We start from the raw sequence: 144,179 nt of genomic DNA, 5'->3' as shown, positions 1-144,179 counted from the left end.
TGGCAGCGCACTGATGGGACACATTAATCTTAGTATTAATACTGAGGAAAAGGGGCTTAGAAGCCTAGGATGAATAAATCATTCCAGAGCCCATTGGATCTGTTGGCACCTTCCCTGTTACATTGTTGCTGGATAAAAAGGCTTCTCTAAGTGTTAAAGGGTTGAATAACACAATTGGCTTATTGCAACTTTGCCCACAGTAATTTGTGAGTGTTCTGATTGGGGGTAGGAAGCAATGGGGCAGGATGGTTTGAGCACCTGTCGTTTTCCAAAAAATTAACAACATGTGTGGCAAGCCTATAAGTTGGCACTCACAAAACTAAAGATACACTTTTTTATGTCCCACAATACCCTTTGTAGTCACTGCAAGCAGCTAGTCCTGCTTCTAGGTCAAGCTGTGAAGGTGTATGTTGACAGTAAGGATGAGCTCGAGTGTTGAAATTCTTCCTATTTATGTTACATAGGTCCATCTCTAATCACTTAATTAAAATCTTCAGAGGCTAGGGGATGAGCACATGTAATTTTTCAGTTCAGAAGTGGGGTTATCCATTTATTATTTCCCTTCAAGATTGTCTCTGAATATGCTGAAAGATAAAATCTCCAGACTTCAACAGTAACTTCTTGCTTCAGTTCCTTCATATCTTGCTCTTTTCTGGGCAGCTTTCGGGGTTTTCTCAGTCTGTTTGTGTCTATTTGTGTTTTGAATATGCTGATCCATTTGTAGTTGGTTCAGAAGACCCTCACTACTCTGCTTTACCCCAAACTGCTATGCTCTGAAGATCCTTCTCCGTAACACAGCCTCAGAAAGAGTTTTTTGTCTACCAGCCTCTTTAGCCCCTTCTGGATTCAACTCAGATGCAGCTCTCTGTGTGTTCAGTGTAGGATGCAGCCAAAATGTGTCTCTGTGTGGTTACTGTGATGGCCAAAGTTAAGAAGCAGAGTCAGTGAGCTGTGCTAGGCAGTGCTATGGAACTGGGAGGTTTGCAGCCTTTTCACCATTCATCTCCTGCCCCCAGTAAATCAATGACTAGTGTGATTTCTTTTCACTGGCCCCAGGTGGGCTTGCCAGCCCTCTGGAGTATTCTATGCACTTAAAAATTAATGGGGTGGGATTGCTCTCTGGGTGGGTTTTTCCTGATTCCCAGGCTTTTATTGCTGTTACATGAAATTCTGGCTGTAGATATCAGAGAAAGATTGTCATATAGTAGTAGCTAAACATTTTCAATGGCAGGCAGTGAACAATTACATGCTACAATTTACACTATCTTCTTTAGTCTGTTCTTTGACTGAAGAAGCACCTATTATTAGCCAGGCAATAATCAAATACTTAAAATAGGCATATAAAAGAAGATTTGGAGAATAATGCATGCTACCATCTAATAAGCTTTTCACTCCCTCATGAGATGCACTGAAGTGTAGAAATTCCAGCTATAGCACTGTATTTTTAACAGACAAAATTGCTGTTGAGACAGCTATATTTTCTCAATGTATTTTATTCATAAAACAATCTCATTTTATAAACAAAGATCAACTTGATGTAATGGGTGTAATGTGCAACAATTATTTTGGATAACTTTTAGTTGTTAGCTGGCACAAATCAAAGTTAAAAGAATATTGAAACAGAAGGAAAATGAAAAACAATGTGAAATGTCTCAAGACATTTTATTTTCAATGTAATAATAGAATATCACTTTACCAGTTCTAACATAAATGGGATCATTTGAAAGCTATCAACGTGTATGTGTGCTGTAATAGATAGAAACATACTTTTTCACGTTGTCAGTGGACTAGGGAAGGAAACACAATGTTATCCTTGCAAGCCTGTTGGTTAGCAACAGTTTACAATCTAAAAATTCAAGCAATGAACAGTGGTAAGTAATGCAACACCAACAATAGAAGGGAAAGGACAACACTCACTGGCTTATGTTTGTTCACTTCAGAGGGTGAATTTCTTAAGAAAATAATAATAATTTAGCTCATTTCTTAAGCAGGGAGAAAAATCCCTGCATTTCTATCTTGATACAGCATCTTATTTCCTTTCTACTCCCACTGTCTCTGGCCTAGAGCTGCGCTTTAGTGTAGTTGCTTATGCAGTGATATAATGCTTGGCTCAGTTTGCACAGGACAGATTATGATCACAGAATGCTTTGGGTTGGAAGGGAATTCGAAGATCATCTAGTTTGAACCCTCCTGCCATGGGCAGGGACAGTAACACAGTATAGCTAGTTCTGTTCAGACGCTTCCAAATTGAGTATATCTTAAATTCACTATTTTTAGAGCCCCAGTTGAACAGAAAAAAACTCAAAGCAACCAACAAAAACATTCCAACTTTAGCTTATGCTCTTAGAACATGCCTTCACCTGATGTTGAATTTAAACTTTACTTACTAGTATTTTTGTAGTCTTATATATTTGGGCTTAAGACGTAAGTATTGCAATAAAAAAATTACAGAAATACATAATGGTAATTATTGATCTAAGAAGTAAGCTTCTAATTGGTATTTGGAGATAATGAAAACTGGTTGTGGACAGTGGATAGTGTTTGTCATTTTGTACTACAGCTCATTATTATCATCCGCCTTTTTTTCTTGAAGTTAAAGCTGTGATTCTCCATTTCAGGAAACCCTGCAAGGATCTTCCACCACAGAGAAGCAGAGAGTACAATTTCGGACATTTATTTTGAAAGCATCTCCAAAATCAGACCCACCACAGGAATCCTGAATCTGTACTGTTGTCCCCAGGAAGGTCTGGACCTTCTGAATTGGAAGATACACTGAAAGCACAGAAGTCCATAGTGCGAGAAAAGCTGTTCTATATAGCACAGTAACCCTGTCAAAGCAACAAAAGACAAAGTCCCGCCTGATCTAAAGCTGCAGAAAGTCTTGAAATCACAGGAAAAGGTAAGCTCAAAGCCTGTAAGAGAAAGTGTCTCAAAACTTTTGATGGTAATAAAAAGAATCTGCAATTCTTAAGTGATTTGCATATGACCCTGGGTCTCTGTGGAAGGGCCAAAGCTTAATGTACGTGCTTAGTTCCATTTGCTACCAATTGGAAAAGAAGACTGGCCTAGTTTGTAATACCAATTATTACTAAATTGTCATTGTGGGCTTGAGGCTAATTTTACTAGAGCCATTGACTTCAATGGACTTGTTCCAAATTTTTCATTGGCATAACTGCAAGTAGAAGTAGGCCAAATAATTGTCATGTAAAATAAAATCATTCCATTTTGTAAACCATAATGCAGGTTACGTGGTAGTCAAGTATGGGCGCAATAAATTAATCTTTTGAATAATGTGTTAAGTGGTAACCTTTGATACTTGCAGTCAATTAAAATTTTCTGGCACATCTTCATAGGACGCGGGACAATTCTTACTAGTTGTGTCGAAAATAAATTCTAGATAGTATGATTATATTTTATTTAGCTAAAATTGCCTTTGTGCATACAGTGCACACAGTTAGGTAATTATTCTTCACTCCATCTTTTAGAAAACCCAAACAATTCTGTAGTGATTTTTTTTTCAGATGACAGCTGTGTTATCACCCAGAAATTGTATGCAGTAGTTTCTCTGAGCCTGTACATTTGAACTGCAAACTGTCTTTAAAGTTTAGAATTGGAAAAAAAAAACCCAAAACAAAACCAACAAAAGGAACAGTAAAGTGTCAAGGCTGCTGTTTTGATATTTAGGAACAGATCCTCATCTAATATAAATTTCCATAGATGTGTTGAAACATCATCTTAATTGATCTGCCTCAAGGGATAATGTCTTCAAACTGAAAGAGGGTAGGTTTAGATTAGACGTTAGGAAGAAATTCTTTACTTGTGAGGGTGGTGAGGCACTGGCACAGGTTGCCCAGAGAGGTTGTGGAAGCCACATCCCTGGAAGTGTTTAAGGTCGAGGTGACTGGGGCTTTGGGCAACCTGATCTAGTGAAGGGTGCAGGGGGTTGGAACTAGATGATCTTTGAGGTTCATTCCAACCCAGAGCATTCAATGATTCTGTGATCTCTTGAAATAATGTACATTTTAATTGGTCACTCCCCTTTGCTTTTATTGCCTCTACCTATTTGTATAAAATGTTTTATGATACTTCGGTCTTAGATAAAGAAAGCAACATGCAGGGTATTACACTTTTTCAATGCAGGATTAAAAATGTCTCTGAAGAAGATCCCCCCCTATACTCCTCTAACCTACACATGGAGAGCAGTGTTTCCCTTGCATGCCCCCTAGGAAAGCCTACCAAAACTGTGGATACGAGAAATGAGTTGAAGAGCATGTTTGAGGGAAACTGTGACAGTCAGTGTGATTCCATTCCTTTTAGTAGGTAATGTATTATTTTTACATTATCTATAGTCTGTACAACTTCACTCGCCCTACATTTCAAAAATGCTAAGTGCAGGCAGAGAGCAGTGGCACTTTTGGCTTAGAGCAGCTATCAGTTCTGTGAGAATGTGTTGGGAATACTAGGCAAATGTGTTAGCAAACTCCACATGCATCCGTGGACGGACTTTGTTGCATTCTAATATACAGAAATCAGAGACTAATTTTGCTGGTAGTAAAGTCTGATGAAAGTTATAAAATCTTATGAACATGTTTGTATGCATTGAAAAAAGCCAAAGCAATACATGTGAAGCAATACCTGAGCATTTAAGTTAAATATATAAGGATACAAGTACACTGTGACCAAGACAGAAAATGGAATGTAAACAAAAATAGTGGTTTCAGCTTTACAGCTACAGGCCTCCTAATATGAAATGATACATTTTTTTGGATTTCAGTTCCACAATACTATATACTTGGCTTCTCCATAATAAATTACTTGTATGCTGTGATAAAAAAAAAAAAAATAAAAATTTAGTAACAGCTGCTGTTGGCTCTGTAGTCTGGCTTCAACTGATTCCCAAACTCAGCCAACAAACACAGTCCTCCTCCACTTGTAGAGCTTCTGGTTTGTCTTGGCCAGGATATTTGCCAGGGTAACCACTGAATGTAATAAGTGTAATGGGGTCTTACTGTATTTTCCATCTGTATTTTCCATGCAGTTTAATCTTACTCTCTCCAGAGCAGGAGGACTGTGAAAACTTCTTCAAGTTCAAAGCATTGTCTTTTAGGAGTGCACATCTATGTAGAGAAAATAAAAATAAAAATTGGCACTTACTATGGCACTTACTTTTTGAGGGCTACCACCCTTGCTGCTTAAACTATGCTTATGTGTGATCAGAAGTCCATACAACCTTTGAGAAATTTGAATCAAATTCTCTAGTTTCTGATTTCAGAGTGGCCCTGAGGCCAAGAAATAGAGGAATTTAATGGAAACAGAGAAAGATTGAAAGGCCAAAAAGGTGTCTCTGACATGAAGATTAACAATGATACTTGCCCTCCTAGATCTCAGATATACATGCTGCACAATCATCTGCTCAATTTCTACCCCATTTCTGCCTGGAGTCATTGCTGTGTGAAGTAGAACACAGCAGTTTTCGTGTTTGGTTTATGGCTCCTCTCTTTGCTTTCCTTCTTTATGTCCTGCATCCTTTTCCAACAAACTGTCTTTAGGTTGCAGTCTTCTCCCTGTGTTCAGCTGGTCCGTAAGTATCTACTTGAATTTGCTCTCTGCTGCATCCTTGAGTTTCTTCAAAAATTGTTTTAAGAATCACCATGATTTCAGATGTCTTTGATTAGATGTGTATCCCAGATATCTGAGCTCTGTAGGAAATGCAGTGTTCTAACATACCCAATTTGAAAAGACAACCTGACATTTAAATGATGTTCAGATATTACACCAGTGGCAACTAAAGGAGTGTCTGGAGCCAGTTGGTCACAGGTACTCTCTTAGTTTTTAAGACTCTCTTGGTCTTAAAATGTAAAATTGTCAAATTTCAGTTTTTGAAAGCAAACAAAAAACCCTACATTTGCTTTTTGTTCATCTACTGTGGGAAAATGGGGATAAAGAAATAGATAGGCAACCTGTATGCATTTTCAGATACAATTAATTTCTGTTTAAACATCTTGGCCACTGAAGTGGCTAATTTGGCAACTCAGGCTGTTGATGCCTTTATTAATTTTTCAGGTTGGAGAAAGAATTAGATACTTTGTGAATGCAATCCTACTCTAAGTGTAGGATGGGCTCTAATCATGGGGCAAACAGCAGGGTCGTCTCAGGCAGTCAAGTGAAAACCTTGTGAATCATATGGTCATTCCTCAAGCAGCCTGATTAAATGCCATTGCTTTCTCTGGTTTAATTGGGTAAAAGTTCAGGAATTGTGGGACAGAAATGTAAGAGAAATGTATGATTTTGGATTTGGCAATCTAATCCATGGAGATACCTAGCAGTGGTTCATAAATGTTATTTGCTTATCTTGTATCATTCCTTATTCATTTGGATTATTAACAGGCTTTTAGGAACTATTAAAGCCTTGCCCCACTCAACCTCAAAACTGCCTCTAGGCATCTTTGATTTGTATGGTTAGAATTTACTCCCTAAGGTCTTTCCGACCTTGCAGTGTTAGAAATCATATTTTCACATGCATGAATTGTTCAATTGAACTTGACTAATTTCTCCAGTACAGTTTGAACAGAAATAACCTTTTTTTGGCAGCTGCAGTTTTTACTTTTTGCTTGTTTATTTTTAAGAAACATGGTGTGAATGTGTGTATAATTATATGGAATACTGCAAAGTAAATCTGTATCAAAATTTGGTTAAGAACATGCATTATTGTTTTCCTTGAATATGTTAGTGTTAGATGGAAGGATATATTTTTCTTTTTATTTCTTTTTGTATTTGTGAGTCCTTTTTTTTAATCACCCTTTCAGAATTACATAGTTCATAGTGACTTTTTATGTTATTCTTCCTCATAGTAGTTATGCATTGCTCAGAGTGAAATCAATATGCTCATTGTGACATGGGACATGTACTCCATAATATCCCTCCCTATTTACTTAGCAAACTTAAAAAAAATACAGAGGTTCAGAAAGTTTTGTGTTTGTCAAAAGTTAACTTCCAATAAAACACATCCAGGGCCACTGAAATTAGTACCAGACACATTGTAAATACCATCAGACAACAGCTCAAGAAAAAAATACAAGGGCACAACAGAACTTCACTATTGGTACCCAAGCATGAAGAAAATACCTTATGCTGTGTCATCTAATGCTTTCCAGACTGGAATCATGGAATACGGGCACTAAACATTGTCAGAGACAGGAGACAGAGTAGTTATCATATTTGTTATAAATGTAGGATGTGGCCTGCCCAGCTTTGCAGCTTGGCATCCACAGTGAAGATGATAAGGGTTGAAAAGCAAGATTTCTCTGTCCAAATTCAAGCTCTACATCTGAGCCACTCCAGCCTGATGTTTTAAGGGAAAGCACTGTATTAGGGAACTTGTTAACTGCCATGGGGCTGAACATTGTTAGAAAACTGATGTGATTTTGGTACTTTCTGAGATATGTTAATCATTCTAGTGGAAAGCAGATAACTGATTTTAATTTATCTGGTCAAGGTAAAGCTAATATAACTAAATAAGCAGCCTAGTAAGGTGAATCCAATGACAAATTAATATGGAGTAATTCAGCTTTTTGAATCCGTAGCTATTAACAGCTTCTTAAAAATGTACTGAATAATTTGTCTGGAGTCTAATATACAATGTATGCAATCATCTGTTTGTAAATACAGTGACTATTTCCTTAGTGATGTGACTGGAAACCAACTGAAGACACAGGCATGAAAGTACCAGATAGTCTGTCACAGTTCATATATGTTTATGGAGGCACAGCTTTGTGATGTGTTTTCTACATTTAGATGGCTAGGAATAAGATTTTTTTTCTTCTCACCTGGAGACATATTTTCAGTTTCTTTTACAGTGTTCTCACCAGATATTTTTCTGACCTTTGGCCAAAATTTTATTAACAGCAGTATGTGTTTCATTGTCTAATTATTGAATTGTGTTTGAGACGGAAACAATATCTTAATTTTGTGACACCACTTTCAGAAAATCTGCCAGCAGTCCCAGCACTGCCTCACCAGTTGTGACAGGCTATGTCAGGGGGCTGGAAAAGGATGCACCTTTCAGTCCTGTCTCCAGTGACTGTCAATGTGCTGCTATACACACTTGGGAACAGCACTTCAGGACAATATGGGCCTCAGCGACTTAGCTATCAGAAAGACAAAGACATCATAGTAACTTTCTCACAGTGTGATGACCTAGCACCTGTGTAATACTGAATTTCCTCAAAGAGATACAGAAGCAATGCTTAATACTAATGCCCTGAGTATTTCAAGAAGAAAATCCTTTGAACTGGGAGCCCTTAAAGAGTTTTCCAGTAAGGTTTCATAAGGGGTGTCTTCCCTCTGTTCAAAGATTTTACAAAATACTGCTACCTTTTTTCCTAAATGATATTCTGTGGACTTTCTCCTCAATTCCTACCAGTAACTATCATTTGTGCTGATAGTATCTTTTGTATCTTTTGCTTTTTAAAAAGTCTTTTCTGTGAAAATCTAATATAAAGAGTAATCTATCAATGAGAGCCTGGAGGCCAAAGTCTCCTCTAGTTAATATGCTTGTTACAGAAATCCCGCTTTCTATGAGGACTGAAGCTCTACGTTTAGAGACTGGAACCTGGCTGGGCTTCAGCCTAAGAAACAGCTGTTCTTTTGCGATTTTCATTGTTAGTGCCGTATGATAAGTACTCAAAGGTTATGTGCTCCTTAAAGGGCTTAGCCTTAGCTACCATATTCTAAACTATCTACTGTTTGTTATTTAAGTTGAAGATTGAGACCTTCTTGTATTAACTGTTTTGTTCCTTTCAGAGAAGGCATAGGGTAATAGAAAGTTGGAAGTGGATAATTTTCTAATTATGTGGCATGCTCTCCATTTCACAGGCTCACTGGCAGTTTCAGAGAAACAAGAGGATAGATGTAAAAATGATCTTCTATCCATACAATCACACCTTAGAGGGCCTGAAAGTTCCAGTCAAATCATCATGCATTCAGGTCAGGATCTGGTATAACTTTTCATTATAATATGCTGATAAAATGAATCTTTCAGATAGTGATCAAAGCTGCTTGTCCTGTGTTTTATTGAGCAAAATATTTTTAAAACTTCAAGTTTGAAGGATCAGGATGAGAGTCATCTCAGGGAAACAAAGCTGGAGGAAGGGAGGAGGAGCACTAAATATTTTCTGATACATAAAGGTTAGATCAATTCAAATAGGTTGCCTCATCAGTGGTTGATTCAAGTTAATGTTCTCTATTCTATTCCTCCATTCTGTTGTTATGCCAGACTGATAATCTAATAATTGTTATCAAAATAGACAAGGTAGCTTTTTCTTCTTGTGCTTTTTGGTTGGTTTTGTTGTTGTTGTTGTCTTTTTTGCTATTTGGATTCACAGGATAAGATTATTACACAGGCTTCCTTATATGCTCAGTGATAGAGCTAATCTCACATTGTTGATGTTATCATTGCCTGTGTCTATTCCAAAGAATTCCAACAGTATGGTTCGCCTATATATATAGGTTTTTATATATGTCAATCTCTATAGATTTTTCCTCTTCACCTTAATATAAGAAAACATAAAAATCTGAAAGGATTTGCAAAATTATGTAATATAAAATCTTCACCATATTCCCTCACTTGTGTGTATCACAATGCCACTGTTACTCATCCGCTCTGTATCTCTGAGCATGTTTGTTCCAAAGGAGGACTGAGGTAGACTCATGTTTGGTCAGACTGCAGTAAGTGAAGATCATTCCTAATTGCAGTGATACTTTTGGAGGAACAGTTGAAACTGACTTTTATTTAAAATATTTACTTATGTGGCACTTTACACAAATCCTGCCTGAAAGTTACAAATACATACTGTAGTTATATACTACTGATCTGGAAAGTGCCATAGGCTCATCGGATCTTACTCATGGGAATAATACCCTGATTACCAAATTACTTATTTGGAATTATTTGGGCTAAATTAGAAATTATGTGTTGCTAAATATAAACCAGAAGCTTAATTTATAAGAAAACAAGTTATTATAGCTTAAGGAATATAGCTTCATCAGATTAATTTTGCTATTTTCATCCCTCCACCTTGGAAGTTATACTAGTATGAAATTAGATGCCAACTATAAAGTAGTGATAGAACAAAGGGTAATGGCTTTAAACTAAAAGAAGGTAGATTTAGATTAGATATTAGGAAAAAAATTTCCCTGTAAGGGTGGTGCAGCACTGGGAAAGACTGCCCAGAGAAGTTGTGGATGGCCTATCTCTGGCAGTGTTATAGACCAGGTTGGATGGGACAACAGGGCACCCTGGTCTGGTGGAGAGTGTCCCTGCCCATGGCTGAGGATTGGAACTAGGTGGGCTTAAAGGTCTCTTCAAACCCAAACCAGTCTGTGAATTCACCACTCACTGCTCAGGTTTAATGTCTTTATTTTTCTTGTTTGATCAATTTGTGTTATTGTAGTATTTATGTACTCATTGTTCTACTTAAAATAATTGAATGATACCTGGAAATTCTTTGTATGTGATATCTATAAACATGCACCTAATAATGTAATGTTTCCAAAAGACGTAAAGATGGGCAACCTACACATGCCTGTGTAAACACCGTACTATTGTAGTGTTTATCACAGTAAAATAGTGAGTTTTTTCTTTGAGCTTTGTGTTCTGAGCAAGATGCACAAATGCATAAGGCAGAAGACCCCGGGGCTGTATTTGATCGTAAGCTTCACACAATCTGACTGGGTCAATGAGTTTTTCCAGACAATTTAGACAATTTTCTCTCTGTAGACAAAATCCCTGGATTTCTCCTCGGTGTTTATATTAAGGTAAGCTTCACAAAGTATTTCAGGAGTCTTTTTTTTTTTCTTCCCTTCCCTTTTAAAGTTGTACCTACCTCCTTCTGGTACAAAATAAAAACATAATGATACCAATTTAGGGGAGATTTACACTTCTGTAGATCTATCTTAACACGTGATCAGCGTGGTCACTGCCAGTGTCTGTAGATCTATTTTAACACATGATCAGCATGGTCACTGCCAGTGTACGTTGTGTTATCGCAAAACAGGAGTAGCCATTCAGAAGTATATCTGGACTGTCTAAGAGATCACATGTCATCTCTGCTGTAAGTAACTCCACATGGAGAGTGGGAAAACAGGATAAGCAGGAGAATGGTTGCTAACACTATCTCCAGACAGTATAGCAAATATTTTTTTGGGTTGATGCAGACAAGGTGCTGCAGTTAAGCAAGCAACACAACACAGCACTGTTGAAATGGATATCACTTCTTAAACTCTTCTAGAAAAGTCCATCATTGCAGTTCTTGATTAATTCCCATTTATGCTGCTGAAGTGTAGTTAGAATTTAGAACTTTCTAATATTACACTTTTCCATGTTTCTCTGTTTCAGTGCGATTTTTTTGAAGTACATAAATCTGGCCAGAATTTTTGTTGAGGGACTTGGCATTTTGGTACGGAACTATTAAGTGTAATGAGGTTTGAAGCACGGTTTTGAAGGCAAACCTATTTGCAGGCCTGATTTATACAGTGCATCAATTATTTGTGCATCTGAAGTGAAACAGTACTGTATGTAGAGGTTGTGCGGGGCATGGGACTGTATATTAGATTAATCATGTCTATATCTGTATCATATCTCATATTATATAAAATTATATAGCATTATATTATATTATTTTCCCTTCTTATTGGACTAGTATTTTTTTAGGTTGGATCTTTAGGTTGCAAAGTTCTGAGCTTGAACACAAGTAAGACTTTGTTGTGATATTACTACATTTAGTCAGCAAAATCACAGTGCAACTGAAAAAAAACCCAAAATTGATCAACGAAGGACTTCATTTCTTGATAGTAGAGAGATCTACTTAATGTTACAGTTACTGGTGCTATGGTTCATGTGACAAAAATGTAAGTTGTTAAATTCTTTATGGTATCCCTGAAAACTGGTAGTAGATTGCTAGAGGCTAAAATTCTATTCCTAATTTTGGTAGTAGTATTTTGTATAGAAAATCAAAGCAATTACTTAAGGCATAGTAGAGATCATTGAAAATATTGCATATTTTTATTTTGGATTTTCAAGTACAGTTACCCAAAAAAAGGGTTAATATTCAGTTATTTAGTACCTGTGTATGCTGATAGATCGTGATGTGACTTTGAAAGTCCAGAATACTTCATCGTGCATTTGAAAAAAACAATATTTTAATTTAATAGGCATTTTCCACTTATTCTCCTCCAGCTGTTGCATTTTGGTATTATCTCTTGTAGGTTTGCCCTATCCTACCATGACTTTCAGTGGCATTCATTTCTGTAGCAATGTCTTGCTTAGTTAAGCCAAGATAAATAATAGCAAAACTTGTAACCATGCTAGGAAATTGCACCAGTGTAACTATAAACTGAGATAGTTAAATCAGCACTGTGTGTAAACTTAAGTGCTTTGCTGGATTTTAGTCAAAACACTTTGAAAGTAATGTTAAATTTTGGTTTTATGCCAGCTGTAGGCCAAACTTAGCCACCTGTATTCATATTGTATACTTAGCCATGAGTATGCCACAAGTATGTTCCAAGCTGAAGACAAAGGAAAGTCCCACTTAGATTAGAATTTAAGAACACGCATCTGCTTAACCTCTTTCCTGACTCAGGAGGGACTTAGGCATATACTTGAGAGACTTCTATGGTAAAGTTCTGTGCTCAATAAGTACCTTTATTTCTTAAAATGGCAATGAAGAAATTCTTATTTGGAATGTAATAGGAAAATTCCTAGAATCAGTCAGCCAAAGATAATTGCTGTTTGGAGAGCTTTGAATACACGCAGTAAGAAAAGTACATTTTATCCAAGGAAAAACATACCACTTCAAATCAGTACAACCTACAAGGCAGTATTATTTTTATTAACACATATGCTGTAATGCTAAAAGTTGTTACATGTTTGACTCAACCCAATAATCACACAATGTAAATGATATTCAAACAGGAGCGTGTTGCATTGCACAGAATAATTAACCTGAAGGTTACTTTACACCATTCTTCACAGCAAAAAGTATAATTTGCTCTAGGGTTATCACTCCTTTACCTTGCCAGAATACTTTAAAATAGTTTTGAAAATTCTTTTTTGAAGAGCAAAGCAATAAATTATTACACAGGACATATTAGCCAGAGCAAAATTCTGCCAGTAGACCTACTTCAAAACTTATAAACTACACAGTTGACTCTTGTTGGGCCACAAGCACTCCAGTGATTATCCATTTCAGGTCAATTACACTAGAGAAGAATTTCACTTGTGTACTGCTGAGGTGAGGGTCAAAAGATTATTGGTCTCCTGAATCTAAGACTTTCATCCAGTATTATGCCGTGAGGAGTATCCTTCTTCATCTCATTTTTTAGTGTTCAAATGATTCTGCTTGAGCTATTAATTAAGCCCATATAATTTAATTCACTGCATATTGCTAGGGTTTTTTTTTTTACTTTTCTCCATATAATGCATTGATATCTTTTCTGTGCAAACAGAGCATCTAAGAGTCTTCAGAAGATACAACTTTTTTTATGAAACCAAGTCTTCAGCTAAATTTTAGATGCTTGCAATTAAACTGTCTCTTCTAAATTCAGAATGCAAGTTGTTTGCCCTGCTAGCCTCCCCATGAAATCATGACTTCATGGTCTAAGCTCTTTGGAAGGCTTTTGGGAGGAATGTTTGTGTAGTACCAAAGGAATTCACATTACTCTATGATGTTTCATCTCTGCAGTCTGGATGCTTCAAAACTTGCTTTTGATGTGTGTTGGAATTCGATTTGTGTTGCAGAGCATGCTTATGCAGACCTCTGTGAGGTTTATTGCTTTCTATAGAAAGGTAGAACACTTCTCTTTTCAATCCCATTTTGCTTTCCCGCAGCTCTGCCTCTCTTCTGTATGGGAAATGGGATAACATATTTTAGTGCTGCACAACATGACATTTTAACATTGATCCTTAATGTTATTTTATTGAAATGTGTAAACATGTATATTTTTCACTGTCTCATACAAGATTATAATTTCTTTTACTCTGTTAAGTTTAGATGCAATTTAGGATGGAAAAATACATTTTAGAATTACACCTGCAGCATGTAGTATTAGTATGACTTTTCCATGGTGTGACAGTGATGTTTCAACAATCTATACATATTGATTTAGGCTGATAATAAACAATTTGATTAGGCTCTATCTATAGGCTGTCATTTCAATCACTGTCACTGGTCCAATAGAGTGGAAGGCAGCTAGCAGACACATATGGCAAGATTTCTCAAAATAAGAAACTCTGGCCTGATTAGAGCCCTAGGTTCAGTGAATTGGACAAGACAGCTCAGCTGCCAGGTTATTAACTCCCTCAGAAAATACTCTGCCTTTTCCCCGGGGCCAGCCTGAATATTCTGATCTGGATCGATAAGCAATCTCCGGTGTGTACAAAATGCCAGCTAGAATCATTTGTCTCAGTGCAGTCTTCTTACAAAGGATAAAACACCTGCAGTATATGGCCTTCTCTCCCTCCTCCCCCACCTTCCCCTTTTTAACTAATGACCCACAAAGAAGGAAGAGGTAACTGAATCTATTCCATTCCATCATCAGGAAGGGTCTCTCAGGTTTGTTTTAATGATCACAATGGTTACCTTTCAGTCTTACAAAAATTATATCAGTCATGGTTTCCCTGTGGCATGTTTATGTAAGTAATGTGAACTGCAGTGTAATGACAAGTGTACAGATGTCATTGTAAGAGGGCCCTTGGCAAGAAGATATCTCAGAATGTCAGAATTTTAATAAACAGCGGACTGCTGGTAGGGTTCTCTTTCATGGTTGTCTTTTATATTGGTAATGTGTGCTGTGATCTGTTGCTTGGGCCAGATCACTCTTGAAAAAGTGTTTAGCAGCAAGAGATACTTTTGAGATTGATTGAAATAGAAGAATTATTTTTCAGAGTGGTGGTGTTAGCCCAGCCTGGTACACATCCACAGGTTTTTTTTTTTTGTAGTGGTGGTAGATTGTGGGCGTTAACTTGTACTTTCTTTAGATAAGTAACAAAACTTGGGATTTTCATGTGAGTAAATTCAGAACCATTCAAAGCTCTTGGACCTTGTTTTCTGAAGAGTGAAACCCACTTCATAACATACCTTACCCTTCTGTCTTTCATTTAGAAAGCGTGTCAGACTTGAAAAGAGCCTGATTTAATAACTCACTACTGCCTTATTCTACTTCTAACCCCAGGCCAAATGGTAGAAGGGAATGAAAATAATGTTAACAAGAACAATCCTTACAAATGAGAGATGTGTTTAACACTTGAAAAAGAATATCCTGTGATAGCATAATGATAAAGATTCTCTGGTTTTTTCACCTGAATTATGTAAAAATATCCATAGTTGTTAACATCTGTCTCAGAGAGTGGTCAGCTGTAAAGTTAACAGAAAGTAAAGCATTCCCAGGTCTTGATGTTTGCAACTTCACCATTTGGCTTCTGATTAATCAATATTCCTTGTCCTTTCTTAATATTTAGGAAAGGTTATATGCCTTCTTCAAAGTTCTACTAATGGACATCTTTGGTGAAATCAAGTTCTGTCTTTTTGTGTAATGCTTCAGAGTTTGTTCCCTGCACTCATCTTATTTGACTCAAAATCACATAACTTCAAAACTTCAGAAAAGCCCAAAACCTCCAAGATTCTCTTCTTTACTGGCTGTCTAAGCACATGGAGGCACAAGAGAAAACCTCCTGTTGCCCAAGAAGTATAGTGCATCATATGTCCCATTTTGTTAGGAAATAAAGGCTGAATCTCCTGGCAATCTTCATTCAATATTTACTGAATAAATTTTTATATTAAACACCTCTTTCTGAGTATGGATTAAAATACTTTCAAGGATGGAGGCCAGTTTTAACTTGCTTTTCTAGCCTATTGAACTAATTCCTTATCTAGCTGTAAATGACAGCATAATTCTAACCTCAATTTATGTAACATTTTATCTCTATCTACCTGTAGAAAATTCACTTTGAGTTAATGTAAAGTGGAGATCCAAACCTAGTTCAAAAATAAAATAGTTTTTTTTGTGTCATGGTTTCTCATGGAAAATCAGAAAGAAGCATTTTACATTTGCACTGCCATCACTTGGAAAAGAAAAGAAGGTTCCTATTTATTCTCTTCCTTGCTGCATGAGGTCTTTGCCCTGATGTTGTCATGAAACCAGAGTACTGCCTTTCAGACAGTTTCTTTCACATTTGCTATCCAAAACTTCTGGAAATAAATAAGCTTTAAAAAAAGAACAATATAAGGAGCAGACTTAATGAATTGATTTCTCAATGTAGAAAACATATATCCTATCAAGACACCTATTAGTATGTTTATCTCTAGAAAAAAAGCACACAGTTTATATGAAAAGCTGATGTTATGTTAATTCCCATTATTACATACAGATAATATTGAGCAAAATGGAACAAAGTGCCTTTAAACCAAAGCTGATGACATTTTTTTCTTGTTTGCTACAGTTTTATTGTAGTGAAATATGTTCATTTTAGCAGTGGAAAACCACCCTAAATAGACAGCATAAGAGCAATACTATGTCACATTGCAGAGCACAATTTTAAAATGATGTGCTCTAGAAGTGAAGCTTTAGGACATTTTGGTTTATGTATTAAAACTTCCCACAAATTTGATTGAGAATGAGCCTTTGATGGATATTTGCTGCAGTTACGCTGCATTAGACTCGATTTATCCACCACCTCTCATTGTTGCTATTGATTGATTTTTAAATTAGATGAAGGCAATCAGTAAATACCACCCAATCAAGTCCTAAAAACATACAGGAGATTAGATAATTTAGGGTAATCAATGAAAATATTCTGTGATTTGCTACCACTCAATTTTGACCATAAATTACAACCATAACTTGCAAGTTAGTAAGCCATAAAACAAGTGGATGTGACAAGGAAAACTATAAGAAATGAATTAAGGAGATGAAGAGGAACCACTAGTGTTGTCATTTAATGAGACAAAATTACTCTTTATACATATCTTGCATTTCTAGTTGAGTCTTACCGACAGTAATGGAGTACAATAGCACAGTTAGATTTTTTTTTTAATATAAAAGCTGTTCTTTTGTGTAACAATTCAGTTTGAACAATAACTTATCTACCTAATTTTATTACAGCAAATAAATTAATGTAATTTTAGGTTTAAAACCTGCTGCTTGCTAAAACTCCTCACCTACATCACACACACTTGCAAACACTAATTTTAAAGTCACACTTCTACATGGTGTTATATCCTACAAAGTTTAAAATGTAGCAATAATTGAATGTTATTTTAGACCAACACTTTGAAGTAGCTATGCTTAGACACTATTTTTCTGTGATACATTTCACCTATATTCTATATTCTCACAGCAGTTTCACCAGCAACTAAGTCACATGCCTTAAAAAAAATATGTTTTGAAGTTTATTTACTAGTTGCAAATAGGTGGTCAGGCTCTTTCTATTAACAAATTTCACTATCTATTTGGAATTTCCAGGCAGTTATCTATCCAGTATCTCTAGGCTGAAAAGCTGCTTAGAAATATACAAACAACCATTAACAGCTATAGGCTTTGTTGGACTAAATTGGTGAAATAAGGCAAATTTTCATCATAAATCTGCTCCCTTCAAAAAGCAGTGCAGATGTGATACTGCTGAGAATCATGCAAAAATCGTCTTGATTAGTGTCTTTATGATTCTCCTTAGAATAAGGAGGAATATTTTGAAAAGCTGTACAGAATAATTTTGGGGAGTCTTGATCATGGAGAAGGGTGATATTAACAAGATGCCCTTGACGAAGAAAACATGCCTTATTCCACACTAAACATAAATCTGACAGGCCTGAAAACTGTGCAACATACCTTGAATGTTGATGAGAATTAAACATAGGACCGCTCTATAGCATGAAAGAACACCCTTTCTGCATTCACATACACTAAAATATGATGAAATAGTGCATTTGCAGAGCTTAATGATAGAGTATTTTCTTTGTTAGCACATAAATGCAAAATACACAGATGGAATAATTACTGAAAATATAAGCTTTTATATTTACCATTATTTAATTCCCAATAAAGACAGATTTCACATTGCAGTGGAGATGGAAAAAACCCCAGAGTCAGAAGAAAGCATCAGTATTGTTGCAACCAGAAGATGAGTCAGCAAATACTGACTCTGTATCAGCAGGTGGACTCTGTGAGAGAATCCAGAATTAGAACATCCAGGAGCATTTTATGCTGAAATTCCAAGCAGTTGCTCTAATAGACAAATGTCTGGCACTAGCTTAAAAAAAAAAAAAAGAAACCAAAGCAAGACTCATAGTTGTTCTTAGCTAGTCCTTTTTAAAGTAATTTCCTTCAGCCTAATGTTTTAGAATCAAGACTCACTTTTCTGCGCAAGTTCATGGAACAGGGTAAGTCCGTGTAAGTTCTGGGTCCCTTGTGGAGAACACATTTCTGTCTGTCAAAGGCACTTGCCACCTGAATTCTGAATTCAGCATCAGAAAACTGTTTAGGTCTCGTCTTTCAGATTTTCTGTGTTGCCCAGCACATTTGTTTAAGGCAATCCAGCTTGAAGAGGAACAAAATAAATCCCTCAAAGAATAAAAAACACACCCTATTTGCTAAATATCTTCTTTATTTTTTTATTTTTCAAGATCATTGAAACAGACTTTTCATTAACTCCTGGATTTTAACAATCTCTAGAGGGTCATAAATTGAAGAAAAAAGTAAATTCAGTGCTAACAATGGCTTCTATAGCTTTTCTTCCTTCCAGGTAAATTTGGTACCAGAGGAAGCTTCTGTGTCTTACATAATTTCTGAAAAGAATTTAAAATGAGACTGGAAATGACATGGTTTCAAAAACAATATTCCTCCTTAGGTACCATATTTCTGAGATTTTTACTTTAATTGGAAATCTCATTTGAAAATTCATTTCCAATTTCTTCCTAAAAGACTCTGGATGTGATTGAACACTTGGAGATCTGGTGGGTATTGTAAGATATACAACTAAGTCACAAAAGCAGGAAATTAAAAAGCTCACAATTTGGATGGACTCTGGCACATTTTTTGTAGTCTAATATTTAAATACTTGCTTGAATTACTTTTGAGCAATAACATCTTGCTCTAATTTTTTGCAGTCTCCATAATTAATGGTACTCAATACCAAACAGTGTTTATGTTATTTCAATACAGCAACATATGGTCAAATTCATGTTTCTATGAGTTAAGAAACATACAAGCAGAAAAAACATAAAAACCAGAAGCTAGCTTCATCTAGCAAGGAAGACAGGAAAGGGAGAGAAAAAGAAAAACCCTGACTTAAAACAAAGACAGGGACCTACTTTTCAGTTCCTGATGGACTGGTGCAATACAATGAAGCTGGTGTATTCAATATAACTTTTAGAATAATTGCCTGGGAGGTAACCAGAAGTAGTACATTTTACTTTATCATGGTACATAAATAAAAGGGCAGAGTAATTAATCATATAACTTACCAAAAGTGCTTTTTATTTTGCCATTTAGTATGCCAGAAACATCATTTTCTTTAATGTATATACCCAGTATTAACATGATTTAATCCATCATGTTCTGTATTATGAAATTACTTTGTTTTACTCTCTGATCCAGCTGAAGATCATTAACCCACACTATTATCTAAGTCATACATCATTTGAGTGTATTACCTCATATAGCAAAAAAGCTACTTCCCTCGGTTATACACTCCAACTAAGAAATCATTTTTTCTGGATGTTGCTGACAAGTAGAGCTGTTTTCATTAGAAAGCAGATGGTTCACTATTTCGATTCTGCTTTACCTTCACATTTGCTCCAGCTCAGAGTTCTTTGCTGCCAGTCACCTCATTGTTTGCCTGCCGCAACACCCACATTCTGTATTCCAGACCTATCTATAAAATGTGCTAAATATTCACATACGTTGCCTTCCCCCCAAGACCTCCCCTCTGACTGCCTCATGTACTATGCATCCTCACTTGTTGTAAGGCAATCTTCAAAACGCAATGAAAGTGAATCTAATCATCTGAACGGTAGCTTCAGCTCCCACAGTTTTGCAGGTGTCTGTTAGTTGAGAGTGCCAAAGATGTAATTTACACATTCGGATTTGAGGTTGGGCCTGAAGTCACACCACTGGTGAATTTGCCTCAGTACAGCTTTAGGGCAGAATCTTGCCTTCTATAATTTCTTGCAGTTTACAGGTATGGTGTTTACAACATTGATATTTTCATCCTCTTAGTCTGTAGAATGCATATTCTGCTTGAGCTGCCCTGATACCATGGGTGACTGGTAGCCTGCAATGTAAATGTGTACATGATTTGAGAACATAACAAGGGTCACTCTTTCCTGAAGAGAAGTGTTACTTATGTTATTATACTTATGTTAGCAACATATGAAAATCATTGTGTGATAGAGCTGAGAGTGCTTCAGGCCTGATTGTCTAAACTGTGTCAATCCAAAGATAAACGCTAACTTGAGATTTCTGAATATTGTGCTTCTGCAAACTGTGGTTCCCCTCTGCCCCTCCCACCCCCCTTTAAATCCATACATTTAGGTATTTTTGTATAACTCAGAAATATACATCCTAAAATTCAGTTTCTGTGTGGTGCTCAGCTCATGTAGGAAATAAGCATGAAGTCTAGCCTGTTCAGTAACAACGTAAAAATACAGGAATGAGTATATTGCCACGCGTCTCCCTCAAGGAGCTCATGAATTCAGAGGTTTGCATTCAAAGAGCTGATGTGCATTTTCATAGAGCTCCAAACAGGGACCAAGAGTGACAAAGGCTTTCTGGCATGGTATTTGCACATGAGTCACTGCCCACGGCAGAGATGAAGAAAGGAAAGGCAAGGTGGGAGTTAGAATTCTTTTGGGATTTCTTTTTCATTTCATGTTTCTAGATGATGATAAGTGGATTTTATTTATTTATTTTTAAATGCTGCTTTCTTTATGCCATCTGTTTCGTGGGACCATAGTAAGTGCAGTTTGGAAGAAATATCCCAATAATCCAGGGTACTATTGCCACTGTGTAAAAAACAATCATCCTCTCTCAATAGCTTTATATGTGTTTTTTCTGTGAAGGAAATAAGACAGTTTGGGGTTTTTTTAAATGCTTTGGGAAAATCATATTTGTTGTGCTAACAGTAAAGCGAAACCATGTAGTGCTTTTCATAGTCTGAGGACACTTGGTTTTGTTCTCTTGGGATTTGCAAACAGCAGGATTTACCTGTTTCTATTTGCTTTTCACCAGCACGTAGGAGAATGGCTGAGTAGAAACTCTGTGTAGAAATGCTAGGCTATTCTAATGAGTTGCCATAGGTTCTGGTTTCAAATCCTCTATAAAATTTCTAGAAAAAAAATTCAGTTAAGCCATATAGATTGTTTTGAGTCAAAATGAATACTGGGTGCTTCCTGAAAATATTTCTTGGTATTTTCATAATAAAAAGAATAAATTATATTTCTGATGGTTGTACTTGAAGTAGCAGAAGTAAGACCTGACAAGCATTTGCCATGAGAAGTAGATTCATATTGTAGTTAAATGAGGACACTAAATGCTGTCACTACTTACACAGTAAGGTGCTTCCCAAAGATTAAATCCTTAGAGATAAACCATCATTACATAACTTCAGTTCTTCCTTAGTACATATATTTTGGTTTTGATCATTCTATACTGAAGATGATACTTGTAGCAATATATTCAGACCTGCTTTGTGTAGTTTTCTCTGGTTACTGCTGTGTCCATTGCAAGCTTTCTAGCTTCAGGAAGTTTTGGGATAAAAGATGTTCTTCATTCATACTGAAAAATAATATAGAGCTTGTCAGGAACAAGAGTACAGTGTTGGTATGGGTATTTGATTTTGTTAATTTTAAGGACAATTTGCTCACTGATCTTAAAGTGCGTCATAGATGGGATGTAATTTAAAACAATGTTCCTAAATAAACATTTACTTTGCTTTCTTATACAGTTTTCACTGAAATTGTAGGAAGAATAAAGGCCTGTAATGACCATGCTTACAAAATTCAAAGAAAAGATAATAGATTTGCATTGGTTCCAAATATTGTCATCTAGTTGAACATCAGGGAAAATGTTTAGTTATAGATTAATAATCCATGGTACAAATTGTTCTGAACAAATGGGAGGAAAAATAAAACTACAATATTAAGCAAAGCCAAGGCTGAAGGTCAGCCTGTACTTACTAACCATGGTCAGGTATATTATTTTTAGTGATGACACAACATTTAAGCTATTGAACTTGGCACCACATGCATATTGTACAGAGTGAAGAAGTATGCGATTGGTTGGGGTTGATTTTTACATTTTTGTTTATAAAGTCTGTGGACTCTGGTCTACTCTCGGTCAAATATAGCCTCAGCATCCAACCTGAGCAAACCTCACAGCCATAATCCAGCTGCAAATAAGACAGGGCAGAGAGTAAGTGCAGGTGCTACTGCTTACACGTTATAGCCAGAAACCAAAAAGGGTAAGGCATAAAGACAGATTATCTTCTCCACAGGGAGATGGGTGCAGCTGTCACTGGGGCTTTAAAGGTAATGCCTATACCCAGTGAAGTCTGTGTTGCAGAACTTCAAACTCCATGTGATCATGTGGACAAGATTGCAAAACTGATGAGAGAAGAGCAGACTGCGCAGTCTACTGGAGGGGCTGAGTTAACCCATGTTGAAGTATGTACAGCTACAGTGCCATAAATCACTGAACTGTCCAGTTTAAAGTTCTCCTAAGCACGTCTATACAATCTGGACTGTAGCCCAAACCACAAACAGCCTCCCAGGCCATTGCTCTGTAAGTAGCACAGCCTGTTGTAGTGGTGAATGCTGTGAATAGCATTAATTACCCTATATCCAAAAGGAGATTTCTGTGCCACTCCCAAGTTCCCCGGGACAGTTTACCAGCTATGATAATGACAAAGCAATTTTTTTCTTCTCAAGAATGTATTTTCCAACTACCAAATTCTTTAGTTGAAAGTAATCAAACCAGGAAAAGGATGTAACAACAACAAAAATTAGTACTGTGAACAATTATGACTTTAAGATACACAAAAACGTTCCATCAATTTTCCTAGCCTAGGGTTTTTCCATACCTGAATGCTAACAACAAAATCTCATAACATCATGAAGTATCGAACCCTGGTAAAATAATTCCAAGCAAACCAGATGGAAGCCATGGAAAATTATAGCATAGGATCATGACAAATTAAAATAGAAAACAGTTAAGTACACCAGGTGCCATTCTAGAATATGTGGGTGAGACTATAGTAGAGTGCACCGATACTCCTGATGTTCATATAAAACACATGCAGAAACTTCATCTATTATTCTATGAGAATAATTTATGTTAACTTGTCAAAATGATAACAAAACCAGTTAAAAATGTAAGCTATTAAAATGAGATATAATTCTAGGCAATGGCAATTTATTTATAAAAATATGTAATTTGCCCTTTTTAACACTGTTCAACTTCCATGCATGTTTTGCTGTTTTCAAATAGCAAATTGACCTTTTAAAATTCATAATGAGGTATGAAATAAATGAGAGAGTACTGAAGGTGAGTCATTCATTAATCATAAGCAAAACAGGGCCGAAATCAAGGACACAGGAGCACAAACTGTAAAAGTAATAGGTTGCATAATCATTGTATTTAATATTAACTACATTATGTTTTTCATGTGAGTTCTGAGAAGTTGATTTTTTTATGTTTACATGAAACTAATCCAAGGTAAATTTTATTTCTCAATATTATTTTATCCTAGAGCTTGCCCTCTTTTTAATAAAGTAGAAGACATGAATTCTAGCTTGTCAAGTTTTTATGAAGATTTAATAGAGAGGCTTAGCAGGAACCTTTAAGCCTACTGAAACATTTGATTTAAGATATTCCGCTTTGGGCTAGAATGTAGTGAATTGTATAGCTTCTTGTTTGTAATGGCAGATCTCCCATTAAGGACATAAATTCACCTGGAATTGGTTGTTTGGGCCAAAATAAATTGTTATTCATATTCAGCTGTCAGAGAAAGACCAAGAACTATTATTTGAACCATTCTGGGCCCTTATCCTTGAAGAGTTTAATCCACAGTGATTACAAAATGTGCAACAGGGTTGTTCACAATTCACAGGTGACCAAGTATTTAAATGGTTGGGATAGCTCAAATAGATGTAATAATAATAATAATTTGTTGCCTAATGTGAGATTTCAAATGAAAAGTTAAGAACAAACTAGGTCGGAGAAAGATAAGGTGGACTGTTGACACAGCCAGGAGTCAACTCATTTCAAAATCATTAAACAGATGCATCTCCCTGTTCCATGCACACTTGGTCACTTGATCTCTCATTTGGGTGGAGCTAGTACTGATGCTATTCTTACTTGTTTCAGAATTTGCTGCACCGAGGAGAAAAGTGTAGAATGAGAATGATGCACATAACTTACAGGAAGGCCAATGTTTAATGTTTAGATGGAAATAATTTCTCAGTATTTCCATTACCAATCTCTGCAACTTGAAGCAAAATTCCCTCTGCAGCTCTGTATTCAGAGGGGGAAAAAAGTATCAACTGATTAAAGCTACATACTCCAATCTCCTTCATATGATTTCCGTAACTCTTGATAAAGAAAGTCTCTTGCTTTTTAAAACTCCCATTTAACCAGTTTCCTACCTTCTTTACTACAGCCCTTCTACATTTTATAAATTATACTGGTGTTAGATTCACACAGTGCTTAAGGTGTTTCTTCCTTATATGACAAACTATATATAAACCTGCAAGGTGTTAAAACCAGTAATTGTTAGTGATGATTTTCTTTCTAAAGAAATATAAAGGACATGATGTTCAATGCCTAAATCTAAATGAGATTTTAGGATTGGATGATTTTAGAGGGGAAAAAAAGGTCACCACATTTTTTTTTTAGGTTGAATGGTATACTCTTAAGACTTGAGGAATTTCCCTAGGTCTTATAAAAGCATGGATTCCACTCAGGTCTCTGAAGTGGGGAGATCCCCGTAAGATATTTATCTTAATTTTAGATGCATGTGGTTTAACTTGTGGTGCTGTGGTTTAGATTTCAAAGCAAATAGGTTACCTATGATATTATCATTCCCGGGAATAGATTGCCAAGCACTGCCTTTCCCAGGTAATATGGTTAAAGGGTTCACCCTCTCCCCAGTGGTCCTCTGCTTGACTGCTTTTCCCAAGCTCCAGATAAATATTTAACAACTCACTTTTAAATTAGGATGAAATACCATGGAGAAGAAAGGGAACATAAATACTTCCAAAATGCCAGCAAATAGTATTTCTCACTATTCCCTCTTCTAAACAAGACTCTTACAATTAGGAGTCCCATGAAGTCTTCTCTGTGTTGGACCAATTATTTCTAAATTTTTTGAACTCATCTCTAATCTTCCAGGAGAACTTTTTTTTTCCCCTGGGTAATCTTTATAATGTCTTTAACTCAGTACCAGAAACCTGGGCCTGAGAAGTCTGTTGCAGTAGAAAATGTGGGAAATAATCAGTACCATATCAGAATATTTTGCATTTTAGAGGTACTCCTACGCTGCCCTTTGCATTGTCTTGCACAAATCTTCTATGGACCTTGCAGAATCCAACTTCACAGAGCTCCTGTTTTGCTATCTGAGGCTGTTCTGGCAGCTGAGATGGATGGTAACTTTATATCCAAAAGTTAAAAGGGGAAAAAGATTTTGACTTTTGGGGGGAACTTGGACTTGTTTATGTCTTTGGCATATTTGAAATTGCAGTTAAAATATCTACAGAAGTATTTATGAAATATATCAAAGTTAAAGGAATGCATCTTAAGCTAATGCCCTCTGCTAGGTTAATGATTAATACTGTGAGAACTCAGCTTGGTATTTTTTGTATCATGACACAATAAATTGAACTCCAAACAAGTCATTATCTATTTTTTTTTAAGTATGCAATGCCAAATGATTAACTACTTTGGTAGAAGGATAGTAAGAACACAGGGCAGGCAGCATCTATTGAGAGTCTTTGGTCAGACTTCTTTATCTGCATATATATATATATATATATATATATATATATATACACACCGGTGTGGTATATAAAGGTCATAATTCTTACAGAAAAAGGCTTTCTGTTTCCAATGCAAAATCTAAATCATTAAATACATTTTACAAAAAAAAAGCATTTTTGTTTTCATAATTTAAAATTATGAAAAAATTAAAAATGTATTAAAAAAATCTTTGCATTCTATATTCATTGCTAACTTGTCATAGTAAACCACACCTTCTGTTATCTAAATGTATACAAATGCTGGTGTTTCCTGTGGGAATGATTTGTAAAAATAATTTTCAGTAGAGAGGGGCTGGAAGTTCATTTGAGTGCTCAAAAACTTCAAGATCAGTTTTGCCTCATGCTGAGGCTTATCAGATAGTTTCATGTTCATTTATTTCAGTTTTATGCATATTCAATTTTTAATATTATTTTGTTCCTTCTTTTTGTCATGTAAATACATATTTTAGGAATTTGAAAGGGAGTTTAATTGATAATAATTCAAATCATTTCATCATAAATAGTAATTTTGTCATGTAAAAATGAACATATTTTTAGAAATTTGAAAGGGAGGTTAATTGTATGATAATAATTCAAATAATTTCATCATAAATAGTAACTACTGAATACATTTCCCCTGAAAAGCAGGTAAGAATATAGGTATAGATAAAGTAGAGGTGTAAAATATAAACTATATGCAAAGTAGAGCTAGTATATATAGCAATTAAGAAAAGCTTGTTTTAAAATTTGGGAGATTTGGTGTTGGTGTTTCTGTCTTAAACTACTACTTTGTACTGTGCTACTTTGATACTGTTGTATCAGTATTGGTGTATCAACAAGCATAACTAATTTCAAATCCATTTTCAGTGGATCAGCCAAAGGCACTTTGTGCATATATTTTCCTGCCAGATTTTAGTCACAAACATGTCAGCACTGCAGCTCTTCCAAAATCAAAATTTTCAACCTCCTTAATACTGTGGGAAGAGTGTTTTACTTCACTGGAAAAAATGGTTATTTTTCTTGAACTATAAATAGTACCTTTCAGGAAAGATAGTGCCTGGAAAAGCCTGCCTGAAATGTGAATGTTCGGAAAGTTACAAACATTAAAATTTGTACATTTAGAATAAAATTACTTGGACAATATTAAACGTCCCAGTGTTAAAACCTGCAACTGGATGTTCCTGTTTTCAAAGCCTTTGAGATTCCAATTCCATTTTGCAGGTCCCAATTTTTTTCATGGTAAGCCAGCCACTGTTTAGAGCCTCAAAGGTGTCTCACCTAATTTTCCTTATATGAACGTATAGTACATGGCCAAGTTATTTAGATACAAATAAGCCTTGAGAATATCATCAAATCCATTCTAATTTCATTCATGCCTTGGAGATAATAATTTAAAGAGCTAGTCACTGCTTGCAATTAAGCATGGAGAAAATAGATCCGTCCCATAATTTATGTCTGCAAAGGTTGGGCTGGATTTGTAATTAATGTTTGCTCCTTTTAATGAAATACTCCAAAGGTCTGCACTTCTGTCATTCATGGAGGTAATTTTTCAATTGATTAGTAAAATAATACTTGAAAAGTAAATGCACCTGCTTTAGCACCGAAATGCCTTAGTCAAGTAGAGACAATGATTGGAGTGCTAAAAAAATATCATTTCAATACAGTAGAGACTGGAGTTTTACTCCTCCAGAATTCAGAACTTCCACTAAAGAGAAAAAAAGAATAGGTAATTAAACCTCCAACAACTTCTTCAGCATGCTTTCATCCAGTTTAATTCCTGGGTGGTTTTCAGCATAGCTAAATACTTTTAGGAGCACATGCCTGAGCTGTGCATTTGTACAAGTGAAATATTTCTGGAAAGCACACGTTACAGCAAGGCATATTTTTTCTATTTGTGTACCTTATTATTTTGGAGGGTATGATCAAAAAATTAATTTGGGGAATTTGTTTCGATTTGGAATTATCAGTGAAAATTTGACAGCTCATTTGGCGTATACTCTTATTTCCTTTTCAGAACCAAAACTTTTCAAGCCTGCAGGATTGCAGGACTTGAGAGTTAGGCTCCTGCAACAGTTGGTTTAAAATGGCTTGTAATGTATTTTCTACAAAACATGCACTACCAAACTGAATGGAATAAAATAACAAGCCACCTTTGCCTGCTTTCACGGAACTGATGACTTTTGTTTGAATTAATTGCTCAAGAAGGGATGTTTGATGACTTCTGTTTTGTTAATGTGGTCATTTTGACACAAAGCATTACAATTCCTGTACTACAAAGACCACACATTCTGCAGTAGTGAATTTACTGGGATTGACTGTAAATCAGGGTAGAAGCCACAATCTATGCTAAATTTCTTGAGCGCCACCAACGTGGTAGTCCAAGATACTTTGAACTTCCTGTCATTCGGGAGAAGGATTTTGCTTTGAGAAAAAGAGGCAAGAGAAGTGAAAAATGTGGTGAAAACAGTCCTTATCCACTGCTCAGCCAAGTGGAGCAGAGTAATCCAGACAGCGGAGCAAGGGGCTGTGTATCATCTGATAAAAGAGGGCAGAAAAGTGACCATCTCATACTTCCCCTGGCCAATATAATCATTAGATAAAAAGATATCTTTGCACTATTTTTGGCAGAATACTTGCCAAGAATTTATCCAGTCACCGTTTTTAAAACTGAGCTCTGTTCAATTATGGAAAAAGACCAGGCCTTTCCTTGTTAAAATATCTCATACTATGGCTTCCACGTGGCTGAGTCTCTTTTGCTGCTGAAAGGAACTTAATTTAAAGGCTAGTTTGTTTCCTCAGAGTTTCGTCATTGATGCAGTTTATACAGCAACATTTGGACCTTTGCTGACATTGGTTGGGTCAACAGGCTACTGCTGTGAATCACATCTGAGGTGCTCAGCTCTCCCTGTGCACTGAGAGGGAGCCCAGGTTAGACTTGGTTTACAGTCTGTGTGGGCAACACCACTTAACACCTCATTATAGAACAGCTTTGCCATCGAAGCCCTCTGAAACTACCTGCTTGGTAGTTTCCTGTCCAGAGAGGAAGACGTGCATTGTGGTCCCTGCATAGCTGTTGTACAGAAGTCTTCAGGACTTAGGTCTTCTCCCAGATCTTAGAAGGAGGAAGAGAAATTGTTAGAAGTGCTGTTGTGTTAAGCCAAGGGGTGGGGCACAGCATTGAGGGCAGGACACACAGCATCTGGGTGTTGTTTTGATACTGTGTATGCTTAGCATTACTATATTATCTTGCCTATCAAAACATTTTACTTTAAGGATAAATATTTATCATTTTAATGCTACAGTTTTAAGTGTTTGAACCATCTGAAGGATCCAGCTTTAAATGCTCAAAGTGTGAGCAAAGCAGCACAGAAGGACTTAAAAATCTGGACCTTGAACTTAGTATAACTCCCTTTAAAGTCAATAGATGCTGAGTCAGACTTTAATTCTTTTTGTACTCTAGAGACTCAAAAGGTGAAAATCCTGCCACCACAGATGCTTTGCCATTGACCTCATAAAGGTCAGGACTTCATGCTGAAAGCCATAAAATGACACTGATATTTTATCACTACCTTGGATCAGATTCATAACGGTGACCCAGGAGAGAAAAATCTGCGTAATCCATTATTAGTGTGGATCTACCCAGCACTGTCTTGCCACCACCTACGTTATTTGAAGAGAGTGAGTAGCCTGTAGTTCTGAGCTGCCTTTATTTTAGCCAGAATGAAGAAGAATGGAAAAATCCTGGGATTCACTTTTTAATCACCTTATCTAAACCTTCTAAGTAAATTCATGATTATTTTAAATTAATGTGATTGGGAAAATTCTCTTTTTGAAATGAAGAGGCTTTTCTTGGGTTTTCTTCAATACCTATTCTACAAAAGGCTTTGAAGTAAATCAGGAAGGCAAAATTCATATTTATAGCTTCTTGTGAATTGTTTATAATTAACAATGAGAACTGTGACGAGTTTATATGTAATTCCTTAATGATCCATAATGACTATTTAAGTAGAGACCAGCTGGAAGGTTAATCTTAGTTAATAAAAAGAAATAAAGGAATTAACTGATTTCTATAATGTACATCAAATATGCAATAGATGATACATACTGCCAGCACTTAGATATAATAAACTAATAAAATACAAAAATATTGTTATTAAATTATTTTCAAGATTGCAAAGGCTATGCATTCTAGATTATAAAAGTAATATATTCCTAATTCATGGACAGAAGGGTACTGAAAAACAGGATTTAAAACTTTGCTGGAAGTAATATTATATATATACCTTAGCAGATTTTTGATCTGAATCAAAATCTGTTCCAGATAGAACCAAAACCATCATAATAACTTTACTGAATTCAATGATATTCCTTGACTTTGCTGAAATAGGTAAGCTTTCCCATTGCTCTCTCTGTGTATGTATGTAAAAACACAGACGTGAGCCAATGAAAATCATACTCACACAAATAGAGAATCACTGAAAAAGAAAACATTCTCATCTTATTAAGGAAAAAATTAAATGAAGCAAAAATTAAGTAAATTCTCATTGCATGAGGCTTTGCCTCAGATTTCCTGGATCGTTGGTGTGGTAATTTCTCAGAAAGCAAATATATAGAAAATTTTTCAGCTCTGTCCTTTCTGCTGGCCCTCATTAAATTTCACCCTATATTGCAAGTTTTACATGTTTTCAACTTTACAAACAGAATGATCTTATCCATCACATAAGAATGAGTTATGTCATGAACTTCAACAGCTTTTTTGGCTACAAGATGCATCTTTTCCGTTTGTACTGCACACAATTGGTAATGATTAATATTGAAAACATTCACAAATTTGTTAGCTGAGTTCTCACGCTAACTAGTGATAAGAAAATAAATTCATGCTTTTGGTAAAGCCTATCTAGCATAAATTGCACAGGAACTTTCTCCCAGCTGCTGCTTGTTCTACACTCGGACAACAGGAATGTGTGTAATACTCTGGAAGCAGGAGGGAAGTCCTGGGAGAGAACTGTGAAGACATGAACCTGTTAAACTATCACAACAGTGAAGGCAGTCACAGTACAGTTAAAGCAGTGTTATTTATTAAATAATGAGCAGTAATAGGTGACCAACTGCTCTAAGTTGCCCTATAAAGTATCTGTTACCTGTTGCATGCTACAGGATTAATTCTGAAACGTAGTTAAGCAAAGGAGTAATACTTCAGTCTTCAACATTAAATAAATTGATAGCAAATGCTTTAGCATAGGCTGTTATATTACTTTGTGGAAAGCCCCTCTGTGTCCAATGCTTTGAATTATAGTTCTGTTTCTTCCTTTTGGTAAAGCTTGGCACTCTGTACTTCTTAACCCAACTTCATTTAGTAATTGAAACTTTTAAAAGTTTTGGTTTTTTTTTAATGTCTATTCATTGTTTCTAGGCTCATCCCAAAATACATGTATTTTTAAACCCCTCGCTTTTCATAAGTAAGCAATTCTGTCCATGAATTGTCTGGTTAGGTGAATAACTTCTTGTCCGTGTTACTCAAAATCTGCATCACTACTCTTAAATTTGACAATTTTGCTCATTCTATTTGTAATAGAGTCAGATTTTTTAAAACGCCTGTAGAGAGGGAAGGGAATACAGCATCACACTCTTTTGCTTGGTATATGTTAAACAGGCAATTGTTTACTCACGAGGACTTTAACTTCTGCAACTGCTAATTGCACTTATTCATGTATGCAGTTACCCAATTTACACTGCAGCTATGCTAGTTAAGGCACTCCACTCCTTGTGTGATTTTAACACATATTTGCAAAGCTACAAAGCTTTGAAGAGCAGCCCCACGCTGCGTCTTCTACATGGCTAATACTGGAAAGCAAATCGCCTGCTACCAGTACTACTGTTAGTAACATTCAACTGAGAACAATGCATAGATTAAGGTAAGACTTTGGAAGTGTAAGCACAAGGCGTCACATGAGACAGAACTGTTACCCTGTAACAGGCTGAGTTCCAAATACCCAAATATTTTGCAGAGCTACAAGAAACAGGTATCCTTGTAGACTAAACAAGATGCATGGGACAAGCTGTATCAAATTCTCAGTCCTGATCATAGGCATTGTAATAGATTTGCTACTTACAAATGATCAAATATTATAACCCCTATTAACTTGTTTTCATAACTTCCATCCTAGTGATAGATTTGCTACCCTACTGGAATCAATGGGTTTGCAAGTGTTTAAGTACAAGCTTGAACTCCTTATTAAGGCAGCAGATATTTACTTTTGGAAATGAAAAAGGCCTGCTTCTGAGTTTTGTTCAGTCTTTGTTTTTCCTTCATTAAGACTTGTTTGTTGAATTATTGCAGAACTTAAGACATTAGGGGTACTCATAATGCTTAACTTTGTTTCTCTGACCTCCTTCTGAAGGAGTCTGTGGAGACTAATTTAGAAACCTCCCATGTATTCTTAGATGAAAGTGGTGTGAACATTCCTGTTTGTGTCAAACTGCACTCTGAGTGCATATATTGACTTTACTGGGGTAACTTGGGCTTTCCACCTCTCAGTGAGACCTTGGTGTCCTATGAATTTTATGCAGTTGCATATCCATGAGTGGTACACTATTTCCAAGGAATGTGCATTTAAACACTGCTTAATAATAAGATTTTAACCATTTGTTTCCCTGTTAACATTAATGAAAGTATCTGTTTATATACTAAGCCCTTTCAAATTAATTTCCTGGACTTTTCAAGGGATGTAAGGATAGTGTACAATGCAGTGTTTTCCTTGTATTATGTATGAACACACTGGTATAATCTAGTAGCAACTCCCTTTGTTCACAGATTTTAAGCTCTTGAAGTCATTTTAGTTGCACTAAACTTTGAGATAACAATCAAGCCCTCTTTCTTTTACTGGGAGTTGTTCTTAGAATGTGAAACATGTTTCCCTCCAGAATATCGTGTAAATTTTTCTAAGAGCAGTGCTTTGCAAATAAGCTATTATGGTACTAAAGAAAACATTGATTAGTTTTAAATGGCAGTAACAATTCAAGTGCATGTAAAGACAAGTGCATTTGCTTTTGAGGTTAAACCTCTAAATTTAATAATTGAAGGAAAAAAATACAATAAGGTGCAATAGAAGAAGCTTCTGTGAAATGCATTATGCAATTATGACTGTCATAACTACAATTGCCTTACCAGATCATATTATGTTTTCCACTCAGACTGTTTTTTAAACAAAAAATTTCATTATTATTTTGTTAATTGGAAATACATACAATTTGGAAAGGGTTGTATGCTCTGTGTTGTTTCAGGTAATCTGAAAACTCAAGTCAAAATTCAAGCTGAAGCGATCTATTTATTTTTTAGTTTTGTCAACGTTGTTTTTACATGTGAAGACTCTGGTTTTAGGAGATTTCTTTCCCAGTTCTCTCAAATCATGTTACATTTTGCTTAATAGACACAAGAGAATTATTAGACAACAGGTTTTGGCTGTGTTGTGCAGCTTAATTTTAAGAAGATTCTCAACACCTTTCTTTTACATCATTAACTGCCTAGCTCAGAGCCTGGTTGTACTGTTCCCACAACCTGACTGTTCCCACAACCTGTGTGCTGAACAGAAACTGTTTGACATAAAAAAAGACCTCAGATTTCACAACCTGAAGCAACAGAAGCTTTATACTTGGACAGAATGGGGGTTTGATGTCTCTGAAAAGACAACTTTGCACAGCAACAGAAATCTTCACTTAATATGAATACCCTAAGCCATTCTTGTCTGTAATGCTGTTACAGATCTGGGAGTGCTTTTGAGGAAAACTTGATGTATGAGGAACGGCAGAAAGAGTAGGGTTGGAATGAATTTGGGATGAATGTTTACATAGTCAAATTTGTTAGAGAGAGAAGTATTATAACCTGTTCTCGTCTACATGTTAGTCTATTTTATGTGGACTTAAATTAATGTAGCAAAGATTCAAATTATACTTAAAAAACCCCCAAACCAACCCAACTTTTATAATAGTAAGGCAATAAAGTACTGTAATATATTGTCTGGGAAATTTTGAAGTCTCTGTCTTTGGAGATCTGCAGGCATAGGTTAAAAAGCAGCGGTTTGGAATTATACCGATACACTTGTCCCAACTTGTCCCAACTTGTCCCAATTTCATTTTCTATTATCCAAACAAAACTTCTGTGTTGCCAGCCAGGGTTTGGCCCATGTTGTTTTGGCTGTATTCAGCTTCATGAGCAGCCAGAGTTAAGTGATTTGTATGATGTGCAACTCTGTGAAAATATAAAGGGCATGCTGGCAGAGGGTAAAGCACGTTGTATTTCAAATCACATGGATACTTTTCTGGATTTTTGTTCCGTTTCCTTTTTGTGTATGCAAATACATTTTTTTATGCATGACTTGTGGATACTTCATTCTTTGGTTACATGTTTAAAATGCTGTGAAACACAAAAAATAAAAATAACATTTTGTGTGAAATACTACTTTTTTATATTTACAATGCCATTTAATCCCTGTAGCTCATGGGATTTCTTGAAAGCATTAAAGTAAAAGCAAGTATTCAGAAAATCTGTGAAATCTGAAAAGGTAGCAAGCTTCCAAACTGATTTACGAAGGTCAAGCCATAACAAGTCAGCAGGGGAAAAACAGGAATGGTAGATACAAAGCAAGGAGAATGGCCTGGCACGGTGGAGTGTCATTGTTTGCTGAATAAAGTGAATATGGGGTGGGGGGAAACTAATGAGATAAGCAGGAAAGGGAAGATATATGAAGACCTGTAAAGGATAGGGAGGATGAATTTAAACCAGGATTCTGGGGATTGAAATTCAATTTTGCATCTTGAACTTGGAAGCAGCAACAAAGTTTGGACTTCATCCGAGTGACAGAGAATGTAGATATGTTAACCCAGAAGCTGTACTGAATCAGGCCCAAAACCATAATAGGAAGAGGTGGTGGGAAGATGTTTGCTAGTTAAACTGTCTGTTAATGGAAACCACAATCTGATCCAAAGATCAGGAAGTATGATGTAGTTCCAGTAAGAGGCACATATTAATTGTGACTGAGCTAAGGTTCCCTTAAAAATATAGAGTGGCTAAAGTAGAAAAATGAATTGTAAGCATTAAGAATAACTTCACACAAAGAAAGATTTCCCAAGAATCGTTCGTTGTTTCTTATTAAAGATGTGGGGCATAGGTTAAAAAAGAGTGATACAGTTTGATACAGCCATTTAGTTAGTGTGGGGCTTGGTTCTCAAATCAGAGTTCTAATTTCTGTGTGTTGCAGCTATTCTTATATCACATCAAATTATCTAAGGCCACACAATCTATTTTCTATAGATGCTAATATGTCCATACAGCCATGTACACACTCATTTGCAGTGACTTTTGATCTAGCATAGTTTTATAAGATCTCTAGCCCAATAGCATTAAAGATGATAAATGAATATATAAATCTAAGGGGAAAAGTTAATAGTGAACTTTTTTGCATAAAATAACTACGGTTTTGAATATTTTACAAAGAGGTCCATTCTCAGCATAATGCATGCTGATAAAGATCATTCCTATACAACATTTTCCTCTCATCTCACCACCCCATATCTGCAGTTTTTCCTTATTATGTCTATTCCCCTTAAAATCCAATTTTCTAGTTATACTAGTGTTTATTAAAAGCTTGACTGTAAGGTCTTTGTTTACCCAAAGATCTATTTTTATCATAACTGTTTATAATGGTTAAACCTCAACAACTTAAACACTTTACACAAAATAATGTATTTTCAATAAATTGAAATATTAACCAATCATATGTAATGGTTAAGCTCTAGCAAATGGATTGCTAGAAATCCTTAGGGTTTCATATAAATTGAAAACTGTATTGACTGACCAGGCTGCACTCGAATTACATTGCATTTGGATCAAAAAGCATAGAAAAAGTTCTCATTATAGTTCCCTGACATTAATTTGAGCATTTTTATATGTGTGTCCTATTAAGTACTTTAAGTGCTTTTTGATAATTGTGCTTTGTAGTTTTTACAGCACTTCAGCCTATTCCCAGTTCAATTTCCTCTTTTATCCGATGTTTGAAATATTGATTTCTGACAGATAAAAGCAAACCTTATAATCTCAGCAGCATGCAATAAGTGAGTAAGACGGGGCTACAGAATGCATCAGGGAATGGTCATGTTTGAAACCGTCTTTGTTTTATTACATTTCGTCAACAGAATTTACTTACCGCTTGCTGATATTTATGTAAAAGCAGGACTCCTGATAGTCCAGTGATATTACCAGTTCCTGGTATACTTTTGCTTTTAGTAAGATAAAAGAGGAAACTCCCTTGGTGGTTGATGATTGCAGCTGCTTAAACTGCTGTCAGCTGGCTTGAAGTAACTGTGATTTATCTTCTTCAGATTGTGCAGCGTTGTGTCCGTGAACTTCCAGAGTTTGCATTAAAAACTGACAGAACATCAGAGTGCCAGAAGCTTCTCATATTGTGGCTCTGAAGGTAAAAGCAAGAGACACTATGTTTGTTCTGTGTTTGGGTACGCTGTCCAAACCCTCAGGAAAGCTCAAGTAACATCAAAGAGACCTTAAAGAAATGCGTTGGAATTTTGACCATAGTCTAAATAGAATGAAAAGATGCTAAGGAATATAGACTTGATGCTTTGTCTTACCTGTTTTCATGTTGTTTCTTCTGCAATATCTAGAAACCAGTCTGAATAATTCAGTCCAATACAGTTTGCAGTTGAGCAGTTAATGGTACGTTAGGAATTCAGTTTGTCTGTACCTCCTTTTCATTATCCAGTGTAAGGCCTTTTGTTTTTCACAAGTAAAATTGCATTAAACATTTCTACTCAGCTCCATTAGCACCCGCAATAAAAGAGCAGAATACATAATCTACTGGGAATGAGCTGCTTCGTTTCTGGCAGTATTTCCTCCGAAGTTATGAACATCAAGATCAGTATACTATTGTAGAAGGTGAGAAAAGTTCCTCAGATTATACAGTAGCTTTGGCAATCAATAGTAAGCCTATCAATGTGAGAACACACACCAGAGTCTTCAGCCTGAAGACCAGGTCAGGACAAAACTAAGCATACATTTTCAAAAGGGATGAATTTACATATGGAGGTGAAGTAAAGGGGAAAAATGTTTTTAAATAATTTAGACATTTCTAAAATGAACAGTGAGATTTTACTCAACCTCAAATTACCTATTGCTAATCAGTTACAATTTTTTCTCAGGCCTGGAAATTCTCAACTATCTTGTATCTAGGCCTTTCACACACTTGGGTATAGAACAGTTTTCATACTAAGGGCATTTAAAACTGTTAGATTAGTGAATTTTGGTTGTTATGGACTGGAACTCCGCCAGCCACTTAGCAGTTAAAGGTTTAATCTCCCAGCAATTAAAGTTTTCATTACTAAGCAATTAGCACTTAAAGTTTTAAGTGATAAGCACTTAACTGCATTCTGGAAATGCTGGGTTAGTGATAGCAAAACCGGGCAGGTTCTGAGGAATGGCAGGCCTGGAAAACTGATTTGGTTAAGGCTCTCTGGGAGAAAAGAGCTTCTAAGCTCTACGAAGCGTGATCATAGCTGGTAGAATACAGGCTGATGGAACAGCTTAGAATGAACAGAGATGGAGCCTGTAGGGAACAAGAGAAAACAGCAGAGTAATCAGGAAGGCTTGGTATCTTAGGAGTTGAGTTTAATGTGAAGTCAGAGCTGGAGATCTGAACTCAATGATCAAGTTGCACAGTCAGTCCTAACTCCATCTGGACTCAGATGCTAACCTTGAGGCGTGCCTTGATATTTATGTGCTATATCATGTAAACATAGGCAGAAAGTACTGTTGCTTGCAGAAAATGAGGACTGGCTGGAGCTAAGCTTTGTGGCAAGGTTTCTTCAGTGATGATTTCAGAGTTGGGAAGCCTGAACCAGCAAGACTACAGAACTGAAATAATTAAAAATTTGCCAGTAAGAAAAAAGACAGGGAAATTGTTGGTTGAATTGCATTTAACAGCAAATAGGTCATTGAATATTCAAGTAAAAATCTCCCAAATACAGCAAAATATTTTTTTTTTAAATGCTTTGGAATCTAACTTTAAAATTCTAGTTGCACGCAACACAAATTGGTTTTTTATATGCATACATATGCAGGTTACTTTCCTATACTTTCCAGATATGCAGGTAAAGCATCAACATGAACATTGTGCAGTTGGTGATACAACTGTAGACAATCTACAGTTGGAATTGGAATTTCAGTAGAGCTAATTACCCTTTTCAAATTGGTCATTTACAGTTCACTATTTAAAAAGAAAAATAATTGGGTAAGGTTTATCTTCTATCATCATGACAAGTCCCAAAGCCTAAGGTTATAAAGGCAGAAGCTCTCTCTCATAAAATACTGTGTATAGTATATTATGTTAGAAGGTACATCTATGAAGAATTGGAAGCAATTGTAAATGGAAAAGTACAACATGAAAAAGTAAGACTGATAATATTTCATCTTGTGGAAATCAAGTGGAGAAATGCGCAACATGTACAAGCCATTTTATATACCATCTGACATTTCCTAATGGCCTTTTTGAATCTGATAGTACATAATGCTGTATGGAAGCACACTCCAGTGTTATAGCTGATATAATTATCCTAATATTTTTATCTGTGAAATTTAATCTTAAAATTTAAATCTCGTATTTCAACTGTTAGCTTTGGACACTCCAAACCAATGCTGCTAAACGTACGAGCTGTTGAACAGCTTCAGAAGACTGAGCTATAATAAACCCTAACTTCATTTATGGGATGGATTGTGTTGGCTTTAAGGGAATTACCACTTGCACAAACACCTACTTACTTCCTTTTTTGAAGGTGGATATTGCCTTTGTGTAAACCAAAGAATATTAATCAAAGATAAATCATCAATCAAGCTCAGAGCAACTTCATCCGTGCAGGTGCCTGTGATTTAAGTGGACAGGTAGCCAGCTATGTGGGTAAATATTTTACCTCAATTATCTGTAGAGGAAATTTGTCTCCATTCTGCTGGACTCTAAAAAATAAAATTGCTTCCAATAGTAAACAAGGGAAATACTTCACCAGGTTCAGTTTTGGTGCTAAATAAATTAAATTAAAAAAAAAAAGTTAGTAAGAAAAAAAAGTAGTAAAAGAAATTAGTAAAAAGAGCCTGGGGGCTGGAGCTGTAGACCTGTGCTCTGGGAACACCTGAGAGCTGTTTCTTTAACGAGGTAGAGCTGTGAAGAAAGGCAGCAGGAATTTGACTTGTAGAAGGTGCCATTTTGTTTGCTGGCTGCATGCAGCTTAGCACCCAAGAGCAATGAGGACATGGAGAGATGTGCCTGAGAGGTTAGCTGACTGTAAGTGATGAGGGTTGTGTTGGGGGGAGCTGGGAGGACTACACCCACTTGCCCCACAGACCTTGCACTGGGGAGTGGGCCACTGAGGCTGCTTCTTGCTGGCACCAGATGCATTCTCAAACTTTGGATTAAAGCATAAAGATTTTATCTTTCTTAAAAGAGACAATTGTGGTGTAAAGGAAACACTACCTAGGATTAGAAAGGCATGAAATTTGTGTTTAGTGTTCTTAATTAAATCAAAACATCTGCTTACAGAGCCCTTCGGGGGAATTTCAGGCAGTGCAGAGTTCTCTGAATTTTATCCTCTTGATTCATGTAGACAGTGCCTATATGCTAAAAAGAAATCAGGTTGTTTTTCTATGGGGATATTTTATATAGGGATCGTGCTGCCCAGAGTGCAAAGGGCTTGGTAGGACATTGCTAAGCACTGCATATGCAGAATCTGAGTATTTAGGACAGTGCAAAGAGATTGAATAGGAAATGGATCAGGATTTTTTCTCTGCTGTCTTTAAGTATTGGTTACTATATAAATACTCCTCCTCTTCTGAGGAAGGACAGACTCTAGTTTCACCCCTGGCTGTATGGGCACTGTAAATCCAGTGGAATAATCTGTAAGAGCAGTTGACTATTTGTGCAAGTGTCTTCCCTTTTCTGACCCTTTTAATTTCTATACAGTGAAGTAATAGTAAAGCACTGTTTACAGTGTGTGTTGCTGTCTAATACAAGCTTGCTCTGCCTTTCAGGAGAGCCTACTATCTCTGGACTAGGCTTCTGCTAACATCATTATTTGGCTCTTTCAGCTCGAAACACTCAGTGGGGTGAATGTATATCTGCAATATATAGCATAAAAAGTACCTGTATGGTAAAGCACTGTCTGTCCAGTCCTGGCTTGTGCTTTGTGGTGCTACTAAAACCCAAGTACAAATTAATCATTAGTGCACCTCACTAGCACGAAAATATGTACTTTGAACAAGGATTGTTTTCCTCACAATAAATACTATGTTTGGTTATTGATGTCTTAAAGTAGGGGCTAAAAAAGTTGTAAAATGGGGATTTCCTTGTAATAAGACCAGACATTCAGCTGTTACAAATTGGCAACGATCCACTGCCTTCAACACAGCTATACTGATCATGCCAGCTGAAGAACTGACCCTCAATATTATCAAAGTTTTCTTGGAGGTGACAGGAAAAGAAATCCTTTACAATTTCCTCTTTAAGAACTCAGGATTTCCGCTTTTATAACTGCAAACTTCTGAGCAATTCAGAATGAAATGTGGAGCACAGAGACAGGCAACACGGCACTGACTGTATTTGATTAGGGTAATCCTTTTTTTCCTTCTATGTGGTTACTACAGCCAAGCAATTATTTATCATACTATCAATTGCTTGAAGCACTGTAGACTACAGGTTAAATATTCTTATGTCAATGTGAGCTTCTGCTCCAAGTTCTCATTGAAATCTAATGACTTTCATCTTCAAAAGAAATTTTAATGAGTTCAAAGTATCTACCCTTCTGTTTTAATTGTTGTACTTCATACACTTCACATTCTGCAGATCAAAACCACCTATTTTTCATTTTTTTTCACCTGGAAAAATACTGTTGACAAGCTCTTTCCGGAGCTCTTTTCTTCTGTCCACTTGCTATTAGTCATATTCATGTAAGATATAAATCCAGAAATATGCAACACATGCAAATTTAAAACCCATAGCAGATCTAGTACTTACCACTGAAGAAGTTAACATGTGCCAGCCACTGTTACTTTGATTAGCTTGAAATCAGTGATGTCTCAGATGCTGTTGTCTCTAACAGCCAAGCTGGTTATATAAATGGTGTTAAATGTGTTTGGTGCAAGTACCAAGACTTCTGGACTGCATCTGGAACAAATTAAAAAATAAAACCCAAACAAACAAAAAAAATCTGTGCCTGTATGTGGAGGCTGCTCTTGCTTTCTCTCTCTCTCTCTACTGTTGTCCTGCCTTTTCTCTCTTCTATGTGCCTGCTGTGTGTATGTCTCAGGTGCCATTTGTTCGGTCTTCATATAGAATCACAGAATCACAAGGTTGGAAAAGACCTTTAAGATCATCAAGTCCAACCGTTCCCATCCTGTGCTAAACCATATCCCTAAATACCTGATCTACCCTTTTTTTAAACACATCCAGGGAAGGTGACTCAGCCCCCTCCCTTGGCAGCCTGTTCCAGACCCCAACAACTCTTTCACTAAAAAATTTTTTTGTAACATCTAATCTGAACGTGCCCTGGTGCAGCTTCATGCCATTTCCTCTTGTCCTATCTCTTGTTATTCAGCTGAAGAGACCATTGCCCACCTCTCTACAACATCCCCTCAGGTAGTTGTAGGTGGTGACAAGGTCTCCCCTCAGCCTCCTCTTCTCCAGGCTAAACATCCCCAGCTCCCTCAGCCACTCCTCATATGATTTGCCCTCCAGCTCCTTCACCAGCCTGGTTACCCTTCTTGTGTTCTTGTGTTTTCATAATCTCCTTTGTGATGAGCATCCTTCTTTCACTCATCTTCATAAATATTAATTACTGTGATCTGGCTGAAATATATATACAGACAGCTTTGCAAGTGGAAAGTTATCAGTTTTTTCCCTAAGATGGTGTAGTCTTGAATTCAAAGTTGTAAAAAAAAAAAAATCCAAGTTCTGGTCAATATTTAGAATGTAAATGAAACATGGGTGTGATCCAGTTGTAGGGATTGGAGCTTTCTGAAGTATCTGCCCTTAATATTTAAGTTACAAGTATTCTTAACAGGCAGCACTTGATGTGTTCTGTTCCACAAGCCCTTTAGAGAGAATGCTTTCCCTTTCACTTGCATATAAAATTGTATAATATATAGTAGTTCAGTTTCTTGCATTGAAGTGTGAATGCCTGAGAGAGTGAGCCTGGTAAGTGGTTGGCATTGCACAATATACTAGATGGATAGAGATTGGATGATTTTTTGATCAGTTCTACAGATTTAGGATTTTTTCATACTGCTCTTATCTGATTGTTCAATAGAAGATAATGCGAAGAGTTGTGCAATAATGCTCCAGTAGTAATGGCTAGCAGGCAATAAAAATACTGGTCTCTACTCATTACTAAAGGTGGGTCAAATAATTTAAGTTCTCAAGTATCATGTGTGATAAGCCTACAGCTATCTCCTTATTATGGTTGATTTATTTTTATTTTATTTTATTTTATTTTTATTTGGTTGTGGCCACAAAGTATTAAGACCCTACATAGTTCACTAGACCAAGATTTACCCCAGTACCTAGAGAAGCACCTAACACAAGCATCAAATCTAGGTATAAGTTAATATATATTTAGCAAAAAGTTCAACATTAATGTTCCTACACAGATTTGTTCCATCATGAAACCTCCTTTGGAGAATACAATGGAGAGCATGGTTTAGTATGTCCTTGATCATGGGAAATGAGGAATGCAGTACTGTTTGTATTTTAAAAAGGTATAAAGGGCATCCATCGTGGAAGATTCAGTTGGGTGTATATTGCACTTAACAATGGTTCAGACCCTCGAAACTCTTAAATATCTCTGTGGTGTTAAGAATCAGATCTGTTTTCAGGATTCCTGAAGTACAGCAGTGAGACACAGAACTAGATCTGGCCTGACTGTTAAAGGATTTTTTTACTACTTTTAGAAAATAAATTACAAACAAGTACTTGTACTCATTTCTGTATATGATGGTACAGCTTTAGAGCTCAGTTACTAGTTATTAAGGAATTTTTTGAAATGGCTCTTTTTTTTTAGCTACTAATTTACTATCAGCCATCCAGAGACAGATTGGTAGGATATAAATGAAATGCGATAATTATACAAGGGAGTGGGTCACTGACCTTTGGATTGCAATATCTTGTCTCTTTTGTCCTTCCCTTATACCACCCAGTCTACAGGATGAAATTGCATCTTTTTCTTTGGTTGTCTCAAGAATGAGGTGGTATTGGAAACTAGTGAGGCATGGCACAATGTAGGTGTTCATACCTTACAATAATTTACCCATTTTCATTTTGTTTGATTTTATTAACACCTGTGTCTCCAGGGAACACAGGGAGGAGGGGAAGAAAGGAGAGAATACTTCAGCAATAATCTAATGATCAGCACTTATGCTCCCCCGCCAGCCTCCCTGTTATGTCAAATGTCAAGATACCTCACAGCCAAGCAATTTACAATACAAAATGCATATATATAAAGGAAAAGATGTAAATGGTAGAAAGCTGTATATGATGATATACACATGGAAGACAGCAAGGGAGTCATTACAATATGGATTTTTTTTTTGTTTGGTTGGTTTTGTAATGCAGTGGCTGTTTGTCAGCTGGTGCAATTGGCATACATCAATTGAACCACTCAGAAATACACTGATTCAGGAATAAGTCACTTAATGGAAGTTAATCAAAATTCCTTATAGCAAAACATTCTTGGACAGCATTTGTAGACAGAGAAAAAACATGTAAGAAAATACAGGGTTGCAAGCTGCTAAAGATACATCTAGGCAGTTTCTGGAGTGTTGTGAACATGTTGATGTTCTAGCCAGTAGAACATAAAGATTTGTTGTCAAGTTAACCAAGGCATTCTGAGATTTGAGAAGTTCGAGTAGGGTTTAGTTACAAACCTGATTTAAACAGAATCAAATAAATTCAATAGAAAACTTTCAAAGTCAGAAAAAAAAAGAATTTTGTTGTTCTAATTTCTTTTTCTCCTCTTCAACGGTTAGAAAACTTTTTCAGCAGTTTAAATGTAGCATTATATTGGCTTAGCTGTCAGTATTACTGTAGTTTTTTAATGAAATAAATCTGTGCAGAGTACTATGGGACTATCCTTATTTTGCTTACAAGTGTGATTAATTGATCTTCATTTTTAACAAAGCTATTCTTTCTTTGCTACTAGGTAAATCACAGGTGAATTCTCCGTATTTGGGCAAATGCAATACAATTAACAAAGCTTTTCTTAAAAATAATTTCATTTCTGAATGTGGTTCCCTGTGTAGTGGGTTCATAAGACTGGTATCAATACCCATATAAAAAGCTTTTGCCAGGTTAAAAAAAAAAGGTATAAAATAGCTCAGGTTTATAGTCTCTCTTAATAGGGATTTAATATCTGCAATATCTGACTGCAGTAATAGAATTATAATAGAATTACTGTGGTTATATGCTCAGATCATTCAGATTTCAATTCTCTGTTCATAATATCAGTGGCAGGTTTTGTTCTTTGTTTTCTTCTAATTCATGTATGTGGGAATCTGGTGAGGAGGAAAAAGGAAAAAAAGAAGGGTAGGGAGGGTAAAATGCAAAAAGAAAAATCACACAGATAATTTGACCCGTCTGGACGCCTGTCTGTGCAGTATGAGCTGGGGAGCTGCTTTGGCAGGGCGCTTGGACCCAATGATCTCTTGAGGTCGCTTCCAACCCCTATGATTCTATGATTTTCCTTTCTGACTCTTTATAAATATCCTCATTGGGGTTTTTTTATTTATTTATTTAGATACAAGAGTAGAAAAGGTAACAGTGTCAACTTTGATATTAAGAAAAACAAAAAGTGGTTGTAGCAAGTGTCTTAGTCCACAGGTACTGTGTAGTATTAAATGTGTGGTATTAAATGCAAAATTGTGATTATTTTTTTTTTTTAAATTTGTTTTTTCCATTGTGGGAAATGGAGCATGGGTAAAGAGACAGAAGGTTGTGCAGCAGTAAAAAAAAGAAAGAAAACCCAACCAAACACACCAAACCTGGCAGTGAAAGCTTAAGGCATGCTCAAATGGTTGCTGGGATTTGCCATGATTGTCAGTACTCTCAAGCACAGGTTCCATATTTTGTCCATTTGTAGTTTTGTAACAGGCAGTGGGAGCCACAGACTGCAGCAGTACTTAGTACTTACCATTCATGCTTCAGTGCTGTAGGGGCAAACTTCTGTGAAATAGGAAAGGTGGTCAGCAGCTGTATGAACAGGCAAATTCTGATGTTATCTTCATCCTCTGTCTTGATCTTAGCCTATCATCTGTCACGTCGTTGCTGTATAAATGTACGACAATGAAATGAAGTCAGTGAAGAGAAGCATGGCCTGCTGTTCTCTAAAGAGCCACATGGTTTGCAGGTGGACAGTGTAGTTGCCTTAGCAAAGTAGGAGGGAGTGGAGCATATTAATAGATTCAAGAATTTAATTCTACTTGTGTATGTGCCCATACTATTACTATCTGCATGCTGATAATTCTATTTAGTCTTTTTTTAATTCTATCACCTCTAGAGACAGTGAAGTTGTCTTCTCTTCCTGAAATGACTAATATCACAGATTACAACTCTCTGTGGATGCTATATTGAAAAGTTTTTTGTACACAGCATCCAGCCATCAGTGTGCTAAATGTATTTGAACAGAGGGCAGTTTTAACCCTTATGGAACAGTTCCTTGTCCATCTAGTTGACTTAACGCGAACCTGCATCCTGCCTTTTATTAGATACTGCGTGTAATAAAATGTTATGCTTCTGGGTTTTGTCCTTTCCCTATTGCATATTTCTTTGGAACAAATCAAGACCCCTAATGAACCTTGATCAGAGGGTTATTGGGAGTTTTCAGAGGCTAACAAATGCCGTGCAGCACTAAGAAGCAAACTAAGGTTTTAAATAGAGATTCAGCAATGGTACCCCACTGATTCCAACTGCATTTTGCTGAGTGAGCAAATCCCTCCATCTGCAGGGGCAAAGGTGAAATATTTCTGTACTCATCCTTTTGGCCAGTGCTTCCACTTGCTGTTACATAAGAGTCCTCAGAATATCAAGAAAAGCATAAAGTGTGAAACCCTACCAGAGCTATAAGCTCTCTTTGCCTCTCTCCTCTGCTGTTAACGCAGTCAAGCGTCAGAACTAGATGGTTTATGTGGTCGTCTTTGGGAGATACTGGCAATGAGGTTCCAAGGGAACAGAACTATTTGCTTCCGTATGTTTGGTTGTTTTTTTTATTTCTTAATATTTTCTTGATGGGAGAAACAAAGAAATTGGAGACTTTGAATTCAACAGATTGTTGCAAGAAACAAATAGGTGCATGTTGTCCGGACAGCTTCTGCTGATAGCTTGTGGTCCTTTTCTTTTTCATACTGCCATCAGTAACAGTATGACTAGTCATGCTTATATCTGCTTAATAACCTTTTTATAGCTGTGACTTTTCCTGATTTTTGTGTGGAAGTAATAACTGTAACTTTTGCTCAAGAAAAAAAACCCTCTCTTAATATTTAAACACTTAGAATTTAAATTTAAACATAATTTTTTTCATGTGCTGTTTTACCTGTCGCGATGATAAAAGTTATTAATAGACTACTAAAACTAGTAAAATTGTTACCTGTTACTTCAGTTTTCTTTTATTTTCCAGTCCGTTACACCTCCATTCATCTCTGTAAACTTCTTCTTTAGAGAGCTTTGCTAAATGCTGTGTTGATCAGAAACAGTATGATAAGGCTCAGGCTAACATGAGGGACATGCTAAACTAAACATAAACTTCCACCTCCTTCCATACCTGTACGTCTTGTACATCAGTAATATGCTGTCAGTATTTTAACCACTAATTCTCCCAGTATCTACGTCTTGCTTATAATAAGCTGCATTTCCCAGCAATATGTGTATTCAGATAATTTGAGGACCCTGTAGTTTCACTCAATTATGTGATGAAGTTGCTCAGACTGATTCAGCCAAGCATCTGAATTAAAAGGGCAGAGAAACATCCTTTCAGTTTATCTTTATTGAAGGTACTTCACTCTACAAGTTTACAGTTTCTTCTTTAAAGCTACACAGAGTTTGGTGCTAAAGTAGGTCAGTGTCCAACTTGTATACAAACTCGGGAGAAGGGTTTAGGCTATCCTCTTCCGGGAATGGTAGCTTCTTCTGTATCCTCCCCAAATCTGAACATCACACAGCTACTTGATACTGCAGTTTAAAACACAATGGAAATAATTTAGTCAAAGAGAATGCAATTATCTGAGTCTTGTATTTTATAAGGACACCAGGGTTAACAGCTTGATAAATGGACTGTGGTCACCTGGACCAGTAGCAGCTACAGAAATTCAAACCCGTAATCTTCTATCTTATCTGAATGCATTCACTTCAGCAGAAAAGTATCCTCATACTACATAGGGAAAATTCTTCTGTTCAAAGCCTGAGGGAGAAACTTGATGTACCACATCATCTGTTCCAGTTTCTGGAAAAGGTTTCTTTTCTGATTGTAGCTTAACCTTACCTGAACACATGATCCACCTTGGTATATGGCCAAACTAAAACCCTAATTTAAGTACAGTGGTTAATTTCTTGCAAGATTTTAAGGCTAAGTGTCACTATTATGTTACAAGAGGACATCATTAAAGCATTGTATATAAAGTCTGCAATTTCTGTTCATGAAAGAATTAAGAAGAAAACGGTTTAACTTAGAAGTCTACATTAACTTATTTCTCAGAAACTGATATAACATATCAGGTAACATATTCTGAGAAGTTTAATTGGATGCTGTTCATAAACTGACTGTACATAATCTGGATTGATTCCAAGAGTGCTATTATTATGCTAAACTGAATAATGAGAACTCGTTTTACCTGACAATGGTGAGGATAATGTATGTGATGCATAGATAGTTCCTTTGTATAAATTTCTTATCTGATGCACCACATGAAAGGCACAGTGATGTGGATAGTATAAGTTGCCACTCATCTTGCTGCAGTAGTATAGAAGTAATGTGTTCTTTGATAGTTGATTACAATAACTGTGTGATATACTGCTGATGAGAACCCCTTCTAAACTGAATGAGTGCTGGTTAATTTAAACTTTCGCTTTTTTTAGAAGTTCAGTACTACGAGCACTGTACTTTAAGTAAAAAAACTATGGTAATTACACCTTGGGGATGAGTAGAAAGTTTCACTAGGCAGTCAACAAACACCTCTGTCCCAGGGCAAGATTCAATTGTCTGCACAGCTGAGCCAAATATGCTTTTCAGTCCACCATGTTCACTGCTTTCTCATTTCAGGCATTCCATGCACCACAAGCTCTATTCAGAGCTTATCCCCTGAAGTCCCTTAAGAAGGTATTTACAAGTCCTCCTTAATTTTGCCCTTCCTACCACAGACCACCTTGTAGTCTAGATTTTCAGTCTAAATTGACTATTCTCCTGGGTAACTGTCACTGGACTGCTCTGCTTCATTGACTATGTACTAATAATTCATCCTATGTGACTTAAGTTTTCAGTTGAACCACCTAGTCTATGCTTCTCTAGTCTCTCTACTTGACAGTCAATGGAGAAGAAAAAACACATCCTCTCCAGAGACCACTTTAGATATTTTATTTTCAGATAGGATTAATCCTTCACTGGAAAGAAAAAAAAGTGTAGGGAATTTACGCAAGAAAGCCCCTCATCAACAATAATGCTACATTCTAATTAACAGTGGAGATTATAAAAGGTAGGTGTGCAGGTTTTGGCTTCCTTGGCTCACTTCTGAAATTGTTGCCTGGTCCATCAGAATACTTTCAGAGAAGTAAAGCTGGTGGCTAATTTTCTACTTCAGAATTATGGGATGTAGAAGAAATGTATCTTTAAATTCCTCAAAAATGTCAAAATACAAGGGACTTGTTACTCCTTATTTACTAGCTTAACTGGTTATAAAATTCTAAGATGCAACGGTATAATGAAAAATCTTCAAATTATGAAAGTAACCAAAACTGACACTGACGTTTTTCAGCTACGAGACAAAGCGTGCATGGTTAGTATTTGAGTTTGGGTTTTTTCCCCACTGTGTCAGAAATGCAATGATGACCAGCATGCAAAACTGAAACAGACCTTTGAAGTCACAAGTCTAAAAGCTGACATTCAAATTAGCATTGAATTCATAAAAAAATATAAATTATTCCTCTAATACTCACTGTAAAGGCTTTCGTATGAGAGACATTTGTCTACTCAACTTTGTGGTGCTGTGCTAGATTAAAATGTCTTCTATTTACAAAGTAATCCCTTCATTACATAGAACTTCATATAAAACTGCAGGTTTCTTGTCTGAATATTCTGTGCAATAAAACTGCTTGTTTTTTCCATTAGATAGTTACCAAAAAATTGTTCAAGTGTAGACACGCTAACGGTTTCAAAAAGTAAAGTAACTCAGTGCTCGTGGGGAAGCAGTCTGTGAGCTTTCTTTGTATAATCAGAAAATATAAATTCCTTTTAATGAACTTGTATATTAACTGCAGAACTTGAGGTTTTGGTCAAATTTCAGCAGCAGTTTGTCCTCAGTCGTGATGAACTGACAAGCATAAACAGTATTCAGGTCTTCTTGGTAAATTATTACTGTTTTTTGAAAATATAGGTCATATCTATGAGGCAAATTGAAATAATCCTCCCAAGCATAGTGATTTTCCCTGATCATAAAAATCGATTTATTTCCTGATTCTATCTGAATACATAAATCTACACAAATCCAAACTAATTTAATAATTTCTTCTGAGAGAGATTTAGCAAACAATTATGTTTTCAATCCATGCAGAGTCAAGAAAAGGGACTTAAAAGGCTTCCTTCAATATGATATTTGATGTTTCCATGACTGGAGAAAATCCTGAACAGAGAAACTAAACATATGTTAGTCCATGCAAGTCATTGATCACTGTATTTTTATTGTTTTTATTTCCTTTTATTGTGTTGACCACAGGTGAACGCAAAGACGGAGAAATTTCCTCACATTTATTTCAACTTCTGTCAAGATTGGCCTTTAAACAAAGAAAACTTTTTGTTGGGCCTCTCTTAAGGAGAAAGGTCACCAAAAGAATTATAAAATGATCTGTAGATAATATTAACGAAAAATAAAAACAATTTCAGTTGGCACTCATCCTTCTGCTGAGCTGCAGAGTAAGGACAAATGGGACAAATGGGATCAGATTTGTTCTCACTGCAATTTTTTTTTTATTTTATTGTGTAGAAGCCTATTTTATTGTAGTAGAAGCCTTCCAGTGCTGGAAAATAAAGGAATGAGGAAAAAAAAAATACATGATTATAGTGAACTTCAGAAGTCTATTTGCTGAAAAGTGATTTCTGGCAGATTAAACATCATAAATTTTGACACTTTATGTAATGACAAACCTTCCTTCTCATGGAAACATCACTTTCTTGGCATAAATGCACTATTTCAATTTTAGCATGTTCTAATTAAATTATGATCTTTACCCTGAGCAGCATAGCATGTAACTGAGGCACCTGATTTAGAAGGCTTATTCACCTAGGTAGCATCTCACAGGTGTGCCAATTACATGGAAAACTGTCAAATGTATAGAAGGATTTGAGACAAAAGCTCCCAAATTTAGTTTCCCAATGCCATGCACCAGGTTTACTCCTTGAGGAGGCTCCTGGGGGAATATGTGATGAATACGAACAAGCCCCAGTTACCAGAACAAATTTGCAGTCTCATCCAGTATAACTGATACTACTGGAGTTGGATTTTGAAATTAACTAGCAAATATCTCTGCAAGAGATCTTTTCAATTGGGGTGCTGCAACCTGATCTTTCAGGAGCTCAGGGGCCAGTGCCATGAAATCCACCCTGGTGGGCACTGACCCACTACGATGGCACAAAGCTTTTCATCAACCTATTTGCATACAAGTGATAGCTTACTACACCAGCTGTACTGCCTACATGCATGTACCAGCCCTGTTTTAGCATGCTAAGTTCCTAATGGCATCATGCCTTATGGCAAAGAAGTTTCTGTTTCTTACTTCACGCTGATGTTGTTCTGGGTAGCCTCTGGTCTGTTTAAATAGCCCAGTATAGCCATGACTAACAAACCCTTTGTATTCACAGTACCAGCCTCAGAGGAAAGACACGTGGTGGCTATCAATGGATATGACCACAGAACAAAACACAAATACTTGATCTGTTTTGAATAAATAATCTTTCTTGCTTTAAAGTTTGAAATACTGAGCTGTGGCTTATCCTGAAGGCCCTTTCTCTGACATGCTGAGCTGTTTCTTTCGGTGTAAACAACCACCTCTTTCCTAGCAGATAGAGTAATCAATAAACTGGATCCAGATTACTGAAAGTGCTGATTTAAATGGGGTAAGAGAAAGAGGAGTGAGTTTAGTTCCATAGCATTCGTAGCTTGCACGTGGGTTTTTGTGTTTATAAAAAGGGATGAGCTTTGCAATGTTTCATGATGCTTTGAATCCCATTTTTCCATCTGAATGTTCAGCTTCCTATCTTTCTCATCAAATTCATTATTTTGGGCTTATTTTGACTTGTTTTGCAGTCACAGTAACAACTGTTCAGCTTCCCTTGTTCACCTGCATAATCCTTTTGACATCATATGTATGTAAAAAGGGGGCGTTGGCCTCTTTTGTAGGCTGTTTTATTGACTTTTCAGGTATTCTCATTGCCCATTTAACAGGTGCACCCAACTTGTTACCTATGCATACCAAAAATTCCTGTTAAAGTCAGTCAAAAGTTAAGAAGAAACTTTTTTTTTTTCCCCAAACAAGGAAAATTATTACTGGTATCAGTGAAAAAATGAGGGGGGGGTGGGGGTGTTAGCTTCAAATGCAGTTTGTGAGATCTCTGTTAAAATGTCTGCAACAGGCTACTTTTTGTTGCTTTAATGCTTTGGTAGGCTGTATTATTTTTTGGTTTTTAAGTCCTGGAATTCACCTAAGAAAAATTGGTTGATAGAATACATTTTAGATAAAAGCACAAGTACAGTACTTAACTTCATACATAACATTGCATCAAAGTAGTCTGTAGAGACTGAGCCTGAAATGTATATGGAGTTTCACATCAGCTGGGTGTTAAAGGTTGTGTTTTATGAGTACAGTACATTAATTGATAGATATGAAGTAGCAATCAAAATGTAAATAGAACTTGGTTTACATTAGTGCCTAAGTTTGCCGTATAGTTATATATGCTTTTAGGAAGCTGGATTCAATTTCAAAGCATATCTTTAATTCATGAATTGTTAAAATTAATTCTATTTGTGGCTTAAAAATATTGTGATTAAAAAAATATGCTTTTCCTGAGCTGAATCAAGTTCATAGTTTCACATTATTTCAGTATTGAAATGTGAATCAGAAAGGAGCGCTCTTCGTTGTTCCAAAAGCATTGCTACCTCTTTAATAGTGCAAAATATAGCTCAGCTGACTGATTACTTTCACTGTGATAGCTGCACCTTTAGTAGATTCTAGGAAATCCAACTTAGTTTAAAGTTAATATCTCATTTTTGTTACTGATACATGCTTCACATATTTAAAGGACAATATTCTGAGGCCCATGTTATAATGCAGTATATAGCTATGCATTTATGGCTGCATTTATACCTGTACAGTGGGATAAAACTTCTAAATTGCTCTGTCGTCTTCTAACAGTGAATAGAGGAAAGGGCACATATATGATAAGGATGATTTTTACCTTTATCCTTCTGTTCAACCATCCTAGATATCTTGTTCTTTTGGGTGTGCAAAATGAAGTCATTTGCAGAATCTTGGATAAATTTTCTCCTCCCCTGATAGTGCCAGTGCCTGTTGTATGTGATAGAGAAGTGTAACAACGTGCTCATTCTCATAGCAATGATAGTTTAACATGAGCAGTCTCAACAGAGAGATGAGTGAGTGGCCAATTCTCGTCTCTGATGGAAGGCTCTCTTGGGGATAGCTTTTATGTGACGACCTGTAAACCTTCAATTCAGGAGGCAATTAGGTGACTATCTGGATTATGCTCTTTTATTCTAGCACAGCGATCAGTTAATAACCCATCTACTAACATGGAAGAGATACATACCCTTTCCCCTGATTTCCAGCCTGTATGATGTGTGTTATTAAAAAAACAAATATTTGCACTCAAATCAATGCGTGAGCCTTAAATTCATTACTTGGAATAGGTACCACAGGCTGGTATCTTTTCTATTCTGAAACCCTAACTGACCACTATCAAAATAATTTTAGAATGATAAAATTATGTCAAAAGTCATGGGAAAACTTTAAATTAAAAAATGCTTAATTATTTTGTAGCTAGGGATACTGTTACTAATGGCTACATTTAGTGATGGAGACTGTAAACTGTAAATCATACCAGTGTTTCCCATGGCAGAGCAAGCTGCAGTCCTGATCTGACAGTGCCCTTTGACCTCTCTAAGGAAGGCATAGTGGGAAGTATGTGAGGACATTATGCTTGATTAGTCTCTCCCTAGTTTGCCTGGGTGGGAAGATAATTGAAAACACAATGGATTTTGGAAATTGAAGGTTCTGAAATGCACTTTGCAAACACATGCAATTTTAAATCTATAATGTGTCATCTGTAGCAGCAGTGGACATTGTCTTCGTTACATAAATACAATTCTTCTGCTAATACAGTGCAAATAGGGGTTAGGCAGCATCTGCAGCTATTGTAATACACACTTCAAACAGCAGTATCCATTTTATATTCTTAAATTCTGAGAATAAAATAGGAGCTTGGAACAGAAGAGCTGATTGCCTGGTTGATTTAACGTATTCTGATTTATAGCTTCAATACGTGAAAAAGTTGAGTTTTGTCCACTAAGCGATCTTTTAAAAATTCACAGTATAGTTTATACTTGAGAACTGGGGAAAGAATGAATTTGGTTTAGCTATTTTAATGCGCTGCATCTATAAGCTAGTACCAAGACTATTATTCTGGATGTTTTCTGGTCTGTTGAGTCCTAATGTAGCTAATCTCCAACAGATAGTGCTGCCCAGGGTTCCTGTAAAACAATCATCTGCAAACATATTTATTAACCTTTGTTATTTAGTTTTCTGCAAAGTGCAGGCCACCCTGCTGAACAGTCTACAGCATTTATTTACAATGCTGACTCCTATTAGATATCATTAGGTACATAATAATTATAATAATTATGTGCATTGCTTAGGCTACCCTGCTAAATAACAACCACTTTTATTCAGAAGTCATAATTGCAGCAGCTAGACTTAAAATGAAATCTAATTAGATTTCCGTTCACCCCTTTTCACACATAATCTATATCCACTGTATAGCTATGAAATCTCTTCAGCAAAGATTAATTCACTTAGCCTGAAAAGTATCATCTGTGTGCTCTGTCAGGTAAAAGTTATGAAGCAGAGAACCTTTTGTACAAACAAGAAACAATTGCAGTAGAACTTCAGGGGGTTTGTATGATTTCTTGAAGAAGGCATAATGCCTGTTCACAGAGCTGTTTCAGTGGTAAGCACATTGCAGTTTTGCAGCCACAGCTGCATTAATGAATGTAATAATTCTGTAACTTGGTAGTGGCATATAACCTTAAAATTAACAGTTACAAGTTTCCTGAGTTTTGCAGATTTGAATCTAATCTTAATGTGAACCTGTAGTCTTCCTTGTGAAATTAAGAAGGTCTGCAATCTGCAAGGAAAGGTGCAAACACAAACTTGTAAGATGAAGTATGGAAGTTAAGTAATCTTTAAAACTACATGATGATTTATTTACTAACCCTGTGTTTGTTCAAAGGACAGAGCCAAGAATTAGGCGATGCCTTCTCAACATTAACCATTCTCTGGCACATGACTCTGCACATACATGTAATCTTTTTGCAGGACAATAGCTGTCCCTTGCCTTATTCAACCTCTGACCATGGAGCACTTTACTGTATAAGAGGTCTCATTAAGTGATCGCAGTAAATGCTTTAAAACCTTGAACGCACCCAGGAATGGAAGCAAAGTGAGTGGAGTGGTTGAGGAATAAACATAAGGAGCAGATTCAGTAAGTGAATTTGAGTACCCGTAACAAGTTGTTCGGTGGCAGCTTTTTGCCAAGAAGTCTAATTGTAACTGCAGTTACTAGTGGTGTAAGAACTGTGCTTGTATGTTTGAAAGAGGCAGACTCACTGCTTAGTAGAAGTTACACTAATTGGGGCATTAAGTAGATGGTCTAATGTGAGGAGTAGGTGTATTCATACTGGTCCTGAGGATGTTTCCAGTATGAAATCTATTTAGGGTGGTCTGTGAGAGCAAGAGGATGGCTCATGGCAACCTCAAACTCTCCAGGAGTTCCTTAATTCCTACTTCCTATTCCAGTCCCACTCCAGAGCAGCCTGATACTTCCTGAACACTAAGCTGATTTCACACAGTCACATCCACCCACTTCTTCTTCTTTCCACAAAGGCCTTGTGCTCTTTACATCTCACTCTACCTTTCTGCTATGGATTCCCATCAACTTCATAAACCTAAATTTGAGGGTTTGAACTTGAAAAACCTCTCTTTGGAGACTGCCTGAATTTAGCCGCTTCCAGACTGTGCAGATGCTGTGGTGACATTCTGTAAGTCCCAACATTTTGACTGGCCATCTTTCTTTGCTGTATTGGGTTGTTGTCCACTGCTGTATGCAAAACTGTTTAGACCCATGGTTTCCTTAGTTGCATGACACCATGTTGACCTCTGTGTCACAAGTTAGATTGACATTAGTTTAATTCTAGCTTGTAACCATTAATTCTAGGTTGTGATGTCTATGCTACTCTTATCTGAGGGTTATAACTTACCCTTTCTTACTCCTTCAATGAGATGTGCTGAAAAGGTTGCAGTTGATCAGTCTCTGGTCAGTGTCAAGTGCATATCTCCTGGAAAACCATTTCAGGTTGTCACTATTAATCAAAAACTATGTTTTCACTATTGGCTAATGTAATCTACAGTAATGATACCAGACCCAACTTAAAACTAAATTCTTTGATTCCTGACAGGAATCCTACTGCAGTGATAGCAAGGTTATAAACAACAAGAAAATATAGTTACAATGGAAACAAAGAGTACGCATGAACACACACGTGTATGCACATGTGTATGTTCTCTGTGACAGTGCCTTCTACAGTTTTCAGGTCGAATTTTCTAAACTTTCCCCCAGAATGTCATTGAAACATTGAAACAATGACCTCAACCCTTCATGTAAGAGTTCCATTTGTTTGCTTTACTCTGGTTGGTGAATTCTGTCATCCCTTAGTGATTCTGAGCATGCACACCTATGTAATGCATGTGTATATCCACAGGCATTTCATTTATCTATCTTAGTTGTACTGATTGAGATGTATTCATCCAGAAAAAGCTGGGTGACAGGTATTGACAGGCACAAGATATTCGGCAGGGAGCAAAAGTAAATCTGCTTCAGGAGTTTTGGAATAGTTAACCAACAGACTTTAAATTTCTTGAAAATTGAGCTTATTATTACTCTGCAGTGCAGTTCTCTGCACTGCACTGACAGGTTCTTTCCTCTCCTTTTTTCCTCTTGGCTGATGAATCAGAAGCTACTTGGAAAGGTTACACAGATTGTGAGAGAAATTAATATTGTAGACTGACATACCTGTTCCTACTGCTGCCTTGCCTGAGTGGAAGGCTGGACTAACTGACCCACAATGTTTTCTTCCAACTAACACTCCTATGGCTCTGTGACCGTCTGGAAAATAATGTTAATTGCTTTGTGTGGAATAAAACTCCTGTAAATTGACTTGAAAGTTTCAAAACTGCACACAAGTGTTTGGGCATTCATCTAGAGCCTTATGAGAGGAAATAGAGCCAGAAGGCTGAGAGAAGTCTGAGTTTTGGCCGTGAAGTATCAGAAGGAGAGTTTCTGAACAAGAACTTTGGAAAATCTGTACCAATTATTTAACCTTCGTTGGCTTTCAGCTTCATTGCTAGCCTGTCCTGGTTTTGTTTCAGGATTACTTATTTCTTTGCTTGGTTTGGGAACTCCAGTCAAGAAAGGATCGGGAATACATTGATTTTAAAAGTATAGAGGCATATCCTTGACACAAGTGAAATTATGTAGGTAGAAATTCACTTGAAACAAGCACTATTATGTTATTTAGTCATTCTTAATTTATATTCAAATGAATATACTTAGCAGGCAAACTGATTAACTATCCTATATACATTGTTATGCAATACTGACTACATGGGTAAGAAACAATTCTGAATTTCTAATAAGCAGTTAAGTATTATAATTGCTTGCCAATAGAAAGTTTCACCTAAGTTACTTCTGGATCCCAGTGAGAGAACTTGTATGACTGGGAAATGAGAATAGCAGATAACTCATTTAGGAAAGTTCAAATGGATTATGAGGATTACTGTCCACTTTTACTTTAGTGGATTTACTTGTTTCAGTGTCATTTGCAATTTGGAAATGTATGGTCTTACATAGAAAAGGATCAGTGTTATTGCAGACAAATCTTGTGATAGGTGACATCTATAAACAGGAGAACTAAGCAGATAATCAAGCACCTGGTTAGAATATGTAGTTGAAATAAATACAGTATCAGGATTAGAAACTTAAATGCTAATGCTAACAATAAAGGTGTATAATTAGGTAAAAGTTTTCTGGTTTTAATAGAAACATTTATAGTTTGAGAATGCTTGAACTCTTTCCTTAAATATTTAGGAACCATGAGCAAGGAAGCAAAAGGGTTTTAGGTGTGCTTTGTTGCTGCTGTTTGGAGAGGAAGTGAAGATAATTACTAAAATATATATAGAGATAAGTAACAAAGGCATTGTGCGCAGAAATAAAAACAAAGAAAGGACAGATGTCTGTTGATGACTGTAAACTAGGAATTGTGAGAACAGTTTGAAGTTTTTATTTTCAAAATGCCAAGAACAAAAGAACTTCAGTGAGTGGTTTTACTGTGCTATCTGAATATAATAAAATTAGCTTTAATTATATATAATGGTACACACTGTCTTTGGGAAAAGCTGCTCCGTGCTTTTGTATCTTATGATACTTCTGATAAATTATTGTTACTATCGTTTACGTAAAAGAAATCAGAGGATTATTTTATGTACCTGCATTGACAAGGGAATCTTCAGTATAGAAATAAATAAAATTCAAGTTCAGCAACTAGAATCTGAAATTAGAAAAGCTCAGGTAACACAAAATGCAGATTTCCAAAAAGGAGACAATGAACACTGATTTCAGGGGCTGTTCTAATACTGAAAGCGTTCGAAAGAAAAATGTGGATATTAAAAAATGTCCTAGTTCAGCCCAAGCTAATGGCATTGTCATACAGCATTTGGCCTATGTTGAGCTGGCCGTCAGAGTGTTTCATGAGGGCTGCAGGGCTATGCATTTGTGCTCAAAACATGTTTAGAATGAAAGCAAATACTTGTTCTGTGGAGAGTTATGCCTGTAAGACATCTTCTAAGTGTCTCAGTACCATTTTTACTAGGGTAAGTGTGCTGTTACGTTACTAGGTAGAAGGAACTGTCTCTGTGTAGGCTCAGTGATTTCAGTGTAAGCCTATGCAGACTCAGGGAGGCACCTGGAAGTACCTAGGAACAGCACCTGCCATTGCAGATGCCAGTGTTTCTCAGCCAGCAGCCCTACAAAGGGAATTTAAAGCTTTTGTATGGTTAAATCCATATACTTGCAGAAACCTTAGATGGGTTTATTTTTTATTTATTTTGGGGGTGGGTTTTTGCATGTGGATATCCTCCTCCTTCACCTCACCCTAACTTTCAAGGTTCGCTGACATTTTGATCTCTCATCTTCTTGAATCACAGCATTTCTTTGTAGCGTTTAAGGCTTGTAGGTGGTTACACAGAACAGAGTGAACCTGACATAGCTGGCGTGGCTACAGTCAGTATGTGAGGCTGCTGATTCAGCAGGAGACAGTTACAAAAACACTTCTGAGAGAAAACACTGCATTAGACAATGCTGTCAAAAACAAGAAAAAGGAAGGATGGAAACAATCTCTTAAAAATCAAGTGCCTGACAGTAGTCTTGCTTGAAACTGGAGTAAGTCAGGCTGCTGAAATGAGCAGTGATAATAGTGTAGTCAGACTGCTGAAATGAGTAGTGATGATACAGTATATAAGGTCAGAATCAGGTCCAACATCTGACTTCTAAGGTGTCAGCAAGACTTGAGAGAGTTTTCACTCCTTTGATAATCACTGTAAGGTGGGTTTCCTGTAACTATGTTCGGTGGCAATTCTTAACAGAAAGAAAGTCTGTGTAAATTCCTGCTATATGTTGCTGTATGCAGAAAGAGAGCTGCTTCCTGACCTTCAGCCACATTTTGGTAGCTTTATTTGCTAAATATTGTCAGCAACAGAACATGAGCAGAGTGCTGCACAAGCAGTCCTGCGCTCTTCCACTGATAAACGTTGAGAGGAGAAGAAATTGCAAGACTGAATATGTTTTTGTACTTTACTATAATACTTCTGTGTTATGAAACTGACCATGATTAGTATACATTTAATTTCAATTTTAGCAAAGGAAAGTTGGGGCAAACTATCTCAGGAATGCAAAATGTCATTAACAGGATGTGAATAAATACACGGTAAGCCTGGGAGCTCAAAGGGGCAGTGCTGTCTCTTTCAACTTGTTTCTATGTCATTGTCTGTATAAAAGAGACAGGACAGAGGTTTTAAAATAGGAATGTTTTACAATAAGTGTGTTAGGAGCAGAAACCAAATGAGAATGCTTTTAGAAATCTACTAAAGTTTCCTAACAACATTTGTTTGGTGTTCATTTGTTGAATCAACCTATGGTTTTGTAGCTCAATTGCTTATAGAGGTAATATAAATACTGGAACAGGCTCTGTCACAAGGACCTTTATCTTAATTTTAGCAGCAGTAGAATCAGCTTAGAGTGAACAACTTGTAGTTGTGTATGTTGCATTGTGCCCAGGGCTGCATCAGTCCAGGGAACTTATTTTGAACTATGTCTGGAAATTATTTAAAACATTTTTGAATACCCCTTCATTGAATTATGTGCTCCTTCTATGGAATGGATAGTGAAAAGGCAGAGTGTGCCTATATTTTTATATTAATTGAATATGTAGCTTGGTGGCTTACAGATTGTCTTTTTCCACAAATACAGTTTAAATAGTTGTGTTAAATATTGAAAAGGCAGAGGCAAAGCATGAGTCAAACTGGGTTAAAGACTAGTATTAATATTATCACCACACCATATTCCATTTTATAATAAATAGTGTAGAACATTCAAAGAGGGAAAATTACCTTGATTTTATAAACTGTTTCCTGACATGTGGCACAGATGTCCTGCATATCCATGAAGTACATATCTTGCTCACAATATTCATAAAATATTTTAGAAGATATTTTTCCTTCAGTAGAGTAGCTGTGGAAGAATGCTCTGGCCATTAGATAAATATTGCGGTTGTGATTTGTCAAACCAAAATGCTACCAAGCCAGATAAGAGTCTCAACTTCTTTTATTTTTTGTTCACCTCTGTATATAGTAAAGTAACAATAGAAGTAACTGGCATTGGAATTTAGCACAAACTCAGACAGTTATAAGGTACAGTGCACCTAATAAAAAATATGGGCAAAAGAGCATATTAATTGTTATAGCTGCATTGTGCCAATTCCATTCCTCCTCATATCATTCATTAAAAGCATCTTGCTATTTTTACTATTTTTCTGTAGCGTGGTGTGACCATAGGTAGTGAGTGAAGCCTACAGGAACACAGGTATTCTGTGAATCCATCTATTTTTGCAAGTGTAGGTACACAAAATGTTACGTGTTTTGGCTTAAAAAGAGTTTTTGAAGTTGATATAAATCATCCCACAGCAGACATACAGAGATATGTTCCCCACTTGAAACCCTTGGTGATCCACAAACAACACGTGCTTTGGAAGTAAACAACTGCAGCAGTTGGGAAATCGGATGCTTTTTCTCTTTTAAAGGTCTGTAACTGATGAGTATCATTTCCCAAACAGTGACTCAAAGCAGATGACATGTATCCACCTTCTTTCCTCGCTTACACGCACAGAGTGTATCAGGCCTCAAGAGATCACAATATTTACAAGCTCATGCTCTTGTTAAGTGGACCATGCTGCCACATAGTGGAAGTCTGATACACTCTGTCTTCACCCATTTTATTAAGTTGCACAAATGTACAGATGAAATAATGGGGCTTGTTCATTTATGTAATAATTAACAGCACATTTACACTCCTAGCATATCACTGTTGATGTTTACTATTTGATCAAGTATGATGGATGCCTTGTGGTTGCAGATTCAGATTAGCATAATTTCATCACCAAGGGACCCATGAAAAGGTTCAATTATAGAGCAATCTTATTAATACCAGGGCTTGTTAAACTAATAGAAATAGACATCCCAACAGCTCTGATATGTATACATGTGCTTGGAATATAATTAATGGAAAAGTAACCCATACCTGAAACAAGCTTGAATGATATGATTGCATGATGTGCTAGGCTGACTGAGACAAACACTGTTACAATCTAGAGAAATTATTTGTTAGATCTGATCAGAGAAAAGAGTCAGTAAAAATATAGACAGCTTTTCTTCCAAAATGTTAACAAAAGATTTATCCTTTGCCTTTGAGTGATGTACAGAACCTATTTTTTTTACCTTTTGATGAAACAGCTATTTTACTTATGCTGTCCTTTGATAGGGTAGCATGAGAAACAGTATACACACGCCAGCCCCTTTATTGTTAGCCTCTTGATTTTTAAGCAGCTGTTTTTCTAAAACTTGAAAGGGGAGAATTTACCTCTAAACAAGAAGTGTGGTAAGGAAGTTTGTAGAAGTCCTATTCATTGTAGCTGTGAATGTGGGTGAGCAGCTGGCTCTTTCTTTGGAGGAGCACAATTCAAATTTTTCAGGAAGGAGAATAGAAAAGTATTGCAACTGGCACCTGTCATTCTTTCATGACAGGGAAGAGTTTGAAGTCCAAGCAATAATCTTACTCTTGCAGATTTTCTAGTGACAGACAAACCCTTTCCCTCACTGTTTTCATCAGTTAAATGAAGTAATACTGAAGCTGTGTGGGAAACTTTTTTCCCCCAAAGATAATTTTTCTGTGTCAAGACAAATTAGAGTTCTCTCAACATTTTTCAGGAGGGGTGGAGGGGGGAAGCCAAACAGTTTTTATAATGATTGTCATGTTACCATTTACTTAAAAATGCACCTCATTTACACTCGCGATATACCATCATATCAGACCAATGATAATATGAAGACATTATACTTTGAATGGTTCAATGCATCGAATAACCTCCACTGTCAGCTGCCTTAACTCTTTTCCTCTCATTTGAAATGAGGGTTTATTCTAAACATTCAATATAAAACATTCCTTTGCTTTTGACAAACCATAGCGTTCTCACCAAATATTTTATAAAAGATGCCTTACTACTGCTAAACATAACTTCTGCCTCAGGAGTGTTTTGCACTAAAAGCTGTGTGGTAGTCTCATGAGCCTGGGACTCTCCATGACTTTAGTCTGAATGCAGCAGACTACTAACTGTATGGAAAGAGAGGTCTTGTCACTTGCGTGGCATCAGTACACCAGTGGCAGTGGTAAAGGGTGTTAAAATAATTTGGGACAGGCTGGGTCTAAGTATCTTTTTTTATAGTATTGCATTAGAAAATGCAGATCCCTCATCACCTAATCACTCAGAAATCTGGTAACAGTGAAGGACATTTGGAACTAGCTCAATACTTAGCTCTTGGGAGCAAGCTGGGGTGCCTGTCCATTTGATATCCAAATGACCAAGCTTTAATTTGAGAAATGGTGAACTTCTCACTGTGTATTCAGGGAAGGCTTCTTCAGAATTAACTAAAGTGTAAATTTGTTGGTTACATCCAAAGAAGCCCCATGAGCCCATTCTTATTTGACTTGGTTTATACTGCTTAGTAAGGAGTTTCACAAAAACCATGAAAAGCCACTCTCAAGCAAGAATAAGAGTGTCAACACAGTCATGCATCTAAGAAAACCCTCTTTCAGGCAGTCTTGTGACATAAGAACTTTGGCTCTCAGTAGTGGAAAAACCTCCAGATTTTGACACAATTCTTCCCATTATTTGTCCAATCCAAATGGCTTTAGTTCAGCCTTGCTAGAAAGCCAAACTGAACTCTGCTCAAGAGAACGATGACTAAACATCGCTTAGTTTGAACCTGTGTGAAAAGCATTGGATGGTCATCATAAAGACAAGGCTGTGAGCTCTGAGCTCTGCCACAGCTCCTCATGCCCTTGGGTAAAGCTTTGTTATTTTCTCTGTCTTCTGGTGATGTTGATGATTCAGGTTCTCAGGCTTAAGATATTGAATGGCTTTAGGCACAATTTGAAACAAAACAAACCTAAAAAAAAAAGGAACAAAAGCTCTATGTAAATCTACAAGTAATCAGTCTTTAGCACTAGGATAGTTCTCTGTATCCTAGACTCTAGCAGAACTGACTTCTCAGTGAGATATTTTTTTTTCTTCACTGACTTCATGAACTGAAATTAGCTTTGGATCATGCACTTTGTATGGTATCTGATATTCCTACGATCAAGCTCTTAGTACTCATAAAAATCTGGTATCTCTGCAGAATGCTGTAGAAATGGTAAACTGCAGCAGAGTATGGGAATAAGTATTGTAAGCACGGACAGCATCTGAGGCAAGAACTTTTTGGCAACCATAACTAGCTTCAGTAAAATGGGTCCTGTTCAGAATACAATAACTCTCTAACAATTCATTGTTGAATCCCTCATTTCCTTTGTAGACCTAATTTTTGCTTAAATTAATTTTTTATGCTGATGTGTATATGCTCTGATTCCATCACATGATCTTATTAAAGCTACAATGCTGCATTTTTTTATCACTCCTGCTGGTCGATTTTTCTGCAATTTTAAGCAAAATAATACAATTCCAAAAATACTTGAAAGCTGATGAATGACTCATACTGTAGTTGATTGAACACCATAAAATATTCGGTGACTCAGAGTCCTAGCACAAACCAAAGGTCCAAAAAAGACTCTATTGTGCACAATACAGAGGTACAAAATTTCAAGACTTCTAAATCAGGCATTAGAAACTATTCCTGCTTTTGCAGTTGCCACTTGACAAAATTCCAGCTAATCCCAGCATGGATTTTTAAAAAAGTGTAATGGAATCTAATAATTTTATCATGAGAAATAGTGTGTTTGTTAGATTAATTTCAGTTTGTAATGTTGATTAGTCTCATGCAAGAGTGAAATGATCTGGAGTGGAGGAACATATTACATGGGAACACTGGAAACCATTTTCAAAGCATAAAGCAGCTGTGTTACATAGTTGTTCTACTTAGAATTACAATAGCTCAAATTCTGAATGATTCAAGTTTCATGTTTTGAACACCAAAAGCTTCTATTCTCTAGGGTAAACTGATCCCTGCATAGTCCAATGATCATGCCTCTGGTTGAGTGGATTAAGTATGAAATGATGTAGAATATCCTGATCAAGGACTAAGAATATCTGAGGAACAATGTTTGCTTGGGCTCATTTTTCCATCTGAAAATGGCTCTTCTGTGGATTATATCTTTATTAAATTTCATTATTCCTGATCTACTTTTAATCTAACATCACTTTGTGCAAGCATACATCTGTTGATGTGACTGGACCAACAACCACATAATGATGTTGCAGAGGAAAGAAGAATCAGTCTGTCATTTTTGAAAACTGTGTTTATTTTTGAGCACAAGGGTGTTTTGAGGTGTGGCCATTCATACATACAGCTTTGATGGAGAATGTCCTTTTTGAAATAAAGTTATCACACTGCTTACAAAGTCTAGAGACAAGACAACTGGTGTTTAGGTGGTGGTAACATCTGGAGGGGGCTGAGGTTTTGCTGATGAAACAAAATAGGTGTTGAGAATTGTGTCTGTTATGCCTTGGAAATACCTTTGGAGAAGGACAGGTGCATCACAGCACCTTATTAAGAGGACTGAGCAAAACAAGGTTTTGAGAATTTCATTGAAGGACAGAGTTTCCGCTTAAGGGTAGTCTCTGGAGCAGATAAAGTGGTAGATATGAAACTAAGTAGGTATCACAGGAAACAGTAGAACTATAACACTGTATTACTGCACCCAGTAGAGTTAGAAACGTCAGTCTAATGGAGGAGGCGTATTTCTTATGTGTGGATTTTAAAAATAAGAACTCGGCCACCTTGTGCAGATGACTTTTAAATGAATCCATAAGCATTGATACATTCCCTGCCAAGGTGCAATATCATTGATCACAACTGGGGCTCATTGTTATTAAGGTTTCAACAACATTTGTATTAACAAGTCACCTTTGTATCGTAAAAAGGCAGAGGGTTGATAGGCATTAAGGAAACAGCTGCATCATAGCGAGCAGCCAAGAGCACAATGGGTGTCAATAGGAGGTAAAACTACTCCCGCTGAGACAAGTGAAGAAGAAAAATGAAACAGGAGGATTTGTTCCAGCAGCCCTATCTAATTGTTTATTCCCTTCTCATTCCATCCTAGTCACTTTAAGGGCTATGGCTTCTGTCATGTAAAAGAAAAAAAACAAAGCATGGGCTGCTTGGGATTTCTCTCACTGTAAATGAGTGGAATTTGGGTGCTGGAAAGCTGTGGGCAGGGTGATGGTGTGTTACCTTTTCCTGATTAGCTACAAGACATTTACTTCAGATAAGTGCTGTGTGAGCATATGACCTCGTAAGTGGCCCCAACCAACACTAATAGTCTACTTTAGAGAGGAGATTAGGTTCCACTAATGGTGTCACAGCATGAAATAAGATGCAACATATTAACTGGGGGAGAGGGAGCAGGAGGTGGGAGAGAACAGAGTGGGGAAAAAAACGTGGAATGGAAAAGGGCAGCTTAAGAAAAGAACCCAGTGATAGCTGTAGCTCCTGGGTATAAACAGATTTGGTAGGCTTCTTGTGTGGAAATAGACAATTTAAAAGCGTGGGTACTGATGTTCCTTTACTGCAGTTGGCACCCAAAAGCTTGCCTGTCCTGGGTGTGCTTGGCCAGCGGGACAACCAGTGCACACCTCTGTTGTTGCCCAACGCCATTGAGTGTGAGTGGCGCAGAACTTGCCCATAGAAGCAGGGTTTGGACAGCTTGGCGTGGCCCCGGTGTACCTCTCTCTTCAGGCTGTGGGCAGCAGTGCCTTACTGGATTTGATATATTGGTTCTAAGAGCAGACTACTAGAATATTGTTACTGGGAAGTTTCATTCAAATACAAGCTGCCTTGGGTCTATTCCCCCCAGAGGCATCTGTTTCTCCTTCATGGTTATATGACAAGCTGTAAAAATGCAAAATTTTTGAAGCTATTGCATGCTTCCCAGAAAGAACAAATCAGGCATTTCCCATCATCTGCAGCTACATTTCATACAATGAGCAAATGAAACAGTTTCAGTCAAAAGCTTGCTGGTGTCAGGTGAAATAGACCTGACTAATTATATTATCATTGCTAGAAGAACTTCCAGAGCAACTTCTGACAAAATGGTCAGCAGTGTTTTGTTCAAATGTTCTTTCTTGGTTCTACAATTAGTAAAATCTGGCAGCAGAATTTCTGCTCTAGTTTATAGCACTTCTAAATTTTTGAAGCCCATCACATTTGTGCTGACTGCATTTCGTAGTGGGATGAGGTTAGGTTGTTGTCTCATGCATGTGAAAAATATTCTGGCCCTCGTGATTTCTCAGATCTCTCCATGTTTATTGAATGGGATCTAGCAAGTCAACACATTGCAAAAATACTGCTCTGAGACCAATTCGTGTATAGGTAGCCATGCTCACTTTCAAGTCTGTGATACTACCATTAGGAACCACTGCTACATGCTAGAAATCAGACTACAGACTTTACATCATATATTCTATTTGCCTGCTATGTTTACCATACATGCAAAACCAGTGGGAACATAATTCAGATTGTAATTCAAATATTTATATTTTAAAAAAATGAAATGTTATAAGACACTTGAAGCACTCTGTTAATGATGCTTTTTTCACTGACTTTCAGTGAAGAAAAAAAAAAGAGATTTTGCTCCTGCAGCAGAACAAGAACTAGAATCCAGAGCTCACTCTGCAGGGTGGCACCTCTGCCCACTTAGCTTCCCCTATTGAGTAGCCAGTCTTCCTCCAAGGGACACTGAACACCCTTGGCTGAGATGGGGAAGGATTGGAATTTGCCACTTCATAGGGTGAGCGCTCCAGCCAGTGGAGTGCGGTATAGAACAGAGCCAGGAGCACAACGTGCTCTGGCAGCTGTCATTGCAGAAGTGATATTCCACTCTAATCCTAATGTTGAGTTCATGACAGAGTGGCTTTCACTCATCTTGCCTTCAGCATGTCCTCAAGCGTATTGGTGGCCCATAGTTTACAGCAGTTAGTACGCTGCGTTCAAAGCATTCAAGTGTGCCATAGCAGCCGGGCTCTGGGGGGATGTTTAGAAGCCATCTGCTACTCAGCACTATTTTTTCTTCGTAGATTTTCATGGTGGTTCAGGGCGTTTCTATTAAAATGGGTGCTTCTTGGAGTTCTCTGCAAACTTCCATGGCGATGTCTGAAGGCAATGAATATGTCTCCACAGTTCCTGTACCAGTGTTCATGTACTCACCAGGGAAACAATACATTGCTAGAGCAGAGAGTGGAGCTGGGAGTCTCAGCTCTCGCCATACTGCTGTGTGACCTCGAGCAGCACATTTAACCTCTGTGGTTCACTGCTGCCTTTGCTAAACTGAGATGATGTTCCACAGTTCCTGTACAAAATCCAATTTCATATGTCACAAATCAACTCATATTTTATGATATGAAGTATAGCACAGACAGCACATTTTCAGCATACTTAGTCTCGGGAAGACACTGCAAGTGCAGTGTGCGGAGTCTCACAGTGACTCCTGCTGCTATAGATATTTGTCATTTTTGCTTTTGAGGAACTATAAAACTCGAGTTTTGCTGTAGTTGAAACACTGATTTCGTTACCTTCTAATTTTCTCCTGGCAGTGCTAATAAGTAAATAAATGAGCAGGAAGAGATCTGCCATTCTAACTTCTTTGCTAGATGAAGACAGAATTTGTAAGCTTCATGTATTTCTGTTTGTACCCAAATTTCATAAAGCAACAGGACTAGAACATCATTCGTGCAGGACACAACACCATTCCATATTGAATCTCCATTCAATATATCTGCTGCAGGTTAAGAACTGATCACTGCTCCCAAGACTATTTGAAACACTCTGGCCACTGACCTCAGTTGTTACCACTCTCATTTCCCAATATGCCACAGATTTGTACTTACACTCTCTCTGGGAGCTGTTGAAGCTGCAGGAGCCTGGACGTGACATTGGCTCTGATCCCAGTGCCCTCACACATGACCCCAATCAGCTTCGCTACAATTCTCATGATACCCACAGGGTTTCCAGATGGAAAGAGAAAAATAAATGTTATCAGCACAATCCAAATGGAAAAGGGTTATTTTTTTCCATAGGCAGTCTCTGATGCTGATCCTTATGAATTCATCTTTTCGTATCAGAATTCATCTTCTTTTACTTTGATTGTCAGATTCCTTTTTTCCTTGTTAAGTGGGAAATAAAAGGAATTTTTATTTTTAATGCAACTTGTACTCATCACACAGTCTATGACGTGGAAGGAATTGGTCATTACAGCTATAGCTAACCTGTGCCTAATAGTGAATATTAGTTCCAGCTAAGCTAAAGTGACAGTTGAATTTAAAAGTGACATCTAACACAGTCATGTTGTTTTGGTCTCTTTTGGCAAGGAAATATTTATCATTGTAATTCTACTAAAATATACTTTTAAAATAGGTATTTGAAATACCTGAAATAATGTCATGTGAGGGAGGTGTCTAGATATCACTTACTTGCAATCAACAGCTTTTCCAAAGTCTGCATCTCATGAAAACTTTGAAGTAATTTGTGTAGGTTGAAAAAGTATTTTTCCCTGATTTCTTTCCCCTTCTGGAACAGCCAACTTTTCAGGTATCTTATTAAAAGATGAACACTGCTTTATGTCAAACAGGCTGAGGAAAACAAAAACCATATAACTTCACATCATTGTGAGAAATAAGTGAAGAGTGTTGAACTTTGCACCTTCACTCTGCAAAAATGTTTTTTTATGTCATGATAGACTGGAAAATTTGGTGAGTGGTATATTAGACTGGTAGCCTCTACATCCGGTTTGTTACCAGGATGTGTTTCTCTCTGGCATAGGTCCAGTTTCCAATGTGATGGGACTCCTTTCAGGACTTGATCAGGATACCTTTTCTCTACACCAATTCAATCTTCACTTTGTCTGCTAAGACAAGAATGTCTTGAATTAGTAAAAACTGTGATAAATTTTAATCTAGTTAACTAGATTTTTTTAATCAACTAAGCTAACATTGAACACGTTTTATAAATATACTAACAGCACCTTAGAACAAATTTGGTTTTATAGGTAGTAATTAAAATAAATATTTAATCTGTCATTGCACAAATAGTGGCTGCCTGAGCATAATGTAACTGTATTAATCATTTTAAAACCATGTTACTAATCATCTCAATAACTAAAGCTGTTTTGGCTTCCCTTTAAGTTCTGTAGTTGCAATCTCAGTAACATCTTTCCAGATACTCTTTTCCTTCCTTACTGTCTTATTAAATGTTATAGACGCAATGATAGACTATCTCTTCAGGATACTGATGAGGGCAGATATGGGTGAAAGTCTTCTTTGATTTGCTGATTTCAGAATTCCATTAGAGAGGGCAATTGTCCAGCTGTTAAAGGAGCAAACTCAGTTTGTTATATTCAGTCTTGGTACGATTAACAAATAAATAAGGTGGGCAGCAATTGAAAGAAAGCAGCTGTGTATCTTCCTTGGCACAACCCAGGATTGTTAGTTGCAAGTATGCATTCACCTGTACTAAGGCAAAAGCTTCTCGTTGTATGTCTTTTTGTGTCAGATCTCAAAGTTTTGACCTACTGCATCATTAAAATAATCTCTGCTGAGGACTCTTTCTTGATTATATATATTTTAAGTTCAGTTTATATTTGTAGCTATGCTGTGCTGAGTCAAAGCTGTATGCCAGCTAGATAGCCTGCTGAGTAAATATCTAGTGCCTGAATTACACATAGCTGTGCATATGTGTAATTCATACCTACAGGTCCTTCTTCTAAATAAAACTAAGGTTTAAAAGTTTTCAGAATCAGGGCCTGAAAAGAACGTTTCTGCCCTGCTCCTATTCTTCCCAGCCCCAAACCAATGATCTATGAAATAAGCAATGTGCTGAACTATGGAAAACTATCATCATCACCTCACTTTTTTTTTTAATAACAACCAGGTATTTTTGCTGCCAGATACATGCTGAGATTTTGATGACATTTATATGACATACAATGGCGAGTAAGATTAATCACAGATCTGTATTCTTTAAAGATACCCATGAGGATAGACTTCTGCGCCTGCTTTCTATGTAACGATAGCTTTCCCAACTGCAACTCACCTCACTGCATATTCTTGCAAACCTTTCACTTCTAACGTATCTGCTTAATAAAAAATGCTTTCACTGACATTGAAAAATTGAACCTATCAAAGAGTTACCAGTCTGCATTTCCATTGCTACCATCTAGACTTCAGAGAGCCACTACACTCAGTGAGAGACAATGATGCTATTACAGCCTGACAAGGGCATATTGAGATACTTGAGCATAGATTGCACAAATGCTCTTATAATTTTATCTGTGAGAATGGGTCTTGCAGTAGAGATAACTAGAAAGTGCTAACAGGTCATAACAGGGATCGGTCTGAGAGCTCAGGGAGAGAGCAAAAATTATGAGTGACCCAAAGATAAATGTGTGTGTTCCTTTTAAGGATAAAAGAAGCAACAAGTAAATCCACCACTAAACCCGAACAGATTACTGTTCAGGTAGTGTTTCTAAAAGATGAAGACAGGTAAATCAATCTTAGCCTCAGATAGGCACTTTTAATAGCTCTGCTAGGGATATCAGCAGGGCTACCATCTGGCTGTGTTACAGTTACATGGTTCATTTCAAACACTGCAAGCTGTGTACTGTCCTAGCAACAAAAAAAGTTGCGCTGGTGAAAGTACTAAAGAACAGACTAATAATTTTCTTTGCAGTAACCTGCTTCTGGAGAGGAGGAGACTGAGGAGAGACCTGTATTGAGGTGGGAGTTGGTCTCTTCCCCCAGGTAACCAGCAATAAGACAAGAGGAAATGTAGGGAGGTTTAGATTGGATATTATGAAATAAATTTACTGAGAGTGATCAGGCATTGGAACAGGCTGCCCAGGGAAGTGGTGGGGTCACCATCCCTGGAGGCATTCAAAAAATGTGTAGATGTAGCACTTCAGGATGTGGTTTAGTGGTCATGGTGGTGTTGATGGCTGGACTTGATGATCTCAGAGGTCTTTTCCAACCTTAGTGATTTTATGGGGGAGTTGTTTGGTCACTCCTGTGGAAAGAAACAGTGCTCTTACAAGCAAACTTTTGAACACTTTTACAAAGAAGCTCACAGGCTCTTTCATGTCTGTTCAGCAGAGGTGAGTTTGAGTATGTTAAGGTCTCACTAAAGATACTTACATGGGACACTAGGTAGAAATGCTGGGTATAGTCCCTAGACATCAGCAGAAGCCACCATAAGACAAAGGGGTCTTCTTGTCGTACTCCCTCAAAAAAAAGATACTATTTTATTGCAGTCTAAATCTCAAACATTCAATTTCTGGGAAGTATTTTGGAGGAATTATGATTTTGTTTCAGTGCAGATTAGGATGGGGATTAGGGAAATCAGAACAGTGTTACGAGGATTTACCACTGATAGTTCTCTAACTGCCACTAGTTTGAGTATGTGCTTGGCATGCAGAAGATGCAAATTCAGAGCAATACAGGGAACTACAGTTGGATGTCCAAATCTCTGAAATGTTTTCTAAATCACCAGAGTCTTGGCCTTTGCAGCACAAGCCTGACTCTTCTTGTGCCCCAGGAATCAGAATTTCCATCCTTGGTCAGCAGCAGCTTTCAGCCCTGGCTTCACTGCATAGACCAGGTGTGTGGGGGTTGGTACCTCTCCACTGCACAGTCCCATACACATGCACCAGGATTCAAAAGTCCCACAGGCTGAACCACCTGGTCCCAGCACAAAGTAACCTCTCTAACAGAGGAGGCAGAGTTTGTGTCCTTCTTTCACTGCATAACCTAAATTATGATCTAACAGTAAGTTATACTATAGGAGAGATATATTCAGAGCTGGCTCAGACTTCTGAAATGCAAATTAAAAGTCAGATAATAAAGTGCATTTGACCCCGTGTGAGAATAGCCAAATGTTGAGTCTGTTTTTCCAAAGCTGAAGATCTGCTGTGTACATTACAGTGCTGTTTAATAGTGCACACACAATAGTCATATAGCTTAGCCAGGCACCAGTGCTGAGTCAAGTGTGCGCTATAAGGCTTTGCTTCCTTTCTCATGGCTCTCTTGCCTTTGAAGTTAAGCTGCAGCAGGCTCAGCTGTGCTCAGCAGGAGGTCCAAAGGTTTGAATATTCAGATTTCATCTCTGTTTATAGAGTGGGCTTTTGAGATGTAGGAATTCTGTTACATTGTCCAGTGTCTGGGGGAAGGGTTGCTGAGGTTGTTAATGGGTCCCGAGGAGCTTCAGCCGTTACACTAACCACCATAGGCCCCTTCTGCTCATGCCAGACATTAATGGCCACATGGACCTAGATGCATATCAGGTACTCTTAACAGACCTTTTTAATTACATCTCTGATTTTACTTCTGTCTATTTCATAGTGGCTGCATGCTGCAGCAGGCAATATTTAGTCTATTCAATTTAATTAGTGGTGGTTTAAAGTTGGTTTTGGTGCATGATGGCTTTCTGCAGTAGCTGACTTGCACACTCATGAAGTTGTCTTGGTTTCCATAAGGAAAAACGTAAGCAATTTGATTATATAACATGGAAGTCCCATGTACTTCTTAACCACATCCAATACTCTCATGTAGGCATTCATGTAATAGCCCAATTAATGAATGCCCAGGAAGGGTATGCTGTGGAGTATGCCTGCCCTGTCCTTTCATTCCAGCTCCAGACAGGTAGAAAAGAACTACTATGTTTCTACCAAATGGCTTTGGAAGAATGTGTCTAGGTCTCACAAAGCAGAAATCTGGAAACGCTCCTGTAATCCAGAAGACTGCTGTAAAACTCCACAAAATGTGCAACAGTAGGTAGGACTAGGATTGAGGCTGCTGCTTCTGATAGAAGTTGTGTGTAGCTGTGTTACAGCAAGGTACGCTGTGATAAAGCAACACATCCCTGTCCTGTTTTTTTCATAGAGTGCCCCATTTTCCAATTACAGAAGAATGAGCAGCTTCCAAGCAGTATGTGACAGTGCAGGGCTATGTGCACAGCTGGAGAGGTGGCAGGCCTGCCAAGCAGTTTGTTGCCTTTCAACAGAGAGTGACACTTTCTGGAGTGTACCTGGAGTGGACCTGTAACTCCTTTCTGCCTCTGGCCCCTATTACAAGCGATAGTCCTCTCCATGTTATTCCTGCTCTTTTCCTTCTTCTGTGGGCAGGTGTTTCCCATTCTTTATCAAGCATTGATAAATGAGTGAGTTGGAACAGAAATACTGAACTGGGCAAGCTGTTTTAGCACTGGGTAATTCTAGGGTCCATGCCACATAATTAAAGGTCAATGTTCTCCTTGTTACTTAAGGTCACATTGTGTATTTGAAGTTGCACCGTCGACTTCCCCTGCTCAGGAGGAAATAAGTGTTATGAATGAGTGAACTGACCTATTCTACATCTTCTGGAAATCCACTTTTTTCTGTAAATCTGGGCAGTACCCATTAGGACATGCTGCACAGGGATACATATGGCTACAGAGCTAGACAGAGCAATTTAATATATTTGCATAGGGTGCATGCTAGAGTCTTGTGCCTTTTCTTACCTCTTCTGTTTTATCCTATACAAAATAACTAAGCAACCTTACGGAGAAGCTGCTGACAGGGGCTGGCAGAGGGGGCTCGTGTTGAGTCCAGTATGAATCAAGCACCTGCAATTAAAAGAAACACAATAAAGCAGGATTACATCAATTTTCTGTTTGGATATTTTAATACTCATAAAAAAACATTTCTTAAGGCAGCAGGGATAGCAATGAAAGGAAGTAAAGCTAACATCCACATCTTCTCCATGTGATTAGGGTATTTGCATCAAATACTTTATTATGAAGGCTGGAGAACAAGAAAAGCACATTCAGCGTCATATGTTATGGCACAATCCCTCTCTGGTGGAGCAAACAATGGGACCATTATACAAGCTGACATATTTTTTGTTTCTAATATATTCTGCTGCTTTGTGTCTGTGTGCTTAAATAGCAGGCACAGATGTACTGTTTCCAAAGGTCTTTGACTTGTCATGAGAATACTGTCTTTACCAGTAAAATAAATTGATTACTAGTGACAATGTTAACTATTATACAAAGAACACAGCTCTGGTGGGCTTTGTTAGATTTTAAAGAGAAGGTGATTATTTCTTCCTTATGACAGTTTGAAAGGTTTGCCATGTGGATATGGAAAGATTTTACTCATGAATATGCAGAGGTATGGCAACAGGCTGGGTAGCCAGATCTTCAAGTTGACCGTTGGCTGTGATTGAGTTAAGAGAAGAAAAATGTGAGACAAATACAAAATGTACAAAACCAGCATGGGAAGTGCTGGTTAAAATATTCAGTGGTAAGAATATTGTAAAATGTCAGCTTTGAGGTATAATATCAGACTGAAGACATAATTACAGGGAGGACAGTGCAAACTGGGATGATACGCAGTGCATGGGGGTCATGGTAGGGCCACCAAATTATTTAAAATTACTTATGCCTAGGGATTAATACCTTATGCTGAGCCGTGACGTCAGCTGACCCATGACACAAGGCAATATACCTTTCTTATAAAGATGCGTTGTAGTTTTTCTGAGACTCATTATAGTTGGCTCAAAAAACCCCCAACAACCTGTACGGGTGTTGCAACATATTATAGAGCAGAGAAAATAATGAAAGAACAGAGTGAAAAAAAAAAAAAGCTGGTAAAAAAATCTCTACTTGTTATATTACAATAGCTCTTCAGATATTTTTTTCTTTTCCAATGTAAAAAATTATAAAAGGCACACAGAGTAAATCTTTTACTAGAACCTTGACATTTGTGCAGGTTTCTGCTCTGAAACATACTCAAAAAGTTCTCTTTTACAGATCTCATGTTAAAATAATTTGGGATCTTTTCCAATCTAATTTAAACTGCTACAAATATTTTGTGTAATGAGATTGGAAAGTATCCATTTGCTCCCCCTAGAAAATGCTATGAGTTCTCCCTTGATTGCAGTTCAGATCATGCTGCTAAACACCAATTTAGAACACAAATCAGGCTCCTTGTTGATTGCCGTTCAATTCACGCTGCTAAATACCAGTTCTCTGATCAGCAAGATGCTGCTCCATGGGCTGTGACCTGGGCTTCCCAAAGCCATGGATGCATAATTTTTACATAGGTTGCATTAGTAAAGCAACATCTATCCTATCAAATCATAATTAAGGATAGAGTTCTTACTTGATCATGCAGCAAACCTTCTCTTTTTTATTCAAATCTTTTTTAGCTATTCATCTAGTATTAGTGACAACTGTGCATTCCTTTGGCACATGTAATCTGCCTTTCCTTTAAATCATTAACTCTTGATCAAATATCTATGACATCATTAATACATTTAATCTTCCTCCTGGTTAGAAGACTCTTTCCTGGATTAATTCCTTCTCAGGTTACTGAGCGTTGTTTGATTTTACCTTACTGTTCAAAATGCTTATAGTTTTCACAATTGGTCTTCATGTCAGGGTGCAAGAGTCTTTCCTAAAATCTAGATCCCATGGCAACATCTTGCTGATGAGGCATCTTTTTCTGGACTGTTAACTCATTCCTGGTATTGCATAGCCATGTCTGCCCCTATACTCAGTCATCAATCATGGAATATGGTATAGGGCAGAACCTGCTACTTGTGATTGGTTTCTTCTTGCCAGAAATAGGTTGTAAATGAACAAATGACCACAACCAAGTTTGTTATATTTTCACAGCCTCGTCCACCTGCTGATAAAACAAGAATCAATGAATCACAGCATGTTTGTTCTGGAGAGTCTCAGCATTATATTAACAAGATGTTCTCCCTATGGTAGCGTAAAGCTTAATTTTTGAAAGTTTCAAGATTATATGCTCCCAGTGGGAGAAGTACTGGGGGGCTGTGATTCTTGTGAATGAAATTCTTAGTTTATAAAAGCTTTCTTATCTATAGTAGATGTTCCTCAAAATTGCTGTAAAGTTTGAACCTAGAAATATGTCTTTAGGAGGGTGTATCACTTATCCCTGTAACATACGTAGGAGTGGTCATGGAGACTCCACCAGTTTCCACCATTCCCAGCACTCACCACCCTGACAGAAAGGGTTGATTATAAAATTTCTATAAGTGGATGAGGGGGGTTTTAAAGAAAATGAGTTACCTAATTCTCACATTGTCTCAAATCTTCGCTCTTCCCAGCCTCCACATCCAAACTGATTTTAAAACTTCAAGTTAATTCTATTGCATTTTTATGGAGATACCTCCATATGTTTTAGGAAGATTTTCCTTTTGTGTTTCTTCCAGTTCCCTTCATCATCATGCTATTCTTCTTGTACTTACCTGGCCTTTCTTGTGTATCCCTCAGCCTGGTACTTTTCTGATTTTCAGTTTTAAATCAGCTAAACTACTTCCCATGCTCCTACCTGTTCCTAATCTGATTTATCTTCACTCTGTTGACTGGTGTTCTTAAAGCACAGAACATGTCATAAGTAACAGCATTTAAAAAGGAACAGGTATTCAGCCAAAGCAAGGAAGTAAAAAAATCTCTGATTTTTTTTGCAACCTCTCTGCACTGCTCTTCTGATTAACTCTGTATGTTTTCAAATAGATGAGAATTTATTATACAGCATGTAAAAACATCTCCTTACTGAAATCCCACAGGGACTTGGATGGGACAGACCCTAAACTGAATGAAAGATGGAACATGATATTAAGGAAGCATGAAACCAAGTTTGCTTTGTCATAGCAGTTTCTAATCAGTCCTTATGTATCATATGGTCTTATTTGTAATGAAAATATTCTCATGAAATAAGAGAAAACATAAAATGTTCATTCAAAAGCATCTGCCAGCTGCATATACTGTATTAATATAAAGACTGATATACCTAATCAAGGGTTCACATTTCAAACCAGTAGGCCTAACAGCTCCTGAGATATAAGTAAATGAAAATTCATGATTCTGTATTGTGCCCAAGAGCCAACTTTACTGCTATTGCCATATAATTATTTATAGCTGCAAACTATCAAATGGAATTGCTTACCACCACCTTACTATGTGTGGTAATTGATGTGAAGTGAGGCATTGTGTCCCCTGCTGACCCCAGCATACTGAAAGTCAGATGGATTATATCTAACTCAATTATGATTGATATTATCAAAATCCGTGAAGCACAACATGATATAACAGGCTTTCTAAGTGTATCTATTGATTGTTTCTCTGTGTGTGCGTGTGTGTGTGCATGTGTTTTCCAAGGCTGTTGCAATGGAGCTGTCTCTAGGGAAAAGAAGAGCAGCATTGCTAACAATTTCCATGTGTAAATATATATTTCTGATGGCTTAACTCACCCTTGCTGCCTCACTGGGATTGCCAGAATTTGTAATAGAAGTACCCGGGTTCACTGGCTAAGAGTTTTGCTACAGTAAGAAAATTTGCTGGTATGTTTGGTGGGGCTGAAAACTAAAATATTCTGTGATCTGCTTAGCTGTGATTAGAGCTGAACAAGTATTCCTGTGTTCCAGTTCTGATTTTGCTGCTGCTGTGCCATTCCTTCAGTCCTCAGAGCACAGCAGTGGCCATGCTCTGTGCAAGCATCTAGCCTTACATTCTGTCTCCTGCAGATGTTTGCAAAAAACAGCATTAGGCTGGAGCAACCACATGAAGCTTTTCATTCTTGCTGTTTCCAGAAATCTGGAGTTCAGGCACTGCTGTTTACATCAACATCATTGTGTTTAATAATCCTTGATAGATGTTTCTTGCATGAATTTTCTTCAGTCACATTCTAAACCCACACACACGTTTAACATCCAAATATAGTATGGAAGTCTGTTTTGATTAAATAGGAGGCATGTAAAGAAATATGTATTTCTATATACCTGCTGCTTTGTAATTTCACAGTTTGCTCCCTAATTGATGTAGTATGAGAAATGGTGACTATTCCCAATTCATCTGTTTTTATAGACTCCTTAAAAATGCTCCCTCAAGCTTTCCATTCCTAATTAAAGGAAACCTATTTAATTTTTCAGATTACATCTTTATTATTTTTCTCTATGCTATTCTGTCATACCATGTTTGAGGTCGGATGCTGCAAAGTATTTGCAAATCAGGGGTACAGTGTACATATAACCGGGTTTTTTCCATTCCTTGCCTAAGCATTGAGTTAATGTTTACTGTCCATACTGACTCTCTCACTTTGTTAAGTGATAATTAATTATTTAGAGTTGCATACTGTGTTTCTGGTTTGGAGTATTGGTTTTCTCCTCCCTCCCCACCCCCATATGCAATGTTTTCTTTTGTTAGCATCTTTTCAGCATTTTAATACCAAGTTGCTCAGAGGTTCTACTCCAAGTCTTTATCAGTGTAAGTTTTGACTGTCCTAGGTAATGTTCTACTAGTAACACCAGAATACTCACTCCTCCATTTTTCCAAGTCAGTTATGAGTATGTACTAGCATAGGTCCCGTCATAAAGACGTATAGTAAAGTACATACCCTACATTATGAAAAATCAATTTTTTAGTCATATTTTAGTCCCCAATGTGTGGGATGGATGAATTAATATGCTGGAGGAGAGGTTTTACTACTTTGCCTGCCCTTTTTCTGATTTTGTTTAGTGGTGGCCTGAATGTAGCATAGCTTGTTCAGTAAAATTCACTGACCTATTCTGTGAACTGATTTTGTGAGAAGCATCCAAATTGATGCAATATTATAAAGTTGCAACAACAACTGAATGTCTAATGTGCAGTTGGAACAGGTTGTCATCCAGGTATTTGACAGTTGATAGGAAGATCTACCAAAAAATTTCCATGATGTTATGATGGAAAGTCTGAATGACTTCATAGGAAATAATAGTTATAATTCCAGGTATTGACATTTTAGGGATTTTAATTCATTTAAATAAAAGTTCTTGTTGTTGGCAATGTTGACATTTGCTTTCTTTACAGCATTTCTATAATGTTTGTCCTCTTTGAGCTTCTCCGGACTTTCCCAGGATTGCACAAAGCAGCCACGGGGCTGACCTAACTGACCTGTTCTTTGCTTAAAGACAACATCTGGGTTACAGGAAGTTAGTTTAGTAATGTTACCCTTAGCCCTTTAGGAATATATTTAAGATATTACAAATGTATCTATACTCCCGATATTGCCAACTTCCAGACAACCATCTCGAGTTAAGAGCAGTCAGTTATTTGTAACTGTTGTAGTATTGAAGGAAAATTATGTTTGCTCTCCCACCCTACCCAGCCAGTCATACAGCAGATCTCTTTAAGAGACGGGTCCGTCTGAGTTCTCAGGCCCATGGAATATCAAAATCCCAGTTCAGTTTAGATTAGCTGTCAACATATGAGATGAAATAGAAAAAATATTCTTTTCTTCAAGTAATTTTTTTCATAGAAATAAACTAATCACACTATCTTCTCCATCAAAAGTTCTGCATTTTCCTTATACAAAGCAGATCTTAAGGAAGGATCTCTTGCTCTTTTTTACTGTTGAAACATATTACCTAATTTGAGAAGTGAAAGAAGTTGCATTTCCTGATTTTGGTCATTCAAGGAAAAAAAACCCTGCCTTTGCATGAGCCATCAAAGGCAAGGTGTCTGTATTGCACTTTTAACTTTTACTCCAAATGTCAGCAAGCAAGTAGGTAGCTGGCTGTGGGATTCTCAAGCACTTTAGCCCAGGTAACTTTCATGCTTCTGTGGCATATGACATGGAGTGCACATGCTAGTGGCTGACCCAGTGTTTAACAGGGATTCACACTGGAAATAGTCTTTGAAATTCATAAATTCAGGGCAAGCCTGTTTTATGGGGACTGATAATGCTGTATTAGTTGCTGGAAGTTAATGAGGTCCTGTGTTTGAGTACAACCAGATTAAAATGAAAAACGAACCACATTACATTCTGTTTCGACAATTATTATCAGTTGGTTGTAATATAAATATGCAAATTTTTCAGCTTGAACTTTAACATCCTCTGTAGAGACCATTCATCTCTTTAAAGTATTAATTTAAGTTGTAAAAGGATCCATACATCATTGCATGTCATTTTGAAAACAAATATTAATCAATTTTACACTCTGAATTGCCACTGTGCAAGTGTAATGTCCATTATTTTGGAGCAAGTCAGTGGCAAGAAATTTACATATTCATTCCTGGCTTAAGAAATCATATGATAATACAAGTACAACACAAGAAATTCAACAGACTTAAGACCTTATCATCATCTATTCAATGGCAAAAAGCCTGCCTTTGCATTCTCAATGCATTGGTATGCAGATTAGGAATATGTTTCTCATTCCTATCAGTATAACCTTGAAAGCTGGTGACAGCTGAAGTGTAGTCATAAGTTTTCTCTTCCAACAGAAAAATAGAAAGAAAAAAAGGCAAAATGAGTGTAAAGGATACAGCAATTTCAAGTTTTATGATAAGCTTTTCAGTAGCGTATCTGACTACTTAGCTAGACTGTACTGTGTGGGTATGTAGCTTGAAGTGTGTGGTGTCTAGATTTAGCTAGAAATGTAATTGCAAGTACATCTTTGCTATTATAGGTTATATTTCTGATATGACAGAGTCAAACCTGTCTTTTATTAGTTAATGTTATAGGAAATGCTTGAAGGTGTTTGCATGTTTTATATTGTTAAGGACATCAAATTTTATATCAACTGTTTCCCAGAGAAAGGAAACAGTTTCCACTTGGAAAGGAAGCAGACCCAGACAAACACTGTCAAAAACCTTGTCCTGAAATAAAAGAGAAGCAACGTCTGTTGTTTGCCTGTTCCTTCTGAGGAGTCATAGAGTGGGAATTAGTGTTTTACAGTCAGAATTGTTTTACAGGCAGAGACAGAAGGTAGGGTATGTGAAACCTTGCTAATTCTTTTCCATCCTAAGTGTATATCCTCGTTCAGCTGTGACTGCCCTTTCTCAGGTTTGAGTCTGTCAGTGATGAAGGTGAATCTCAACTACTGCCACTGAGAATGCTGCTTCCATTTGAGAAAAACAAATAGTGATTCTGGTTAGAACCAGAAACTCCAAAAATGCCATTTCTGAGCTTCAAGACAACAGGTGGAGAAATGAATAGTGGCGCAGGTATCCCCCTCGTAACTGCTTCATCTTTGTTAATTATGCAAAACCAGGCTCCTTGACATAATTGGCCTACCAGAGGTTATACATAAGCTCCCTCTAGTGGATTATGAAGCAAGAATTTATAAAAGTGAGCATCTTTCCTCAGACATTTTCTGTCACTCACTGTGAACACAAGAATACTGTAGGTACCGTGCTGGTCCATCTATCTGTTGTTATCTCTGTCCCCCTGCTTGCTGCCTCAGGAAAGTCTGCAAAACAATGCTGGCCATAAACCTATGGTTATAAAGTGAGATGACTGCAGCATTTTTTTGGCTGGGCTTGCTGTCTTCACTCCTTGGCTGGGTCAGTTTGATTGCTGCTTCGGAATACTGATGTTTCTTAATCGTCCCCCTTTGTTTTCTCGTTAAGTGAATGGGTGAATAATTTGCCACACATTCTCTGTCTATCCCATATATTGTGAAAGGAGAGTTGAAACAATACACACGGTGCTCGTTTCATAAATTTGTCATTACAGCATAATCAGATCATTTGCTCTTATCCTGCTCTCGCACAGGCTGATTCTGTATTCCTGGGGAAAAGGAAAAGAAAAAGCCCACTTGGCTACAGATTTTCACTTAGACCAAAACTGCAGAGGAAATGATGCGCAAGACAGTTGTGTCCCCAGTTTGCAGAGTTCACATAGGTCAGAGGAAAACCATAAAGACTACATGTGCAAATGGCCAGATAAATATGCAACAGTACATCGGATGTGTCAACTGGATTTAGGATTGTAACAGACATGTAAGCAATTAGGGTATTTGCTAGTTCAAAATACTCACATGAATGAACCCACATTATCTTCTGAAAAGCATAATAATATGTAATTGCAGTAACAATTCCTCTTCCATTATCTCCTAGACATCAACAGTGTGTATGTTCTATAATATCCTGCACAATTGATAGCAGGCAAGCTCCTCAGTAAGAGAAATACTCCCAGATGTAGTAATGTCCCAACACTGTGGCTGTTACCTAATATTAAAGAATTACAGTAGAAATGTTTCAATAACTAAGTAGAAGCATTTCAGTTTTTATGTGGCATAGATTGCCACTGACACTGCCAAGCAGCTTTATAGAGTTCTAAATCTTCATTCAATGCCCCTTTACATCATTTGAATGAAGATTTAAACCTCAATAAAACTTTCTGAGTGCTTGTGGCCATCTTTGCTTTATACTAATCAAAGTGGGGTACAAGCAGACAAATGCACTGTAGTACACGTAATGATCAACGCTATATCTAGTGACATTTTCCTTTGTAAGATGGGTTGTCTTAAAGGCTCTTTTCATGGATGGTGCAGCAGTACACACAAAACCAGGCATTTATATCCAGTTTTATGCACCTCTTTAAAAGATTGCTTTGGTTGGGTTTTTTTGGTTTGGTTTGGCTTTCCCTATGTCGTGTTTATGTTCTCTGTAACTGTTTCGAATTAATTTCATACTTGGAAAATATTTGGGAAAAAATAGTAAGAAAGAAATACAAGAAAGCTGATATTTACAGGGAAACTTTCCACAGCATTACAGCTTCATTTCCTTGTTTGCTTATCAACCTCCAACTGTAATTAAGATATTACAGTGCAGCGAGTGTTGGCATTGAATTGGAAGCTTCAATGAAATTCTATTTCTAGTTAAGATATTGGCTGGGAAATTCAACACATGTTAGTGCACAAATGCACACACAAGATATGATGGAGTGGCATTTGAAAGAAACTTTACTGTGATAAAATACCACTGATAGAATATATGTTTTCTTTCAGAAATACAGCTACTCTCTCAGGAAGTAGTCTGAAAAATAAATCACCAGTCATTGATTTGTGGAGAGGATTCGGTGTTTAGATCCTCCTAAAGAGGAAAGACTGCTGTGTGGGTCTGAGCTTCCACAAACCTCCACAAATGCAAAGGAAAGCACAGCTTCCCTCCTGAAGTTTAGGCTCCCACTACAGGGCGTTTCTTTATTTTTTCATTATATATTTCTTTATATCAAGGGTTTCTTTTCATTACTGAGGTCTGTGAAATTACTCTCCTTAAGCAGTTACCTACTATCTGGACCCATATAGTTCTGTACCAGGACTTTGTGTTCAGAACTGTTACATGCTTTTTATAGATACGTAACCATCATTAGTCTTCCCATTGAAAAGCAACAGTGAAAAGCAATGCTTCCTTGGTAGGGCTACTAAGAGCATAGTGTGGCAACTACTTCCTAAGGAGCATACAGTGGATGTAATCCTTAATCTGTGTAATCCTTAAAAGAAATAAAAATATGAGAAGTATAACTAACAGTAACTGATGCTGCCAGTAGAGTTTAGAAAAGTGTCTAAAAGCAGTGGTAACAGTGTGAAAACCAGGCTCTGGTTATTTTTCCTCATTCTTTAATGGGAATTTTAAAAAAGATCAAATGTTGAAACTGGTCAGGCCTTCTCAGCAGTCAGGCTGGTCCTCATTCTGTGAAAGCCAACATGTAACCTGAAAGGGGAGTGCATCAGCTACCAAGGCACTCAAAAATGGGCTTCTCACAATGCTCTGATGAAACCGTTCCACTTTTTTCCAAAACATTTGAGCTTTTATTAAATCAGATGGAACTGGATGGATTCTTTTGCCTCCTTTTGAGGGAAATAATCCTATTTCCAGTTCCTGTGTCAAGAGATGCAAAGTTGGTTGAGGTCTGTAGAAGAGACACCCTCCTCAGAGCCCATGGGTTCATGGCCCCTTGGAGAAGAAAGAGCAGCAGTAGCATATCCTTCTTCTTGATGATTTCTGCCTCAAAACATTAGCAAGCACAATGATGTTGGGTCACACTCCTTGTTTCGGGTTATATTAAACTCTGGTTTTCAGCAAGCACACTTTTGGCCCAGAACATGTATTTCAGTCCAGTGCTGATATTCCCAGATGCTGCAAGAGACACCACATTTCCAATGGCATTTCCATCCAAGGAGCCTGAATATTGTCTGACTGTGAGTTCTGCACAGTTGCTGCCTGTCGGTCCTGCTTCTCCTATGCAATACTCAGGGCTTGCCCCACTAATGAACCAGAAGCCTGGGTCTGAAAGCAGAGCAAATGGTGTTCTCACTATGGGATTAGGAAGGAATTGCTGTATTCCTTTATTTGTGTTGGCTCCTACTGAAAGCTGGCATCACCAGCTGAAGTGATATGTTTTTGAATAAAAGCCTGTGATAGTGGTGGCAGCAGTTTCACACAGCCAATGAAAAAACCAAAAAACTATGAACTATGTTGTTTGTGATGAAGCATCTTTGTACGTTCTGTGTTGCAGAATCACAAAACCAAAATAGTCCTCAAAAATGAACTAAGAAGCCCAACCTCCCCCAGACTTCTTTTACATACAGGATGTTGAAAATAAGGGTAAACTATGGCCTTTTTAACCGAAGCACTGTAGCCTTGTCAAAATCTATGGACTTATCTCAACTTTCACCAGTGAAAAACCGGGCCTGAGGGTTCTGTCTAGAGATTTGCAGCTAAAAGAGTGACATCAAGTGAAAAAAAGTACTTTCTCCTTTTGGGTCCAAAAAGAGGACTCAGTTTAACATCATTTCCAAAGGATTGATCCCAAACAGTAGGTTGGGATGGGGGGAAGTGTTAAGCAGTATTGTCCCTTCCTTTCCCTTGCATTTTTTTTGTAACAAACATATCACCTATATTAAGGTAAACTGAATCTATTAGACAATTACCTAAGGGGATTGCAAAGCTGGGGTCTGCATTATAAAGCAAGTGAAGTTATGACAGCTGTGACCCCAGAGGAATCAAGGCTGAATAAAGACTGTCTCCATTGCAGACAAATGATGATAAAGTGATCCTTTTAGCCAACAGTCAATGGAACCTGACAAGGCCAAACCTCCAACTAATGAACAGCCCAACCTTTGCTACCAGGGAGATGTACTGAAAGTTTAATCTCAATAAGCATCAAAATACATTTGCCCAAACATTTTTAACAAAAGAGTGGCACATATCATTAAATGGCCATGAAGTTAGATGAGCGAGGAGGAAAATAGGAGGGCGGGGGTGTGTGTTCTTACTGTATCACAGGTGCACAAAATTGCCTTGATAGAACAATATCTTATTTTTCTTCTAAAATTGAATTTCAGATGGTACCTACGTCACACAGACCTAATAATACAGAAAGCAATTGTCTCAATGATTCCTATTAAATCTGTGCATTTCCAGATCCTTATAGAGTAATGTCAGTTACAGAACAATGTCAGGCTGACGGACGCAGCACAGCGTTAAAGAAAAAAAATCATGCACACAATAGGCCAGCTGCACATTAATAAATATGTAATGTTTGATTAAAAATATGGATCGTATTTTTCCCCCCAATTGCTGACTACCCCTAAGGCAGAAGATGTGATCTGGCTCCCACTGACGGGTTTATTTCTTGCTTGCTTTGAAAATACAAACTAAAATGTTTTCCTGTCCCAGCTGTTTCCTATTGTTCATGTTTATCAGCTCAAAGGGTGAACAGAGGAATAAAAAATACGCTCGCATTTCAAATGTGCCAGTCAGTCAATCTATTGTTAAAAGAAGAAAGCCTAATTGTCTGTGCTGGCAAACTTCTTTTTGGTGAATGTCCAGTTTTTAAGAAAAGCTATTCAGCTGTGCCATTTGTTTAATACATGCATAAAAAAGCACATAAAATCACAAGTTTTCTGTGGGATGGGGGGTGGGGAAAATCACATCTATAAGTTATAGCCTTGAAACACTAAAGTGTCTAAGTAATAGTCTGTGGATTACTTTTTTTGGTTCTTCATTAATCAGAATAATTAAGTGGCTAGAAGGAATTTTCATGGAATAAGAGATAAAGATGTCCTAAAATTGAAATTTCCTCCCTTCTCCAAATCTTACACTTAACTTTGCACCTTTGAGAAGGAACACTTCTTTCAAATTATTTCATCAATGCAGTGGTTAAAGTCTTTTACAGTTATATTCACTGGAGTTTTATGTTTTTATTTAAGCTACTACTGGTCTTGATTTCCTTCAAAAATCTAGTCCTTCAGACCTTCATCCTAACAAAAAAATGGGAATTAGGGATGGGAGAGAGCAGAAACTATGGTACTGCACAGGAGAATCTTCTGTTTGTTTCCAACTTCTGTGATAATTAGATAGCTCTATCCTGTCTTTGACTTGCTCTCCAGCTTGTGCTGGCAGTGCTACTCTTCCAGTTTTCAAACCAAGCTCAGCTAATCAGAACTGACACTCATTTTACACTACGCAAATGAGCAAAAATTTAATTCACAGACTACTATATTGACCAGGACTCTGTTAGTCCATCTTTCTGTGGCTAGCATTGCTCTTTGAAAGCTTTTTGAGGAAAGGGTTATCTTTAGTTCCTCTGTTGCACAACACCATGCACAAAGCATTCTCACATTCTGAAAATTAAAAAAGAATCATCAATATAACAAATGGCTGTGATGTTTGCTAGGGGCTTCCCTGTTCTGCTAAGCTTTTCTTCCTTTTGATGGGGGATGAAACAAGTGGCATTATCATCTAGCTATCACCCCCTTGTGACACTAAGATGAGATGTCACTCACAGCAAATTGTACAGATCTTTCTTACATGAGGAGTTCAATAACTCCTCATGACATCTAAATTACCATTCCTGGGTGCCTGGGTTAACACCTTGCAGAAATGAATAAGGCAATAAGGTAATTGTCCCAAGTGCTCTGTAGATCGAAGTAGATGCTTTGGTCACCCTGACACATTTCCCTGGAAGTCTGTGAACCAAATATTGCCTCAACTTGGAAACTGGGAATCAAGGGATGAGCTACTTCACTCAATAAACTGAGGCCTTGGGATTTTTCTAAGTCTCCCTTTACTAAGAATTACTGGCATGTATGAAGATATTTCATGCTGGGGAAGGCACAGTGAACTGGTGCTATGAAGAGTCAGTTCAAAGGTGTGCATGCACACCAGTAGAATTGTAATGGAGAGTCCTTAGTATCTCTGGCAAGTAACGTAACGCAGTGTCATGGGCTGTGGTCTGTAGGACACTGTTCGAGAAACACATTGTTGAAATGCTGCTTCTGTAATTGTTAAACCTACGTGTCATGCTAAAAATCCATTGATGTGCATTTTTGTGGACAAAAGAGGATATTTCATGGCCTCTTTTTTGCTTTCTGTTTGCTGAGCTATAGCTTATATATGCTGAATATGTAACTGTCAAGTCAATACAAAATCCAAGCCATCATTTCCAAATGAACCATACTAAGTTAGGGAAATTGAAGGGTTATGAGGAAAATACTAAAATTAAATACAAGACTTTAAGGTAGATTTTACATCATCTTTTTCTGACTTAAATTTAACAGTCTTAACAGTACATGCAGTTGTCTTCTCTTTTAGAAAGTGTCTTCACAGTCTTCAGTGAAGCTCGGATATATCATAAACTCTGTCCCCTTTCAGCAAGTGATGTCAGGCAGTTTTGGTTGTGTATTGGTGAGATCAAGACACCCCCCCCCCCCCCCCCATGGCAAACCATTTCAGAAAAGAACAGTTATACAGATGTATTCCAGAGAAGGTAAAACCTAAAAGGGAGAATTACTGAAAAAAAAAAAAAAAATCATTACTGTGCAGCAGGTGGAAGGGAAGCAGTCAGAGAGAAAGGACACGTGCCTGAATTTCAGCTATTTATTTGAGGATTTTCATCACTGCTTCAGGGACTTCTTAGGCAAAATACCAGCTACACAGCTCCAGGACAGTGTACCTTGTGAGAGCAAGCAGGCATCAGGTGAGGGACCCCCTAAAGAGGAAGTTTGGTGGCCAGAAAAGCAAACAGCTATGCTGGGAAGGGGTGTGAGAGGAGCCTGCAGACCCTCTTGGGGGAACACAAGCTCTCCTTTACTCTCCAGGAGCCCCAGTGATGGAGCTGCTCTAAGCCAATTCAGACTCTTTCTGTTTTCAAAAATTATGAAGAACTGTGTTTTCTTCTATAAACTATTCAAGCTGCCACAGCTGGACAACATGCAACAGTAAAGTCTGTAGATGTTCAGGGCAATTTCTATAAACCCACTATTAATATTCTGTAGCTTCACTACTAAATTGTAACAGGCTTCTCCATTAAGGATGAAGAAAAAAAATTGGCTTAAATTCAGTAATTGCTGAACTGCCAGTTTCAGTTAGTAGATTATGAACTGTTTGTCACATTAAATCTGCCAGATTTGGGCAGATATTGCAATTTATTTGGTTTTTCTTTTCCCCCCACCCCCGAAAAGAAACTGAATGTAAGAAAGCATCCCACAGTGTGATGATTCTGAATTGACACTTAAGGCATCCTCCTGTATTTGCTTGAGGATTTCTCTGCATTGATACGGTGATGTAACAGTAGTCGAATTTCTTGAGATCTGATAAAGCATCAAGCAATTGCTCTCCTGAAAATACTAACTCATACTGATTTACAGTAACTAAAATTCCAGATGTTGCTGGTTGGTGATGTTCCAGCTGTAGAGATCTTCACTGTCCAGTGATTTGTGTAATGGTTTGTCCCAATCAGTATAGACATAAAAAAAGATCAAAATGGATCAGAGTTCTTGGTGTGTGCTTGGCCCTAGTTCAGAGCAGTAGCAAATTGTATCTCTTGTAAGTATTAGTCAATACCATATATGTGAATATGGCCTCACAAAACCAGCAGAGACCTCTGTTTTAGTCATCTGAAATAGCAGGTCAACAAGTGTAGCAGCTGGTGGAAATTGCCGCTTCTCAAGCACCATCCTGACTTACCTACTGCAGCCACAAACACAAAATGGTTTGCTGAAATCACAATCAGTTAAGAATTTACTGACCTTCCAAAACAGAGAGAAATTTGCAGAATGATTCCTTAGTAATTGTTACTACTTACTGAGTAATTGTTACCTATTTTTAAGGTTTGACTCTTCCAAAACTGATCCACAGGTTAAATTCCAACTCCTACTAGAAGCACTCTACAGTAAATTCCTACCTGAATAACTGCCACCTTATTTTAAACAGACACCTTTTTTTGTTTTCCAGAAGGGGGAAAAATTAATTCTTTCAGCAGATCCTTCCCTGGTTTAAAAGAATATTTCTACACAATAGTTTTTCTTTAATTTTTTGTATAAAAAAGTAATTTTCTCAGTATGAAGCTTTTCTGTATTCTTTGTCCTTTGGGAGACAGCATAATTGGCAAGACTTGGCAGAATTAGTGATATTACTGAACTTATAATTGTCTAATGTCATAGTGTCCTAGATGGAAAGTCGATACATTATGATGTTCTTCAAGTCAAATTAATATAATGTTAAATGTTTGAAAATTTGAAATGCCTGTTGGAATCCCTGCAGACCTACATTTAGCGATTCAGAAGGTAGTGGCAGAGGGAAGTTGGCTGCTTTTTCTCCCAAGGTAAATCTGTCTTTTTCTGGCTACTTTCTGTTTCCACCCTGTCAGACTTTGTGACAAAAATTTCTGGTGTGGCAGGTTTTACTTCAGCGACTCAGAGCTTTTCCAGGAATTCTGAAGGAGACGATAAAACATAATGTACTGGTGAACAGACAACATGTAATGCACCTTTTTAAAATTATATTTAGGTTTTTGTGCTCTCCATGACAGTGTCAATGTTATCCACCATACAAGAATTTTACGCGATGGACTCTACACTCTGGAGCAAAAACTTTGGACTGGACTGTGATGTACTATAAATAAAACACTGGCACACTTTTTTTTTTTAAATTTAAAATATCAAGTACAGCACAGCAGGAGATCTTCAAAGCAATTAGCACAACTTGGGTCTCTTTGAAATCAAGAAACCTGTTTCCCTATGGGTCTGTGTCATTCCTGGTTTGGAAGACAAGTTTATAGACTCCAACAAAATGCAGCAAATAAAGCCCATGTTGTGCTTTATATAATTTTCCTACTACGATCAGAAAGAACAGATTTCTCATAGGCTGTGTGGACCATCTGTTACATACCAAATGCAGTAAGGGCTAAAAAAATCACTGTCTTTGCCTCTGTGGTACTTTCCTTGTAGATGACATGCACTATTTTGTTTTATGCAATATACTATAATACCTTGCAGTAATGTGAACAATTCATTTTCTCAGAAATCATGGCCACCCACCCAAAGAGAGGACTTTTGACATACCATAATGGGTGTTATGAATGGTTGGTGTCAAGAGTTGCCTAGATATGCTGGTAATGAGCCATACTTTTGAAGAGTCATAATCAATCATTCTTCATTTAGAAAGTCAGATCCATCAGCCTGACATCAAAATGTCATAACCCATTGATCTCACATTGCAATCAAGGATTCTCAACCATTATTAATGGCATTCAACTACATCAGCAATCCTGGTTTTCATTTTAGTGGTATCATTTAAATCACTGAAGTTAGTGGCTACATCCATTCATCCTTTTCTTAATCCATATTAATAGTTTCCATTAATTCTAACATAGCTGTTCTAAAACTTCAAGCTTAAATCCAATATTATCTATGTACAAAATACAGAAGACAAAACACCTGTGAGCCAGAAAGAGCTGAGCGGATTGGATTCCCTTCTGGGGGTCATTCTACCTCTGCTCTCATAGTTGGTGATGTCAACACAGTCTTTTAAAGAAGTTACTTCCTGCTATCTCACTGCTGCCCATCTGTTATTCCTGTATCTCCCGATGACATGTCACCAGTGGTAGTGACAATTTCTTATCCACTGCTGTCAGGAAAAGAATAGCTTAGGAGCTTGGAAACAAATTTCAAACTAAAAGTTGCTTTGAAGTTTGATCTGCTATTCAGTGAAGCACAGTGTAGAAGAAATAGTAAACATGTCAAGATAAAGGGAGGTAAAAAAGGAGTGAGAATGGTGGAGCATGAGAGAGGCAGCTTCATTTGCATACATATCCAACGTGCCTTCTAGGCACAGATACTTAAGAGACACATATCCCTGTTGCAGTGTGGGATTTGGATCTGTGATTTAGGTTTAAGGAACATAAATTGTCTTGTTAAAGTAACTGTTGAACCCAGAGTGTAATTTTTTGCTTAGTGGGACATTTTCTGCAATACAGGATTTTACAGCAACCCTGTTACAATATCTAGGAACAGTCAGGACTCATCTCTTAATGTTAAAAGGGTTTGTTCCCGTTTTCAATTTACACTTTACACAAATTTAATTATGACTATTTAAAGTGACTCTGAGGGAAAAAAAAATAAGGTAACGAGAAGACTATATAGCAACATCTGATTTTTTTCAGCCACATTATTTTTAATAAAATCAAACATCCCCATGGAAGGATTCATGTTTGATAAGCAGTTCTTTCCTAGTAGGAAAGTATCCAAATAATATATATTTTTTACCTGGTCTAATAATTGACAATGAACTGGGGTAGGCAAACGATAGTTTGCCAAGTCCTACAAGCCCCCTCTTGCCAGCCAACTCCCTGCAAGACTCCCCCTCACAGCAACAAGTCTGTGGAATCAGGCCCTTTGTTTGGATCAATGCTCATCCCTGCAGGCAGAGCTAATTGGCTAATTCAATCACACTGGCTATTTAATTAATAAGGAAGCCCAAAATTCCACACAAGATGAAAGGATGAAGAGCCCAGGAATGACCCTTGATAATAATAAAAGATAATTACAAACAAGAATTGCATTATTCAGACTTTGTTATTGACATGATAAGCACTGCCATATGCCATGCAAGCTGTGATATGCACCCCAGTGATCGTAGGTATAACAAAAGACCTTAGGTATAGCTGCTTGCTGTATTTCAATGCAAGTATGGCTTCAGGTGAAGAACTAAACATTATATTTAAACCCAGAAAAAAGAAAACTTTGCAGCAGTAATGATGGGAAAGCAGCTTGGACACTTTGTCGCCTGTGTTCAGGTAGAGCAGTGATATTTGTAAGACCATAGAGTCTTTTTCTGTGTAGAAAGGCCAGGGATATGAATTACTAGATTGAGCTCAAGGGAAGCCTGGGCTGGCAACTGTGCTCCTGAGTGATGCATGGAAAAAAAAAAAAAAAAAAACCAAAACAAAACCCAAAACCAAACCCAAACAAAAAACACCCCTACAAAATTATTATCTTAACCAACAAAAATAGATGCTCTATGAAAAAAATGCCAGGTTTTCTTTCTGAAATAAGTGAGAAACTGCTGGAAAAGGGGTGGGGAACTATACTGATTTTAAAAGCAGGTTCCTAAAATCTAAACAAGAAGTTTCTGCAAGTATGAAAAATTTCCACAGCAATGTTTGGCCTGTTTTATTTACACAAGGCAAAGAAGTCACTGCTGATCCCAGTGAAGCAATATGTAGGGGCTGTCCAAAAGACACTGGGCATGGAGAAAAAGACTAGGTCCCCTGGGACACCAACCTCCTTACGAATCTTTAAATTGTGTGCTAGTTCTGAAAGACTTCCAAGCTCTTCCGAACTGCAATTAGAAAATAGAGATTTTGGCTTACTTTTTGGCTCCCCCTTTCAGTCCCTGCAGACCTTGGGCAAGCGACACATAGCAGTGTGCCCATTTCTTTCTCTTCAGACTGTACAGAAGGTAGGGACCATCTCTTCATCTGGGGGTAGCACAGATCATTCCCAATCTCATTAAGGTTTCTTAGACAATGTCAAAAGTTTTATAAAATCTTCCCCAATTCCTAAAGACTTCCTGAGTTGTAGTGCTCATTAAAAGTCTGAATCTGAGAAGCCAACGTATTTGATTTGTAATGAATGTAACCCTTCAGTAAGATCACAGCTGTAATGTTACAGAATCAGTCATGTAAAGAATAGTCCCTGCAAGAAAACCTGCCTTCTCTTTTTTCTCTTTAACCTCAATAGAGCAGTTCTTTTGTTAATTACAGTTACTGCACACTGTGATATTGAAGTGCTCTGTTCTCAAACATATTCTTATTTATTTTAGTCCTTTTTTTCCCAGGTAATGAAATGTCAGAACCCTACTTTTTCTGGTTTTGTAGTATGTTGATCAAAGTGACCTTTGCTTTGCAGCAGACACAAATCAATATAGCGCTCTGCAGTATTTGACAGATAAAGGTGCAACATATAATAAATGGCAATCACTGACGAGGAGAGCAAGAAAATACCTGCCAACTTCAGTTCATACCGGCAATTTTCAGACAATGCCACATGTTATGTTCAAAGTAAAATTCATTTGTCCATCTAATAACAGAGATGGGGGATATTAAAGGACTCAGTTTTGTTAAAGAAATGTTTCATCTCACAGTAATAATTCAGAGTCCAGTCAGGGTCTGCAGTGGTTGGTTGCAAGTAAAGTTATTACATTTTGAAGACAGGTTAGAAGAGCAATTTTCCTTGCCATAAAAGAAAGGGGGAGAGGAGGGAGGGGGGAGGGAGGGCTGGGGGAAGGACTTTACCCAAGAAATGCAATAGTAATTATACACACACACAAACACAGTCTCATTCTTTCTCACATACAGATTGTCTTAATATTCTAAAGGAGCTCTCCAGTATAGTGTTTCACAGCACATGGTTTGATTTTCTCATATTTTTCCAAACTTGTTGATACAAATGTGACCAGTTTCTATTTAAATGCTCAATTGCAAGTAGTATTTGTCAGGGATTTGAATTCTAATGGCAGCTTCAGACCTCTGTAAATGAAGTCTATGTGTGCTAGGGTAAATTTCTCTTTCACCATGACTTGTCTTATTCTAAGTAACACAAATAGCTTAACATGAGAATCCAGCCCAAGTAGAAAGCAAAGCTGGGTTTTACCCACTGTGATGAGTCGTGCTCAACTGTATCAGAAGTGAAAGCCAAGCAGCAGCTTTTTACAGTGCAAACACAGGCAGGTCAGCCCTCACACTGAGTCACAGCAAAGCAGGAGGGAAGCTGGACTGTGTGAACAAAAGCTGTTCCCATCATGAGAGACTGGGGCTTGCTTGTAGCTGCTGTACAAGGAGCTACAGGCATCAAGGCACCCTGTCCAGGGTGGAGTGCTGGGTGCTCCTTATGAAGGGACTAACCCTGTCAGACATCTCTTTTATTTCTTAAGACATAAGTGTCTGTGAAACAATGAAAAAAACCTGCTTGCAGGACCTTGTAGTGAACTTGCATTGCCTTGTTTTGGCACCTAGAAAACATCTGTATTTTCTTCTTCTCATATGAGGTAATTTTTATGTTACAACTGAAAGGCTCTTTTATATATCAGTGGCTCACAATGTGTGTAAGCTTACACTTACATTTGAGTACTTGTGCTGTTACAACTACTTTTTATGAAGCTGTTGATAGACTTCTTGCAAAATAAAGGCTAATTCACAACAAACTTGTGGCTGTTAAGAGCCATTTGAAGACACACATCTACTTTATGAAGCCAACACTTTGGTTCCAAAACATTGATCATGTACATGCAAGTGCAGCATATCCATACTAGTGCCTTCTGTGTGCAAAACCAAAGATTCCCTAGGCTATATATTAGCTTTTGATTAGGATTGTCAGGATATGACCACTTAGTAAAGTTCTGGGCTCACAGTCAAATTCAGTTGACTGAACCTGGACTATAAAAAACAGCTGGTGCACCAAAAGTAGGATAGTAAGAGGACGATTCACCCTCTGCAAACACAGTCCCACTTCAGCATGCTGACCAGACCACATCATCTTGTACTGACATAAATGGAAAGTCTAGTTCTAGAGCATAAGTAAAGCACCCCAAAATAATGAGAGGAATCTTGGTGACCTGCTCCGGAGTCTTTTTAGTTCAGTGATGGTTCTGTCTTCCTACTCTTTTTCAATAGAAATACTGTATTACTTGTACTTGGTCTTCTGTGATCTGTTCAACATAAGACAGTTGACGCTGCACATATAATACTATACAAATGTCTGTCTCTGGTTACTGCTGTGCCATTTTTGTCCTGTTTTCTCACCCTGTCTTTATGAAGATTTAGTTTACCTTTGCTCTTTTTTTTTTTTTTTTGACAAAATATTGAACAGGGAACAGCTGTTTTGTGTCATTTGTCTGCAATAATGCCAGACATTTTCCTACGCTGCTGAATGCATGATTAACCTTAAACTGATCCTACTTCTGTGTATCATTTTTCCTGTGCCCTGTTGTATTAAACTGTACCCATCATTACCTGTGAAATATCATGTAGCCTACTTCATGTTCACCCGTTCTGAGTTTCTCACACTCTCAAGCTTGTGCAAAACAATTCTTTCTCTGATCATTAGACATTTTGCCACTCTATGTACTTCCTGCAAACCAATCACTTAATAGCGGTCTGTAAGGAACTATTAATAGCTTCTGACCTCTCCAGCCTGGGAAATGTTGTCATACAGTTCAGCAAAATATTTTCCTCATAGAATGTCCTTGTAATTTGAAATGACCCGGTAGAGAAATGATTCCATACTAAATTATTGCTGTCTGGCATGTTGTCAGGTAGCTGTCAGTTAGGAAAACACCACATTCATTCCCCCCCAACTTGGATGTAGTTGTTCAGCTACTGTAAAGTGTGGGCTTGGGGGAGGAGAGAGTCTCTAAACATCATAACCGTGCTGAGGGGATTGTCACCCCAACTGGCAAATGCTCAACTGTGAGCAACAGATTTATTACCTGACATAATTAATTGCCTAGATAGTGACATTTCCCATATTATAGACAATCGTGAATTATGAGCCCAGCTGCTAGCCTTCTCATTCACTGAAATCGGTTGATAAATATGTTTATTCGAGGTCAGCTTGGCCTCATCCATTAGAAATATTGTTTTTCTAAACATTACATTGATTTAATTTAACTCTAATCAATTTAAAATGGTTCTGACAATTAACAAAAGCTTCAAATATGACCTTAAAGTAATAGGATTCATTAGCTATGTTTAGGATTAAACTTATCCTAATAGGGCTATTTTTCTTCCGAGGGCATGTAGTAGGCCGACCGGTGGTCAGTCAAAATGAAATCAATTATTATAAATTATACAGTTTGGGTTGATTATGTCGTGCTTGCTAATTTGTATAAATAAGGACCTCAAACAATAGAAGCCATTTATTAATAACTATCTGTATCCCAACCTGTATCGCACTTTATGTTACAGCTGCAGGATCATCTGTTACCCATGAAGTATTATATTCTCTACTGCTAGGCATATATGCTAATTAAACCCATAATTAATTGTAACAGTTATAGTTAAAGTCAAAATGCTGACAGCCTTTTTGGCCTATTATTCATGGTAATCAACTGATTCAAAAGGCAACATAATCAACAATTCCTGCACAAGCCAGGGGATCATAATACAACGGCAGCACCAGTGACAGCTGGCACCCACAGGTCTTCGGGTACAATAGGAAATATAAACCTCTAGAATTGCAATGCTCCAGTATGAACAGTGCCTATTGTTTTTCTGGGACAAAATACAAGCATAAGTCCTATTTAAGAACTGAATCCCTAGTGCAATGGTTAACAGAACTGCACAAGAGCCATGCCCCAGAGAGCCCACCCTGCTTTCCTGGGCTGGCAGCAGCACTGAGGGTTCGGTACCATTGTCTTCTGGTTGTAACCCCTCACCGGTCCTGTCTCCACCTGCAGCAGGGCTGCATCACATTAGGGATGAGAATTCTGGAGAGTGTTGTGAATATCAAGAACAGATTTTATTTGCTCTGTTCTTATTGGACATACTTCTGCTGAACACTGGACACTGCCCAAAAGGCATGTGCCCTCTCTGGCTATGTTATCTGCAGAAAGAGAGGTACGTTACACTGTGCAGGTGCCCTCACATTGCCTACATACATCTGGCTGTACATCAGCCATTGTACCTGTGGAAATCCCTTTTATTTTGTTCCCACAGTGGATTCTGGCCCCACAGCAGCCCCAAGAGGACAGGGTGGAGAGAGGAAGGAGAAGGGGAGAATATGACCATTGTCAGCAGAGATCCACAAATACTTTTCCAAGACTTGATCTGAAGCAAGTGTCCCATGTGGGCACAAATTAGGCTGCCTCCAGTGTCCTGAGCTCTTCAGCAGGCCACCAACAGTGAAAGAGGGAGTAAGGTCAGAATTAGTGACACGTTTAGCAATGACACCTTGCAGCCCCAGTGAGGTGCACTACCAGATGAGCCATCCAAACCTGTTGCATCCACCAGGTAAATGTCTCTTTATGGGTCTCTACTTGCTTTCCTCCTCAATTTAAAGACAATCGAGCTATCCATCATTGCATGTGACCTCAGATCACAATCTCTTTCTGAGTCGTTCCCTTTGTGGTCAGGCACGCTCATGGCCAATAGCACCACTAAGCCAGCAAGTTTATACATCCACAGCTTCAGATGTGCTGCTGCTTAAACAAGGTTAGCCATGGTTTCATTACTAAGATTTACACTGTCAGTTACAGAGATGCCCATCCAATCCTGTAACACAAAAATTTATGGGTATCACAGAGAAATTTTTATTGTTAGGGCTTATATAGAATGTGTGCCCTTAGTGACACATTTTTAAATAAAATATATCGTACTAGTGATTTCTAATGCTTAAAATAAAATAAAATAATAATCAACTTTTAGCTGCAGTTTCCCCCTGGTTATTGAGCTGAACTTAATGACTGGCTGAAAAGTATTTGTCAACACAACAGCTGGAGAGCAACACTTTCTTGTAGCTTTATGTCACAGCATATGCCAGCCACTCAGAACATGTGATAATTCAACTGGAGCTGGTACTACAATAGCAGATGGGTTGAAGCATTGTTATTCTCACTCTAGCTCCCAGCCCTTGAGGGATCACTAAATAAAATCAAAGCAGATGGACCATTACAAGCTCATTTGTGTTCACTACAAGCACCTCAACCTCCAGTTGTGATATACTGCACCTTTGTATAAAATGACATGTATGGTAACATGACCTAATGAAAATAGCATCAGACTTGGCAAGTGAGGAATGAGGCTGGGAAATATGCACAGATCTATTTATCACTGAGTTCTTACCTTGCAGAAAGGGCTCATTCCTCCCCCATTCCCCCCCCCCCCCCCCCCCCCCCCCCCCCTCCCCCCCCACACACACACACCCTCCCACCCCCATGTTTATCATTTAATTTCCCCACACTTGTAAGAACTAACAGAGGTGCCCATTGGTTCTGGCTGCAGCATGTCCATGAGGTTTCCAGGCCTCTGCAAAGACAGGGTGACTGCTGCTAAGCACAGTGCAAAACGCTTATTCACTCATTTCTACACACTGGTGATAAACACATTAATCCAGGTGTCCCATGAGTGGCAAGGCTTTGACCACCTTGATACCAATATCTGGAGGGGCGGGGGGGCGGGGGGGGGGGGGGTGTGTGGGGGGGGTGTCAGGACTTGGATGTACTTTTCTCAGCCTGATCTTACTATGAGGTCTTTCATGACTCTGCAGTTTTGAGCTTATGGGGGATTTGACGTTTGCTCCAATGAGCTCCAAAGTGTTTGTCTGTGAGGTCAATCAGTATCCCTGACCAAACCATGGTGTTCCAGGGCTTGGGAGTAATTGTTTCTAAAGGATGAAAGTTATTAAAACTGTCACTTGTCAGGAGAGGGATCCTGTGGGACTTGCTGGCAAAGTTAGAGGAAGTGCTGAAAAATTCTTCCTGCATCCTCAGTGGGATGTTGGAGGCACATCTAATACTTGCTTAGAAACTGTAATATTCGATTAATGTTTCCTGAGCACAGCAATGAACCAGCAGTGTCACCTGAAGCCTTTTGTCCTGCAGTCCCCACCCTGGCTGTTCATGACAGCTCCTAACCTAAATTCCTTTCAAATTGAGCTTTCTATAGCTATATGTGTCTTTTTTCTGTCTGGTTGCAAGCAGCTTCTGCACACTACTCCAGGCAGCTGCACCCAGCGATGAGTAACATGTACTGGGAACTTACTAAAGTCTTTGGGATTTCTGTATTTTTTTTTCCCTGTCCAAACAGAAAATGTGGGAGCAGTCAGTAATGTGTTGTGGAGAGTTAGATGCGTTTGGGTCTAGCTGCCTGAAAGATCCCATACATGGCTATGTATCTTTACTAAATGCTCCATAGGTCAACAGACTGCGTCTCCCTCCTGCCAGCTGCTGCTGGGTTTTAAAGACCCAGACAGGTGCAGCAATGGGAAGCCAAAGAAATTGCTTCATTAGGGCTGATAAATACAGTTGAACTCCTGTGACTGCAGTCTGCAGGTTGAAAAAAAAAAACTTGTCCAGCTTCCTCTGTGAAACAGCCTCCTGCAGAGTGTTTGAATTGTGTAAGAACTGTGAATGGATCAGCTAATATCCCCCACCTGAGCCAGGAACTCCGGGCAGCCAGGCTCAAGGACAGGCCGGCCGGGCAGTTCCTGGCCACATTCATGGCTGGCTCGTTTGTTCTTCCTCAGCCCTTTCTGTTAAGTGTAGCTGCTCATCTTCAACTGTGACTCAGCCTGTATCTCTATCAGAAGCATGTGCGGGTCAGGTCAGACGTCAGCACTGCATCTTATCTGCTGGCCAGCTCTCCTATCGTCAGCCAAACTAATTTGCTGAGATAATTCTGTTTCCTGCCACCTATTACAATAAATCAACCACTGTAGCTTCATTGAAGTCTCTGCTAACTAATGAGCTACCCTTAAAAATTCTCAAACTGTATGCAGGGGAGGGAGAAAACCTTCTTCTAAATAGAAGAAAGTTTTAGATAACCAAACAGCTTGATGTTCTGGGCAATGCTGTGCCTCCTCAGCCCCATGCTAATGGATCATTCTTGCCAGAGTCATTTCAGACGGGGACAAAACCAGTAAATGCATCAATCATTCCTTTAAAAACAGATTTTTTTTCTGAACAATGTGATCTCAGATGGTGGAGCATACAGGTGAGACAGAGGGAGTGTGAACACATGTGTGCTTTCAAGAAAAGAGTAGAAGTATAATTACAAGGAATCCACTGTTGTGGCTATTGAAGAAAGAAATAAGTTCCTATGAAATGGTAACTCTCTGGTACTTTAATTGTAACGAAGCTAGAGGGTTACTGAAGAAACATGAAGAACCCTGGAGTGTGCCCACTGCAACAGGAAGAACTCAGGGCAAAAAGGTGTCAAGATCATTCTGCTTTTTCCTACCAAGAGCAGTAGCCATATTACAATTTACAGCCACATTTAAACCATACTGTTTGTATTGTTTTATTCAGATTTTGTATTGTAAAATAGTGATTTTTTTTTTTAAGAGTGACTTTCATCCCACACAGAATTTCAGTATTTTTCTTTTGACTTTTCCTGCAGCTCAACACTGTTTTTTGTGACATCTCTGCTGGGATACAACTCAGTCATGCTGCACTGCTTAGGTTACCAAAGGGAGCCAATGCCTCAGCAACACAGTTGGGTTCTCTCAGTCAGCCATTTGTCAGAAGGATGTTTAAAAATAATTGTGCATCCCTTCCCTGTTTTTAAATATTCAGAGGAAAAGTCACAGAAGAACTGATAATGTGACAATAAGGCTGAAGAGCAGCATTATAGTGTGAAGTCATATATCCCTTGGTTTCATTTACATGTTTAGCAGCTGCTTATTTCTCCAGCACAGAAAGATCATTACCTGACTTGTAAGAAGAGAGGGCAGGTCTGTTCACCTTTGGGCAACTAGCTCTGCATTTATTACTAGTTGCTGCCCATCTCATTATAGATTTAATTGCTACATTATAATTTATTTATTCATTGATTTATTGTAATGGATGAGTAGAAACAAAATTACCTTTGCAAATTACTTTCATAAGTGGGAAATTTACATGGTTTTAAAAAAAACAACACCACAACCCAACATGGAATGTGAGATGCTACCTAGTGAAAAAACATCCTATTGTGTCAGTGCTAGCATATACAAACTGGTCTTGTATATACCTAACTTCTATGCAATTAGCCTTACATTCACAGATACCTCTTTTCTTTGTGGAACAGGGAATCAGGTGAAAATGAAGGCTAAATGGGATGGGAAGAGAAGACTGCTCTCAAATCATAACCCCAAAGGTAGGTACTTTGGAAAGCCTTTGGCTGAGCCAGAGCTGCTTTTCTGTGGTGTGGGTGTCATTTACAAAAGCTGCACTGTGCAGCTCCTGCCTTCAGGAGTTACAGCTGTCACTGCCTTCAGGCAGAGCCCAGGCCAGTGCTGCGGCCCAGCTGCCTCATGAGTGGCAGTGGCTATGATGCTATTTGTAGAGCTGGGCTCATGAGAGGACTTACAGCCACATTCACTTTCAGATTTCTGAATACACAGGTCAGTCAGCTGCAAAACTTGCACATTAAGGCCATAAAATAAATATAAGGGGTTTCTTTAGAGGTTTGATGTTGCTTTGTTGTTTTTTTTTTCCCTTTATAAATGTGTTTATTATCTTTGCTCAGTTAGTTATAAAATGCATCACCTCTATTTGTCACTACTTACAAGTACCAGTAGTGATGGCTGAGCCAAGGATGGTACTCCACACCCTTTCCACTGATGGGCCCAGGAGTTCTGCTGCCACAGGTCTTCCCTCTTTGCTTCTGTCCACATGGCCACCCCAGCACCTTGAGGTGACTCAGTGACCCTTTTTTCCTTTTGATTTTTCCCTACTGTCCCTTTCTCCAATAGCTTGTTTTACACGGCATGGCCATGGCCCATTGAGCACCTCTGTGCTGCAGCTACAAGGCCCAGCCAGCACCCAGCATGCTCCCAACTGCCCTGTGGGCATGGGGACCTGGCCACATCACCCAGCGTTGGCAGCAACAGCAGCCTTGGGCATCCCATGCTCCCCAGCATTACAGGCATCAGCAGGCAGCCCCCAAGGGGTGCGAGGTGGCCACGTTGCCTCCTGCAGCTCCATGGCGTGGCCTCAAGGTCCCACCGAGGTCCCCCTGGAGAGGGGGCTGATGCCAGCCCCCCCTCAGGGTGCTCCCTAAAGAACCCAAGCATTGGTGGTGTCACATAGGAAGTGCCCTACCCTGGCTTCTATCCCCAAAACCCACCAGCTCAGGGGAGGTGAGCCCCCGCTTCCTGAGCTGGCCAGGAGTGATCCCTGAAGAAAAAAGGCGGGGCCACCGGGGGCTGCGGCCACACGACTGGAGTCATCACCGGCAGCTGGACCCGCTCCCCATGCAGCCAGTGGAGACTGTGCCAGGGCTTTTTCACATTAAAGGTTTTGGTGTGAAAAAGTTAATACTGCACTGAAGCTGTTGCAGTGTTCATTAGCTTTCACTAAGCTCTACTGCTGCCCCAGGAGCCCCTAGGAATTTTACATCCCTCCGCAGTACCTGCTTGTCACTCACAGAGCAGTTTGATTTGGATCTGAGCACCCGCTCCAGAAGGCCCTGGAGCTGCCTTGCCCAGAGCCAGACCGGGTCTCTGCTGAGCCAGATGCCAGCCCAGCCCCAGCATCGCTCCCACAGTCCGCTGGGATTCCATGAGCTGCCATGGGCTCCACCAGTGCCATAACTGCATGGCTACAATTCAGAGCTAAAGATTCGGCCTAGGTTCGACAATATATGTATATTCGGTATTTGTACCGAATTACATTAGCTCAAAAGTCGGCTTAGGAGCAGCGCTCCAGAGGTGGGATTGCAGCAGCTCTATGGGCTCATACGAGTGCTCATCCGTGTTAGTAGAAGCCGTGAGCTGGGAACCGGGAAGGTTCCAGCTGGTACAGGCAGTGCCCTCGTGTGACGGAATACGCGAAATACAGGCAAGCCTCTGGCAGCAGCTCAGCTCTACTGGCACCAACATTGATGTCACTGCTATAAAAATGTTGCGTGAGCTGTATCTGAGCACCTTGGCCCTAGTGAGTCACTGGGGGGGGGGGGGGGGGGGGGGCGCTTTAGCTTTTAAAAAGTCAAGTAATACCCCAATTGCGCATCAGAAGCTCAGTTTAAAAACAAACACTGCAGAAGTAGGTAACGTTTCCTGAAAATACTTTTTGGAAGTTATTTTTACAAGTGTTTAAATATTTATACTAAAGATGTTTTTAAAAATACTTACGTTGACACCACTCCTCCTACAGTCCCAGTCAGAACTTGTTCATTATTGTTATTATTACCTGTACTACAATACTCAGGCAATTTAAAAAAAAACCCATGTGACACTCCCCAAGCTTCAACCCCTAAAGAACTGAATAGAGGTATGAAAATAATATTTTTAATGACCATTAATACAGAAAGAGCACACGGTACCTTCCTTCCCAGCAGCAGCCAATTCCACTCTACTGCTGGGGAGAAAAAAATTAACAAAAGTTAAGGCTGGTTGAAGACAACCTGATACAGCAGTTGGTTTCCCTAACTCGTTCTTGGACACAACCTTTCTAAGTTTAAGAGACTGTGTGCACAAAAACATGGGATGTTTATTTAGCAAGACACCAGGAACAGAGAAAAGCTTGCCTTGTTACAATGATAAAAATACACAAAGCTTTTTGGGCTTCTGCTTTTTACACCAACTCGGCTCTGAAATCATAAAATCCCAGTTTGCAGCATGTTGTGCCTTAGTACTGTCCTGAACAGGCCCTCGCCAGGGAGCGGGGTGACCAAATTCATCTTTTCAGTGAGTATAAAGTGCACAAGAAGAGTAAGTGGATTGAAACAAACCCTTTGTGAGCAATTCCTGGTACGCAGAGTACCTGCCTAACATGTAAATCTCCCAGGCTGGTCAGTAAAAGACAGCACTACATTTTTCAAGAGCTCAGACTCAGTAGCACAGAAAGACCTTGACTAGAATTAGGTTTCTGTGGGGTGGGTTTTTTCTCTCCAATCATCTCCCACACCAGCCAAGCAGTGTTCTGACACAGTGTATTGGGTTTGGGCTTTTGATGTTCTAGTAATGTGTAAGGCATCACCTGCAGCTCATACTTTTTTTCTGGTTACCCTCTATGTTCAAACCAAACAAGTATCTAGTGGTGCAGTGATTTGTTCAGTTTTCTACTACTTTAACTCCTATTTCAAATAATGAGGAGAATAAGGTCTCAGAGTTGTATAGGGGTTGCAGGCTTTCTCCTGGACTATGAAAGTTTACGTATTATGAAATACTTCATGTTTTTAAAGGCAGTCAGAAACTGTATTTTCTGTGTGCCACTGTTAGCCATACTTAAGAGCCAAACCATGAAGGCATCATCTACATGCTATTAATTGATGGGCACATTCACCATTTCATTAAAAAAAACCCAAAGCCAAACCACAACCCAAAAGTACAACTGGTAAGGAGGTTCCCAAAGACACTAAACACATAAAAGGTGGGTGCTTAGTCACTGGAGTCTTTGGGCATTACATTTAAGAGCAACAGATGCTGTAAAATAGCTGTCTCTTCAAAACTGCCCCTTCAGTTTGCCTACAGTACATACTGAAGGCTAAAATAGTTTCTTACCTTTGTGTAGAGGTTATTTAACAGGTTTTCTTTCCCAGTGAATCCACTCTTCTGTCTGTATACACTTTGTGGTAAGGAAATAAAAACTGGGGGTAAATTTGATTTCCATTGCCAGATTACTGCCACTCCACTACAGTTCACTATAAAAACTTTTTGAATTAGGAGAAGACTTAATTATCAAAACCAACACTTTTTTTTAATGCTGTAGAAGACATCTCTGTCCTCTTAACTGATAAGCAATAAACTGTTCAATCATACTATTTACTGTTTTGCAGCAATGTGCAGCAGTACAAACAGGCTATAAAGTACTGTGTATTTGTCACCCAGAAGCACGTACAGAATGCATTTCAATGTCCACAGGTTTTTCTGTTCTCCAGGTGTACCACAGTAAGAGTTCACACACCTTTTCCATTTCCACACAAAGGCCAGAAGCAGCCAAGCAGTTCCTTTACACCCATCTATTTGTGTTCAGTTCTGCTAGTAGGATACGCTTCCTGAAAAACAGGGATCTTGGGTATCTGCAGCAGTGACAGAGAGCAGCTATCTTGCTACAAGATTGTTCATCTACAAAACTTTACTGAGGGTACCAAGTGCAAGCCTCCCCTCTGGCCAGAGCAGTTCCAGGTCTATTCGCCAAGTTCAGGCAAAAGAGGTAAGGTGACTGTGACTTGAGCTGGGGGGGGGAGGGGGAATTCAAAGAAAGATGGCAGAAGTGAGAGACATGAAGTTAGCGATCAGGAAAATCAGACACAAATCTAGGGCTAGGGAAGATAAAGAATCCAGACATTCACGTCGGTCTCATTAGTGCATGGGTGTGTTCAATCTGCTGGTAAAGCCTCACCCTTTGCTACTTGGTCAGAAGGGGGCACCACTTGCAGATCCTTTCAGTTCAAGAGTCATGATAGGGAAACAAAGGTAGCCAACAAGGTATGCCACTTGGAGGGGAGCAAGACAGGAGCCTGGAGTAGCAGTAGTGCCTTTTGTTCTGCAAACCCACTCTATTTAAAACCACAACTCGAGTACCTGGAGGCTGCAGCTGAACTTCCTCTTCAATACACAGCCCTGGGTGGGTACCAGACCTTCTGCTCAGCCTCTATGAGTGTTCTCCAGCCCATTTAATAAGTACAAGCAGCCTAGCCTAGACCTCGTACTAGTTTGGTTTTTTTTTTGGTTGTGTTTTTTTTTTTTTTTTTTACCTTGGTTGCTTCTATAGCATCTTTGTGAACACTTCTGAGCATCTGCTGTGCCACAGCAGGAGCACAGGTAGACGAGGAAAAGGCCAATATCCCCACCACTGACAGCTGAATCCATCACCTCTTCAGGAAAGAGGTCAGGAGCCCATAGCAGCACTGAAACTAAAGAAAAAGCATTTTCCCAAGGAGCACAGACACTAGATAAATAAGGCAAGGGAACATGGAAGCCAGGAGACTATTAGAAGCAAAAGCAACAGTGACGCTTTTAATAACTTCCTTGCTCTTGAAAAGTGGGGGAAAAACCCTAGAGCACACTTCATGCAGCAGCTAATGGAACAGACCGAGTCTCTCAGCAGCCCTCGCTTTAGAGAGATTAGTCCTTCAAGCACTGTTTTCAAAGGTCTCCAGTACTCTCTCCCAAAGAAAGATCTTAGGTTTTCCAAAGAACACAGTAACCACATTTTCTACAATATGGGATCAGTCTCCATTGTCTTTACAACGGTGGCTTTTTCAAAGTGGCTTTTCTTTTGTTACATTTTGTGATCTATCCTTCTATAGACTTGATCCCAAAAAGGAAGCTTTCCATATAAAACATCTCAGAGTTGAAAAGGTACAGCTCTTCAATATGCAATTTGTACAACCAGAATTTACTGTATATATAGAATTGCATGTTTGCTAGTCAGTGTGTAGATGGAAGTAGCTAAAAAGCAACTAGAACAGCAATATTTCATTGCAAACAGGAACCAACAGACTTCAGAATACACTATGTTACATCAACACAGGTTTTGCAGCTTTTCAAGTTGGTTTTCATTAGGTACTTGGTATACAGTAAAACTCTGATCTATTTTTATTTATAGTTTCATCTTTCCAGGCAGGTGTTTAAATGCACTAGCACTCCTGAAAGGGAGTCAGGCATACAACATACTTCCCAGGTAGTAGCTTAATGTACTGTAGAAAAGTCAGTTTTGTTTTACCAAGAACTAGAATCCACTTCAGTAACATTCCCTGAGGCAATCCACTATTTCATTGTTTTGTCCTCAAATCATTTGTATAGTTGCTGCTCTGTTCCAGACTGCTTTGTTTCTTTAAAAAGACACTTAGAAAAAGACATCTGTTAACTTTCATTGCTAATTTTACATTTCAGCAATTATGCTTCCCCTTTTAATACCCTCTCCTCCTCTTCCCCCCCCTCCAAATATCACAAGTTAACAGATAGCAAATCTGTGTGGTTGATTTTCACACAAGACAGGAATTCAGATCTTCGAATGAATGCTAATAGTTGAAGATGCAAATGTGTGAACTGAAAAGAATGTAGTAGACAGACAACAGAACAGAATTAATATGCAATGAGCAGTCTAAAATTTATCATACTGCAACTGAAGTCACTCTCCTCAAGAGAAAGACTCTATGGTGCTAGAAGGATCAAGGGTGGGGAGAAGTGGTGGGTGCAGAGGATAGAGAAACATGTGAGAACCGCCATCCTTGGTCCATGGGAATGCATAAGCAAGAACACTGCGTATCTTTACATTACCAATGGACTAAGAAAGTTTCTCCTGCTGTAATTCCACCTTTAACATTTAAAAATAGCCTGTGTATAATCAATGCACTTAAAGCTTTAAGTTTTAGTAACTTCACTTAGACTTTGTTTATAAAACAAACACACACAAGCACACTTCCCAGAGTGCAAAATGCTTAAATACTTCAGTTACAGAACTCAACATGTAGTTTTTGGAACCATAATCCTTTTGCTCTGAGAGCCAACTTCTTCCTTGTCATCGCATCCATTGCCAGCAACGGTTGCATTAAAACTAAACAAAAAATGCAGCAAATGCAACAGTCAGTAACTACAGTGTTTCTTCAGTTTTTCCAGAGGATATTGTTCATTTGTATAAACTCATCGTTGGACTTTGATACATGCACATGTAAGCATCACAAAGTAGTCTTCGTGCACAGCCTTGAATTTTTCTGGAATCCAGTGAGTGTAATTCTTCTAGAGACATCTTCAGGTATTCACCAACTTCTGGGCATGGAGTAACTTGTGGAATGTTAAAGCCATTCTGACCTCCTGTTAACCATAAGGAAAGAAAGAGGAACAGATTAGAATAGCAGCTACATATATTCTCATACATATTTACACATACACAAGTAGATCTTGAAAATGCCTTCTAGAAAGATCTAAATATGCCATTCTGGACTACTGCAGGGTAAACCTCTATAAAAAGCATATTGTTCAAGGAGGAAAAAATAATCAATTAGTGTCAGAATATTTTGCAATGCTTACTAAGACATTCAACCCCCACAAACATCACACAAAAACCCTACCAGAACAAGAACTTCCTGGTTTTGATAACATTAAAAATTCAAATGACTTCAGAAAGTGACCAGAATACATACTCCACCTCAAACACTAGGGAATTTGGTAACAACATGACAAGTGGTAACAGCTGATGACTTACAAACTATGAGTGTCTGTACCTGACTGGCAAGACCAAGGCAGGGTTTGCTCCTGGCCATTTCTGATGCATAAGTGAGCACATTCAAGCACCACAACTGTGGCCATCCATGACACACTTCCCCCAGCAGACATTATCAGCTTATAGCACTAGCTAAATAAAAGTATTTGTACTACAAAACCCCTAGGACCAGCAGACGATCTATCCTGTAGCTCACATGACCTACACTTCTGAAATAATGCGGCTCTTTACACACTTGAGTCGTACACATTTCAAGTGCCTGAAACTAAGCTTGATTGCCTTCTAGGCCTTATAAGAGCAAAGCTTTAATCCTCTAAGAGTTTCACTTTCATCAGGAGGCAAGATTCTTCTCCTCTCTGCCCTCTTCCAGTCACACTGTAACATAGGGATTCAAGAATTCATGCAAAGAACTACTGGTGTGTGTTTGACACTTGCAGCTATTGCTGGTTTTCTTAGGCACCAAAACTGAGCAGGTAGATAGTCCTTAAACACAATTTTATAGCAGTAGTATCTAAGAGAACACTTGTTTTACTGACATTTGTATTATTACAGGGTTACATTTTTCCACTGATAAACTCTAAAGAAAGAGGACTGTTTCTTTTATTCTAAAGACAACTACACCAAGTCATTTAAGCTAAAGCAACAATAATATTTGTGTACTATGTGATAATTGTGTGCATCTGCTTAAATACAGACTGAAAACACACTCCTGCACTTGATTATTCAACATGAGTTCTATCTGCAAACTTTCCAAGTATAGGAAAAAAAATTATAAGGAGTCCCACCACAGAATTTCTGCAGTTACTAAGGAGATGGCACAGAAGTAAGGCATCCAATTTAGGTGAAGTTCAGGCTATGCAAATCAGCAGCTGCTATGAAATCACTGTGCTGAGGTAAGATTGGTGTCCCAGCATCAAGTACTTCAAGTTAAAAACACTGTTAATATCCCCACACCATTAAGAAACAGACACTAAAATTTAACACAGTAATACACCTAAAAAAGAGAAAATGACTAAGAATAAATAAAAGATCTACCATCCCGATCTGCCATGCTGTCAAAGAAAAGCCAGGCGGAGTCATCCCTCCCGTATTTAACAAAAGCCACATAGTGGCTTGTTTCTATGCAGAGGACAGCAAACAACTCCATCTTCTGGTACGGGATGCAGCCGTGTCGCCAGTCCCAGTCTGGCAGATCTTTAGGTAGTGACAACGGATTGAATTTATGACTCTGTCTCTTGGGATGAAGATGAACCTACAATTGAAGTGATATTTCAGAGGAGAAAACACACCCCGTAAGATTGTTTCAGTGGCAGATAAAGCTAAAAAGAACATTACTGCTGAACTGAAGATTAATGGCATTAGAGAACAAGCTGCAACAGCAGCAGCAGACTAGATGTTTCTTCTATTTTTCCCACCACGGTAGTTCAATATTGCCCAGAAAATTCAAATCTAAGGGTAGAAGGGAGGTCAGATTTAATGCAACAATTTTCTACTAAGTTCAGACTTGAAAACAAACCATGACTATGACTGCTTCATGCAAGTTATCAAACAGCTTAAAACATTACGTGCTTCTATGTTCCGAATTCATCAATTCAAACAAGGTAGCATGTATGTAAAAATCAGGATTTAACAACAGGTGACAGGAAACAGATTCCAGGACGCCTACCATCATTCCTGCTTCAGTCCTGGGGTTGGCAGTTGCCATGTTTTTAGTAAGAAACTGTTGACCAATGCATTACAGTGTCAAGTGGAGTTCTTGATTTGTCCCCAAAGACTGCACTGCACTTGGTGGGTGCAGTTACACGAGTGCTGGTGAGACAGTCTCCCTTTTCTTTCAATTATTACAGCATTTACCATTTGTGTTAACCCCACGCAGAGTAACAAACACAACTTACTTGTGTATTGCAGGTTTTGCAGAACTGCTTGATTTTCCCAGCAGAAATGTCAGTATCTTCATAACACTCTCTGCACTCATACATAGCAAGCCCACCGCATATACGGCACTGCCTGGGAGCTGCATTTTTAAAGAAAAGGTTTCAGTTTGGGGAGGCATTTTTGGTTTTTAAGACGAGGGGTATGGGAAGGACAGAGGATTGATACTTTAAATGAGAAAAGAAATCTAAAAAACCTCTACAGTCAGACTGCCAAAGCAGAAATGTATCGCTGTGTTTAACTGCTTCCCTTTGACATAATGTGGAGTCAGGTGTTTAGAGTGGGAAGTTGCAAAACAAAAGATGATAAAAATTAAGTTCTATCAACTGCACTAACAAGTAAAAACAGGCTTTTAAATCAAGTTAGTTCTCACTCATCATATTGGTATGGCTAGTTTAGCCCCTACAATTATCAACACCAGAAAAAAAAAAAAGTTAAAAAGCTGACAGCCATGACAGTGAAGAAAAGGCCATGAAGTTTCAAAGATTATTATGCAAATAATTTTAGTGGTGTTATTAATTTTTTAATCAAATTTTACCTAAGGAAAGACACCCAGTTTAATGTAATGAAAAATTCAGTGGATGACAAATACCAGAAATTTAGGTCACGAAAACCTGATATATTCATAGTCAAAAAATTGACCATCATTACACCCTGCAGGTTTACATACTAAGGTTCACTTCTTCTAGTTTGATAAACTACTGACAAAAAGCTTAGAAGCAAGCAGCACAAACTGATGAAGACTAATGAAATTTAACATTGTAACTACTTGTTGATCAATCTTGGTGCTACACTTAGCTTTTAAGACTTCCTACCTGCCATATAAAATTGTTTTGCTGGCCAATAACTCAATTTTAACATCACCATAATGAAGTAATGTTAGGTGAACAGATACTCAAGAATTAAGCAAACATAATCAAATAAGTTATATTCTATATTCTGAGTAACTGATATAAGGGGAAAAAAAAACATTCCATCCAGTAAGCATTCCTTTCTCCTCAGCGTCTCACACTTACCTTGTTAAACATTTAATAAAAAAAGAAACCCACAAAAAAACCCATCCAAACAAAACTACCATAAGCCCTTACTTTCATTACATTAATTACTCTCCACAGATCCCTTTAATTGCACAACACAATGTTATATACTTACTATCTTCAAGTAAGTCTGTTATATTTAATTCCAAAGATGGGAAAATTTTGTTGAACATTTTGAAGTCTTTTCCAAACCGAGGCATCTGGATAATCAGGCAAGAAGGTGCCTAGGTAAAATGCCAGAATATAACATGATGAGGTTGAGGTAGATAATTATCTAAATTCTTCTAATGCTATAAACATATTAATGTTATTTAAACTTGCAGCCCATTGACATAAAGATCAACAAGATAGTAAGCAAAACAAAGTTAAGTTTTTGAGAGAAAGTGACATCTAAATCATTGTCAAATTTCCCAAGTCTCAGTCATGCTCAAATATGATATGAAATATACTTGATTACCCCTTCCTAGGGAAAAAGAAATTAAATCTTCCCTTTATAAAGCTTTTTACAGAGATATCTCTAAATGTAGTTCTTAACTTGCTGGCAAGAACTAAGAAGTTTTCTTGTAGTAATTCCTTATCTAAATTATTTTGGTCTGCTCAGCTGAAGGATACATGTCTTTAAATCAACCTTAAAATAGTTTTGTCATGTAGGCAACCTGTAGCACTCCCATTGCCAACCTGCCCACATTTGGTTTTTGCAAACAATCCTATTTTTGTCCCATCGCTGAACGGGCAAATATCGAGGTATTGTCATATTCTAACAAAGCAAGAGCTGTCACCAACCTCTGCAAACTTCAAGTTGCTGTTGATGAATGACCACTCTAGTAACTGCTGAATTGTTGGGACTCCGACTTTCTCATTTTTGTCCATAAAAATTTGATAGAAGTAACAGTCTTGTACTTTCTGACCTGCTGATCTAAAAACAGATTTAAAAAAAAAAAAACAGATTCTGAAGCTCTACTGTAACCATGACTGGAAAATAGCATCTACCACAAGCCAGCCTATACAATATCCTCTTTGTTTTGAAATACTGTGCTTTTAAAAAAAGCCAGCAATAACAAAGTACCTTAGGTGTCAGGCAATTAAGGTGGGCTGATTTTTAGAAAAATTTACTTAAACAAAAGCAGTACAAGCTTCAAAGTACATTTTAAAAACATATGCCTCTGCATTACTGAATCACCACCCCAGAAACACTTCCTAAACACACGCATTGAAAACTCCTAAAGCTGCTTTCATTGGAAAGACAAAAGATTTTGTAATAAAACATGGAAAGGAACAACAGTAATTCTTAGCCTTAAAGAAAGAAATGCAAATCAGTTTCCAGGGCTTAAACACCAGTTCAGCAATCTCTGCAGCTTGTCCCAAAGCTAAGTAGCTGAGCTGCAGGCCATGAGGTGCTGAGCAGCCCTGCTCCAGTGCAATTAGCAGGAAGGCAGTAAGGCTCTCAAGTAGACAGCACTAGGACAAGGGCTCTTTATCCAGTCCATGAGCTTTTACAAGAGACCTGGCAAAACCCATGTAGGAAATAGTGTCAGCTTCACCAGTACAATGTTATATTGAATCTTACTAGAAACAGAAATTACAAGTCCAAGGTACTCTAAAGAGCTACCTCAATCTGAAAGACAGCAGATACATTCTCCCCATTAGCCTCTACAAATGGATTAGTTCAAGAAAGAAAAAAGATTCACCTTATTTTCAACAGTGGCTCAACTCTGAGAATATGGTGAAATAAAATATTCAAAAATTCTTCTGGATCTGCAGAGAAAAATAGAGTCCTGTTGGTATGCAAAACCAGATACATTACTCAAGGTTGATTTTAAATCAAAGTTTTCAAAAGAAAAAAACTAAAGGTTTATTTTTACAGCTTCATTAACAGAATAAGATTATGACAAACCATGAACATCTTTAATGACACAAACCTTTATTTACTCTTTTGGTGTCAGATGGCCCTAATGAAGACGGGCTCAACAGGATAACAAAGCTTTCCAGTAAGGATCAAAACAAATGCTCTGTATTTCACAGAGCACACAACTTTTCTGGGAGAAATAACAACTTTCAAAAGAACACAGTGAAACGACAGAGAAGCGATGATGAGTAGTGACAGTAACACTCACATAAAAACCACACAATAATACAAAGTCCGTCTAAACTAGAGACTGAGTTCTCTAATCAAGAATGCAGCCAACACTTGCTTCCCAGAGGTCTATTCTCCCCCAACAGTTTTCCAACATATTTCTTTTCCTGCCACTAACTGCAATAAATATTGTTTTTCAGCATTAAGGGCTCACAAAGAAATTAGCGTTCCCCCAAACAAAACCAAAACAGCTACATAATACAAAGCTAATTAATCACTATATGCACCAGAAGACCAAGAGATTGGGAATTGATTTTCCTAAGACAATTTACACATTTTATTTCTTAAAGTACTACATAACCATTGTAACAATGCAATGTTGCAGTGGAGAGATTATTCCTAAAGACAAAAGGGAACAAAGACCTCCACCTTATGTCAGTCTTCACTTCCGACCGTTAGATCTCCCCTAACTGCTAGAAGGGAGTTACATGGGCACAGGAAGGCAAGGAAAGAAATCCAGTCAGTGGAAGACTGTTAGGGCAGAAGCCATTCAGCTTGGGTTCCTTGCAGACCCAAGGAAGCAAAAAGACATTTTCACCACCCAGTGGTCACTTAAGTCTCTGGTATAGGTACTACTGGTCCTGAGACATATTTGTGTGGTTAGTTCTGGCAAGGTATTTCAGTTACTTCATATTATGATAGTTACAAATCTCAAAGAAAGGAAAATTTCCAGTTACCTTTTTCCTCTGAAGTGAATCCTGATGCAGCCTCAACTTTTTCAAGTATTTTCCTCAGTTTCATTATTTTTGTAGCACATACATATCCATATCTAAGATAAGTGGGTGTAATAAGCTATTAGTTAGTTTGCAATCAAGTCAGAGAAGCAGAAAATACCCTCTTAAATGCTGAAATACAGGCTCTGAGATTCTTCTTTAACTGTGTACGGTATTTCTTCAAAACTACATATTAACTCCTCACATTCAATCTTTCAGTTTTATTAATGCAGTATAAATTTAGTGCTGTGCTCAATGTTCTTGCATAACCTGTAAGAGCTCTTTTTAAACATTAACTTAGCAGGATAACTGTTTTCAATTACTTTTATTTTCACTTTAATTCACACCGCTTAATACATCATTTTCCAGAGTGTCACCTAACAGCAGCACTGTGCGAGTTCTGAAGAAAATATTTCAGTATCTGAGGAAAAGGTACAGAACTGTATCCCTGACCCAAGAATCTGGTTTTGAGGATACATTCATTTCCTCAAATTTTACAAAAAATACAAAGACAGTTATAAACATGGTGGAAAAGTAGAAGTAAAACTTTTGGTCTTCTCAGCCAGCTGAGATTTCTCCTACTACTTGCACCACAAAACCTGGAATGCACCAGGCAAAGTACATACCCCCACTACAAGAACAAGGGTTCAGGTGCCATCATTTAATATCAGGAATCAAAAGAAAAACTGTGAAAAATTGTTCAGTGACAGCCTACAGAATTCCAGAGCTACAACTGTATTATCTGCATGCTTAAGAAAAATAGAGAAAAGGTAAAGATAAATAACTTATGTACATTTTTGTCATATTTCCTTTGTTCATTTTGCCTAAGAAATTACAAAGGTCACGTTAAGGTCTTTTATTAAAAGTGTTCTGACCAATTGCACACCACATGTTAAAATTAAGTACCACCAAATCTATCAAACTGTGAAACTCCACATAAGATAACCCAAATACTTTTCTTGTCAAGAACAGCATCATTAACAACATGTAAATACAAATGTTGTGAACAAACAATTTGTATTTATCAATGATTTTGTATTCAGACCTATACAAATTTTACAATAGCTTTATGCTAACTACTAGTTTCTATTTGGAAATGCAAAAATATTTTATCACCAAACAATGAACAACTATTTCCATTTAGTATCAAATTTACCATGAAGAACATGTAAAACTACTCAAAAAAAAAAAACAAAACATTGACCAGTCTGGCAGCAGCAGCAGTTAGCCAAAGCTTCCAGGTTTGCACGAGGAATGCATACACAGCAGGAGCCAGTATAAAATTTACATTAAGCAGGAGACTGGTCCATGTCTTTACTTACATTCTCAGAGGATTCACAATCTCTGTCCGCAACAGCTCTTGGGTCTCACTATAATACTCTACATCATTCTTTTCTTTAGGTCTGAGTAACACAGTGTCCAAAACAGAGCTAAAAGAAAATAGGCTACAAAGAAAAAAAAGAAAAAAAGAGGAAGGCTGCTTTGATTCTGGAAGATAGAACGATTCAGATGTGTGAGCAACATAAGACAAACCAAGCAAAGCCACAAGAAGAACTAAAAGAACCAAAGAAACTCAAAGAGAGAGAGTTATGGACAGAGGACAACACAGCCATGTTAAATAGCAAAAGTCCACTCTTAACCCAGTACCCTTTCTACAGCAGAGTACAAAACCAGTTGCCAAGACAGGATTCTGCAAGTAAGTTGTAAGAGATCCCTCCCTCCACCCCTGTGCGTTCTTCCATCCTTTACAGTCACAAGGAGCATAGATACACAAGGGCCAGAACCATTTGGGCACAGTTAGCACTTCATGTCCAGAACATGTTCACATTGGAAAAGCACAGTAACGCTTCAGATTGCAGCCCATGACTTCATAAGCTGCACAGTCATACAGACAGTCATTACAACAAAGACCACATGTTCTGCATTTCTAGCATGGGATGCCACTATACAAATTATGAACTTACCAGAATAAGGTGGAGTCTAAGTAACAGGAGTTGTAATGACCCTGGATACCTTTCTTCTTTCCAATCATTGTCTCTAAACCTTCTTTTTCCATTTTTGGAGGAGTGTTTTCTTCTACCACTTCACTTAAGTAACCTCCAAAGGCTGAAATTTTTTTTTTCAAAAAACACTTTAAAGCCTCAAACTTTAACCCCCTTGATATTTTCCTATTAACGTTTCATATCTAAGTTGCTGCCTAAGTGTAAGCATTCCTTCTCTGGACTAGAATAGCACTTCATTGCAGCTGAGACTTAGCGTCTTCTAGATAGTGAACAAGGCCTTACATTCCACTGACGATGCACATTAGAGTGCTTCAGATAGCCTGCAGCACTGAATTGATTTTATCCAGTAGGAATGAAGTTCTCATTACAAATGCCCCATTCACACTATCTTACAAATATCAGACACCTTTTTTCTTTGCTGTTGTCCCAGGCAATAAAACACAACCCAAGAAATATTTAATAGCTGAGGTTAGAAATAAATAGGAGCTTTTTCTACCACTAATTCTGCCATAAAAATATATACTTTTCTATGTTAATATTTTAAAAAATTAATTTGATATTACAGAAAGAAGTTGTCTTTATTTCTGCTAATGCAATCACATACTGCTGGAGTTGCAAATAAGTTTCAGCAAGATTGCTTTACAACTTCTCAAGTAAAAAATGTACATCATAACAAACCCCCATTATTTTTATGATATGTCTTTAAATATATGAACGTTTTCTTGTTTTAAAACATAAAAAAGCAATCCATAGAAACATTATGTTCTGTACAGACTGATATTCTATTCATTATCTCATTTAAGTAATACCTGTACAGATTTTCAAGTGTTCATTAGAAAGATTGTATTGCAGGAATAAATGAAACCAAACCCCAGGTCAGTTCCCAGCTGATAACTAAGTAATAAGCCAAAGATCAGTACCTAGAGAGTTGCAGCGTTCAATCTGGTTGGAAACAGGCTGCAGTGAGGCAAACCTGGAATCTGGCCTGCAGCTTTTGAGTTTAACAAAAAGAGCTTTCTTTGGAGCACAAGTGAAGTAGCGAGTTCCTTTAAATGTTCCATCCGTACAACCTGCACATTCATCTTCCTGAAAATTCAAGTGAGAATTCATTACTTTTCTTATTTCTAGAATTCTGCTGCAAGACATTTGATAAAATATCTACCCACAAGTCACTCTTCAGGTCCCCTGAAGCTTGATATACAATGTTCCTGCATTTTAGCATAAAAAGCTTCAGCTGTGTTCTTTAACTGGATTTATTGAAGAAATTAATAGCCAAACCTTTTTTCTTTATGCTTAAACTTTCACTCCATCTAAAATAAAAGAAATACCATCTGAAGCAGCTCAGGGGAGTTGGGAACAGAGAGCAAGAACTAAACCTAGTCAACATTAGGAACCATCAATTATCAAAGCCAGTGTTATGGTTCTTGACAGTCATAACTCCGGCACTGTCTGGTTGCTGGCATGCATAAAACCCATCAACCAAAACACTGATAGTCCATAAAGACTCTTACAGCCAGGGCATTTTACATAAAGAACCTTTAAATACAGCTGTTTTTTTTCAATTAAAATTTCTGTAATGTAAGCAAAGTAAGTGACCAGTCCAAAAAATCTGGTTATCTGTTGTGACACAAAGCCAGCTCAGATCCCATTAACAGAGTAGGGTCTAGGACAGCCACCAGAGTGGGAGCTCATCTGAGAATTTATCTCTGTTGTAAGGTCACATGGCAACCCATTTGGAAAAATTCTTCCAGACCAGCTGCTTTTGCAAATATACAGGCAGCAACCCTCACAAACAAAACTAGCAACATGTAATTAACATTAATAGGAACTACAATTTATATTTACCAGTTCCAGTCCAGCTAATACTTCATTTACTCCAGGGGGCTGGCCAATCCAGCGGATTACTCCATAGAATGGAGGATTTTCTTTAACTTCAGCCAAGGAACCTGCTTCAAGACCGTGTGAGTTCCCCACTGGACCTGCTGTTGAAGGACTCTCCTGGTTAGCTGTAGTATTTACATCGCCAATGACTGACTGAACAGATAAAGAGAGGGGACTATGTCCAATAGTACCATTAGTACTTGATGCTTTTGTCAAACTGAAAGGAAGGGAGTGAAATCTGTTTTCTGTAGACACAGAATTTGTTAAAGGTGGCTGTAACGGTGGTGAAGAATGTCCAAATCCAGAAGATGAGTCAGTAAGTGATTTTGCAGGGTCTTCAGCAACTGTTAAAATTAAAACCAAGATGTTAGTAAATGTTAGGGGTTTTTTTTCCCCTTCTTCTTACAAAAGGAAAGGCTTAACTATCAAACCAATGAAGTGTATCTGCAACCATGTCCGATTTATTGTGTGTCTTGTATTTCACTAACAACTGAAGGCACGTAGGAAGATGTTTGTCATTTGGCAACACTGGAAAGAGCTGGCTGAGAAAACGCTGCTGCAGCCCTACTACTTCTACCACAGCCAGTGGAAACGGCCAGCGCAGAGAAAGGAGATGGCAGCCAGAAACTGCAGGAGTGTTTACACTGAAAACTTTTTACCCCCACATTGGAATTTTTCTTTGAAGACAAGTTAACAGCCCAGGGGTTGTCTGTAATGGGCAAAACTAAGATCTCCTCGCTGGTCAGTGTGATCAAGGAAAAGATTTGGTTCATGCTTTATATGCTTAACATGAAAAGTGTTTGTTCCCCTGGTTTTGGTTCTATTCACAATACTTTGGTTCTAACACAAGGAATCTACATATACATAATCAAAATTTAAGTAAGTCTGTCATGACTAATGCAGTGCCTGATAAATGAGATCATAACTAGATACAATAGCACGTGTTCTGTATCTTCTCTCATCTCTCTACATGGTGTTTAGTACACAAATGGTATTCACAGAACAAAAGCCGCCTCTATCACCTCTTCACCCTGCGCTCTTTTATTAACTGGATTTAAATGTCAAAAAATTTTAAGTGTATACAAACATATATGTGTATATATAATTTCGTCCTTTACTTCCATAGTCCTCAGCACATCTACAGGATATTTCCCCTGCCTATTTTAAATATTTTAATAAAGTAATTAAACAGAGGTCCAAGCTCTTGGAACATTTGTTTGGCAACCAAGAATAATTTTAACCCAGTTTCTTTTATAGCTCATAAAATTCAGAGGCTACTATTGTGATAGTCTTAATTTACAATGAAAACCTATTTAGCATTAACCTCTTCAGTTACTAACACAGGCTGCTATATTTTAGAAGAGCTGGCCAGAAAAAAAAAAACCAAAAAAAAGTAGATCTGGGAGTAAATCAAGATATACTGATCCTTATGGTACACGCACCCATACTTGTAAGAATTCATAGAGCTTTTACAGAAATAACTTTTTAAATACTAATTAGCTGCCATGTCAGAACATCACAGTTCCTGCTGTCTTTAAGTCAACTTCTGAAGTTTTTGTTGTTATGTTTTGGTGGGGTTTTTTTGTTGTTATTGCCCTCAGATCTGTACCATTAGTGACAAAAAGAGGCAAAATAAAATTATGTATCTTCATATTTTCTTTCCAAGCCTCAGCTTTTGTTTTGCCTGCAAGACATACACATTCTCAGAGTTACCCAATACAGTGCCAAGAATGTAATCTCTTACATGCAAGATAAAACAACAGGTCTGTCAATTAAGTGTATTTTCATGGGTGTTCCAAGATGCTCTTTATGATACAGTACATGTTCCCACTAAGAAAACATATTCCAACTGTTTTAAATTTAAACTCATACTTGTTTTATTTGAGGAACATTGATATACTCTAGGTTTTTGGGTCTCGGGGTAGTGGTGCTGTTTGGATTTATTTAAAATAAAGCCTATGCCTACATGTAAGACTATAGTCTCTCTTTACCTTCATCAATATACCATGGAGGCTTTGTTTTTGTTTGAGGCTGCGAGTCGACTGATGAGCCATTTAATGTGTAGAAGACTTCAGATCTGTTTCTGTTTCCAGTTTCAGAGGTAGATCCTGGAAAACAGCACGTTTTACTGAAGACATTAGTCTCTATTTGCAAAACGTTAGCTATGCTTTTATTTCACAGTATGAATTTGTCAGTATACTTTGAAGACCTAACCCTCTTATCACAAAGCATCAAGATCTCCTATCAAAGCTCTCCCAGTTCCAAGTTTGCAACAAGGTAGCTGTTTCCCAACACCAACTATTAAAATTAGGGATATAAGGCAGCACTCGAGGTTCAGTATACAGCAACGTAGCAGCAGGCAGGGATAGAGAAGGTTTTCTTCCAGTCGCAGATATGCTGCTGTATTTTGGACTTCAAATGAGAATAATATTGATAACACAGTGATGTATCAGCTGTTACTTGTCAACATTTACCTGAAGTTGGGGACTTTTCAGCTTCTCATGCTGCCCCACCAGCAAGGAGGCTGGGGGTGTGCAGGGAGCTGGGAGAGGACACACTCAGGACAGCTGACCCAAATTGGCCCAAGGGATACTCCGTACCATATGACATCGTGCTCAGCTACTATGGGGAAGCTGGCTGGGGCTGGGACTGTAGCTCAGTAACTGTCTGGACATTGGTGTTCTGTAGGTGGTGAGCAACTGTCCTGTCATATTAAATTGCCTTGATCTCAACCCACAAGTTTTACCTTTCTTTTTCCGATTTTCTCCCCCAGCACACTCTGGGGTAAGGGGAACAAGCTTGCAGTTGTTTTAGCTGCCTGCCAGGTTAAGCCACAGCACTTTGTTTTTAATGCAAAAAAAATTTCAGAGAGGGCAAATGAATTACCAATCCATTTCCACACTGCTAGAATTTGTGCCAACATACAACTGCAGTTACTTCAGTGAAGACCATCTCTGCCAGCATCCAATGTCAGACAGAATGAAAGCTTACAGAATATACTGTCATTAGCATTCTACCACCCAAACCAGCCACTAGTAAACTCAAGACACTGAATTTTGATTTCTACTAAAAATACCACACACACCCCCGCCCCCGCCCCCCCCCCCCCCCAAATTATTTCCCTTCTGGGTTCTTTTCCCTGGGAAGATTTTCAGACCTGGCCAAAATCAGTCAAGAGAAGCTTGCATTTTGGGAAATTCAATTTTCACTTTGAATCAGCAAAATTAAAATATTCACTCTTAAGCAGATCTCCTCCCAGACTAAAAACTGGGAAGTTTCTAGTCCTACAGAAATAAGACAATAGCAAACTATATTTATTTTAAAAGCCACATCACACAGCAGACTCAAAACAAGAACACTGTCTGTTGTAACCAGTTCAGAAGTAGCATGCTCTTGAATTTTTGCTGAACCTCAAACCATTTTTCAGGAAAGTGAAGGTATTTTGAGCAGTCTTAAACTGCCTCCCATCATTTTTATGACTAATTAATACCAATGCTCTATTCACAGAAATTTAACTTGATATGTAACTGAAATAATAATTGAAATGATAGATAATGCAAAGCAACACTTCTTCCCCAAGCAGTGAAATCTCTAATCTTACATAGGAAAAGAAAAATCACTTCCCATACATACCTGTAGCCTTTGGCTTACTGTGATTGAACAAGCTTTTGTCACCACCACCTCTTGAAGTATAGGCAAGCTTGGGAGGTCTCCTATCCTGTGACACAGTCTCTAAGACATCATATATGAAGAGAGTATTAGCTTCCCTTTTCTATGCGTTTACTGTATCAGAGAAGTTCAATTTGAAATGTAACTGAACCAACGTTTAGCACTGCAAGTTTAAAAACTGAGTGAAGCAAAACCTTGCTCGGCACATACCGCACGTTTTACGCGTATGGGGTGTGCATCTAGCACGTCAGCAGTTACTTTACTCAAGTGTCCCGTTAGTTCTCAGACACATCAAATAGATTGATTTCACATCCTTTAATGCATGTGCATGCTTCCCTTATGGGAAACAGATGCATGAAATTCCAAACTTTGCTTTCTACCAACACATCTACAACAAATGCTCTTTTCTGGAAATGGCGAAGTCCCCAAGAACTCTCCAGAGAAGACAGAATTCATGCGAAAACATGCATCTCAACTGAACCCACAAGTAGGCGGCGAACATAAGAGCAGTTGGCCAAAATGAAGAGACAGGGCAATGGTTACACACTACAGGCTGTACAAGACTGCACACTCATCAGTACCTGTCTTCAGATTGAGCACAAACAAGTCTTACACAAAAGCCTTTTCTTCCTTCAGAAAAGGAATCAGGGGACTGTAGTAGTTACAGATTAACAACACTATTCGGTAAATTACTGTGGATGGTGAACTTTCCAGACTCTGGCTATTACAAGTATTCACTCACAGAATGCATAAGTAATGCTATCAATACATTTCAAGCACAGCAAGGACTGCTTTCTGACCCAAGGTATTTAAACTCCTGGAATAAACTGAACAGCATTCAGTAAGAAGATTCCCAATTCCCACTACATATGCACCAATAACACAACTGTATAGTATTGCAAAACCCACACAATTTGACATGGATTTTGTTCAGTATTAAACCTTTTCTACCAGTGAGATTGTAACCAAACATGAGGAAACTACGACGAGAAGCTGAGGGAGCTGGGCTTGTTCAGCCTGGAGAAGAGAAGGCCGTGGGGGGACCTCATTACAGCCTTCCAGTACCTGAAGGGAGCTTATAAGCAGGAGGGGATTCAACTTTTTAAAAGAGTAGACAATGGCAAGACAAGGGGGAATGGATTAAAACTAAAGGAAGGAAGGTTTAGATTAGACATTAGGGGGAAGTTTTTTAAAGAAAGAGTGGTGAGGTGCTGGAACAGGCTGCCCAGAGAGGTAGTAGATGGCCCGTCCCTGGAAGCGTTCAAGGCCAGGCTGGATGGGGCCCTGGGCAACCCTGTGTACATCCAGGTCTGAGGTTGGTGTCCCTGCCTGTGGCGGGGGGGTTGGAGCTCTATGATCCTTGGGGTCCCTTCCAACCCAGACCATCCTATGATTCTATGAAACTAAAAAGAACTAACACAGAAGGCTAAACTAATTCAAGTGAATTTAGGATATTAATTTCCCAGTATTGTTTTAATCATGTAATTCTGCCTAGGTTGAGCTGTTACAAAAGTCTGCCTTCTGGTTAAGAAAGGGCATACCTGGAATAACATCATTGATATGCAAAAGAAGTGTGCTTTCAACACTTGCAAAACTGCACAGCTGTATTCCATTATATCTTCCATCCCAGTTTCCAATAGGATTATCCTAAAAATAGAAAAATCACATTACATGTATCAGAGAAGATTTACATCATACTGAATACACACACGTCTTTAGGAACATAAAAAGTAGGAAAATAAAAAGTTTAACATCTACTTTTTCCTTTAACAGACCTTGTATTTAGAACAGTCAAACATTACAGTCTTTAAAGACAAATGCAAACTTAAAAACTATTCTTTTGAGAAATATTTCTTATTTTAACATGCATTCCTCTACTAATTACAAACAAGTTATAACAATTCCAGTGCACTGTTAAGCAAAAGCTACTGCAATCAAGAAAATGGAAGCACCTGATCTATAAAAGCAAAATGACCTTAAACTACCAAAAACTTGAGAGCTGTTCATTTTTAAAAATTCAAGTTGCTAAAAATAACTTTAGACAAGCTTCACATTTTCTTGAAAGATCAACCAAAAAACAGCTAGCAAAGAAAAAAAGCATTCAGCCTACTTTTTTTAAAAGGCAAGAACAAAGCCAGTCTCACAAGACAAACACTCAACTCTTACTTCAAGACTGACATCTGACATTGCAAGTAGCTCAGTGGAGGCTCCTCAGAGTGACCAGAGTCTTTCTTCCAAACTGTTTAGCATCAAATAGGACACCATTTACCTGATGCCAGAAAACAATTACCAACAAGGGACATCTTTGAACACGAGGGTTTATTTCCCATTTTAGGTCAGCCTCCGCTGAAGTAGCTTGTGGATGTGTCATCTTCTATATTGCATGTAATTTACTAGCTAACACACATGCAACAGTTATTGAAGTCAGATTATTTTCTTACCATGTCCACTCCAACAACGTATCCTAAACTTTCGTTTCCTGGTAAGACATCACAGAATATAACTGTCCCATACTCTATACTCTCTCCTATCTTCAGAGAAACCCTGGAGTTGATCTCCAGAGGAGGAAGTTCTACCTGCATTGCGTCAACTGGAGCTGCATAGTCACTTTCCAGTTCATTGTCATCATCTTCCACCAGCTCCAGTTTGTCCAAAGCAACAAAAACCCCACAATCTTCATCACATCTGAAAAGCTGCTTGCCTTGGTACTGTCCATCAGTGAAGCCCTGACCACGACCTTCTTCCTAAGCATCAGAGGAGGAGGGAAAAAGTAAAAAAAACACCAAGGTATTTTGTGCAAAAGCAGACTACAACAATCCAGTGTTTTGAAGAAATTGCAGTAAGAATTTGCCTGATGAGCTACCATTACATTAGAATTCTATTGCTGGAATTTGTGGTGAAAACACACACTGTCTATCTGAGGGGAATAAACAGTAAAATATCATTAGAGAGTAGCTGCAGGAAGAAGCCCATCAAATTTTTTCCAGATCAAGATAAGACTACTTAATACCAGGCATATTGCTTTACATTAAAATATTCCACTAAGATGCCAACTAAAGAGAGTTGATTTTCAGAAGCATTTGGGCCCAATACCCCCTGAGGTTCTTAGTAGGAATTTCAGAGTGTTTGGAAAAGTATAGAGAGGACTTTGACAAATATACTTCTAATGCATGAGTAGCACTCTCCTGAAGCTAATCCTCCAAAAGAGTATGGCTGACTTCAATTTTTAAGAACTACCTCACTAGGAGCACACAATGGAAACATTATCTCAGCTAGTTGACTTTTAGGGCTCTTACAAATCCAGCAGCCCTAAAATCCAAGCCTGCATTTATAGCTTGAATCCTGCCATGCACAGGGAAAACCAAAGTACTCAACTGAAGTCTGAGTGTCACATATTTACCATGATGGGGATGCAAGTAATTACATTTTTCTAGGCTAGAAGACTCAGAGTATGTTCAAGACTTATTGCCAGTTCATGCACCTCATCAAGCTTCACTTCACACACAGAACACAAGGCTGACGTGATACAGTGTTTTTGCAGGTATTTAATAAAAATAATTCTGTATCCTTCAGTCCTTTCATAGATTTTATAGGAAAAAATTTAGTGTGACTGCCTCTTATTTAAAGATTTTTAGCTTATCTTATAAAATATACATGATGCTCTCCCTTAGCAAGGGACTTACCAGCAACTCTACTCCAAAGTATATCCCTGTTAAGGACCTTTCTTGCAATAAGGGTCCTCTGAAGCGAACAACTCCAGGAAATTTATCATCTCCTGATCTCAGCTGTACTCTAACAGGTGAGCCAATATCTATCTGGATGCCTTTAGCTAACCTACTTCTGTTTTTAAACAGACTGTACCTTTCTTCACAGTTAGTAATGGCCAAAAGCAACTCAGCTAGTTTTTCATTTATTTCTGTAGCATCCTTCTCATCCACAAACAGGATTGCATGAGGTTGTTCCAGAATCTTTAATCCAATCTGCAGTTTCTTGCCTTTACAAGGAATATTTCTGGAATGTCCCACAGAAGAACGGTCTTGAAAATACTGTCCAATGCTACCTTTGGGCACTTTCAAGAGCTTTTGGGTCTGCTTGTCTATGACACTGCATTCTTGGAGGAGCAAGTAAAAGGTCCGCTCTTCCCGATAGGATGAACTTGCTTTTTCTTGACTCCATAAGCCTGAATTCATGGTGCTCAGACCTTTAAAACCTGCACACTTGTCTTCAAGAAGAATAAGCTGCTGACTTCTATTCACTGATCTTGACAAATTCTACCGGCGGGTCCAGCCTTTGTGAAACAATGCAATATTCATTCTGTACAGAGCCAGTTCCAGAGCAGAAAGCCTAGAATTAAAAAAAGAAAAAAAAATTATATTGAGGAACTGCATTGCTCTGAAGTAAAACAACAGAAAAACATTTAAATCTGTGACCAGGCCCACTCCTCCTACAGAATAAAAGTAGTTCAGCAAAATCTGAGACTGAATATTGGCACAAAACAGCTGTAGTACTGTTGCTCCCAGAAATAGATACCAATTTCTACTTGTTATTGCTGCATGTTTCTTTTCCTTCTTTAGTTCCTTAAAGCTGGGGGCTATGGAAAAAGCATGATGAAATGCAGAAGACACATATAAGTGAAAGAAAAAAAAAATCTTAATTTCAGACAAACACGAATAAATACCCTGCTCAGGTTTACAAACAGTATTGTATGGAAGCTTTCCACCACAAAGATATTTGCACATGCTTAGTGACTACTTATTCCTGACAGCATAGTGCACCTATCATCCCACATAACGTTTTGATTCACTGAAGTAGAAAATTGTGTCAAGGTAATATAGGAACAGAAAATGGAAACTTTAGGAGTTTGTAACAGCCATTTCTTTAAATGATAGGAATGGACAGTTCCATTAAGCAATGAACAATGTATGAAAACCAAGTTGCTCCAGCACAGCAACATGCAATTCTGAAGAAAATCCTGGAGGCTTTTCTTTTTGCCGTTTAAAAAAAATACAATTTAATTCAATGAAGTAGGAAATGTATCACTTCCAGTTATTAAAACATTCTGGAAGAAAACACCTTATTTAAACATCATCCTAAGAATTATAATTCATAATAAACAAACAAGAACAATTTGAAAATACTTGATTGCACATGGTAGAAGACACATAAGTAACACACATACTACAGTTTAGATACTATTGGAAGAAAGAACTGCAGTACCTTGACAGGATTTGCTCTTCACCTAAAGATGACAGAAATGGGTAGCATACAAGAATATAATGTCATCTAAACTTTCCTGTTAGTAATCTGTGATGCCATAGTTAGCATTCAGTTAAAGGAGAATTTCCATGACTACTTATGGATTTAACTTCAATAAATAAAAAGCAAATAATCTTTGTCCTTCAGCCACCTCTTGTTGCCTTATCCCTCCAGATCCCTCTCCCTGAGAGTCTACAAATGCCCCAAAATCTGCTATTTTGCCTACTCAGTTTGATCCCAGCTTCAAAAGCTATCAGGAAGCAATGGCATCCAGTAGCATGTAGTCATTTTCATTATCTCTTTTTAAACAAAAATACTTTCACCTAAAGGAAAGTATTAATAACAGAGGACCTGAAGTTTATACAAAGTAGCATCTTTCAGTCACACATTTTTCTGCTGACTTGCTGAGCCGCCTAGTGAGTCTCATGTACCATACAGCCAGCCATTCAAACTCTGAACATAGCATGCTTCTCATCTTCACGAATATGACACGTGGGCGTCAATATCATCATCACACTTTGACACTGCTGCTGCAACAGCTCACAGGAATTATGTGGTTTAAAACGTTTCCATCTGCAAAGTAATTAACATGTGAGGGCCAGTTTCAGACCTCACTGAGATAAAAGTCTGGTAGACTGTTAAATCTGTTTTCAAGTTAAAAAGCAATTTCCTTCATTTTAATTTGATGCACATAAATAGGTTTTAATGTCTGTTGATGATTATCAAGAAAGTCTATCAGATTAAAATAGCAATATTTTACATGGGAACTGATGAAGAACACAACAGGATCATCTCCAAAAAGGAAACATGATTAAACAATCATTAGTGTTTAGAAGTCTACTCAGGTATTAAAACAGAGTTCTATCCAAGTTTCCTCCCCTTACTTTTTGCAGACAGTGGGAAAAAAAAAAAAGTTGATGTGGTTGGATTCTCAATAGTTCCATTTTATTCTCACAGCTTTCAATGGTTTATAAAATATACTTTAGATTTAACTTTCCTCTACGTGAGCTAGTCCACAAAGTTAATCTATACCCGATATACTCTAAACAAGTATCTCTGTATTACAAGAATCATGACCTTTACTCTTTCACTGCTATAATTACTTAATTTTCTTTTCAATAAGTATGTATTGAAACAATGTAACAACAGAAGTCTGTTCAAGAGCTTAAGCCCCATATTTTTTCTTTAAAATATTATTTATCTTATCTAATTTTTTTAAATGTATACCCTGCTTATAGGCCCACTGCTGCAGCACATGTTTATTAGTAAAGAATTCAGCATAAGCACTTAGATTATATAATGATAACTTTATACGGTGCATAGTCGCTCTTTCAAAGTTCTAGTCATCTACAGAGACCTTAAGCCACTGAATACAGTACCAAAAGGTTTTCCATCATGAAAAAGTTCATTATCACTATATAAAATGCCTTCCTTTAAAAACTTATCTACCACCACTTTACCCTGTCAAAGAAAAATACATTGCCACAAAAAACAAAATCCCTTTCTTTTAGAATAATAAAAATGATAAATTCTATTTTAACAGCACAGAAAAGCTTTGGCAATATATATCTATATAAACCACCATTAAAAGTTTGGGGGTTTTGTTAACAGCCATTTTCCACGGAATTTATTATTCTGTGAATAAAGCAGAATCATAGAAAGGCATGGATTAGAAGGGCCCCCAAGGATCACTGAGCTCCAACAAACTGCACACACGTATCAGACTAGACCAGGATAAACTATATAGAGCTCAGTATGAATTAGCTTGGGAACCAAACAAATTCTGCTTAGCAACAAGTCATCATTACACTGCACAACATACCAGCAACTATAAAACTTTGCGCATTCCAGAGACTACTTGACCACCACCATGGAGTTTAAGTGTCAGTGTGGGTTCAGTGGCATTCTTCTACTCCACCTACTAACCGAATTACTTTCGTACTCCAAAGACTTTGGGAAGCAACAGGCAAAGCACAATTATGAATGCAACAGTCCATACTCTCAGGGGGGAATAAAAAACAAACAAAACCCAACTGCATTAAAAAAAAAAAAAATCACATCAGAGACAGGCCATTAACTTCAGTGCTTCCCTACCTTCCTCCTCCTGTCACTGTTATCGCTATGGACACATCTCATCATGAAAACAGCTTGCTCTGAAATATGAGAACTTTGTTTCTACCCTGCAGTAGCCTTAGATGAACTATAAAGAGATGTCTGAATGAGCTATCTGGTTTCGGCATGAATGCACAAGCCCTTAGCTCTGATTCAAAGTATAAAATGAAGAGGATAAAATAAATTGTACCGTTTCTTACAGAACTTGTACTTTAAATACCAAGTTTTAAACAGCTGAGATGTAAAGTTTTGTTCTACAACAGATCAAAAATCATCTTCAATGGAAGGTTAAAACTAGGAGCAAGTACATTTAGTTGCAGCTCAACATACACAGAATTAGGCACAGCCCATGACTAGAAAAAACAGTAACTGTTTCTTTTAAACAGCAGTTGAAACACTGTCTGATACAAATACCTTCATGCCGGTAACATAATTTCTAAAAGAAAACGCAGCAGAGAAACTCCAACTTTGTTAGGAGTTTGTAAGTTTGATACAAATGTTCTACTTTAGAGGAAGAACAGAAAAAAAATATTAACTCCCAGAATACTCTGACGTTACTGGATTCGGCAAGCACACACCAACACACCATCACCGCCCTTCTGCAGAGAGGGCTTCCGTCAACACGAAACGCAAATTAACAGAATGAAATGCAGCAAAACGAAAATGCCTCCGTCCAGATTTTGAAACGAAAACCAAATCGCATTCGCCTGCGTTCTGTAACACCGCGGGTCGCGGCAAGCGCGACGCATCTGCCCACTGCCCAGCGAGGCGAGATGCGGCACACCCCGTACTCGCGAGTCACCAGGCCCCGCGCAACGCGGGCTCTGCGAGATTAATTATCCCGTCCCCCAGTGCTAGGAATTTTCTCTGCCTCTGCGGACGGTTGCGAGCAGGAAGGGAAAGCCCCAACACGGTTTGGAAGTCGGAGCCACGGGCTGCCCAGGGCTTAACGCCCAACTAACTATCGGGAACGCGCAGCCTGGCCCGCGCTCGGGGGTCCCGCACAGCCCTGCCGGGAGCTACCCGCCGCCACCACCGAGATCCGGCCCGGCCCGGCCCGCCGCTGGGCCTCGGCCCGCCGCCGGGCAGCCACCGCGGCCCGGCACCACCGCTCCGCCGCTGCAGGGGCGGCCTAGCCCGCAGCGATCGCTGCGTCTCAAATGTGGGGCCGGCGGCCACGGAAACGGCCGGGGACAACAGCTTGGGGTGGCTGGGCCGGGCCGCGCCGCGCAGCCGCCTCACCTCTACCTGACGGCGCCGAGCAACGTCCCGCGGCAGCGCCCGGCCCTCGCGGGCGGGCGATCCCTCCCTCCTTCGCTCACCTCCTCATCCCCACCTCCGGGCCTCGGCGCCCCGCCCGCGGGACTTCCCCGACCGCCTCACAGGCCCGCGACAGCCCGACCCGCTCCCCATTTCCCCATCGTCGTCACAGCAGCTCAAAGCTGTAGCCGGCGAAACGTCCCCTACTACCCGAGAGGCCCCACTCTCTCGCTCTCTTGGCTCCCTCAAAGCCAATCACAGCGCGCCGGCGCCGCCGCTTCGTAGCGCTATTGGCGAGGAGCGCCGCCAGGTGACGAGGAAATACGGTGGTTTCCACTCCATCAAGATTGTATGAGCCGCAGAGGAGGGGACGGGGAGGTCAGAAACACACGGAGCCCTTGAGGGTGCTGATTGGTCGTCCAGAGCGCGAAGGCGGGACGTTGGGAGCTACGGCGATGCCGATTTGTTGGCGGGTGCGCTCGCCCCCATTGGCGGTGGAGGCGGGGTGAGCGGGTTTCGAGGCCTGAGTGGCGGGCCCAGCTCTGTGGGAGAGGCTGTGTGCCACGGGTCTGTACCTGCCAGGCAGGGCCTGCTGCTGCCGGGGCCTCGGCTGCGCGCGGCCCGGCCCGGCTCTCGCCAGAACTTTCTGGTAGGGGCGCACGTGTACGCCCAGCCCCGCGGCCAGGCCGGGCCCCGCCTGTCGGAGCGCGGCGGAGCTCGCGTTGGGCGCGGCGCGGCTGTCGGCTCGGGGCCTGCGGCGCAGGAGGTGCCCTGCCAGGCCCAGCGGTGCCAGCGTCCGCGGGCGCCGTGTGGAGCTTCCTTCGCCCGCCAAGCCAGCAGCCCTACGAGCAAACGGGCCGAGACACAACAGCGAGGTAGCTCAGGGCCTTGCAGCAGCATCCCGGTTCACAGCCGGAGGCCCTCCCAAGTTAACTGTTAACTATGTAATTGGCCTTTGGAGGCGAGAGGCGGGCAGGGGTGATCTCGGCAGTGCTGTTACACAACATGCTGCCCCCCACACGCAGCGGTTTCAGTGCAGAGAGCCGGAGGATAATCTGAGGTATCCGTCACGACACATGTGGCTGTAGAGTCACCGAGGGGCTCTTCTGAATGTCAGACTTGATCTGTCTGCAATACCCAGTTTTGAAATGTAGAAACGTTAAGCAATGCTGCTGAATATTTGATTTAATAAAAGCCAAATGTAGCTCCTCTTTAACTGACCCACTTTTGAATGTGACTGTCATCTGAATGCTGTTCTGCTTCACTCACTTAGCAGCAGTGCTTTTTATATATAGTGAACTCTCATTAAATAATGAATGAGAGCATGAACTCTGGAATAGAAAAGAATTGCTCAATGGTACAGTTGTGTTCAAAGGCTCCATTCACGCATTCAGCAATTCCAGGAGATGACATTTCCTTTTAGAATAGTCTTTTTTGTTGTGGACTAGTTTTCTAAACTGGTGCTTTACATTTCATTTAAAAAATGCTTGAAATTTTGTACTGCTAGAAATTGTCTATGATCATGTACATAGGATGGTTACAATAAATAAACATGCAAATAAACACTTTCCTACTTAACATCTTTAACATTCCTTTAATGCCTGTTTGTACATAATTTAGTAACGGGCTGTTCAACATTAGCTAAAGTAAAGGCTGTTCATTTTTATTCTGGTCCCTATTGGTCTCCAGAATCTAGACAGACAGTAAGCCAATCCACTGCAGCCCCACATCTGGCCTGGGGTTGCACCTCTGAGCTTTGAAGCAATGTGTGTCACCACCATGGTTTTTGGTAGGAAGATGGGAATGTGTGACACAGGCTCTGCTTAGTGTGGGTCTGTGCAAGGTGGGAACGAAACAGGCTGAGTGTCAGAAAACAGGAGGAGTTTATTGGAAACTCCTGAGGAAATGGTGACATTCCATCTACAATGGAGTGAATGCTTCACTAATCATTTAGTCTCTTAAATGCAGGGTTCCATTTTTAAAGCCATACTTAATTTTTAAAGAATAAATAGTAATGAAAAGATACTAAGATGTGTACATCACATTTCATTTTGCAGGACGCACAGTAAACCCAAGTTATGCTCTGCTAATCCTCAAGGTGGCTATCTATGCACAGCAGCTCTACAGCCTCCCTTTGTAGAGCTGCCTTTTATGCTACTACAAAATGCATTAGCAAGTCCTGTTAGCCCAAATTTCATTATGTTTACATTTTGGGTATAAATAAACCACAAGTGGAACGGGACCATCAGTACACCATAATGATATTGAGGAGGGGACAGACAGATTATACGAATAAAACACCAAAATTCTAGATGGGGACGACTTCATGTGCTGTACCTGATAACTCAAAACTAAATATATAATAATATTTCTCTAGTCTGTGCAATCATGTACTTATGATTTCAGCAGGAAAAAACTGACCAACATAGACCACTTAGAAAGTCTGAACAGTGTTTGGGAAATGTAACCCCAAGTTAATATCCTATTGACCCACTGGGCTTGCGTTACAGCTCTGTGTCACTGACAGACCACAGATGAAAGGCAGACCAAGTCTCTTATTTACTCTAAAGCTCCTTCATACTCCTTTAGAAGTATAAAGGAGTTGTAAAGTGATAACAGGGCTTTGGCAGTGTAAAATGGGCCTGTTACATTTCTTTCATGTTGAAAACCTTGTCAGTAACACCAGCAGATATTTGCCATTAAATGGTGAATTATTTCTTTAAACCACGCTCTTGTTAAGAGACATGTTTTGTAATAATGAAGTATGGTAAACAAATTCCACTTTCAAATGACATAACACCACGCAATTAAACATTATATAAATAGCACAGAACAGAGCTTCGTGCTGTGCCAGGGGTGGGATGATGGTGTCCGTTTCCCACAGCATCACCCCTGAAGTGCAGAATATTCATGCAGAACAGCTGAATTTTTCTGCTACTTCCAACATGGAAATGGTAGGTATTTATTAAAAAAGAGAGGAAAGGTTCTGGTAGAGGCATCAAAGACAACATTACAGCCCTTTCTAAATATTAGTTGTGTGATGAAAGGGAACTTGGATAAATATGTTAGGTACTTCTGCCTCCTCTTGCTTCTTCTCATTATCTACAGTTCTAATGAATGAATTGTTAAAATAAATAAGGACTAGTTACATAGTTGGGGGGCTCAGAGGCAAAAGTGGCACAGACTTTATGACATCGCCTGTCGCTGTATTTCTTAGGACAGAACCTGAAGAGTGTTTTGTTATAAGGATATTATAATATAAAGATATTATTAAGCCACATTCTTTAACAAGACTTTGCTATGCATATACTAAAATGCCAATAAAATCTGGCAGTGAATTGCAGATTGCATATAACATTGGTTTACCTCAGTTTTTCAGGCTGATAACAGCTTTGTATTCTATGGTTAAATATTATGTCATATTGTGTAAATACAGGTTTATGTAATATAGCTGATAGAGAAAATGTGAACTGCCCAAATCAGGGTACAAATCAAGGCAGGATGTTTTACACTACTGCAGCAGTTCCTTCTGGTTCTTCAACCATCAAAAGCACAAACATGGTCTTTCAGTACAGGGGTCCTGAACATGGCATCACAAGGCTAGCTCCTCTGGTGGCTCGTTACCAAGTTTTAAACATAAACTTTCATGTTAGTCTTCCTAAAATAAGTCCTTTCATCTTAAATTGGGACAGAGGACCTAACTCCTGTGACAACGACTTTTATGCGCTGCAGCGTTAGAATTTTAACCTCGCCTTGCTCCTATGTTATTGCAGAGCACTCTTTTCCCATATCCCTTGGTAGGTGCATTTTAATGCTGTGCTCTGCATGCCAGACAGTGCTTTCACAGAATACAAACTCGGAGTGAGCCAGTGCATGAGGATCCCTTTTCCATCACTGTGGCAGAACATGCTTTTCTATTAAAATTTACCACAGTTTTGTGAAGAGTCAGATAAATTGATGGTGTACGTGCACTTACCCATCCCTCACACTGGTATGCTGCCAGTGTGAAAATTCCCCTTTTCCACTGATTAACCCTTTACACAGTATTTGACTGTTGAAACTAAGAATATAGAAAGAAAGATACCGGTTATACATTCTGCTAGCAAACATCACTGTGTGCTGTAGACCTTTTTTGAATGTGCTAATCAAGTAGACATTTAGGAAAGTAAAAAGCTGCCAGATTAACAACACTGGGTCACAGTGAAGGGCCAGGGGCTGTCTGGACCAAACCCAAGCTCATGGGAGCAGGATGAGGAGGAACAGCCTGATAAACCTGCTGTGAATGTCACAGCTCTTGGGCACAAGGAACCTGTTCAGGAATCAGCTGTGACCCTAACAGCTGGCTCTACCGAGGCAGGCAGAATTCTTGCAGAATTTTGTAATTTGTAAATTATTTCATATCAATCAGCCATGCTCATAATAACAGATTTCACTTTTTTTTAATCATCTAGGTTAATTTGATTTACTTATTCTGACGTAATTGAAAGTAGAGATCATACTTAATATACTGCAAAACATACTTTCCTCTATTATTTTAGGTTTATCAAGAGCAAGACAATAGCACTAGGCATCAGAAAATAAAACATTGCCTTTTGGCAACACATAAATTAACAGATTCAGAATTTAAAGCTTAGATACATCTGTGAACTGTCAGCATGAATGAAATGCGCTGAAATCCCCCTTGGTTTTTGCTCACAATTGTAACCAAACCCATAAATCTAACTTTAAAGGAATGAGACTTGAGCCAGAAACCTATGCCTTGTCTACACTTAAAAGGGTTGGCTGGTATAACTACACCTTAGAGCTGTATTGGCAAGCAGAGATTTCTTTTCTGGTGTAACTCAAATCACTTTCCACATGGAACATGCTAAACTGGCTAAAGGACTGCCAATATAACGGCATCTACACTAGGGCTTTTGCCAGTGTGGCTGTAGCTGCATGGGGGTGATTTTTCATCATTCTGACAGCTATTTTGGCAAAACTTCTACATTTAGACTGAAGCCAAGTTAAAGTTGGCATTGCTTTATGTTGCAAATAAAGCAGAAGAGAGGCATTGCCAGTTTATGGCCCTGGTTTTACATTATTTTAAATTGTTTGTTCTAAAGGAATGTGTGGGGCAGGATCCATGTGGTCTTTTGGATGTTTGCCTCCCACATTTGTGCTGCATTAAAATGGCTTGGTTTTTCAGTGAGTGAGCTTTGGCAATGGGGAAACTTAACATTACTAAGAGAAGATAGCATCCATATAATTTACCCCAGAAATAGCTATCCTGATGCTTTAAAGCAAATTTCCAAAGTGAAGTGAACTGCAAAAGGAAGCATCTGGGCCAAAGGACATGTGGATTAATGCATCATTCTTCACTTTGTCCTCAGTTCAACAAAGAATTTAAGCGCAGGATTCATTTAGGGAGACACATAAGACCATTTCAAGTTCAGTAGTCATGTCAGATATGATAATGCTCCTTTTTGAACTTCAATTAAGAAGATATTTGAAATTAATCATGTGTTTAAGCACTATGCGGAATTGGGATTTCTGTCAGAAGTACAAGTTTACACAGAGTGAGGCTATTGTGGGACCATCTGCATTTTCTTTCCTGAACTAGATGTTGAGTCTGTATTTTAAAGATGTCCCAAGGGGCATATTTTTCCACATAAGTACATTTACATATTTGGCTCTTTTTTCCTAATCTGTCTTTTGCTAAGTATGGGGTTTTTTTTGGTTTCAGAGATCCATGTGAAGTTTTCATTAATTTTGTAATTGCATTTACTGTTGAACTCTTTCCTCTGGCAGACTTTGTGTTTGCATGTGTAATCCTGACTCTCAGGTTTGCAAACCTGCCCTTGCTGCTGGAGCCACAGAGCGGACCACAGGCCGTACCTCACCCACAGACAGCACCAGGGCTGTTCGAGGCAGATAGGAAATTTCATGCGTAATCAGTCAGCACTGAAGCAGTGAGCCAATTGGATGAGGAAGTCTGATTTAATCAAGGCTTCTTCCTTCCTTTTTGCAAAACGCAGAATGTTCCTCTTAGAAGAAAGCACAGACATATTTCTCTGCCTTTTGAAAATGGAAAGCAGGCCTTTTGTGACTTCCAACAGCCTCCACATGCACCACAACTAAAAGCTCTCAGCAGTTTCCAGGTGAGTGTTTTGTGCAGCTTTGTTCCTGGTGTTCCAACTCAGTGCAGCAGTCAGGCGGGCACCTACCCCGAAACGGAACAGGATGAATGTCTGTTCAAAGTAAAACTGTGTGATGTGGTACAGGTTTTTGTATCGCTTTGGATTTTTCTATTTGTAAAAACAAATACTACCTTAGTTAATTATACCTTACAATCATTTTTATCTGTGAAAATGAAACTGGTTTATGAAATACAGGTAATTTTCAAGGCAGATATATTCAAGGCAGGAGACTTACATCATAGCATTCACTTCTGCATTTTTCTGTTTCTCTGGTAAATCATGTTTTAAAGTGCTAACTATATATATGCACATATAATTAATACAAATATCTTAAATATGAATAAAATTTTGCCTATGAGGTTATACCAACTCACAACCAAGAAAAAAGTTGTAATTTAAATTCATTTGGCCATTTTCAAATTCCTCATTTAACCTAGTATAGTGGAGATTATATTTACATTAAACTCAAACATATGCAAGTTTATGCTCTTGGGATAAACTGTTATTTTCAAAAGACTGAACAGTTAGGCACTAAGGAGGTGACTACCCTTCATGTTCAAAAAGCAGATCTTAAGTAGGTCTAGAAGTACAGTGAGAACTTCCATCTCCTAGTCCTAAATCCCAAAAGAAGGGTTTCTGTGATGCTTTTCTTGAGAAGGGTGACACTGTGTATGTACGTGCTCATACAAGCCAGGCTTACGTGCTTATACAAGGAAGGGTTTCTGTTAGAAGAAGGTGGTTTTCACTTCCATTGTCTTCAGTGGGGAAAGTAATTACTGTTCTTTTTATAACCTTGCAATTTGCTAGAAACCAGTGGGTCTGCTGAAGGAGTTTCCTCATCTCTGTATCTAGCACTGCATGTAACAGTGTGGTAGACAGTTATGGAGGCAAAATGATATATAGTAACATCCTTGTCCTAAACCCTCTCCTTAATGCTTGTTACCTAACTCCTTGGGCATTATTTTTGTATTTGTAGCAGAGAGACTTATTTTTTTTAAAGTAGGTTGTTCTGTTATTTGATTTTTCACACATTAGCTGAATTGTGAGGAGCACTTCTCCCATGCTAAGAGAACACAGCTCCCAGCCCAAGAGGATGTTCTTAAAACTGTACTGACTGCTAGTATAGAATAATGATGTAACAGGTAGGGGGTTTATTTTTAAAAAAAAACAAACCACAAAAACCAACCATCCGGGGGAAACATCTCTGCAGCAGAATGGCCAATTGAGTAAGAGTATTTTGTGGTAGACATTTCATCAGTATGTAGTAAGATAGTAGTCCTAGCAGAACAGGCACACAAATCTACTACAAGCACAGTATATAGATCAAAAGGACACGTAAAGGGATAATGCTTCTCTATAATAAGAAGAAAACTCAGTGCTCCTTCCACCTAGCCATTGTCAGATTGAGTTATTTTGTTCTCATGATGCACAGAACAAGTCTCTGGAGAGAACTTGAAACTGTGAAATATGATGAAAGTATTAGACTACTTTAGATATTTCCCTATTTTGCCCTACAGGTTATGATTAAGAACAGATGGCAAGCTTAGGAGCCCTGAGAATTCTAGTAATTCTAAATTCCAGAAGTATAAGGGAGCTGGGCTGCTAGTTAGACTAATTATCTCCAAGGTTTTAATTCACCTGAGTTCATACTTGCAAGTTTGAGGGCAAAGTACCAAGAGGAAAAGTCTACTCCCACTGAAGTTTATGACAAAATTCTCATAGATAAGAATGGAGTTCCCCACCTGATCTTAGTCAACATAACTTCTTATGGTTTTCATGTTTTTTCATCTGCCAAGAAAGTATGCACATAGAGTGGTAATAGTAACAGGCATGGTTCTTTACTGCTAGCTATATAGATATTTCTGTATGCTACTTTAGTTTTTTAAGAAACTACAGTTATCCTCATCTGAGTTCACAGAGACAAGGGATAAGCAAATAAAAAAGGTTACTACACTGGATTATCTAAAGGTATGTTACTAAGACATGTCATATTTTTTGTACCCTTTCAGTGATAGCTTGCAATGGACCAAGACCCACACTGCACAGCAGAAAGGGAGCTGTTAGAAGCTGTAAGCAGAATTACTACATTTTCTTCCACAAGCCCATCTGATGAACAACAAAATCAACCCAAAGCTGAAATTTCAGGTCAAAGGAGAAAAGAAAATCCAGAAAAAGATGTCCTGCAAGGTTGATGCTATTCTTCTATTTTATTTTTCATGTAGTTATTGATGACATTAATATTTTCTATTAAAAAATTTTGCTTAATTTATTGCAGGTAGTCCAACACTGCTATACTTGACTGAAGATAAGACTTGGTTAAACTTGTAGTAATAATGTAGGAGTAGGGAAGCAGATGCACTTGCTAGTGTGCTCACAGTTTTCCTTTTTAAATCCCTTGCACCTAAAATGTATCCCAGATTTGAATTACACACCAGGGACCAAACCAGTGATCATCAGATGGTAGGCTATCTCAGAAGTGCACTTTCTGTGCATCAGAAAATCTGAACTTCTTGGCAGTATCAGGAAGGACACCAAGAATTGGATTGAAGCTAATCCCAAACAGTAGTCTCTCATATGCCTTATGAAGAGACAGCACTGAAATTTTACTATGGCTATGATTGCTGTCATCTGTTATTAAATAAAATGTTATATATAATCCAATATGTATATAATTTCATCAAGATTTTCAGCCTGCAAAGATGTCATAAACACCACCTCTGTTAGGAAGTATGTGTTTTGTACAGATTGAGCCAAACCCCAAAGGCCTTGATAATTGAAACTGCATGGGCAAATGATTAAGAACATGTAAAACCGAGGCCACTGGAAGAGTACTGTGGTGCCTTTACAATTCTATTTCTGCATCAGGCTGCTATCTTCCCATTCATTTGTGGTCATTCACCTCCATTGTCTGAATATTAGCTATATTGCAGGCTGACTTCAGCTAACTGCATTGACAGAGGCATTAATGATAGGAAATTGGGACTGGTGTGCCCACTGAAATACAAATATTCCATTTATTTTATCCACTTTGCTAGCCTGTACAGCACCTGATGAAAACTCTTGTCAGTAGATTTCAAAGACAAAGAAATCACCCTTTTGAAAAGCTGCATCAAATTCCCCTGTAAGCAAACTCTTCAGCCAGCTGCCCTACATTTCGATAAATGCATATGTATGTATGTTTGTGTGTGACTGTGGCAGGAGAGAGAGGAAGGGAAGGAGATATATAAATATTTGTAACCAACTGAACTGTGGCATCCGTTCAGCTACAAAAAACAAAGGGGATATGAGAATTCCTACTTTGGCTGAGCTGGTTATCCAAGTTTCTCCTTTAAGGCTGGGATATTCATGTTTTCTCAGCCTTCACCTGTTACTGCACAAATTCAATATTTGAGTAGGGTCAGTGTTTGAATGTATATCTGAATTTGCAGCTGCATTGTACTATCTCCTCCTTTTAGCGACAAAGAAGCCAGGAGAAATATCTTATTTGGGAGCCTGGGCTACTTCTGGAATGGGTGAAGCATATCTCCTGCCCAGACTGTGCCTCAGGTTACAACCTATACATACAATACTTCTTGTCAATATTTTTTCCTATAACTTCATATTCTGCAGGCAATTTGGTGTCTTTCAAAATTTCAGACTGCAGTAGCTCTTCTCAGAGAATCTGAACCTGTCTTCGTCACCAGAGAAATCACTTATTTATCAGTCTTTAGGTCTTTCTGTTAGAGCAACAGAAATCCTAGGCTCTCATGTCACAATAGCTACCTAAGAGTTTTCTTTCAAAATGCAAAAGTTCTAACCTGAAACACTAAATATATTGGTTTTAGATTCCAGCACATCCCTAAGTCCCAACTCTTCAATGACCACTAAGGAGCTTCAGGAATACTGGAGGAATGAAAAAAGCCAATGCAGACAAGTCAAACTCCTTTTTGAAATCCCATCAACCAGAATTGTAGAGCACCACTTATCTAAATATGTGGTAAGCTAAGAAATGAATATGTAAGAAGATCATTAATTTTTATTCCCTCTGCAGGGTTCTGCACAGCACACAGCATGCCTCACTACATTAAAGCCTTACTGAGGGCCAAGTTTTGCAAGCCATGGTCATATTAAGTAGCACCTGTTCTCATACAGGCATAGCTGGTGGAATCTGCCCCTAAAATATACTCTGACAATCTCCTCATAAAATCTGTAGCAGTGAAAAAGTGGTATTGGGTAAATGAGTAGCTTGAGTGCCCTTAACACCTGGGGCCTTGTCAACATTAAGGAAGTTCATACACCTATACAAATATCAGTATAGTTACACTGCCACTGAGCTACCCTGCTGTAGCAGCGGCATTGCACTTGTATAACTTCCACATCAGAGATTTACGTAAGCACAACCACAAAATTCTTTGATGTTGACAAAGTATAAAACATCCTCCAGCTCTTGGGATCATTCCCCTTCCCTACATAGAGCTCTGTTAGATGGCACATTTCTGTCATATTTTTAAGGTGAAACATGAGTATGAGGGACAGGAAAACCAAACAGGTTGGATTTTTATATCTCTACTCACAGAACTGATTAGGTTTTTATTTGTGGTTCGGCTTTTGGTCATCAGGAGGACTGTCGTAACAATAGCCTCTTGTAACAATTGATGTCATCCAGCCAGCAGCCTTGCTTCACAATTTCAATTGATCCAGAAATGTTCTTCCACATAGCAAAAGTCTCTCAATATTCCTGTGAAATCAGATGGGGATGCTTTCCTTGTTTGCAACAACCTCGGAGATCTGTAGAAGAAAAATGCTAAGAATCAGCTTGTTGAATAGTTAAAAATTATTCTAGAATAACTGCATGAGAACAAGAGGACCATTCAGTGCATGTGCAAGTAGCTAAACATGGTTGTGTTACTTGCCTAGGCAAAAAGATTTGTGTTACAATAAAAGTGAAGCAATTTGAATGATAGTCTAATTAAATGGTAGTTCTTCCTTTTTTCATGCACACTCCCCAAATAAAAAACCAATTACTTGTAAATTATTAACTTAGCTGCCCTTGATCAAATGATAGCTTAAAAAATTGCTCTTATGATTGGTTTGGATATGCATCGGACATATATATACACTTTTCAGCAGGGAGCAGGACAAAGTATAGGAACATGTGACAGTGCTTACAACTGAAAAGAGATCAGAGAAGTCAGCTCAAATTTAAAATCTTTCCAGAGTGTTTTTAAATATCATTTATGAAGATTAAAAGAAAGAATTTATCCTTAAGGAAAAACAAGGAACTAAATCAGACACTAGAGCTAGTAATGGCTTGCATCCTTCAACAGCAGCAAAGAAACAACTGGCATGAATAAACCTGCTTCTCTTCCTGTATAATTCAGTGGGAACAGGGTTAAATTGAGTGTGAATGTGGTCACTGTCCAAAAGCCAACAAGGTCAGACATCTATGTCCTTAGCTGGTGTACTTTGACACAGTGAAGATGGCCTCAGAGAAGCTCTGCTGGTTTACACACATTAGGGATTTGGTCCTTCCTCAATGTCTTTGTGCTTGGATCAGCATCAGAAGAAAATCTGTACAACACACGATTTTATTTTTCAGGTATTTTTCTAATATCACATTTATTATAGTCATTTTGAGGCTAGTGAAGAGCTGAGGAAGACATACTCTAGAGTACTGTTAATGTGGGACAGCGTTGGTGTGAGCTGTTAGTGAAAACTTTTGGATAGCAAACAGATTTTTGTAGAAATGTCACATTTTTTTGCATTATTTATATACCTAGTAAGTTTGAATAACAGGACAATGATTTAGAGAGGAAAAAAGGCTTTGGAGTTGCTCCATCTTATTTTTGCAGGCACCAAATATTACTGCCAAATAGTTCTTCTGTTTCACAGCATTAATGACACCCCCAAATCCCTAGAAATGTCTGATACAAACAACATTTCTGAATATTACAACTAATGTAAAATAGATTGCATTCAATATTAAGTCTGGGAAATCCATTCACTTCACTGCAGATGATTGATTGCAGCAGCACGGCTGCTATAAACAAAGTACAGCTACAGAAACCCTTTGTAAGTGATTTTACATGCTGCAGTCTGCTGCTAGGTCACCATTCCCAGCACCTTGCAGGACAGGATCTGTTACTGCAGTGTTTATCTACTACTTATTTACATGCTATGGCTAAGTCTGGTGACAAAATTACATAACAGTGGGAGCTGGGAGTTATTAATTTGATGGCTACAGTTCTCAAACATCAGGCTGAGCCTGCACCATAATCCTAGGCAGCAACTAATTTAGCAGCACTGCTATGAGCCACGGGAGTATACAAGATTACACACACAAAATTGGTGCAGGAAGCGCTTGGCTGGTAGGACATACAAGCATAAAGTCTTCTCAAAGCAATATCAGACAAAATCTGACTGCACTGGGGCTAGAACAGTCCTCCTCATGTTCATTTTTTCTGTTTTGTTGTGTTTAGATGTATAAAATCATCATTTTGCAAACAGGGAGTTTTGACAGCAACAAGTCTGTAATTGAGCGGCGTTACTCAGACTTTGAGAAACTGCACCGGAATCTGCTGGAGGAGTTCAGTGAAGAAATGGAAGATATGACCTTTCCCAAAAAATCTCTAACAGGGAACTTCACAGAAGAAATAATCAATGAGAGAAAATTAGCCTTCAAGGACTACCTGAGACTTCTGTATTCTATGAAATATATCCGAAGATCAAAAAAATTTATTGACTTTTTAACAAGGCCGGAGCTTCAGGAAGCATATAGTTGCCTGCGGGGTGGCCAGTACACCAGAGCCTTGGAAATCCTTTTAGAAGTCATTGGTCTGCAGGAAAGGCTGACGAGAGGCAACCCCGCATCCATCGTCCCTACTCTCTGTGCTATCGTGGTGTGCCACAAGGACCTGGAAAACCCAGCAAGTGCCTTTGAATATGGAGAAAAAGCTCTGTCACGCCTTCGTACGCACAGCAGCCACAGGTATTATATTCCATTGCTAGAAACAATGATCACTTTGGCATATGAACTGGGCAAGGATTTTCTGTCTTTGCAAGAAAAGCTGGAAGAATGGAAGGCAAAAAAAGATCCTGTACGGGTTTTTACCCTGAAAGAACTGGCAGTTCGGGAATACGTACAATGAACACAAGAAGCAGTTTCACTGAAGAGCAAAGCTGTCAGTTCCTTTTCCCAAACACAAACTCTTAAAAGAGTAAGAACTGGAAATTACCTGTTTGGCTAATATAGCTTTATATTAATAGAAAAAAATTAAATATCTCCCATGTTCAAAGGTGAGATTATCATTTATATTGGAAAATATATTTACTCTGCAGGTATTAGGAGCAGCTAAGCTTATTAAGGTTTTTGGAAAGAAATTTGCAGCAAAAAATCATTTATGACTTACTTATTTTGAACATTGCCTATAGACTCATAGAATCACTTGGGTTGGAAGAGACCTTTAAGATCATTGAGTCCAACTGCAGCCTAAACCCTGCCTAGCCCACCTCTAGACCATGTCCTCCA

General features: G+C 38.3%; 2 protein-coding genes and 1 long non-coding RNA gene across 4 annotated transcripts; 2 read left to right on the top strand and 1 right to left on the bottom strand.

The window, feature by feature from the left end:
• Positions 1 to 36,432: 36,432 nt before the first annotated feature.
• On the top strand, positions 36,433 to 118,215 carry LOC311196327. 2 transcript variants are annotated; one of them, XR_014617572.1, is made up of 4 exons: positions 36,433 to 36,532; positions 101,412 to 101,480; positions 115,714 to 116,008; positions 118,196 to 118,215. It is a non-coding gene; the product is annotated as an uncharacterized lncRNA (long non-coding RNA). The 2 variants fall into 2 exon arrangements; XR_014617573.1 differs by lacking the exon at positions 118,196 to 118,215 and having other exon boundaries at positions 115,714 to 116,200.
• CYLD (CYLD lysine 63 deubiquitinase) lies at positions 107,257 to 130,593 on the bottom strand. The gene is made up of 17 exons (XM_084269870.1): positions 130,556 to 130,593; positions 125,549 to 126,209; positions 124,307 to 124,609; positions 123,407 to 123,512; positions 121,830 to 121,928; positions 120,188 to 120,304; positions 118,161 to 118,540; positions 117,236 to 117,401; positions 116,277 to 116,418; positions 115,635 to 115,757; positions 114,277 to 114,368; positions 113,154 to 113,220; positions 112,249 to 112,381; positions 111,581 to 111,689; positions 110,392 to 110,510; positions 109,532 to 109,748; positions 107,257 to 108,087 (listed from the first exon to the last, which is right to left on the bottom strand). The coding sequence occupies exons 2-17, from the start codon at positions 126,053 to 126,055 to the stop codon at positions 107,903 to 107,905; spliced, it is 2,865 nt and encodes a 954-aa protein (XP_084125996.1). The 5' UTR covers positions 126,056 to 126,209; positions 130,556 to 130,593; the 3' UTR covers positions 107,257 to 107,902.
• Positions 130,594 to 138,693: 8,100 nt separating this feature from the next.
• SNX20 (sorting nexin 20) lies at positions 138,694 to 143,799 on the top strand (the record flags this gene model as incomplete). The annotated part of the gene is made up of 3 exons (XM_084270211.1): positions 138,694 to 138,859; positions 140,497 to 140,648; positions 143,131 to 143,799. 3 exons carry the CDS (start codon positions 138,694 to 138,696, stop codon positions 143,797 to 143,799), a joined length of 987 nt encoding a protein of 328 aa, XP_084126337.1.
• Positions 143,800 to 144,179: the final 380 nt, after the last annotated feature.

The sequence above is a fragment of the Gallinula chloropus genome (assembly GCF_964237585.1).
Source record: "Gallinula chloropus genome assembly, chromosome: 13".
Lineage (NCBI taxonomy): Eukaryota > Metazoa > Chordata > Aves > Gruiformes > Rallidae > Gallinula > Gallinula chloropus.
The sequence above is the reverse complement of the archived record's forward strand: the minus strand, read 5'-3'. Positions and strand labels throughout refer to the sequence as shown.

Excerpts from the sequence above, each read along its gene's own strand:
- CYLD (XM_084269870.1), bottom strand. The coding sequence starts at position 126,055 with ATGAATTCAGGCTTATGGAGTCAAGAAAAAGCAAGTTCATCCTATCGG. Across the intron at positions 116,419-117,235 it reads TGAACGCTGCAACTCTCTAG|CCTTTGGAGGTTACTTAAGT; the intron begins GTACTGATCTTT and ends AAAAAATTTCAG. Across the intron at positions 109,749-110,391 it reads GCAAAACCTGCAATACACAA|GTTCATCTTCATCCCAAGAG; the intron begins GTAAGTTGTGTT and ends CTTCAATTGTAG.